At 45.9% G+C, this 111837-nt stretch overlaps 5 protein-coding genes, 2 long non-coding RNA genes and 3 pseudogenes across 8 annotated transcripts; 5 read left to right on the top strand and 5 right to left on the bottom strand.

The window, feature by feature from the left end:
* Positions 1-8821: 8821 nt before the first annotated feature.
* LOC117193859 (calcium release-activated calcium channel protein 1-like) lies at positions 8822-10186 on the top strand. Its single transcript, XM_033398555.1, has 2 exons — positions 8822-8844; positions 8943-10186. The coding sequence occupies exons 1-2, from the start codon at positions 8822-8824 to the stop codon at positions 9670-9672; spliced, it is 753 nt and encodes a 250-aa protein (XP_033254446.1). The 3' UTR covers positions 9673-10186.
* A 198-nt stretch (positions 10187-10384) lies between these two features.
* LOC117193858 (MORN repeat-containing protein 3-like) lies at positions 10385-11081 on the top strand. Its single transcript, XM_033398554.1, has 2 exons — positions 10385-10841; positions 10910-11081. The coding sequence occupies exons 1-2, from the start codon at positions 10385-10387 to the stop codon at positions 11053-11055; spliced, it is 603 nt and encodes a 200-aa protein (XP_033254445.1). The 3' UTR covers positions 11056-11081.
* A 111-nt stretch (positions 11082-11192) lies between these two features.
* LOC117193857 lies at positions 11193-15501 on the bottom strand (annotated as a pseudogene).
* Positions 15502-27728: 12227 nt separating this feature from the next.
* On the bottom strand, positions 27729-35012 carry LOC117193856 (annotated as a pseudogene).
* Positions 35013-38173: 3161 nt separating this feature from the next.
* On the bottom strand, positions 38174-50081 carry LOC117193595. 2 transcript variants are annotated; one of them, XR_004474636.1, is made up of 2 exons: positions 49879-50081; positions 38174-38247 (listed from the first exon to the last, which is right to left on the bottom strand). It is a non-coding gene; the product is annotated as an uncharacterized LOC117193595 (long non-coding RNA). The 2 variants fall into 2 exon arrangements; XR_004474637.1 differs by lacking the exon at positions 49879-50081 and adding an exon at positions 38339-38378.
* A 10789-nt stretch (positions 50082-60870) lies between these two features.
* Positions 60871-61324, bottom strand: LOC117193564. Its single transcript, XR_004474624.1, has 2 exons — positions 61286-61324; positions 60871-61224 (listed from the first exon to the last, which is right to left on the bottom strand). It is a non-coding gene; the product is annotated as an uncharacterized LOC117193564 (long non-coding RNA).
* Positions 61325-61358: 34 nt separating this feature from the next.
* LOC117193855 (calcium release-activated calcium channel protein 1-like) lies at positions 61359-67795 on the top strand. The gene is made up of 2 exons (XM_033398553.1): positions 61359-61563; positions 66548-67795. Exons 1-2 carry the CDS (start codon positions 61359-61361, stop codon positions 67141-67143), a joined length of 801 nt encoding a protein of 266 aa, XP_033254444.1. The 3' UTR covers positions 67144-67795.
* A 70-nt stretch (positions 67796-67865) lies between these two features.
* LOC117193854 (MORN repeat-containing protein 3-like) lies at positions 67866-68662 on the top strand. Its single transcript, XM_033398552.1, has 2 exons — positions 67866-68449; positions 68517-68662. Exons 1-2 carry the CDS (start codon positions 67993-67995, stop codon positions 68660-68662), a joined length of 603 nt encoding a protein of 200 aa, XP_033254443.1. The 5' UTR covers positions 67866-67992.
* A 14-nt stretch (positions 68663-68676) lies between these two features.
* On the bottom strand, positions 68677-74202 carry LOC117193162 (annotated as a pseudogene).
* Positions 74203-98687: 24485 nt separating this feature from the next.
* LOC117193678 lies at positions 98688-99300 on the top strand. The gene is made up of 2 exons (XM_033398413.1): positions 98688-98777; positions 98838-99300. The coding sequence occupies exon 2, from the start codon at positions 98855-98857 to the stop codon at positions 99221-99223; it is 369 nt and encodes a 122-aa protein (XP_033254304.1). The 5' UTR covers positions 98688-98777; positions 98838-98854; the 3' UTR covers positions 99224-99300.
* Positions 99301-111837: the final 12537 nt, after the last annotated feature.

Raw genomic sequence — 111837 nt, 5'->3', positions numbered from 1 at the left:
CTACGATTTGCAACAAACCGAGTCGTATTCGATTTCCCCCTACCAGATGTAGGACTCCATCCAGCATTACCAAGCATTACCGAGGCGTAGTCGAGACAGACCGAGTCCTATCCCAGCAGGACAGAAGCGCACCCCTTGCAAGATCCGAACCAAACAAGCCATCGTCATCCTTCGATCCTTCGAAACCACGGGAAAACAATCTAGATAGATATCGTTGTTAGGTTTAAGGATATACATACGCGTCTATTCATTTATTATACCCGATACTCAGATCTTTCGTATCTTTCGTAGTGATCAGACGTGTTTTTGTTTTGCGCTCCGCATTTTTTCCTTTTGTTTTGAATAAACAGCCGGTGTTTTCCTAACTAAATTCTAAATTTACTTCCTAACCAGACAACAATCTGGAAACCTATTCTATTACGCGAGTGCATGCCTTTTGATTTGTGTTAAAACATTATTTAACTTTTTATTTTTCGGCGTCGGCTTGTGCTTGTGCTTGTGTTTGTGTTGTTGCAGTGAGTGAGTACGCATTACATTGCATTGCAGTCCGCTCTCGTCTGGTAGCTTTTGTTGTTTTATCACTCTCTCGCTATCACCTCAACTTCAATAACTGTTCTTTCTCTCTCGCTCTTTAAACTTTCTGAGCAATAGCGCTCTCTGCTTAGTAGCTCTCGCTATAACCGCTCTCCACTCTGCTCTCTTTTTTTTACCAATTCCGCTTTGAGCGTTGTCTGGCACATTGGTCTGATACCAATTTGTTTTGCAAATAATAGTATATATATAAATAAATAATAAAATAAAATGGAATACGCTGTGGTCTGTGCCAAAAAAAGCTGTAAGAAGCAGATCACCCACGATCAGCCGAATGTCCCCTGCTGGCTCTGCGACAGCGTAGTGCACGCAAAATGCGCTGGATTTTCTGGCCTCGTGAGTGATGCTATAGCCAAACGTAATGGCTTGCATTACAGTTGCGAGGCATGCCGTGCGGTGGAGAAAGACATGGTGGCTTTCATGAGGCAGACGCGGAGTGGCTTTAAGGAGCTGACCGTTGGTTTTAAAAATCAATACGATCGGCTCCTAGCCATGGAGGCTCAGTTTAGCGGTTTAAAACTGCTGAATGAGTCTCCGAGGCGCAAAAAGGTCACTCCGCGGGATCTGCAATTGCCAGGGAGATAGCCTCGTTTAAGATAAGCATCTCCCCAACTCAATTTGACACCATTTGCTCCGCCAAATTTTGGCCGGAGCATTTGGTGGTGAAGGAGTTTAAGGCTAAGAAGAAGAATAGGCCCCCCATATCCCTTCCAAACCTTTCCAGTGTGCCACCCTCAACCTCAACCTCAACTTCCTCTTCCTCAACTTCCCGTCTTGCTTCCACCTTTCCAAAAAACTAACTTCTCTTTTAGTAACCTATCAGAATGTAAGAGGCTTGCGTAGTAAGCTCAGCATTCTTTTCCGGGATAGTGTTGCATTTGCTTCCCACGTTATTGTGTTTACTGAAACCTGGTTAAAGCCGGACATTCTTAGTTCCGAGGTTTTGGCAGGTCGGTACACAACTTTTAGAAAGGACCGTTCGTCTCGACGGGCAGGGGGGTTCTAATTGCAGTGGACTCTTACTTCACGTCGGAACACTTCACAGTCCAAGTTCAACAGGAACTGGAATTCCTGTGTGTAAAACTGATTCTTCCCGCTTTCGCTATATTCATTACTTGCTCGTATATCCCACCTTCTTCGGATATTTCAATTTATGAGCAGCACTTGTCCGCTTTAACCGCTGTTTCTTCCTCGCTATCTGATAAAGATCGTATGATAGTTCTTGGTGACTTCAACTTGCCAGGAACTGTTTGGTCTTCGGTAAACGAGTCTAGTATCCTAGTGCCCATGTCACGACATGACTTTGTTGACGGCTTGCTTGACCTATCCCTGTCTCAAGTCAACCATGTGAATAATTCCTTGGGTCGATTGCTTGATCTGTGCTTTGTATCGGATCCGACCATAGTGTTGTTAACCCGAGCCCTTCCGCTCACTATACCTGAAGACGCCTACCACCCTACTTTCGAGGTGTCGCTAGATATAGGACCAACTGTATTGAATCGGTCGAGTAGGCTGCCCGAACGTGTCCGCTGCTTTCGTAAAGCCGAGTTTGCGAAGCTTAATAACCTCATTAGGGATTTTGATTGGTCCGCTTTGTACTTGTGCACTGATATCATAAAAGGCACAAACATTTTTTACAATGCTCTTGGCACATTTTTCGATTCTTGTGTCCCGCTTTCTTGTCCGACTAGATCTGGAAAACCCCCTTGGTTTACCAAAGAGTTATCCAGTCTAAAAAACTTAAAATCAAGACTTTATAAAAAATTTCAAGAAGTGGGTTCTCCTACTTCTCACTCTCGCTATGTATTAGCTCGGTCAAACTTTTCAGTTCTTAATGCTCAATGCTATAAGAACTACCTATCTCGATGCAGGATACGTTTTTCTCAGGACCCTAAACAGTTTTACAGCTTCGTAAACAGTAAGCGTAGAACGTCCGCACACCCATCCTCGCTATCATTTTGTAATACGTCGGCAAATAATGATCAGGCAATTGCCGATCTTTTTGCCCAATTCTTCCAAACCACCTATTCTGAGGAAAGCTACTCTGGTCATCCGTACCCATACGGTTTACCGAGGTCGAACGGCATTTTCAGTCCCTTGTTAAATGAATGTTCCCTACTTCATGATCTTCGACTAGTTAAGCCGGTGTTTTCACCGGGTCCAGACGGGGTTCCAGGTTGTGTACTCAGGTACTGCGCCGAGGCTCTGTGTGGACCTTTGCTTAAACTATTCACCCTGTCCATTGATTCTTCTTGCTTCCCCCGATCTGGAAGGAATCGTTTATAATTCCTCTCCATAAAAAAGGTAGCAAGTCTGATGCAAAAAATTATAGAGGTATAGCAAAGTTATCCGCTATTCCTAAAATGTTTGAGAGGGTTTTAACTCCGCACTTGCAACATCTCTGCAAGTCACTTATATCTCCAACTCAGCATGGATTTATAAGGCGGCGATCAACCACCACGAACTTGTTAGAGTTTACCTCTTTCATTATTAAAGGCTTTCAAGGTAACTTACAGACGGATGTTATTTACACCGACTTTAGTAAAGCATTCGACTCTGTAAACCATTCCCTTTTAGCGCATAAACTTGACCTTTTAGGGTTTCCGCCCAACCTCCTGAGATGGATTTCTAGCTATCTTTGTTCTAGGTCTCAAAGAGTCCTCTTCAAAAACTTCCTCTCTTTCCCAGTAAAGGTTTCTTCGGGAGTACCACAAGGCAGCCATCTAGGCCCCTTACTCTTCACACTCTTTATTAAAGACTTACCTTCAGTATTAACATACTCTCGAGTACTTATGTATGCGGATGATGTTAAACTCTGTGTCCAGTACAAGGACATTTTATTTCATTCTCGCTTGCAATCCGATCTCAATAACTTTCAGTCATGGTGTTGTGCAAACTTGTTACACCTTAATGCCTCGAAATGCAAAGTTATGACATTTCATCGTTCTAGCCCTTTGTTGGCTCCTTACACCTATTTGGTGGTTCTCTTGAGAGAATTACCCTGGTGGATGATCTGGGTGTTATGTTAGACCCCAAGTTAAAGTTTTCCGAACACATTTCTACCATGGTAAATAAGGCCATGAGCGTGCTTGGGTTTATAAAGAGGTGGTCAAAGGAATTTGACGACCCCTATATAACAAAGACTCTCTATACCTCGCTTGTTCGTCCGATCTTAGAATACGGCTCCTGTGTATGGTGCCCTCAGTACAAAGTACACCAGGACCGTATAGAATCAGTACAGAAAAACTTTTTACTGCGGGGCCTTAACTGGGATGCGGGTGTTAGACTCCCATCTTACTCTAGTAGACTACTATTAGTAAACCTCCCATCCTTAGTTAACCGTAGAAAAATGCTTGGTGTGATATTTATGCACAACTTGATCAGGGGTGACATAGACAGCCCTGATCTGTTGAGCCGCATAAACTTCACGATTCCTATTAGACTGACTAGAAATTTTATACCGTTGTTCCTTCCACTTTGTAGATCGAATTATTCCTTGCATGAACCGTTTAGGGTCTTATGCTCGGATTATAATTCCCTCTACCATATTATATCCACCACTAATTCTCTTCCTCTTATTAAATTATTAAGCCTTACACACCTTTCTATTAATTAGTAACTGTAGTGGTATTTGTACTTTGATTGCATGCTTAGTTTCTTAGTAAGTTTAGTACTAATTTTCCTCGAATGTTAGTCTAATAGCTATCTTTCTTGCATGTTCGCGTTTGGTTCGGCTACGCACCGCGCGTCATGCGGCAGCGCCCCTCGGTCGGTTGGGCGGGAGGAGGGCTGCGTTTTGCCTGGGATCCGCGCGTAACAGCCTTCTGCTGGTGTCACACGGGCCACTTGACGGTGCTGTAACTGCATTGCCTCTTGAAAGATGCAGTCATTGCATGTCAACGTCCACACTACTCAAAATGAGTATTGGGGTATATTGAATTTGTGGTAAAAGTGGATGTGTGTAACGTCCAAAAGGAATCGTTTCCGACCCCATAAAGTATATATATTCTTGATCAGCATCAATAGCCGAGTCGATTGAGCCATGTCTGTCTGTCCGTCTGTCCGTCCGTCCGTCTGTCCGTCTGTCCGTCCCCTTCAGCGCCTAGTGCTCAAAGACTATAAGAGCGAGAGCAACGATGTTTTGGATCCAGACTTCTGTGATATGTCACTGCTACAAGAATATTTCAAAACTTTGCCCCGCCCACTTCCGCCCCCACAAAGGGCGAAAATCTGTGGCATCCACAATATTGAGGATACGAGAAAACTAAAAACGCAGAATCATAGATAATGATCATATATATCAGATTGCTGAATCTGGATCACATCAGATCATTTTTATAGCCAAAAGGAACAAATCAATTTGCAGTGGCTACGCAGCGCCCGACGTCACGCTCAGACTGATTTTCTGTCTCTCTCGCACGCACTCTTTGTCGTGTCGTTTAATATTAGCGGCGTCTGCCGGAGGAGAGCCATACTGACTAAGTATCGGGTATAACTGTAGAGTTGCGGTGTCCGCAGCAACTCACAACGTTCCCCCTCGTTTATATAATAGATAAGATATTTTCCACTTGTTTATTTATTTATGTTAAGCTAAGTTATGATAAATAAAATTATTGGAAAACCATCTGTTCGGAGCAGAACCCAGCCGATTAGCTGCTTGCCAAATTGCACCTAATTCTTGGCCCTCAGCCGCTTATTTTGTTTGTTACTTATGTCTATGTCACTCATTTGTTTGTTAAAGCTTTGCGCTTGCTTGCCCTGCTAAACGCTCTCTGCCAGCTCGCTCTTCGCTATCTCCGCTTTGCGTCTGCCTACCGACGTCGGCCGAGCGAAGCTGCGCTTAGCGATCGGAGCGGCAATGTAAAGGGCAGGCAAGCCACACTTGCAATTTGGATGTCACGCATTAAAGAACATATCGTAATTTTATTTCTGCGCCGAATTTTATTTAATTCGAAATAATTAGTCGGCCGATTGGGGATAAAAAACATTATCTCCACATAAAATTTGGTGACCCCGACGTGATCTTTGAGTTGCAGTGTAAATTAATAATCATTCGCGATCGACATTTGTTAGCCCTAGCAAATTTTCGGCGGTTAAGCACAATTCGGTGCTAAAACACACTTACATACACCTACATACACGCATTGCTGGCTATTAGTTTCTCTGTCGCGACAATTCGGTCAGTGCAGTGCGGTAGACAGTGCAGCGAACTCACTAATACACACAAGCGGAGTACAAAGCGGAATCGGACAGCTCGCACAGCCGCACAGCTAAAGGCATTAGCTGTAATCCCTTTGCTTTCGATTCTCACGTTTATACGTATACAGGGTGTCTTTTTCGGTCGTGCCGAGTGACTCTTTTAAAACCTCAACATGGCAGCACCTGAGCCTCCCAATGTCGCGAACGCAGCAATGCCGAGTGATGTAGATTTCTACAAGCACAAGGCCAAGTCCATCGCGCGCCAACTAAAGGCCATGGATCGCTTTCTCACCAAGGAAGAGCTTGCCGAGTTAGATGAGGCAGAACTTCAAGCTCGCTTAGAGCAAATCGAGCGAATGAATGCGGATTTCGATGCCGCTCAAACGAGCCTTGAAAGGCTGGATTTCCTGCAGTTATCCCATGATGCCCGGCTGGACTTTTCGAATGTTTATGTCAAGGTTAGGTCCAGGCTGTCGCGGGAGTTGATGGCTGCTCGCACGGTAAATGTTGCCAATTCAACGGTTCGGCATACTCTCGAGGGGAATTCGTCGTTGTTCGCCTATAATAGTATAGGCCGTTCTCGAATGCCCGAGTTGCAGCTTCCGCGATTCGGGGGGAACTACATGGATTGGCCAGAATTCCACTCGATGTTCTCGACAATGGTGCACAAAGACCATCGTATACCAATCATCGAAAAATTCCAATATCTTCGTGGATGTCTAGATGGTGCTGCGCTGGATACGATTCGTTCCTTGGAACTTTCTGAGGAGAATTACGACAAGGCGTTGAATTTGCTAATGTTGCGATTCGATAATAAACTGTTACATTTTCAGGCACACGTCAAGGCTATTTTCGGGCTGCAAGGGGTGGAGAAGAGCTCAGCTATCGGCTTGCGCGCGCTCAGCGACAAAATCAATTCGCACTTGCGTGCACTTCAGACCTTGGCGACCCGCAGGAGATTTCGGATGGGTTGCTGATCTTCACCATAGGCACGAAACTGGACCACAAAACAAAGGAGAAATGGCAAGAGAACTTGCCGACGTCAGGATTGCCTCGGTGGTCAAGCATGGCCTCATTTTTGGAAGCGAGATGTCGGATGCTGGAGAATTTGGGATCAGCCATGGCAACAAGTCCTAGTCAACAGGTGGGAGAAGACAATCCTGTCACCCTTATCACCTTCAGTAACGACCATCCTAACCCCATATGTAACCTTGTGTTTGAACTGCCTCAACAAAGGCCATGAATTGCAGAAGTGCAGGTCAGGACTTTGCAGGCATTGCCAGGCCAAACATCACACGCTACTCCACATTCCATCGGGAACTGGTGCTTCATTTTCCTCTTCACCGGCCGAGGAATCGATCCAGCAAGAGGCCGCGACTGTGCTTCTAGCAAGCGGGTGTTCTAGCCCTCCCCCCTCGATCCAGAAATCTCAGCCTAGCCAGAACGTGTTGCTACCTACTGCCCTCGTCCATGTAACAGATCGTTATGGAGCACTTATCCCATGTCGTGCCATTTTGGATTCTGCATCACAGGCAAACTTTGTAACATCTAGACTTGCTGATCAGTTGCAGTTGGATCATCGCTCGTCTTATGTTCACATCTCTGGAATCGGAGATTCCATTCTACCTTCGATCAAGTCTGTACATATAGTTGTACAATCCCAGGACGCAAGCTATCGAGCTTCCTTCGCTGCAATTGTCACCAAGTCAATTACGGAAATGCAGCCTAACTTCGGCGTAGACGCAAAGGATTGGCCAATGCCGAATAATCTAAAACTAGCTGATCCTAATTTCTCCAAGCCCCAACGTATCGATCTGTTGATAGGTTCTGGTTTGTTCTTCGATTTAATGTGCGTCGGACTGATTCGACTATCAGCCCAATTGCCAACATTGCAGGAGACAAAACTTGGTTGGATAGTATCAGGAAGCATTGATAGCTCGGAGAATAAGCGTGCAGCTTTAACCGCTTTTGAAAATTCCTCGTGCATCTCTATTGACGATTTTCGACCCACAACGCTGGAGTACCAAAACTTAGAGCAGCAATGCAGGAAGCAGCTGCTCGAGTGCCAGGTGCAAGTGGAAAAACTGCGATCGGAGAATCAGGAACTGCAGCGCGAACTTTTCCATATATTAAAAACCTACATATCCACGCTAAATGAAATTCAACTTTCAACAATTTCTACATTGCCAAATTTCCTGCCATTCTATGCAATTACAGAGGTTCCCGATGATCAAGACGTAATCACGACAAGCCGCCTTCGTAAAGAAGCGCCGATTGCTGCGTTCGACGATCATCCCAGCGTAGCCGCCAGCTGCGCCCAAGCAAGCATCTTCAAGAGGGCCGTTGGAAAAATAGCGGTTCTGCCCCTTCAGGATGGATCTGTTGAAAGCCTTTGCCTTCCAACGGGGGGTGAATGTTCGGAGCAGAACCCAGCCGATTAGCTGCTTGCCAAATAGCACCTAATTCTTGGCCCTCAGCCGCTTATTTTGTTTGTTACTTATGTCTATGTCACTCATTTGTTTGTTAAAGCTTTGCGCTTGCTTGCCCTGCTAAACGCTCTCTGCCAGCTCGCTCTTCGCTATCTCCGCTTTGCGTCTGCCTACCGACGTCGGCCGAGCGAAGCTGCGCTTAGCGATCGGAGCGGCAATGTAAAGGGCAGGCAAGCCACACTTGCAATTTGGATGTCATGCATTAAAGAACATATCGTAATTTTATTTCTGCGCCGAGTTTTATTTAATTCGAAATAATTAGTCGGCCGATTGGGGATAAAAAACATTATCTCCACACAGGCAATAGATCTCGCTGAGAGAAGGCGGATTCCCACCTTATTCATTGATAGCCAACGTCAAATTCTATTATAAAATCGAAAGATGAATATTATAGAATTAATCTACGTTAACAATCTCTTAATTTTTGGAATGTTGTTTTTGCAACAACATATTTTTTTACTGTTTTCTTTAAAACATTGGGTATCCTCTGTTCCTCCACTATTTTGACTAGTTTTATTTTGTATATTTTGAATATATTTCACATGTTTGTGCACCTAGGTAGCAGGTGAGAGAGGGGCAGATCAGATAAATTAACCCAATGAGATACTTATTATATAAACAAATCTGCTCGCGCCAGCAACACTTGCCAAAATGTTGAGAAAGATGGCTAATAATAATAATAGAAGGAGCATTGCCTCCTGAGAGCGGCGATCTTGGCAGAGTAACCCGTAGCCCATCCACGACTCTCACTAATCTCCCGACCTCTGCTCTTTTGCGTCCCCCACAGGTGGCGATGGTGGAGGTGCAGCTGGATCACGACACAAAGGTTCCGCCCGGAATGCTAGTGGCGTTTGCGATCTGCACCACTATGCTGGTGGCCGTGCATATGCTGGCTTTGATGATTAGCACCTGCATCCTGCCGAACATCGAGGTAGTGTGCAACCTGCACAGCATCTCCCTGGTGCACGAGTCGGCGCACGAGCGCCTGCACTGGTACATTGAGACGGCGTGGGCATTTTCGACGCTGCTGGGGTTGATCCTATTCCTGCTGGAGATAGCCATACTGTGCTGGGTAAAGTTCTATGATCTGAGCCCGCCGGCGGGCTGGTCGGCCTGCGTGGTGCTGATACCCGTGATGATTATCTTCCTGGCTTTCGCCATACACTTCTATCGGTCTCTGGTGACGCACAAGTACGAGGTGAGAGGTGAGAACCATCGCCGAGATGGTTTATTGCTTCGTGGGATCCTCGCGCGATTGATACTGCTAAACGATGTCGCCGGCGGCACCGTAGTGGATGCCGTTATTGCGATTATGGTTGTTATGGTGCTCGAGGTGATCCTGTTCCATCTGCTCCTTGAGGATCTCCAGCTCCCGTATGCTCAGACTAAATAAGTGAATATTTTGTAAATTTGTAGTTGATGCAAATTGTGATACGCAGAAGGCAGTAGATTTTTATTACACAAAAGCAGTATGAGTACGTATATTCTAAAGGATTGTGCCCCGAGCAATGTTTCTTTAAGCTCAAGACCTTTACACATCGTAACCTCTGTGTACTCATCGCATGCAATGATGAAAGACCCAAACTAAAGCAATACTACTTTCAAGTTTAAACCACTGTGTTGACTAAATATTCCTCAATATTAGCTTGTATATTTGTTGTAACTAGTTGGCGCGTCCGCTAATATCTGTATTGTATTTTAGTGGTATGCCATCGCTCGCGATGTCAGACCCAGACCTCATCCATAGCGCAGTCTTCCCTCGCCCACGTAGTGTGTAAGAACCCAATAATTCGAACCGAACCAGATCGTGTTAGCCCAAATTTTGATATTGATAGGCGAATATGTAAGCGAAATTGCGCTGTAATTTATACACGTACGATTAAACGATTTTTTCTACCTATATTTAACCGAAGCAAGCGATTTTCTATTGCCGTTCCCCCCGCCTGACCTCCATCAGGTCGTTAGGCTTGCGTGCCAGGAGCGACTGGAAGAGCGACTAGCTAACGAAAGTTTTTGGATGGGGGCAAACGGAGCCAGGACACATGGTTGGGGTTGATTAGAAAAGGGACACCGCACGCACCCCAGGACACGAAAGAAGAGCACAGATGACAAACCCAAAGCGGGGCTGGGGCTCAGTTGTCTGCAACACGTCGTGCCATGCTGGTGGCGGCAATGGTGTTCGAAGCCTGCGCTATCCTGCCGGAGGTCATGGCCGCTATCAGGGCAAGTGGCTGAGGAACCAACACCACGGCTATGGAGTGAAATCGAGCCGTCGTGGATTGGTGTACGAGGGCCAGTGGCAGCGGGGCCAACGTCATGGCTACGGATCCATGCGGCGGGAGTCCCCTGATGGCCAGGTGCATCGCCTCTATGTGGGTCATTGGCGCCATGACAAGCGCAGCGGGGAGGGAAAACAGTACTACGACGATGGATCCGTCTACTTTGGTCAATGGCAGATGAACAAGCGGCAAGGACGCGGCATACATTGGTATGCGGACAGACGCGTCTATGTGGGGGAATGGCTCCAGGATGCCATGCACGGACGGGGCGTCCTCTTCTCGGGTGAGTCCTCTAACAAAATGAAAGTTCAGTAGAATCCTCGTCGATCCATATGTTTCGTCTGTGTTCAGCAAACGGAAAGCGCTATGTGGGAGAGTTCCAGGAGGGCTGCAAGTCGGGCGCTGGCTTCTTCGACCACGGACAGAATCGGATTCAGTTTGGTCGGTGGGTCCAGGACATCTGCAAGAGTTCGCTGATACGCGTGCTCAAGCAATAAGAACATTTTAGACATTCTCTGGAAGGTCGATCTCCTTGCCATAACGTTTATAAATACACAATCAAATGGAATAAGGACAAGCTACAAAAAAATATTAACTATAAACTATTATAAGCCTATGCAAGTGTCAGTTCTGATCAGTTCCTTTGCCGCCGCCTAAGGCTGACTGTCTCCTGCTGGGGTGCAGGCTCCGGTACCTTCCGACGTGGTCGTCCCCGCGTGGTCGCTGGCGTTTCCTCGAGTTGCCTGTTGCGGGCACGAGTGCTCCTTGCATCACTAGTCGGATACCGCTTCACTGAGGCTGCCGATGAGGTGGAAGGCGTCTCTTCCATGGTATCGTCCAATTCGATGATCTCTGGTACTTTTAGTTGGCTACCAATTCTAGCGGAGCGTGTCTTTGTGGCCTTGGCTGGCACAGATTGGGATCGTTTCAGTTGAGAGGGAGCCGGAGTCGAAGCTGAAACCGAAGCAGCATCGTCATCGCTTATCTCGATCGTCTGGCAGGCATTCAGATCCACATGATATGATGGTGGCGTGTTCTCATTGCCGCTCTTGCTGCTACTGCTGCTGCTGTTGCTGCAGCCGATGGGTGGTCGCAATTCCAGCTCCGTGTATATCTTGAACCTGGGCGTCTTTCTGGCAGATGATTTTGCCTTGGTAGTCCCCTCAACAACACCTTTCCTGCGTTTATCCTCTGGCGAAGTGTTAAAAGCGAGGGCTCGCCTAATGGTCTTCGCCCTCGCTTTGCCACCGAGATGCAGCTCCAACCGGGCCGTCTTCATCTGGACCATGAGGTTGAAGCTATAGTTGATGTCCGCCGTTTGGGGCACTGATTTGAGAACTGCCTCCGCACAGCTGAGAGCCTCCTTGTGCTTCTTTCTGAAGCGAAGATAGTTGACGTGGTAGAGTTAGTGCACGATGAGCATGGAGCCCAGTGTGGCGGTGCGTACGGGATCCTCCTGCAGCCAATTGCCTGCCCCTACGTAGAAGTCGTCCAGCTGATCGGTCTCCCTTTTCAAGAAGCTGAAGCGGGCATGGAGACATCCCACGATAAAGTAGATACATTGCAGCTGCATGCTGTCCCGTAGATGGGGCGGCGTCCCTTGCTTGCTCACATAGCGCTGCAGCTGATGGCTGGTGGGAATTGGCTCGTGCATGGGCAGAGACTTGAGTGTGGCCACGTCCAGCTGGTTCTGCTTCTTTATCGGCTCCACGAGCTGCATGAGCAGCATGTTGCTGGTCAGCTCGCTCATGGCATTCGCCTTGAGATCTTCCTTGGCGGCTATTGCGGGGATGTATTTGGCCGATGTCTGCTCCACCAGCGTTCGACTAAGCGGCTTGATGGCGAGCAAATGGTCCAGGAGGCGCAGCTTGGACTGCGCCTGGTCCAGGTACTCATTCTGCAGGTTCATCCAGAGCCACGAGATGAGCACCTCAATGGTCCGCAGGGCCATACCCGACTGCAGCACCAGGTTAAGCGTGGTGCCGTAAAAGGCGAACCGCTCGGTCAGCCGATTGGCCGCACACTCGGTGCTCTCCCTCACGAGGTCAGCCAGCAGCAGCTGCAGGGCTCCCAGGTCCACGCTGGACACTGTGCAGTAGTTGCGCACGCTGTCGACCAGCGTGTCTAGCTGTCGCAGGGGCGACGGCCTCCTAGGCAGGCTGCTGCACCGCTTCTTCCGCATGTAGTCCAATCGAAAGCGAACTGTCTGGATTGTGATCTGCACAATGTCGCTCTTGCCAACTCGCTCATCGAACTGGGCGCGCAGCTCCTCGGCCTGCAGCAACAGCAGCTGGGCGTGGCACAGACAGTCCTGCCGCGCATAGTAGCTGGCCATGTGGCAGAGGCAGAGCATCACTAAAGTATGTTGGCGCTTAAAGAACCATCCGTTTTGGAGCTTAGGCCACAGATCGTCGAGCAGCTCCTGCGCTCGATCCACCTCCTCGGAGAGTTGGAGCTGCTGGTTAGAATTCAGGTGGTCTTGTCCCAGGAAGTGGGTCTGGGCTCGCAGGTAGGTGAATCTCTCGTCCAGCATTTGCCCAATCCTGAGTATCAGCAGCCAGGCTTCATCGGCCTGCGCCATGTAGCCCATGGTGGACAGAGCCATGGCTGCAGCAACTGCATCGTCGATCAGGGCTTCCCAGTCGATTGGTGTATCGTCGCAGCCGAGCGGCTCTTGGTCTGCACGTTCGAAGAAGGCCGCGAAGCCAGCGATAGCCGATGTAGCCAACTCCACCAGGCGATGCTCCCGCTTAATGTTGAGCTCCAGCAAGTTGTTCTTGACGATTAACTCCTCCAGGCTGTTCTCGGCCGTCTCCTTGATCGAGAACTTGGTCTTCTGTGCCTCCAAAGCCTCCAGCAGCACACTGATACTGGTATGGCCAATGGCCAGCTGTTGCATGCGGCTGAGCGGTTGCTTGAGGGCCGTGCTTTGCAGCTGGAAGCGCAGTTCCTCGCACTGACGCACCACCTCGCTGTCGGTGCGCATCTTGCGTGCCAGGAGAACCAGGTGGTAGTCATTGTGACGGCAGCGTAGTAGCGACTGCAGCAGGGGTACGGGCCGCGCACTCTGGAAGTGCAGCACGGCCAACAGATCCACATCGTATAGCTGTTTCTTTTGGGCGGGGGTTAAGGGGTTGGGCATAGGACTGGACTCGTGGTAGTGGACGAAGAGCTGTGAACGCAACCGCGAGGGATTCGTTTGGGCCGCAAGGTAGGTGGACTGCAGACGGTTGGCCATGTCGGAGCTCTTGCAGTGGACACTGGCTTTGTAGATTCGCAGGAGCACACTAAGCATTTTCTGGCTGGTGATGAGCGGTCGTAGATGTTGCAAGGGCTCCAAGAAGGCCAGCACAAGGGACATTTGTTCGGGACACGCTACCTTTTCGGCCACGAGTGCCAGTAGACGCACCAGCTTGTCTAGCTCCATGGCGGAGGGCCCCAGGCACTTCATGCTCTTGGCCACGTCCAAGGTGTAGCCAAGAATGCCCAAGAGCGGCTTATAGGGTGCCTGAAGAGAAAGCTCATTAGATAAAAGGTTTTCCAGCTGTGGCAGACGTACCTTGTCCGACTTCTGTTCGGTCGTCGGCTGCCAGTTAACGTAAGCTTCCAGGGCGCACATCCCGAAGGAGAGAAGGCAATGCCTGCGAATGCTTTTACAGGCCTCGTTGGAGCAGCTGGTCCCCAGCGGACTCCTCACTACGTTCGCCGTCAGCCCAAGGCAGCCATGCAGCAGTTGAAAGTGGGCGGTGTATACCTCGGGACTGTCGTCGCCCTCGAGCTGCTGCCATAGAATGTCTAAGGGAGGCTTGTTGCTGCTCTGATGAAGCAGCATCTGCAGGCGCTGGAAGAACACCAGCAGGTCCATGAACCACTGCTCTTTGGCGTGCGTCGCGCCCTTGTGCTCGAAGAAGTAGACGAACTTCTTGCACAGATCGATGTAAGTCCGCTTGAAGTCCGCCGTAGCCTCGCGCACGTACAACAGCTTGACATAGTAGTAGAGGAGCTGGATGGAGTAGTTCTGCGGAGAGACGTCCTTGTACAGGTCGCGACAAATGCGCAGCAACTTCAGTGCCAGTTGTTGTTCGAGCGGCGCTTCTATGGAAAACATGTCGATCTGCATCAGTGCCAGAACCAGGCCCTGATACTCCGTGAATTGAGTAGTCAGCTCAGAGCTGGGTGTGGCCCAGCTGCAGCTCAGGAGCTTGAGAAGCGGGTCGTACATTTTCGTCGTGCTCTCGGGCGGAAGGGCGCTCAGGTACATCAGAAAGGCTTTGCCTCGCTTGCTGAACAGGGCATCATTCAGCTGGACCAGGAGAGCCGCATTCTTTGCCACTTTACGCTGGCGCATGGTGTCAAAGAGGACACCCATTGCCTCCAAGGCGTAATATAGTTGATCTGTGGCGGCGATGGGCAACGTCTCCTTCTGCATTTGCAAGTGAATGCCATTGAAGTGCGTCAGATGGATGTCCAAATAAAACTTGTAGTCAGCCTCCCCTTGCAGGCGGCAGGGCTGCGATCGGACTAGGCCGTACATTTTCTGGCATTCCGTCAGGGATTTCTGCGAAGCACCCGTACAATTAGGATACCAGCTAGCAAGCATTTGGTTCTTCAACTTACCTCCTGACAAAGCTCACGATGTATGTACCGCAGGCTCGTTAGATGAGCTTCCCACAGGCTCGGCTTCTCCTCGTAGGGCTCCACGTGTGGTACCACGGTGGCCGCAATGTCGCAGTAGAGATCGTCATGCTGGTGCAGATTGTCCTTCAAGGCGCAACACGCTCAACTCATATCTTAGCGGAAAGGAGGCGTCGTTTATCCCGATGCCCTTGCTGAATTCCTTGAATTTCAGCTTAATTGTCGTGGCCGCAGCCTCAACATCGGATCGAGTGCCTTTCAACTGTTTCACTATATCGGCAGACATTATTATTATTATTATTTTTTTTTTTTTTAAATCATCTCAAGGATGATCGGAATTTTGATCGTAGCACTGTAGCCACATTGATCAGATACTGGTGATGTAGTTTGGCGAGTTTGACAGGTGGGTATATAAAAAAAAGAGGAAAATTACTTAACTGTTTTAGAAAATAAACTGAAATTACTTTATAACATGATGAAGAAAAAAGGGGTCAAAAGTTTAAGTCAGCAGTTCTGATGAAGATTGCCAGCTCTCTGAGATGTAGCGGCTCTTTTTTTATTAATATTCTGAGCCCGGCAAATCTTTGGCAATCGAAGATCAGGTGTTCGGCATATTCAGTTACATTGCACGTTTCGCAGATATTTGAATCAATTGCTTTGATTCTGTGTAGGAAGACTTTGTCGTATGTGTGTTCCGTCATAAGTCTGTTAATGGTCTTGATGCTTTTAGCATTCCAGTATCTTTCGTATCTTTCGTAGTGATCAGACGTGTTTTTGTTTTGCGCTCCGCATTTTTTCCTTTTGTTTTGAATAAACAGCCGGTGTTTTCCTAACTAAATTCTAAATTTACTTCCTAACCAGACAACAATCTGGAAACCTATTCTATTACGCGAGTGCATGCCTTTTGATTTGTGTTAAAACATTATTTAACTTTTTATTTTTCGGCGTCGGCTTGTGCTTGTGCTTGTGTTTGTGTTGTTGCAGTGAGTGAGTACGCATTACATTGCATTGCAGTCCGCTCTCGTCTGGTAGCTTTTGTTGTTTTATCACTCTCTCGATATCACCTCAACTTCAATAACTGTTCTTCTCTCTCGCTCTTTAAACTTTCTGAGCAATAGCGCTCTCTGCTTAGTAGCTCTCGCTATAACCGCTCTCCACTCTGCCCTCTTTTTTTTTTTTACCAATTCCGCTTTGAGCGTTGTCTGGCACACTGGTCTGATACCAATTTGTTTTGAAAATAATAGTATATATATAAATAAATAATAAAATAAAATGGAATACGCTGTGGTCTGTGCCAAAAAAAGCTGTAAGAAGCAGATCACCCACGATCAGCCGAATGTCCCCTGCTGGCTCTGCGACAGCGTAGTGCACGCAAAATGCGCTGGATTTTCTGGCCTCGTGAGTGATGCTATAGCCAAACGTAATGGCTTGCATTACAGTTGCGAGGCATGCCGTGCGGAGAGAAAGACATGGTGGCTTTCATGAGGCAGACGCGGAGTGGCTTTAAGGAGCTGACCGTTGGTTTTAAAAACCAATACGATCGGCTCCTAGCCATGGAGGCTCAGTTTAGCGGTTTAAAACTGCTGAATGAGTCTCCGAGGCGCAAAAAGGTCACTCCGCGGGATCTGCAATTGCCAACCGTCACTCAGCCGTGCGCCGCCGAAAAACTGACTCCGACCACTCCAAGTGTGCAGCAGTTGATCTCGTTTGCCACTCCAAGGGCAACGACAGCTGCTGGCGACGCAGATTCGGTAGCCGAATTCATCGCCTCGGAGAATGTGCAGCCAAGTACGTCTGCAGCGTCCGTGTCCGTGGTGTCCGCAAGTTCGCTAGTTGTCCCGTCTATACCGATCCCACCAGTAAATAGACGTTCCGGACCTCCGGATATTGCCAACACAGGTACTAGGCCTGTGGTGACTAAACCACTGGTGGGAGTCCCACCAAAACGACAAGTTTTTGTTTCACGGCTGGCCCCTGACCTCACATCTAATGATGTAATTGCTTTTATTCAAAGCAAAATAAAAGCCGTGGGCTTAAAGGTGGAGAAATTTAACTTCTCTTATGCCAGGGAGATAGCCTCGTTTAAGATAAGCATCTCCCCAACTCAATTTGACACCATTTGCTCCGCCAAATTTTGGCCGGAGCATTTGGTGGTGAAGGAGTTTAAGGCTAAGAAGAAGAATAGGCCCCCCATATCCCTTCCAAACCTTTCCAGTGTGCCACCCTCAACCTCAACCTCAACTTCCTCTTCCTCAACTTCCCGTCTTGCTTCCACCTTTCCAAAAAACTAACTTCTCTTTTAGTAACCTATCAGAATGTAAGAGGCTTGCGTAGTAAGCTCAGCATTCTTTTCCGGGATAGTGTTGCATTTGCTTCCCACGTTATTGTGTTTACTGAAACCTGGTTAAAGCCGGACATTCTTAGTTCCGAGGTTTTGGCAGGTCGGTACACAACTTTTAGAAAGGACCGTTCGTCTCGACGGGCAGGGGGGGTTCTAATTGCAGTGGACTCTTACTTCACGTCGGAACACTTCACAGTCCAAGTTCAACAGGAACTGGAATTCCTGTGTGTAAAACTGATTCTTCCCGCTTTCGCTATATTCATTACTTGCTCGTATATCCCACCTTCTTCGGATATTTCAATTTATGAGCAGCACTTGTCCGCTTTAACCGCTGTTTCTTCCTCGCTATCTGATAAAGATCGTATGATAGTTCTTGGTGACTTCAACTTGCCAGGAACTGTTTGGTCTTCGGTAAACGAGTCTAGTATTCTAGTGCCCATGTCACGACATGACTTTGTTGACGGCTTGCTTGACCTATCCCTGTCTCAAGTCAACCATGTGAATAATTCCTTGGGTCGATTGCTTGATCTGTGCTTTGTATCGGATCCGACCATAGTGTTGTTAACCCGAGCCCTTCCGCTCACTATACCTGAAGACGCCTACCACCCTACTTTCGAGGTGTCGCTAGATATAGGACCAACTGTATTGGATCGGTCGAGTAGGCTGCCCGAACGTGTCCGCTGCTTTCGTAAAGCCGAGTTTGCGAAGCTTAATAACCTCATTAGGGATTTCGATTGGTCCGCTTTGTACTTGTGCACTGATATCATAAAAGGCACAAACATTTTTTACAATGCTCTTGGCACATTTTTCGATTCTTGTGTCCCGCTTTCTTGTCCGACTAGATCCGGAAAACCCCCTTGGTTTACCAAAGAGTTATCCAGTCTAAAAAACTTAAAATCAAGACTTTATAAAAAATTTCAAGAAGTGGGTTCTCCTACTTCTCACTCTCGCTATGTATTAGCTCGGTCAAACTTTTCAGTTCTTAATGCTCAATGCTATAAGAACTACCTATCTCGATGCAGGATACGTTTTTCTCAGGACCCTAAACAGTTTTACAGCTTCGTAAACAGTAAGCGTAGAACGTCCGCACACCCATCCTCGCTATCATTTTGTAATACGTCGGCAAATAATGATCAGGCAATTGCCGATCTTTTTGCCCAATTCTTCCAAACCACCTATTCTGAGGAAAGCTACTCTGGTCATCCGTACCCATACGGTTTACCGAGGTCGAACGGCATTTTCAGTCCCTTGTTAAATGAATGTTCCCTACTTCATGATCTTCGACTAGTTAAGCCGGTGTTTTCACCGGGTCCAGACGGGGTTCCAGGTTGTGTACTCAGGTACTGCGCCGAGGCTCTGTGTGGACCTTTGCTTAAACTATTCACCCTATCCATTGATTCTTCTTGCTTCCCCCCGATCTGGAAGGAATCGTTTATAATTCCTCTCCATAAAAAAGGTAGCAAGTCTGATGCAAAAAATTATAGAGGTATAGCAAAGTTATCCGCTATTCCTAAAATGTTTGAGAGGGTTTTAACTCCGCACTTGCAACATCTCTGCAAGTCACTTATATCTCCAACTCAGCATGGATTTATAAGGCGGCGATCAACCACCACGAACTTGTTAGAGTTTACCTCTTTCATTATTAAAGGCTTTCAAGGTAACTTACAGACGGATGTTATTTACACCGACTTTAGTAAAGCATTCGACTCTGTAAACCATTCCCTTTTAGCGCATAAACTTGACCTTTTAGGGTTTCCGCCCAAACTCCTGAGATGGATTTCTAGCTATCTTTGTTCTAGGTCTCAAAGAGTCCTCTTCAAAAACTCCCTCTCTTTCCCAGTAAAGGTTTCTTCGGGAGTACCACAAGGCAGCCATCTAGGCCCCTTACTCTTCACACTCTTTATTAATGACTTACCTTCAGTATTAACATACTCTCGAGTACTTATGTATGCGGATGATGTTAAACTCTGTGTCCAGTACAAGGACATTTCATTTCATTCTCGCTTGCAATCCGATCTCAATAACTTTCAGTCATGGTGTTGTGCAAACTTGTTACACCTTAATGCCTCGAAATGCAAAGTTATGACATTTCATCGTTCTAGCCCTTTGTTGGCTCCCTACACCCTATTTGGTGGTTCTCTTGAGAGAATTACCCTGGTGGATGATCTGGGTGTTATGTTAGACCCCAAGTTAAAGTTTTCAGAACACATTTCTACCATGGTAAATAAGGCCATGGGCGTACTTGGGTTTATAAAGAGGTGGTCAAAGGAATTTGACGACCCCTATATAACAAAGACTCTCTATACCTCGCTTGTTCGTCCGATCTTAGAATACGGCTCCTGTGTATGGTGCCCTCAGTACAAAGTACACCAGGACCGTATAGAATCAGTACAGAAAAACTTTTTACTCTTTGCTCTGCGGGGCCTTAACTGGGATGCGGGTGTAAGACTCCCATCTTACTCTAGTAGACTACTATTAGTAAACCTCCCATCCTTAGTTAACCGTAGAAAAATGCTTGGTGTGATATTTATGCACAACTTGATCAGGGGTGACATAGACAGCCCTGATCTGTTGAGCCGCATAAACTTCACGATTCCTATTAGACTGACTAGAAATTTTATACCGTTGTTCCTTCCACTTTGTAGATCGAATTATTCCTTGCATGAACCGTTTAGGGTCTTATGCTCGGATTATAATTCCCTCTACCATATTATATCCACCACTAATTCTCTTCCTCTTATTAAATTATTAATCCTTACACACCTTTCTATTAATTAGTAACTGTAGTGGTATTTGTATTTTGATTTCATGCTTAGTTTCTTAGTAAGTTTAGTACTAATTTTCCTCGAATGTTAGTCTAATAGCTATCTTTCTTGCATGTTCGCGTTTGGTTCGGCTACGCACCGCGCGTCATGCGGCAGCGCCCCTCGGTCGGTTGGGCGGGAGGAGGGCTGCGTTTTGCCTGGGATCCGCGCGTAACAGCCTTCTGCTGGTGTCACACGGGCCACTTGACGGTGCAGTAACTGCATCGCCTCTTGAAAGATGCAGTCATTGCATGTCAACGTCCACAAATTCCATTTAAGAGAAAAATGCCAGGGTTTACTGGGTATGTCTGGAAATATGTCTATGAGGCTGGATCCCTTCGTCCTACACTTCGTCCTGTAGTCCTCATTCCATTTGTATACTAAAAAGTTCCTAATTTCTCTTTGAGCCTCCTTGTAGCTGTATTTTATATTTATTGTAAACCCCTCACTTGTAGCAGCTTTTGCTGCTATGTCAGTCTTTTCGTTGATGGCCACACCCTTGTGACCAGGGACCCATAGAATGTCAAGTTTCTGAATGTCTGATTGGTTAATTATGTTGTGAATATCATTCACTAGGTACGAGTCTGTATTCTTATTTTTAATTAAATTAATAGCTCCTAATCCATCACTTAAAATCAAAGCCTTTTTGTAATTATATTTAAGACATAGTTCGCAGGCCTTTTTAAGGCCTACGAGTTCGGCACCTACTGAGGATAATCTGTTTTCTATTTTGTACTTGTGGATATTTCCACTAGGCCATTCTACTACTCCTATGCCACATGTACTTTCTGTAACTGAGGCATCTGTTGATAGAATGTTCCAGTCGTCCTTTCTGTACTTGTTCAGAATCTCATAAAATATAGTGTTTGCTTGTGTCAGGTGGCACCCCAACACACCTTCTGAGTGATTTAGCTTGCGCTATTTCTATATCTTTACTTGCTCCAGATCCCATGTCTGAAAAACTTGTGATAGCATATTCTTGTTTTGTTCTAATAAAAGCTTTGAAGATGTTGGTACTTGTTTTAGGTTTTATACCTGATTTGATAGTAGTCGCAAGCTGGAGGAGTCTGTTGCATTTTTTTGTTTGTTCTTTAACCATTTTTACATGACTGACATTTGACATGTTTGCGCTAATCAGTCTGCCTAAGAAACGGATATCTTTTCGATTTGGTATAGGCACATTTCTAACAGAAATATTTACCGCTCTGACCTGCCTTTTTCCTACATTCATTGCTGCAGATTTGCTTGGATTGAAGCTAAAACCGAGATCACCACATAGAAGGTTAAAGTCATTTAGTTTTTTATTAAGGTTTTCAACCGCTACAGTAAACTCTCTGTTGTGAGAGATTATAACGAAGTCATCTGCAAATTGCATCATATGAGTATTTATATCACAGATCTGATGTAGTCTTTTTGTGTATACATTAAAAAGGAGGGGCGACAGACAAGAGCCCTGTGGGATTCCTCCCTGAACTACCTGAACAGCTTCCCCTATTTTCAGTAGGCTCATAGACATAAAACCATAGCTCGCAAATAACTGTTGAAACTTTCGGCGTGTCTGATAAAAACCTCTCATTGACGAACACATTGAGAAAAGGGACTGAAAAGACCCGATCAAATATGTTTTTGCTCAACTCGCTCTTCGCTCAAGCAAAGACCGATTTTTTCACTTCTCTTTTGTTCCTGTTTTTCACTGAGCATCTTGTCGCGAGCGAACGAAAAAAGTGTCTTTTGCGTATGTATGCGTGCTTGTACGTGTGGTGGCTGTGGCAACGATCACTTGCCTTCGTGAATTGTGTCAGACACTGTCCCAAACCCAAAATGAGCCTGTTCCTGAACAACTTTCAAAAATTTTTACTGATGTGGAGAACTTTGCTATGAACAATGGCCGTTTACCATTAAATGCCGATATATTGCAGCTTTTTAACGACATGAAGCTAAGATCACCACACTTGAATTCGCTCGCACAGGTGGTGCTGGCTACACCGGCCACTCAGGTATCGGTCGAAAGAGCCTTTTCAGCACTTCATTATATTTTGAATGAAAAACGTTGCTCTTTAAGTGCGGAAAATATTAACTCATTGTTAGTGGTTAAGCTAAATTCGTATTAATACAAAATATATACATACATATATACATACATCCATATCCATGTCTCTTCAGTTTGCAGAAAATTCGCAAATAAGTATAAATATTACAATAACATAACCAAAAAGATGCGAAAAACATGAATAAATAAACATAAACACGAAAAAAAAACTAAAAACACTTTACTCAGACACTTTTTGGGTTCTGCTCATCTAAAGACACTTTTGCTGCGAGCGCTTGACCAAAGTGTCTCTCTAAGCTGTTATTGTGAGACCCGATCGTGTGTCGGGCTCAACCGAAAACCCGAAACACATAACACAAGCGAAGAGACAAAAAGTGTTCTGCTCAGTGAGAGACCGCTTCTGCGTGGTCTTTTTCGGTTTTGTCAGTGACGAGACAGCAAAGGGATAAAGTGTTGACCGTCGTTTGCGAGCTATGCATAAAACTGATGATCCAGTCAATGTATGTTTTAGGAAAACACTCATTTTCCATTAGTCTTTTTAAGAATTTCAGGTTGACACAATTGTAGGCATTGTTGAGGTCAACAACCACAAGAGTAACGTGTTCCTTGTTCTTTTTCTTTGCCGCTACCACATTGATGACATCATTTATGCACATCGCTGCAGACTTGTTTTTTTTTTGGTATGCATAAGATTTGTAGGGTATAATCTTGTTTTCTTGTATATGCTTTTCCAGCCTGGCTTTCACCATGTCATTTACTGTCTTGGCTAGAACCGAAATGAGGGATATGGGTCGAAAATGTTTTAAGTCAGTCAGATCCATGTTTTTTTCGGTATTGGTACAATTCTGATAGATCTCCATTCGACTGGGAAATCGCACATAGCCACTCGACGGTTGTAAAAATGTACAAGTTCTGTCTTTATACTAGTGTTGAGAGCACTCAGCATCTCGTATGTGATGTGATCTATTCCTCCTGCCGTTTTTCTGTTTCTGACTAACACAGCCTCTAACTCTTCCAAGGAAAAGAAAGGATTTTCATTGTTCTTGGTTGAGTACATTTCTTCGTCTACATCCTTTGCTTCTGAGGTTATTTGTTCGTTAAGGAATTCCAGGTATGGCCCAGCTTTGTCAGGGTCGAAAATTTCTGGGGTGTCCTCTTGACAGTTTTTTAGATTTCTGAAGAATCTCCAGGCTTCTCTTGAGTTCGATTTTACATTTAACTCTGTTAACTTCCTGGCATAGCTAGTTCTTTTGGCAATTTTAACAGATTTTTTCCATTTAACCTTGAGGTTAACAGCAGAACAATAATTTTGAAAGAAGGGTTCTGAAGCTGCCTTCTTCTGCGACTCTGCAAACTCCCTGAAAAGTTTGGCTAAATTCTCGTCCCACCATAATTTTGGACATTTGTTTGTGATTTCATAAGTAGCTGCTTTTATTTCCTGTTGGATGTTCTTCGCTAAATTATCCATATCTTTGTCGGCCTCAAACTGGCTTAGCTTTTTCAGTAGCCTGTTTTTGGCAAGGAAAGTTTTGAGTTTGTGTTGATATCCTGCTGTTTCAAAGGTTATTGGGTGATGGTGGCTGCCTCCTAGGTAAAACTTTTCGTATTTCCAATTCTCTATATGAATACCCTTTGTGAAAGTTAAATCGAGTACAGCCCCTGATGTTGAGTCGATGTGTCTTCTGAATGTGAGACTGTGGTCATTTGCTAGACTGTAGCCAGCATTTGACATAGCTTGCATGAGAAAAGTTCCCTTTCCACTGTTGGTTCTGTCTCCAGAAAAGGTATGTCTTGCGTTAAAATCTCCTGCAATTATGACTTTTCCGAATGCATCTAAATATTCAAGGAAATTGTTAATCGCTTGCTTGAAGGATGCAAGAGACAACAAAGGTTCAAAATATACTGAGGTGATAAAAAATTTATCTTTGTTGTTGATGGTTCTTGCTATAATTATATCTTGCTCTGTCTCATATATCAGTCTTTTAACTCTTAATTCTTTTTTGTAGGCAATCGCCACTCCTCCATAACCGTCCTCTCTATGTTTTTCTAACATATTGAAGTTGGCTAGTTTCCTAAAACGGAGATCGTGAGAGAAAACTTCAGCCAGAATGGCAAAGTCGAAGTTTTCATTGTTTAAGTAGAATACTAGGTCGTTTTTATTGGCTTTAATAGATTGAATGTTATGTTGTAAAAATTTCATATTTATTTAGATGTTTTAAAATGGTTCGTTTCTCTCTGTTTGTTCATTTTTCTGTCTGCATTATGTTCCATATTGTAATCATTTGTACTGGTCACTTTTTTTGATGGATGTGACACATCATTTGAGTCGACTAAACGAGACAACATGTCAACCATCTGTTGAATGGTAAATTTGTTTTCTTTTAGTTCTTTGTTTTCAAAAAATGGTACGTGATTACTAGAATCGCTGGTATATGATTCTAAGTGATAGTGGGGTTTTTGTGCAGGAACCAAAGGTCTCTGCACTAACCTGCTCGCATAACTGTGTTTTTTTAAAACTTCATTTGCTTTAACGTTTTTGTTTTGAACATTTTCCTCATTTATGTCTAGTTTCGGATAGTTTTTTTCATAATTATCTAACAGCGAAAAATTTTGATGGATTGAGTAAGTGCTAAGCACTTCCTTACGCGCGATTTTTTTGATTGTCATTATTTTTTTAATGTCCATCTCCTTTTCCCATACTGGGCACATCAGTCTGTCCCTAGCTGAGTGATTTTTCCCATTGCAAAGGATACACTTGAGACCACTGCACTCCTCGACTCCGCATTTATAGCACCTCCTAGCTGATTTGCATCTGGTCGAAGTGTGACCAAGTCTGCCACAATTATAACATTGCCTTACTCTGGGAACATATATGCTTACTTTCATCCCACATATCCCAAAAAGAGATACCTTTTCTGGGATGTCTGAACCCTCAAAACCAATTTTGACTGTTTCTAATGGTATGAGCTTGAATGTTTCGTTGTTGTCATCGGTTGTAATTTTCTGCCTTCTTGCTAATCTTTCAATTGACTTAATTTTTATGTTAGAAGTAATATTATCCATAATTTCATTCTCAGAAAAACCGAGGGGCACCCCTTTAATTACTCCATAGGATTCCACATAGTCTTTTGGTATAAATACCACTAAATTCATTTTTTTTAACCCCTCATTTAAAACTAAATCATTTGCTTCGCTGAAAACCTTAAAATAAATCTTGTATAGTGTAGGCGCAAGAGCTACGATTTCTTTAATTCCTTTGATTTTAAGGGGTCTTATTTTTTCAAAAAAGAATAAGCCATTTTTGGTGTTTTTGTTTTCGAAGATGGTACTGTTCTTAGTCGATACTAGTACAGCCGCATCACCGATGTGGCACTCACTATACAAACCTGTTTCTCTTTCGATACCTACATTTGATGGGTTTATAATCGGATTAGTATTTTTATTCAGTGTTTTAGTCATTTCAGTATTTCCAGTAAAACCATTTATGGCATTTGTGTGAGAATTGTGAACGGTCACACCGTCAGAAGCCTCCACCATTTTGTTACTGTCATCGTCTATCAGCATTTTGTTATTTATGTCTGTATTGGTGTTGTCGCTTTTTTGTTCCTTGCGCATCTTTTTTGCTGGGTACTTTTCGTTAGTCAAGCTGTCGAATATGTCCTCTTTCACACCTGAACACAAAGCAGTGAAGTTTTTTGCTATTGTTTTTTTGGTTTGAATTTTGCCGCTTTTTGCCACCTGATCAGGGGGTTTCAATTTGGCAGACACCGAGTGACCGGCGTCCGCCATACTTGCTGGTTTAACCAGATTGCCAAAGACTTACCTCTCCTTTGGGAAATGAAAAGAGGAATAATTTATATATTGATGAAGATTTGTATGAAATAAACAATGATCCAATTTTTACAATCACTTTTAATTAAGCCTTTGTTGCTTACGTAAAGTCTCCCGAGCGCCCCTCCGAGCGCGCGAGAGCGAGTTGAGACCGGAGCGCACGAAGTTGGCACAGTGCGCGGCAATCGTCTGCTGCTGGCCTGAACATCCTCCCCCCCCCCTGCAGGATGCAAAGCCCAATCGGTGTCTATGGCTGTGTGCATGCACCGGATACGATCCATTCGAACACCGTGCTCTGGGCCACAGGAAGGCCGTCCTCGCGTGCCAGGAACCCGGGTTGGATCACTTTCGGGTAGACGTCGGCGCCTAAGACCAGAGAGATGGTGGCTGGTCGATGGAATTGCGCATCTGCGAGCTTCAGGTCGTCAAATCGAGCCCGGATCGTATCGCTCAAAGGTCGGATCGGCGTGCGGATGCGCAAACGGGGCTCGACCTTCAGGATGGCTTCCAGTCGGAAGTCGCCCGTCTTGGTACGAATGACCGCGGTGCACACCTTCTCGTTGCCGACGCGCGTAGTGGGTATCGTGAAGGCGGAGGCCAATGAGTCGTCAATGCAGCTCACCGGCGTGCATGGGTCGATGAGCGCGCCGGTTTCGAAATCCTTCGAGCCCGTATCCAGGACCACCAGCGCCGTCGGGAGGATATTGAGGCTCCTATGTTGTAGAAGGGAGCTTACGGAGGGCGCCGGGGTTCCTACGACGGGGCGGTTCACGGGGTGACGGGGACGGCACTCAGCTTGAGCCGCTGGACTCGCAAACGATGAGGTCGCGGTTCCTACGACCGGTCGGCTGACGGGCCGACGAGGACGGCGTTCGGCGTGAGCCGGCGTAGATGGCGGCGGTGCAGCCAGGTCTGGACGGGCTGGGCGACGAGGGCGGCGTCCGGCGTGGGCCGATGTAGCTGTCGACTGTATTCGCGAGGCTGAGCGGGCTGGACAGCGAGGCGCGGAGATGTGGAGTAGCGTGTGGTGGTTCTTGCCACACACCCCGCACAGCCCGCCTCTGAGGCAGTCCTTCCCGGAGTGCTGGTGCGCCAGGCAGTTGGCGCAGTATTTGTTTCTCAGGACGGCTCGGAGCCTCTTCTCAGGGCTCAGGCGCAGAAACACATGGCAGGTCCGTAGCGGGTGTATTCCTGAGCAGACTCGGCAACGGTAGGTGCCTCTACCCCGTGGATGCCGGCTCTCCCCGGTGCGGTTGGCGCGTGAGCGCGGGGCCATGTCTGGATACGATGAACTAGGAGGAAGGAAAGTGGTCGAAGAAGTATTAGTAATGAAACTTGGAGCTTTGGAAGGTACATTCGCGTTATTCTTGGACGGAACTAGGGCGTTCTACTGGGAGGAGAACGACCTTTACAACAGGCCTTTTAAGGACCCCGCGGGCAGTAAGGATATCTACCACACGGACTCTGTCGGACTCTGGACTCTCCCGAGCCGCCTTTCGTTGGAGGGCAGGTTGTCTTCTTTGACGACAACCATATCCCCAACCTGGAGGTTTGGCGTCGGCGTCTGCCACTTAGTGCGCTTGTGGAGCTCTTTGAGGTATTCCTCTTTCCACCGCTGGCAAAACTGTTGGGTGAGCGCCTTTAAATGCTGCCATCGATTGATTATTGATTTAAGGTCACCCTTTATTTCGGGTTCGGCCGTGGACATCAAGGGTCCCCCGGTAAGGAAGTGCCCGGGAGTAAGGGCCAGCAACTCAGTTGGATCTTCGGACATCGGCGAGAGCGGCCTGGAATTAAGGCATGCTTCGATCTTTGCGAGAAGCGTGGAAAGCTCTTCGAAAGTGTACTTCCGAGTGGACGTGGCTTTGTAAAAGAGAGTTTTGAAACTCTTCACCCCGGCTTCCCACAGACCTCCCATGTGTGGAGCTCCTGGTGGGATAAAACGCCACGAAACCCGGTGATGGCTGTACGCATCAGTTATCGAGCCCTTGAATGCTTCTAGGAAGTCACGGGAAAGCACCTTGGCGGCACCAACGAAAGTTTTGCCATTGTCGGAGTGAATGCGCTGCGGATACCCTCGTCGTGCGACGAAACGAGCGAAGGCTGCAAGAAATTTCTCGGTCGTGAGATCCGACGTGGGCTCCAAATGGATCGCCTTCGTGGAAAAACACACGAACACACACACATACCCCTTGGTTATCAGGCACGCTCTGCCTGTGTAGTTCCGTATTTCGAAGGGACCCGCGTAGTCAATTCCGGTGTGCGTGAACGGTCTGGAAAAGGACGTTCGTTCTGTAGGAAGATCACCCATCATTTGGGCTTGCAACTTCTGTCTGTGGATGACGCATACCTTGCAGGAGTTTACCACCCCCTTCATGAGTTTCTGAACCTTGGGAATCCAGAACTTGGATCGGATAAGTCGCACCATTAGTTGGTTCCCGCCATGAAGAGTTATCCGGTGGGTGAATTGCGCGAGAAGGCGGGATAGCCGGCAGCGGTACGGCAGAATAATGGGATGCCGTTCGTCGTACTTCAGAAAGGTAGAAGTTGCGATACGGCCACATGCTCTTATGAGCCCATGTTGGTCTAGGAACGGGTTCAAATTCAGGATAGAACTTGACCTTGGCACTGGCCGCTTCTCGCTTAGGCAGTGATGCTCTTGGGAGTATTCCCTGCGCTGAGTCTCTAGGATAAGAGTGCGCTCAGCTTCGGTAATGTCTTCGCTTGCAAGGTGGTCCTCTTGTCCGGTGACCAGCTTCCGGCAGCGTTTTGTGAAGCGAAGGACATAAGCACGGACTCGCAGGGCTCTCTCCAGATTGGAGAACCGATCGAGGAAGTCTTCGGATGGGCTCGGTGCAAAATGAACCTTCAGAGCACGTTGCTCGAGGGTTATCACGGGATCGACCCCGCCTTGGGCTGGCCATTGATGCCGGGGCCCTTGCAACCACTCTGGTCCGTGCCACCAGAGTTGGTTCTCGACGAGCTCCTGTAAGGATACGCCCCTGCTGGCGAGGTCGGCGGGATTTTGTGCGGACGGAACGTGCCCCCAATTCTCGACCCCGGTGGCTTGCGAAATTCTGGTCACTCGGTTGGCCACGAAGGTAGTCCAGTGGCAAGCAGGCTTTTTCAGCCAGAACAGGACTATAGCGGAATCTGTCCAGAAGTAACAGGTTGTAGGTGCGCTTGGCATATTTGGCAGGATAGCCGTCACCATTTCGGACAGCAGCACGGCGCCGCACAGCTCTAACCGGGGGAGCGATACAGTCTTAACGGGTGCGACTCGTGTTTTCGCGGTAAGCAACTGCACCTTGACCAGGTGGTCAGTCTCGATGCGTACGTAGATCGCCGCACCGTACGCCTTTTCGGACGCATCGCAAAATCCGTGATGCTCGACCCTTACAGCTGGTTCGGAGCCAATCCACCTTGGAATGCGGATCTGGTCGAGAGCGGAGTAGCTCCGCAGAAAACTCTGCCAGCGCTGACGCATCTCGGTCGGAAGATCTTCGTCCCATCCCACTTCTTGCAACCAGATCTCCTGCATGAAGATCTTTGACCGGACAATGAAAGGCGCCAACCAGCCCGCAGGGTCGAACAACCTTGCTATCTGGGAAAGCACCGCTCGCTTGGTATTGGATGCCGTAGATGCCAGCTCTGGCGGAACGAAGAAGAAATCGTCTGTTGTCGCCTTCCAGCGAATTCCGAGAGTCTTGGCTGTGCGTTCTGCCTCGAGTTCAAGGAAGTCGGTGTGAAGGAGATGGTCATTCGGAATGGTATACAGGATATCCTTGTGGTTGGACGTCCATTTTCTCAGTGGAAACCCGGCAGAACTCAGGGCGGCCTGTAACTCGCGGATAGCTAGTTGAGCCTCAGTGGGAGAGTCTGCTCCCGCTAGGACATCGTCGTCATACAAACAGGACCGAATGATGTGACTGGCTCTTGGGAATCGGGACTGGACATCGTCTGCAAGCTGTTGCAACACCCGGATGGTGAGAAAGGGAGCACAATTGACTCCAAAGGTGACAGTTTGCAACTCATAGTCGCGTATCTCGCCCTCCTTGTTGCGAAACAAAATTCGCTGGAAGGGGGTGTGCTTCAGCATTGAAGACGTACCGGTAGTAGCGCCACTTCAGGATCTGAAGGGTTAAGTCGGACTGGAGAACAGGGCCGGGGTGCAGAAGGTCATTCAAGCTGATACCGTTAGTCGACGGGCTGGATGCGTTAAATACAACGCGGACTTTCGTGGTGGTGCTATCAGGCTTGAAGACAGCGTGGTGCGGCAGGTAATAGGTTGAGGACCCATGAGTCGGAAGAACTTCTGTCATGTGTCCAAGCTCTAGGTGTTCTTGGATCACGGTGTCGTACTGCTCTTGTAGGGGACTGTTTCTTTTCAAGCGATTTTCGTTTCTTAGGAACTGGGCCAGCGCGGTTGCCCTTGAATACCCCAGATCTGATCCGAGATGATCTGGGTCGCGAAACGGTAACGTGACGACGTATTTCCCGCTTGGCGTTCTTGACGTAGTTCGGAGGAAATTTCTTTCGCAGTACGAATCCGACTCGCTTTCTATTTTAGTAGGAATGTCCTCCACCTCCCAAAACTTTGTGAGGAGTTTGTCTAACGGAGTCTCTAGCTCGGTGGAAATTTGCGTGGATAAGGATGCGACCCTGCCTTGTACCGTGTTTGGCACTGGGCCTGTAAGAACCCATCCGAAAATGGTCTCCTGTCCGAGGAGAGATCCACAGATGTTCGTCTGTGAGCCGCTCAAGAGGATGGATGGAAGGATGTCGGCACCAATCAGGACATCTATTTGTGAGCTTGCGTAAAATGTCGGGTCTGCCCATGGCAGGTTCGGCAAGTCTCGCAACGAGTGTTCCGGGATCGGATGGGAGGGAAGGCTGCCTGATAGTTCCGGCAGGACATAGGCTGTGGCGTCCAAGTGTAAGCCCGGCTTAGTCGGGGAGCGGATGGAAAAATGGCAGAGCTTCTTGGACTGAGCGGATATGGTCTGATTGAGGCCCGAGACCTGTGCCTGGGCGAGTCGGAATGGCAACTTAATGATCTGGAAGAGACGTTCCGTAATGAACGTCGCCTCGGAGCCCGGGTCGATTAGAGCGCGGGCGCGAAAGTTTGTCCCCAAGTGGCAAATATTAATAATAGCCGTGCCCAGGAGTACCGCCCTCTTGCCGGAGGCGAAATAGCTCAGAACGCTAGTCTGAGCTTCGGCAGGAGTCGGAAGTGGTACGGAGTTGGGCACGGATTGGCTGGAAACTGGAGTGCCACGGTGCAGCAGCGTATGATGCCGGTATCCACACGTGTTGCAGTTGTGGGCGCTTTGGCATTCACGAATCTGGTGACCTCTTGCGAAACAGTTTAAGCAAAGCATTTTTTGCTTAATATAGCTGGAGCGAGCATCAGGTCTCATCTGAAGGAATTGAGGGCATACCCGGATCGGATGGTTCTCTTTGGAGCAAAGTCACACGTTCTCCGCTTCGGATCCACAGTTGTTCCGAACGAGTGAACCCGCCTTGCAACAGGGCTCCCTTGGGAACGGAATGTGTTGGGATTGCCCTTTGAACTCTCTGGCATGGGTAGACTCGCCCTGGAGTGGGCCTGAGTCTCCATGCCTGGATGGCCATCCTCAGTCACCTCGAGGGACAGGTACCGCTCCGCCAGGAACTTGTCCATAGCGTGCCAGGTGGGAATTTCGGACTTGTGTGTCACGGACTGCTCCCAAAGCTCCAAAGTCGCTTTCGGCAACTTCGCGGATTTGAGGTACACTAACACTCCGTCAGCGAAACTGCTGTCTGTGGAGACCTCGGAGTGGTTGAGTGTCGTAAGGCACTTGTGGACGGCCCTCTGAAGCTCTTTTAGCGCTGCAGCTGACTCGGTGCGGATTTGGGGCAGACTGAAAAGGATCTTCAGCTGGGCTTTGAGTATCAGCCTCTTGTTTTGGAAACGCTCACTTAGGGCGCTCCATGCGGACGCGAACCCTTCGTTCGTGAGTGGAGCCTGTGCCACTATGTCGTGGGCCTCACCGCTTGTTTTTTTTGTTGAGGTGGAACAGTTTTTCTACTGGAGCCAACCTCGGGTTCTCTATATAGATGGCGGTGAACAGGTCTCGGAACGTGGGCCACTGCTGGTAGTCCCCACTGAAAACATCAGTGTCACATGGAGGAAGACGGCAACCGCCGGAAGTCGGCACTTGAATGGCCAGTTGAGGCGTGTGAGGGACAGTCGGGGGTTCGAGCTGATCGTCAGTTCGGCAAGGCATTGCGCTTAGACCGCGTAGCAGTCATCGTACATCCCCTGGACGTCAGCTGCCCCCTCTGGATCTACTTCCGTTATCGCCTCCACACAGGCCTCGAACTCCGCGTCCACCTTCGCCCACAGGCTTCGGAGTTGATCTCGATGGACTTGGGAGACCGAGCGGGTTGGTGTGCTTGCATCTGGAGCGCTGAGCTTCTGGTCGAAGCGTGTCAGTCTGCTTGCAGCCAAGGCAAACTTAGACCGTGCGGAACTGGCGACCGATTGGGCCATAGTGCTCGGAACAGTGCGAGGGACGACCGAGGGGAGCAACAAGGCCTCAAAGGCATGTGGTGTGTGAGCCCTGGACGTGGTCGGACCTCGCTCAGCTGGGGCCGGACGGGAAGCTGTGGGCGCAGTGATTGAGCCGTTGGAGCTGGGTGGATGGGTCAAACTCAGCGAACTCCCCCGCCTAAACTTCTTGCGAGATTTCTTCTCACCAGTGGGCATGGTTAGCTGATGGATTTGCGATAGCGCGTATCAGAGTCGCAAAGCAGGTGAGCGGAAATGGAGAAGATGAGGTTGTGAACGACGAACCGTGGTTATGTGGCCTTGGCGGGATTTATCGCGAGTATTTATATAGTAGAAGTCGGGCACCGTGGCCGGAATATATAAATATAAAATACTACGATCAAATAAAAAACAAAGGGCCAACCAAGAGCGACTAATAAGGATGAGCAATGATATGGATGCACAAGGTACCCCTATATAGAGTCGGTTGCAAACGAATGTTGAAAGCAATATACCCTCGAAGTGCTGGGTAGCGCTACACTTGGCGTTCCGTTACGGTCAAGCGCGGCACCGAAAAATATTCTCCCACCAACAACAGCGCAAGCAAACGGTGGAGAAGCGAAAGCGAAAGGAAAAACGAAACGAATGCACCGCTGCTGCTGCTTGTATGTGTGTGCGTATGGATGTAAGTGCTATGTACCGTGGCTTGGGTTGGCGACCAAACTTTTTGGCGAGATGTAAAACAACGGTTAAAACGGTGGATGACCGTTTTATATGCAATATGTATAACTTTAGAATGCGTACGTATGTATGTATATGTAAGATAAATATATATGTGGTGCCGTATGTATGGATCGTGTCTTATTTTTGTTGGCAATATAATTAGTTAAATACGGAGACGCAGTGATTTATTTTCTCTATTTATAAAACCGAAAACCGATGGAGCGTTGAGCATGGAAAAAAAAACAACAAACCAATTGCAAGCATATGAATTTATGATTGTTGTCAGCCGCTTGGATTGCGTTGCGATGTGTACATGTGCTTGTATGCATGTGCATATGTCAGCAACCAAAGCTCAGCTGGTAGCTGGGAGAGGTAGGAATATATACACTGGATCGGAGGTTGACCGCAGGAGCTTGCTCGGATCAAATTAAACCTTTGGAGAAGTAGGTGGCCACAACCGGTGGGAAACGTAACTGAAACTAGGCCTTACGATCTATGCTCCATGATGGCTTGAGCGCCGGGTGGATCGTGGGTCGTAAAGTCTCCCGAGCGCCCCTCCGACCGCGCGAGAGCGAGTTGAGACCGGAGCGTACGAAGTTGGCACAGTGCGCGGCAATCGTCTGCTGCTGGCCTGAACAATATTTATTATTGACATATGAAAATGGTAAATAATAAAACTTTTTTGCTTAATTTATCGCCTTCCAGAAATTATAGAAATAAAACTATTATTCAAATATCTTTAATAATTCCGCTTATTCCCCAGCGCTGGATTAACCGTAATTTCGCTTAACAATGTTTTGCAGCCCATTTTCGATCACTTATGAACCAATACACTTGACCAAAATCAGCAATCAGCTTGTAGAAAAAACAAACATGCTTGATCGATCAAACTAAGCTGAGCTGATTTCAGCGAGCTTTTTCAGCCCTCAGCTCAGCTCAGTCTGCAATGTGCGCACTTGCACCGGTGCAGTGTGTTTGTTTTTTCAGAGCTTATAAATCAGCTATCAGCTCCGATTTCTGCTCCGCTTTCAGCTATAGTGTGCGCGAGCCCTTAGTATTCGATGTGTCCTGCGACATGGCTGTAAATGGCATTTCTACACGATTTCTACATTGGTGCATTGGAGAAGAGGGTGAGTCCATAAAGCGTCTTCAAACTACTGGAAAATACTAAAAATACCAATCAGTGTGACCGCGGACGCGGAATGCACCAATTGCAACGCGATGTATTCCCGCGCAACAATCGATCTCATCTCAATTAAACCAGTAACCCCATACAGTATATATTCGTAGATGTGCCAGTTCATACACCGAACATGTTGCAAACGAACTGTCTAGATTAGATCACAGGGTCTTCGGCTACCAGCGCCGCAGCCGAATTTTTTGTTCACGGGAATAACCCCCCCAATTCATAAGCCGCCGAATCATAATGATTATTTTAAATGATCTCTTCCTTCACAGAGAACTTACGAGTATGTACCCTACGCTTTGCCACAAACCGAGTCGTATTCGATTTCCCCCTACCAGATGTAGGACTCCATCCAGCATTACCAAGCATTACCGAGGCGTAGTCGAGACAGACCGAGTCCTATCCCAGCAGGACAGAAGCGCACCCCTTGCAAGATCCGAACCAAACAAGCCATCGTCATCCTTCGATCCTTCGAAACCACGGGAAACCAATCTAGATAGATATCGTTGTTAGGTTTAAGGATATACATACGCGTCTATTCATTTATATAATAGATAAGATATTTTCCACTTGTTTATTTATTTATGTTAAGCTAAGTTATGATAAATAAAATTATTGGAAAACCATCCTTGCTGTATCCTCTACTGGGGAAACTATCCAGATTACAAAACAACGTGGCACGCCACATTGGTTCACAAATAGCGGAGAAAAATAAATATTTTTTATTGGGCAAAATGTTCTTGATCCTTGATAAGGACTCCATTGAATCAGGGACTTTTTTCCGATCAAAGGAAGCCGTCGCACGCCTATATCGGCCCACAAATAGCCTAGAAAATGTGTAATGTTGGGGTTGCTGGAGTCCTTACCGAAGGATCAAGAAGATTTATCTGATCCCGGAGGTCCGTGGCACGCCTAGATCGGCTCACAAATAAGCGAGAAAACAAGATATATATGTATGGAGCAAATATCCTTGACCCTTGGTCCTTGATACGGAATGCATTAGATTAAGGAAGCAATTCCGGCTACGGGAAGCCGTCGCACGTTTAGATCGGGCCACAAATAACGGCGAAAACAAGATATATATGTCTGTAGCAAATATCCTTGATCCTTGGTCCTTGATAAGGAATGAATTAGTTCAAGGAAGCTATTCCGAGTACGCACGCCTAGATCGGGCCACAAATAACAAAAAAAACAACAAAAGTTACTGTAAAAAAATTTTTTTGTTGTACAACTTTCAACTTGTGACCGCTCAAATAGCCAAAAACGGGAATCTCAAACCTGGGATACCAGGCAAACAGAAATCAGCAGAAAGGCGCTATAAAAAATACCCGATACTCAAAATGAGTATTGGGGTATATTAGATTTGTGGTAAAAGAATCGTTTCCGACTCCATAAAGTATATATATTCTTGATCAGCATCAATAGCCGAGTCGATTGAGCCATGTCTGTCTGTCCGTCTGTCCGTCCGTCCGTCTGTCCGTCTGTCCGTCCCCTTCAGCGCCTAGTGCTCAAAGACTATAAGAGCTAGAGCAACGATGTTTTGGATCCAGACTTCTGTGATATGTCACTGCTACAAAAATATTTCAAAACTTCGCCCCGCCCACTTCCGCCCCCACAAAGGACGAAAATCTGTGGCATCCACATTTTTAAAGATACGATAAAACCAAAAACGCAGAATCGGTGAGGATGACCATATCTTTTACAGTGCAAAATCTGAACCAGATCGTATAATGATTATAGCCAGAATCAAGAAAACAATTTCATTCTTTCTCGCTCTGTCTCTCTCTAACACACAGGTTTCATGGTCGGTTTTGTCAATTGCAAAATATGAGTTCAAGGATCTCAGAACCTATAAGAGCCAGAGCAACCAAATTTGGTATCCACACTCCTGTGATATCGGACCTTGACCGTTTCGTGTCCAAATTTCGCCACACCCCCTTCCGCACCGCAAAGGACGAAAATCTGGGGCATCCACAAATCTCAGAGACTATTAAGGCTAGAGTAACCAAATTTGGTATCCGCACTTCTGTTAGATCTCACTATAAAACGTATGTCTCAGAATTTCGCCTAACCTTCTTCCGCCCCCACAAAGGACGAAAATCTGTTGCATCCACAATATTGCAGAATCGAGAAAACTAAAAATGCAGAATCATAGATAATGACCATATCTATCAGATTGCTAAATCTGGATCAGATCGGATCATTTTGGTAGCAAAAAGCAAGAAATCAATTTTCAGTGGCTACGCAGCGCCCGACGTCACGCTCAGACTGATTTTCTGTCTCTCTCGCACGCACTCTTTGTCGTGTGGTTCAATATTAGCGGCGTCTGCCGCAGGAGAGCCATACTGACTTAGTATCGGGTATAACTGTAGAGTTGCGGTGTCCGTAGAAACTCACAACGTTCCACCTCGTTCTTTTTTATACCCGATACTCAAAATGAGTATTGGGGTATATTAGATTTGTGGTAAAAGTGGATGTGTGTAACGTCCAGAAGGAATCGTTTCCGACCCCATAAAGTATATATATTCTTGATCAGCATCAATAGCCGAGTCGATTGAGCCATGTCTGTCTGTCCGTCTGTCCGTCCGTCCGTCTGTCCGTCTGTCCGTCCCCTTCAGCGCCTAGTGCTCAAAGACTATAAGAGCTAGAGCAACGATGTTTTGTATCCAGACTTCTGTGATATGTCAAAACTTCGCCCCGCCCACTTCCGCCCCCACAAAGGATGAAAATCTGTGGCATCCACAATTTTAAAGATATGAGAAAACCAAAAACGTAGAATTGTAGAGAATGACCATATCTTTAAGACTGCGGAATCTGAATTGTATCGTATTATTATTATAGCCAGCATCAAGAAAACAATTTCATTTTTTCTCGCCCTGTCTCTCTCTAATACACACGTAGCATAGGCGGCTTTGCTTAGAGTAAAACATTAGCGCCTAGATCTCAGAGACTACAAAAGCTAGAGCAACCAAATTTGGTATCCACACTCCTAATATATCGGACCGAGACGAGTTTGTTTAAAAACTTCGCCACACCCCCTTCCGCCCCGCAAAGGACGAAAATCTGGGGATATTCAAAAATCTCAGAGACTATTAAGGCTAGAGTAACCAAATTTGGTATTCGCACTCCAGTTAGATCTTACTATAAAACGTGTATCTCAAAATTTCGCCCCACCCCCTTCCGCCCATACAAAGGACGAAAATCTGTTGCATCCACAATATTGCACACTCGAGAAAACTAAAAACGCAGAAGTATAGATAATGACCATATCTATCAGATTGCTGAATCTGGATCAGATCAGATCATTTTTATAGCCAATAGGAACAAATCAATTTGCAGTGGCTACGCAGCGCCCGACGTGACGCTCAGACTGATTTTCTGTCTCTCTCGCACGCACTCTTTGTCGTGTCGTTTAATATTAGCGGCGTCTGCCGGAGGAGAGTTATACTGACTTAGTATCGGGTATAACCGTAGAGTTGCGGTGTCCGCAGCAACTCACAACGTTCCCCCTCGTTTTTTTTGGTTTTAAATCATCTCAAGGATGATCGGAATTTTGATCGTAGCACTGTAGCCACATTGATCAGATACTGGTGATGTAGTTTGGCGAGTTTGTCAGGTCGGTATATTAAAAAAAAGAGGAAAATTACTTAACTGTTTTAGAAAATAAACTGAAATTACTTTATAACATGATGAAGAAAAAAGGGGTCAAAAGTTTAAGTCAGCAGTTTTGATGAAGATTGCCAGCTCTCTGAGATGTAGCGGCTCTTTTTTTATTAATAATTGATGTAAATTGTTATAATATTTAAAGATTTTGAATTTCCTTCTGAGCCCGGCAAATCTTTGGCAATCGAAGATCAGGTGTTCGGCATATTCAGTTACATTGCACGTTTCGCAGATATTTGAGTCAATTGCTTTGATTCTGTGTAGGCAGACTTTGTCGTATGTGTGTCCCGTCATAAGTCTGTTAATGGTCTTGATGCTTTTAGCATTCCATTTAAGAGAAAAATGCCAGGGTTTACTGGGTATGTCTGGAAATATGTCCCTTCGTCCTACACTTCGTCTTGTAGTCCTCATTCCATTTGTATACTAAAAAGTTCCTAATTTCTCTTTGAGCCTCCTTGTAGCTGTATTTTATATTTATTGTAAACCCCTCACTTGTAGCAGCCTTTGCTGCTATGTCAGTCTTTTCGTTGATGCCCACACCCTTGTGACCAGGGACCCATAGAATGTCAAGTTTCTGAATGTCTGATTGGTTAATTATGTTGTGAATATCATTCACTAGGTACGAGTCTGTATTCTTATTTTTAATTAAATGAATAGCTCCTAATCCATCACTTAAAATCAAAGCCTTTTTGTAATTATATTTAAGACATAGTTCGCAGGCCTTTTTAAGGCCTACGGGTTCGCCACCTACTGAGGATAATCTGTTTTCTATTTTGTACTTGTGGATATTTCCACTAGGCCATTCTACTATTCCTATGCCACTTGTACTTTCTGTAACTGAGGCATCTGTTGATAGAATGTTCCAGTCGTCCTTTCTGTACTTGTTCAGAATCTTATAAAATATAGTTTTTATTTCTTCATTCGAGTATTCTTCTTAACCCTTAGGTAAAAATTTATCTAATACATGGATTTTGTTACATGTGTTAACACTATCACATTCTTGAGTGTTTACAAAGATGGAATTAAATTCTCTTAAAGTACGTGTGTAACTCGTATCCGCTTTTGAGCGTATTAGCTCGTCAAACATTGTTGGATTGAACCTTTTAATTTTAAGCAGTTCTTTGGCTGTAAGCCATTTCGCCCTGAAAACAGGTGGCATTACACCAGCGAGGACAAAAATTTCGTGTTTGCTTGTGTCAGGTGGCACCCCAACACACCTTCTGAGTGATTTAGCTTGCGCTATTTCTATATCTTTACTTGCTCCAGATCCCATGTCTGAAAAACTTGTGATAGCATATTCTTGTTTTGTTCTAATAAAAGCTTTGAAGATGTTGGTACTTGTTTTAGGTTTTATACCTGATTTGATAGTAGTCGCAAGCTGGAGGAGTCTGTTGCATTTTTTAGTTTGTTCTTTAACCATTTTTACATGACTGACATTTGACATGTTTGCGCTAATCAGTCTGCCTAAGAAACGGATATCTTTTCGATTTGGTATAGGCACATTTCTAACAGAAATATTTACCGCTCTGACCTGTCTTTTTCCTACATTCATTGCTGCAGATTTGCTTGAATTGAAGCTAAACCCGAGATCACCACATAGAAGGTTAAAGTCATTTAGTTTTTTATTAAGGTTTTCAACCGCTACAGTAACCTCTCTGTTGTGAGAGATTATAACGAAGTCATCTGCAAATTGCATCATATGAGTATTTCTATCACAGATCTGATGTAGTCTTTTTGTGTATACATTAAAAAGGAGGGGCGACAGACAAGAGCCCTGTGGGATTCCTCCCTGAACTACCTGAACAGCTTCCCCTATTTTCAGTAGGCTCATAGACATAAAACCATAGCTCGCAAATAACTGTTGACACTTTCGGCGTGTCTGATAAAAACCTCTCATTGACGAACACATTGAGAAAAGGGACTGAAAAAAACCGATCAAATCTGTTTTTGCTCAACTCGCTCTTCGCTCAAGCAAAGACCGATTTTTTCACTTCTCTTTTGTTCCTGTTTGGCTGGCGAAAATCCTCTAGCTGAACCCTCCACGAGGGTGCCGGCTGGGCAATGGACACTGCATTACCCGGGACAAGGGAAATGCACTGTCGCTTGCTCTGTCCGGGGTAATGCAGTGTCTAGCTAAGGCTATGGTCCGGCGTCTTCCCGATTCAAAGTCGGGGGAACCGAACCAGGGCCATGGCTAGAGGTGCCTGGCGGTCAGGCCTAAAACGCTAGGGGGTGGTCCCCCCGAAAAATATTAACCAGTATGGACCCTCGGGCCAAATATGGAGGCGAAGAAGGAGAAAGCACGGGTTGGGATGTCAACCCAAACGTCGGTGGGAAGCGTGACTGCTACCACCGGCGGGCACGGGGAGGAGCAATCCTCTCTGCGTGTCGCCAGCGGTCACACCTCAGACTTGGCGGGAGCAGGCCAAGTCAGTTGTAAAGCTACTGCCACAACAACAACAACAAAAACAACTCACTCCGCAGCCTGCAAGTTGAGCCGCACAGATGCCGTAGTCGACACAGACACGGATCTGGAGAGCGTGCTCTCTATGAGCAGGACGGAGGAAGAGAGCCTTCTCCGCTCCCCGGAACCAGGCACCAGCTCCCTGCGTAGGGAAGGGCCGAAGCGTTCCAAGGAGGGGATTAAAGCCAAAGCACAATACAAAGCGGCCCTCAATATCAAAAGCCGGCTGCAAGGTAAAGTAGACATCTCCCAGGAGGAGAAGGTCAAGCTAGCCTGGGCCGAGCAGCGAGTAGAGGAGGGCCGACTACATTCCGCCCAGATGCCACAGATGAGGGCGTCGAATGGCGAATATGCCAATAAGGTGGAGGAGATGATGGACACCAAGAGGCAACGCTCGACTGAGAGTGCCATTAAAGACACTCCGGCGAGCAAGCGGCAACGCGGGCCCAAGAGTGCAGCCCCTCCACCGAAAGTGGCCAAGAAGCCATCGAAATCGAACGCGAAGGTCAGCGATGTGACCAAACGACATTTGATCGTGGCACTCATCGACCGGAGCGAGGAAAACGGCAAGATGTCAGCGGCACAGTGGAAGCTTGTGCACGCGCGTCTCGTCGACGCACTGTTTGCACACATGGAAGAAGACCCCGCGGCCCCTATGCCCACGTTCGATGGTGCTGGGTGGCTAAATGGGGTTAAGATCCTAAAGTGCAACGACGATCCAACCCTAAGGTGGCTGACGCGTACGGTCTGCCAACTGGAGGCGATGTGGGAGGGGGCCAAGCTGGAGGTTGTGGACCGGGAGCTTATCCCGTCCAAGCCTAAGGCGAAGGAACTCTTCCCCATCACAATCCAGGGAGACCGAGCGCTGAAGCTCCTTCAGCGGCAAAACGCGGACGTGCCAACGACCGATTGGAGGATCCTACACATTGGTAGCCCACTACCCAACGAGGGGGGGCCAATGTGTGATCCTCCAAATAAACAAGGAGGCAGAGGATCTGCTGTATCCCAAGTTCGGGAAGATGGCGTGGGGCATGGGTAGCGTCTACCTGCGCCTCAAAAAGCGCCACCCTGAGGACAAGGACGCGCATACCCTGCAGGTAGGCGAGGTGGAAAAGGACTTAGGTCTCGAGTCCATCGTGGAGGCCGCCCAGGGTCTTGCGCTTGAGGACGAAGACGAGGAAGACGGTGACCTGACGTTAGTAGTCAACCCGTCGGATGCAAGTGAGCCAGCCACCCATGCTGAGTGTGCTGCAGCTAAACTTGCATAAAAGCAAGGTAGCGTCGGCGGAGCTCCTTATCGCCATGGAGCAAGGGCTCGCCGACATAGCTCTAGTCCAGGAGCCCTGGATTGCGACAGGCAATTCAGTGGCCGGACTAAAGTCCTCAAATCGCAAACTGTTCTACGCAACATCGGTAAGCAGGAACAGAACCGTCGTACTCGTACGAAAGGGAATCCATGCTTACCTTATGTCTCATTACAGCACGGATGACCTGACGGTTGTGATGCTGGAAAGCGAGAAAAAGCGCCTTCTGGTGGCTTCCTGCTACATGGCTCACGACAGACCCGCACCACCCGACGAACTCAGGAGCCTGGTGACAGAAGCCGGCACCAAAAACTATCAACTCGTCATCGGGACGGATGCCAATGCCCACCACAATGTGTGGGGAAGCACCGACATCAATGATAGAGGTGAGTTACTCTTAGACTTTATATTTATACTACTCTATATATAGCAAACGTCGGGGAGGAGCACACCTTCGTGGGTCCGACTTCATCCAACGTGCTAGACCTAACACTAGCAACGGGAAACAGTACTACGGTATCTAGCTGGAGGGTCCTTGAAAGACCCTCCTTCTCAAAACACAAGTACATTCAGTTTAAGTGCGACTTCAAACATTCTTCGAAGGTAATAGTCTATAGAAACCCCCGGAATACAAACTGGGAAAAGTTTAAAAAGACAGTTACTTCGAAGCTCGCGAGTCTGGGCACAGTGAAATCCGCGGAGGACATAGAGAAGTCTCTAGAGACCCTATCCAACGCGTTGCTGGACGCCTACCACACATCGTGCAAACCCTCGAGGACGAAGAAGAGGTCCAAGCCACTCTGGTGGAGCCGGGATCTCTCTCTTCAAAGGGACAACCTCAAGGAATTCTTTAAGATCGCCAAACAAGCGAACGAAGGGATCGTCTATGAGGAATACAGACTCCTACTCAGGAGCTACAAGAAGGAAATACGTAAAGCACAACGGAACTCGTGGAGGACCTTCTGCTCCAACATCGAGAAAGTACCAGAAACCGCACGGCTACGGAAGCTGCTCTCTAAGCAGCCTACCATACAAAGCCAATTAAAGCTAGATGACGGACAGTGGACAGAGGGCAGTGACGAAGCCCTAACAGCACTAATGGAGGAACATTTCCCTGGTTGCACCGAGGTCGCTGATGCCAAAGAGCACCAGGACCTAGCAACCGAGGAACAACACCCCCCAACAGATTTGTTAACCACCAAGCGAATCCACTGGGCAATAGACTCCTTTGCGGGCACAAAAGCACCAGGACTTGACGGGATATTCCCAGCCATGATGCAGGTGACCAAAGAGGCGATTACCCCATGGCTCTCCGCAATATTCACAGCTTGTATAAGTACTGGCTATATCCCTATCCAATGGAGAACCTCGAGAGTTGTCTTCCTCCCAAAGGCAGGAAAGTGCAGCCATGCGAGTCCCAAGGACTATAGACCGATAAGCCTTACCTCCTTTATATTAAAAACGCTAGAAAAGCTGCTGGACTTACACATCAGAAATGAGGTAGGGGGACTGATGTCAACCAACCAGCATGCCTATACTAAAGGGAAATCGGTGGAGACCGCACTACATTCGGTAGTAGCTACCATTGAGAAAGCCCTTCACAATAAAGAGTATGCACTGGGAGTATTCGTGGACATCTCCGGAGCATTCAACAACGTGGCTACGGAAGCAATAACAAATTGCCTGGTAGCAACTAATACACACCCAGCAATCAACCTGTGGATAAGGAACCTCCTAGGTTGCAGACGGGTGCAATCAGAGTGGGGCACCGCTTCCATGGTGAAAGAGGCACACAGAGGCACACCCCAGGGTGGAGTCCTGTCGCCCCTCCTGTGGAATCTGGTGGTCGACGACCTCATCAAGAGATACGAAAGGAAGGCCCCAATAATAACAGCTTATGCGGACGACATAAGCATACTTATTACGGGTGTTTGCCCATCGACCCTCAGCTCACTAATGCAACGAACACTCAGGGAGATACGCGAGTGGGCGGAAGAAGTAGGACTCAGTATCAACGCGGACAAGACGGACCTCATCCTCTTTACCAAGAGGTACAAGGTACCAATATGGACCCCCCCGAAGATCAATCAAACTAGGCTAACCCCAAAAACACAAGTCAAATACCTGGGCACAGTACTGGATAGTAAACTGGCATGGAAACCCAATGTATTGGAAAGGGTGAAGAAGGCCACCATTGCGCTTTATGCATCCAAGAAGATGCTCAGCAGCACATGGGGCCTATCTCCGGCTCTGATGCATTGGATTTACATCTCGGTGGTGCGACCAACTCTGCTGTATGGAGTCTTAGTGTGGTGGCAAGCTACTGGAAAGAAAACGTATCATAAGCTTATGGAAAGGACTCAGCGACAGGCTTTGCTCTGTATTACAGGGGCGCTGAGGTCAACCCCAACAAAAGCACTCGAAACCCTACTTGGAATCGAACCCCTAGACATCCACTCCCGTCTGACTGCAGGAAAGGCACCACAACGCCTCATCGCTTCAGGAAATATGTCGCCACAAGAATACGGGCATAGTTCAATTGGAAGGGAAATGAACAGATCAACTGATTACATGACCCCCCAAACATGCCTTGACGTAAAAACAACTGCATCCTTGGGACCTGAAGACTGGAAAATCGGAAGAGACCAAACGGAGCACCTCAATATATATACGGACGGCTCCAAGATGGACGGAGGAGTAGGAGCGGGCCTATACTGTACAGACCCTGAGATAAGGCTGTCATATAAGCTACCGGACCATTGTAGCATATTCCAGGCAGAGGTTTTTGCCATCAGGAAAGCAGCGGAAGTCGCTCTTCTCACTGAAAGAGCACACGATGCGGTCAACCTATTCGTCGACAGCCAAGCGGCGATAAGATCCATGCAGTCGTCCGCAGTCAGTTCCAGAAATGTCTTGGCGAGCAGGGAGGCACTAGATACCCTAAGCACGACAAAGTCAGTGCGGATCTACTGGATTCCCAGCCACCAGGGCATCGAAGGGAACGAGACGGCGGAAGTACTAGCTAAGGAAGGCGTCGGGCTGGCGAATACGAGAACCGAGAACGTGCCTGTCTCCCTCAGAACGCTGCAAAGCGATCTAGAAAAGCAGGCCGGATCACAAACCGAATGTAGGTGGAGGAGTACCACCGCCTGCAGAACCTCGAAAATCATGTGCAAGGAACGCAATGACAAACTCAGCCACTACCTGCTGCACCTACCACGGAAGGACTGCAGATTATTAGTGGGAATATTAACGGGCCATTGCCTGGCTGCGGCGCATGCAACAAAGCTAGGCATCACAAACAGAGACAGTTGTAGGAAATGTGACGAACCTGGGGCAACCGAAACCCTTGAACATCTCATCTGCAACTGTTCTGCTCTCTTAAGGGCAAGGAGGAAGTACCTGGGCGCCCCAGTGCTGGCATCACTGGAAGATGCCTCCATGAGGACGCCACAGCAACTACTGGCCTATGCGAAAAATACCTCGATCCTCGAGGCCTTCAAAACCCACTAAACACTGCCGCGACGGTTCATACCCCCCCTCCCTATCCGGACAACTAAGGGCCATACTGGCCTATGTGGGGCCCCCTCTGAGGGCCGTCCGGGTCAACCTAACCTAACCTTTGTTCCTGTTTTTCACTGAGCATCTTGTCGAGCGAACGAAAAAAGTGTCTTTTGCGTATTTATGCGTGCTTGTACGTGTGGTGGCTGTGGCAACGATCACTTGCCTTCGTGAATTGTGTCAGACACTGTCCCAAACCCAAAATGAGCCTGTTCCTGAACAACTTTCCAAAATTTTTACTGTTGTGGAGAACTTTGCTATGAACAATGGCCGTTTACCATTAAATGCCGATATATTGCAGCTTTTTAACGACATGAAGCTAAGATCACCACACTTGAATTCGCTCGCACAGGTGGTGCTGGATACACCAGCCACTCAGGTATCGGTCGAAAGAGCCTTTTCAGCACTTCATTATATTTTGAATGAAAAACGTTGCTCTTTAAGTGCGGAAAATATTAACTCATTGTTAGTGGTTAAGCTAAATTCGTATTAATACAAAATATATACATACATATATACATACATCCATATCCATGTCTCTTCAGTTTGCAGAAAATTCGCAAATAAGTATAAATATTACAATAACATAACCAAAAAGATGCGAAAAACATGAATAAATAAACATAAACACTCAGACACTTTTTGGGTTCTGTTCATCTAAAGACACTTTTGCTGCGAGCGCTTGACCAAAGTGTCTCTCTAAGCTGTTATTGTGAGACCCGATCGTGTGTCGGGCTCAACCGAAAACCCGAAACACATAACACAAGCGAAGAGACAAAAAGTGTTCTGCTCAGTGAGAGACCGCTTCTGCGTGGTCTTTTTCGGTTTTGTCAGTGACGAGACAGCAAAGGGAAAAAGTGTTGACCGTCGTTTGCGAGCTATGCATAAAACTGATGATCCAGTCAATGTATGTTTTAGGAAAACACTCATTTTCCATTAGTCTTTTTAAGAATTTCAGGTTGACACAATTGTAGGCATTGTTGAGGTCAACAACCACAAGAGTAACGTGTTCCTTGTTCTTTTTCTTTGCCGCTACCACATTGATGACATCATTTATGCACATCGCTGCAGACTTGTTTTTTTTGGTATGCATAAGATCTGTAGGGTATAATCTTGTTTTCTTGTATATGCTTTTCCAGCCTGGCTTTCACCATGCCATTTACTGTCTTGGCTAGAACCGAAATGAGAGATATGGGTCGAAAATGTTTTAAGTCAGTCAGATCCATGTTTTTTTCGGTATTGGTACAATTCTGATAGATCTCCATTCGACTGGGAAATCGCACATAGCCACTCGACGGTTGTAAAAATGTACAAGTTCTGTCTTTATACTAGTGTTAAGAGCACTCAGCATCTCGTATGTGATGTGATCTATTCCTCCTGCCGTTTTTCTGTTTCTGACTAACACAGCCTCTAACTCTTCCAAGGAAAAGAAAGGATTTTCATTGTTCTTGGTTGAGTACATTTCTTCGTCTACATCCTTTGCTTCTGAGGTTATTTGTTCGTTAAGGAATTCCAGGTATGGCCCAGCTTTGTCAGGGTCGAAAATTTCTGGGGTGTCCTCTTGACAGTTTTTTAGATTTCTGAGGAATCTCCCGGCTTCTCTTGAGTTCGATTTTACATTTAACTCTGTTAACTTCCTGGCATAGATAGTTCTTTTGGCAATTTTAACAGATTTTTTCCATTTAACCTTGAGGTTAACAGCAGAACAATAATTTTGAAAGGAGGGTTCTGAAGCTGCCTTCTTCTGCGACTCTTCAAACTCTCTGAATAGTTTGGCTAAATTCTCGTCCCACCATAATTTTGGACATTTGTTTTTGATTTCATAAGTAGCTGCTTTTATTTCCTGTTGGATGTTCTTCGCTTAATTATCCATATCTTTGTCGGCCTCAAACTCGCTTAGCTTTTTCAGTAGCCTGTTTTTGGCAAGGAAGTTTGTGAGTTTGTGTTGATATCCTGCTGTTTCAAAGGTTATTGGGTGATGGTGGTTGCGTCCTAGGTAAAACTTTTCGCATTTCCAATTCTCTATTTGAATACTTTGTGAAAGTTAAATCGAGTACAGACCCTGATGTTGAGTCGATGTGTCTTCTGAATGTGACACTGTGGTCATTTGCTAGACTGTAGCCAGCAGTTGACATAGCTTGCATGAGAAAAGTTCCCTTTCCACTGTTGGTTCTGTCTCCAGAAAAGGTATGTCTTGCGTTAAAATCTCCTGCAATTATGACTTTTCCGAATGCACCTAAATATTCAAGGAGATTGTTAATCGCTTGCTTGAAGGATGCAAGAGACAACAAAGGTTCAAAATATACTGATGTGATAAGAAATTTATCTTTGTTGTTGATGGTTCTTGCTATAATTATATCTTGCTCTGTCTTATATATCAGTCTCTTAACTCTTAATTCTTTTTTGTAGGCAATCGCCACTCCTCCATAACCGTCCCCTCTATGTTTTTCTAACATATTGAAGTTGGCTAGTTTCCTTAAACGGAGATCGTGAGAGAAAACTTCAGCCAGAATGGCAAAGTCGAAGTTTTCATTGTTTAAGTAGAATACTAGGTCGTTTTTATTGGCTTTAATAGATTGAATGTTATGTTGTAAAAATTTCATATTTATTTAGATGTTTTAACAAGGTTCGTTTCTCTCTGTTTGTTCATTTTTCTGTCTGCATTATGTTCCATATTGTAATCAATTGTACTGGTCACTTTTTTTGATGGATGTGACACATCATTTGAGTCGACTAAACGAGACAACATGTCAACCATCTGTTGAATGGTAAATTTGTTTTCTTTTAGTTCTTTGTTTTCAAAAAATGGTACGTGATTACTAGAATTGCTGGTATATGATTCTAAGTGATAGTGGGGTTTTTGTGCAGGAACCAAAGGTCTCTGCACTAACCTGCTCGCATAACTGTGTTTTTTTAAAACTTCATTTGCTTTAACGTTTTTGTTTTGAACATTTTCCTCATTTATATCGAGTTTTGGATAGTTTTTTTCATAATGATCTAACAGCGAAAAATTTTGATGGATTGAGTAAGTGCTAAGCACTTCCTTACGCGCGATTTTTTTGATTGTCATTATTTTGTTAATGTCCATCTCCTTTTTCCATACTGGGCACATCAGTATGTCCCTAGCTGAGTGATTTTTCCCATTGCAAAGGATACACTTGAGACCATTGCACTCCTCGACTCCGCATTTATAGCACCTCCTAGCTGATTTGCATCTGGTCGAAGTGTGACCAAGTCTGCCACAATTATAACATTGCCTTACTCTGGGAACATATATGCTTACTTTCATCCCACATATCCCAAAAAGAGATACCTTTTCTAAGATGTCTGAACCCTCAAAACCAATTTTGACTGTTTCTAATGGTATGAGCTTGAATGTTTCGTTGTTGTCATCGGTTGTAATTTTCTGCCTTCTTGCTAATCTTTCAATTGACTTAATTTTTATGTTAGAAGTAATATTATCCATAATTTCATGCTCAGAAAAACCGAGGGGCACCCCTTTAATTACTCCATAGGATTCCACATAGTCTTTTGGTATAAATACCACTAAATTCATTTATTGTAACTCCTCATTTAAAACTAAATCTTTTGCTTCGCTGAAAACCTTAAAATAAATCTTGTATAGTGTAGGCGCAAGAGCTACGATTTCTTTAATTCCTTTGATTTTAAGGTGTCTTATTTTTTCAAAAAAGAATAAGCCATTTTTGGTGTTTTTGTTTTCGAAGATGGTACTGTTCTTAGTCGATACTAGTACAGCCGCATCACCGATGTGGCACTCACTATACAACACTGTTTCTCTTTCGATACCTACATTTGATGGGTTTATAATCGGATTAGTATTTTTATTCAGTGTTTTAGTCATTTCAGTATTTCCAGTAAAAGCATTTATGGCATTTGTGTGAGAATTGTAAACGGTCACACCGTCAGAAGCCTCCACCATTTTGTTACTGTCATCGTCTATCAGCATTTTGTTATTTATGTCTGTATTGGTGTTGTCGCTTTTTTGTTCCTTGCGCATCTTTTTTGCTGGGTACTTTTCGTTAGTCAAGCTGTCGAATATGTCCTCTTTCACACCTGAACACAAAGCACTGAAGTTTTTTGCTATTGTTTTTTGGGTTTGAATTTTGCCGCTTTTTTCCACCTGATCAGGGGGTTTCAATTTGGCAGACACCGAGTGACCGGCGTCCGCCATACTTGCTGGTTTAACCAGATTGCCAAAGACTAACCTCTCCTTTGGGAAATGAAAAGAGGAATAATTTATATATTGATGAAGATTTGTATGAAATAAACAATGATCCAATTTTTACAATCACTTTTAATTAAGCCTTTGTTGCTTGGAAAAAGTCACCTTTCAGACTGTTAAGAAAAAACACGACCGGTCTCGCTCGCTGATGAAAAGGAAGTGTTATCGGCAGACATTATTGTCACTTTTTTACCAACGCTTCGCTTCGTTTGAGTGTGTTTTAGTGTGACCTGATCTATCGCGGTCTTATGGATAAAATCTATGGCAGCCCTCAGAAATATACCAAAAAATACCGTAAGTCTACTGACGATTCCATTGTACATTTCCTCGTATTTTAATATTTGGTTTAATATTACTAGCTACGACCCTCAGCTCTGAAAACGTAATTTTATCCGATTGATAAATCAATTTTCTACAACACCACACAATTTTAAATATTCCTTCTATTGGAATTGATTGTAAAATAAGATTAAACAATTTCCACTAACTTCTCTACCAAATGTTCGCCCTGTTTTCATATAAGCCCCATAGAAGCACCAGTTTAAAAAAACCTCCGTTATTCTTTTTTTACATGCCTTTTTCCGACGTTTAGATTTTGAAGTCAACCGAGCAGGAATTCGATACTGATCATGAATTAGGGCTCGCGCACACTATAGCTGAAAGCGGAGCTGAAATCAGCGCTGAAATCGGAGTGAAAGCTCAGCTGATCTGAGAGCTTTTTTCAGGCAGAATCAGCTTGCAGGTGCGTACATTGTCGGCTGATCTGACTGCTGAAAGCCACTGCCTCCCCTTGTCCATCTCCTTAAGTGGCATCAATAACTATCATTATAATTATTATTATTATATTTTTAATTAATTATTACTTCACAGCACGTACAGTAGCCAGACGGAAGTATTCTTCGTTTTTTTTTTTAAATTCCGTGTATTTTAACCACATTTCCGTTGAGTTTGTATTCGTATTACTTTTATTTTACGAATTATTATTACATTTTTCAATTAAAATTTATTTTGTATAATAATAAACATTGTGATGTCTTTCGAGCGTTTACTGTACTTGAGGACATAGTATATTATATTTATTATTGACATATGAAAATGGTAAATAATAAAACTTTTTTGCTTAATTTATCGCCTTCCAGAAATTATAGAAATAAAACTATTATTCAAATATTTTTAATAATTCCGCTTATTCCCCAGCGCTGGGTTAACCGTAATTTCGCTTAACAATGTTTTGCAGCCCATTTTCGATCACTTATGAACCAATACACTTGAACAAAATCAGCAATCAGCTTGTTGAAAAAACAAACATGCTTGATCGATCAAACTAAGCTGAGCTGATTTCAGCGAGCTTTTTCAGCCTTCAGCTCAGCTCAGTCTGCAATGTGCGCACTTGCACCGGTGCAGTGTGTTTGTTTTTTCAGAGCTTATAAATCAGCTATCAGCTCCGATTTCAGCTCCGCTTTCAGCTATAGTGTGCGCGAGCCCTTAGTATTCGATGTGTCCTGCGACATGGCTGTAAATGGCATTTCTACACGATTTCTACATTGGTGCATTGGAGAAGAGGGTGAGTCCATAAAGCGTCTTCAAACTACTGGAAAATACTAAAAATACCAATCAGTGTGAACGCGGACGCGGAATGCACCAATTGCAACGCGATGTATTCCCGCGCAACAATCGATCTCATCTCAATTAAACCAGTAACCCCATACAGTATATGTTCGTAGATGTGCCAGTTCATACACCGAACATGTTGCAAACGAACTGTCTAGATTAGATCACAGGTTCTTCGGCTACCAGCGCCGCAGCCGAATTTTTTGTTCACGGAAATAACCCCCCCAGTTCATAAGCCGCCGAATCATAATGATTATTTTAAATGATCTCTTCCTTCACAGAGAACTTACGAGTATGTACCCTACGCTTTGCCACAAACCGAGTCGTATTCGATTTCCCCCTACCAGATGTAGGACTCCATCCAGCATTACCAAGCATTACCGAGGCGTAGTCGAGACAGACCGAGCCCTATCCCAGCAGGACAGAAGCGCACCCCTTGCAAGATCCGAACCAAACAAGCCATCGTCATCCTTCGATCCTTCGAAACCACGGGAAACCAATCTAGATAGATATCGTTGTTAGGTTTAAGGATATACATACGCGTCTATTCATTTATATAATAGATAAGATATTTTCCACTTGTTTATTTATTTATGTTAAGCTAAGTTATGATAAATAAAATTATTGGAAAACCATCCTTGCTGTATCCTCTACCGGGGAAACTATCCAGATTACAAAACAATGTGGCACGCCCACATTGGTTCACAAATAGCGGAGAAAAATAAATATTTTTTATTGGGCAAAATGTCCTTGATCCTTGATAAGGACTCCATTGAATCAGGGACTTTTTTCCGATCAAAGGAAGCCGTCGCACGCCTATATCGTCCCACAAATAGCCTAGAAAATGTGTAATGTTGGGGTTGCAGGAGTCCTTACCGAAGGATCAAGAAGATTTTTCTGATCCCGGAGGGCCGTGGCACGCCTAGATCGGCTCACAAATAAGCGAGAAAACAAGATATATATGTCTGTAGCAAATATCCTTGATCCTTGGTCCTTGATAAGGAATGAATTAGTTCAAGGAAGCTATTCCGAGTACGCACGCCTAGATCGGGCCACAAATAACAAAAAAAACAACAAAAGTTGCTGTAAAAAAATGTTTGTTGTTGTACAACTTTCAACTTGTGACCGCTCAAATAGCCAAAAACGGGAATCTCAAACCTGGGATACCAGGCAAACAGAAATCAGCAGAAAGTCGCTAGTTTTTTTTAAATTTCTTTTTCAGTTTTTTCATATTTTCTTTGGCTGCTCAAAATGGTGGAAAACGAGAATTTCAAATCTGGGATACCAGGCGAACAGAAATCAGCAGAAAGTCGCTAGTTTTTTTTTAAATTTCTTTTAGTTTTATTTTTCAGTTTTTTCATATTTTCTTTGGCTGCTCAAAATGGTGGAAAACGAGAATTTCAAATCAGGGATACCAGGCGAACAGAAATCAGCAGAAGGTCGTTGGGTTTTTAAAAATTTCTTTTCTTTGAAATTCTCTCTCCACAATTTCTAGTCCGATCGGGATGTGCGACGGCTTCCTGTGATCGAAATTGCTTTCTTGATCTAATGCATTCCGTATCAAGGACCAAGGGTCAAGGATATTTTCTATAGATATTTGCGTGCCATTGCCCGCCGGGATTAAACAAATCTCCTTGATCCTTCGGTAAGGACTCCAGCAACCCCAACATTACACATTTAGTTTTCTAGGCTATTTGTGGGCCGATATAGGCGTGCGACTGCTTCCTGTGATCGGAAAAATGTCCCTGATTTAATGGAGTCCTTATCAAGGATCAAGGACACTTTCCCCCATCAAAAATATTTAGTTTTATCCCCCATACAAGGATGATTTTTCAATAGTTTTATTCATCGAAACTTAGCTTAGTATAAAGAAATAAATAAGTGGAAAAAATTTGCATATACTATCTAAATATATATATACATATATCCTTAAACCTAACAACAACTATATCTATCTACCTCCTCCCTTGGTTTCCATAGTCAAAGTCCTTGTTATCGATGGCCAGATCGAAGGATGACGATGGCTTGTTGGGTTCGGATCTTGCAAGGGGTGCGCTTGTGTCCTGCTGGGATGGGCCTCGGTCTGTCTCTAATAATGCTTGGATAGGACTCCATCTGGTAGGGGGAAATCGAGTACGGCTCGATTTGGCAAAGCGTAGGGTATATACTCGTAAGTTCTCTGTGAAGGAAGATATATTTTAAAATTATCGACAATTACATATGTATACTGATTAACTTACGCGGCTCGAAGCTGAATCCCAGCGTTTGATTCGGCGGCGTATGAATGGGAGGGTTGCTGACATTATTTCTCCTTTGGGCGTGAATCGAAAATGGCTATGACCCGCAGCAGGACAACCCGTGGCTGCCACAGTCCAACCAAGAGCACATCCCTTGGACCTCCCGAGAGCGCGAGGAGCTACGGCGGAATCACCGGCGGAGGAGGTACCGACGGCAAGCGGACGGGAAAGGCGGAGAAAACAGCGTGGGCTCACGTCCTGTGTATGAACTGGCACACCTACGAGTATATTCTGTATGGTTAGTAATTAAACCACTAATAATCGAAATAACAAAAATGCAGATTAAAATTCTTTAGTTTATGTGTTTCAATTTCAATGGGGGCGGGGGATTGTACAAAACACATCTGGAAATGTATGTACATTTCGAATGGATTATGGCTAAATAAATGGCTAAACATTGTGATGTCTTTCGAGCGTTTACTGTACTTGAGGACATAGTATATTATATTTATTATTGACATATGAAAATGGTAAATAATAAAACTTTTTTGCTTAATTTATCGCCTTCCAGAAATTATAGAAATAAAACTATTATTCAAATATTTTTAATAATTCCGCTTATTCCCCAGCGCTGGGTTAACCGTAATTTCGCTTAACAATGTTTTGCAGCCCATTTTCGATCACTTATGAACCAATACACTTGAACAAAATCAGCAATCAGCTTGTTAAAAAAACAAACATGCTTGATCGATCAAACTAAGCTGAGCTGATTTCAGCGAGCTTTTTCAGCCTTCAGCTCAGCTCAGTCTGCAATGTGCGCACTTGCACCGGTGCAGTGTGTTTGTTTTTTCAGAGCTTATAAATCAGCTATCAGCTCCGATTTCAGCTCCGCTTTCAGCTATAGTGTGCGCGAGACCTTAGTATTCGATGTGTCCTGCGACATGGCTGTAAATGGCATTTCTACACGATTTCTACATTGGTGCATTGGAGAAGAGGGTGAGTCCATAAAGCGTCTTCAAACTACTGGAAAATACTAAAAATACCAATCAGTGTGACCGCGGACGCGGAATGCACCAATTGCAACGCAATGTATTCCCGCGCAACAATCGATCTCATCTCAATTAAACCAGTAACCCCATACAGTATATATTCGTAGATGTGCCAGTTCATACACCGAACATGTTGCAAACGAACTGTCTAGATTAGATCACAGGTTCTTCGGCTACCAGCGCCGCAGCCGAATTTTTTGTTCACGGAAATAACCCAGCAGGACAGAAGCGCACCCCTTGCAAGATCCGAACCAAACAAGCCATCGTCATCCTTCGATCCTTCGAAACCACGGAAACCAATCTAGATAGATATCGTTGTTAGGTTTAAGGATATACATACGCGTCTATTCATTTATATAATAGATAAGATATTTTCCACTTGTTTATTTATTTATGTCAAGCTAAGTTATGATAAATAAAATTATTGGAAAACCATCCTTGCTGTATCCTCTACCGGGGAAACTATCCAGATTACAAAACAACGTGGCACGCCCACATTGGTTCACAAATAGCGGAGAAAAATAAATATTTTTTATTGGGCAAAATGTCCTTGATCCTTGATAAGGACTCCATTGAATCAGGGACTTTTTTCCGATCAAAGGAAGCCGTCGCACGCCTATATCGTCCCACAAATAGCCTAGAAAATGTGTAATGTTGGGGTTGCTGGAGTCCTTACCGAAGGATCAAGAAGATTTTTCTGATCCCGGAGGGCCGTGGCACGCCTAGATCGGCTCACAAATAAGCGAGAAAACAAGATATATATGTCTGTAGCAAATATCCTTGATCCTTGGTCCTTGATAAGGAATGAATTAGTTCAAGGAAGCTATTCCGAGTACGCACGCCTAGATCGGGCCACAAATAACAAAAAAAAACAACAAAAGTTGCTGTAAAAAAATTTTTTTTGTTGTACAACTTTCAACTTGTGACCGCTCAAATAGCCAAAAACGGGAATCTCAAACCTGGGATACCAGTCAAACAGAAATCAGCAGAAAGTCGCTAGTTTTTTTTAAATTTCTTTATCAGTTTTTTCATATTTTCTTTGGCTGCTCAAAATGGTGGAAAACGAGAATTTCAAATCTGGGATACCAGGCGAACAGAAATCAGCAGAAAGTCGCTAGTTTTTTTTTTAAATTTCTTTTAGTTTTATTTTTCAGTTTTTTCATATTTTCTTTGGCTGCTCAAAATGGTGGAAAACGAGAATTTCAAATCTGGGATACCAGGCGAACAGAAATCAGCAGAAAGTCGCTAGTTATACCCGATACTCAAAATGAGTATTGGGGTATATTAGATTTGTGGTAAAAGTGGATGTGTGTAACGTCCAGAAGGAATCGTTTCCGACCCCATAAAGTATATATATTCTTGATCAGCATCAATAGCCGAGTCGATTGAGCCCTGTCTGTCTGTCCGTCTGTCCGTCCGTCCGTCCGTCCGTCCGTCTGTCCGTCCGTCCGTCCGTCCGTCCCCTTCAGCGCCTAGTGCTCAAAGACTATAAGATCTAGAGCAACGATGTTTTGGATCCAGACTTCTGTGATATGTCACTGCTACAAAAATATTTCAAAACTTCGCCCCGCCCACTTCCGCCTCCACAAAGAACGAAAATCTGTGGCATCCACATTTTTAAAGATACGATAAAACCAAAAACGCAGAATCGTAGGGGATGACTATATGTTCTAGAGTGTAAAATCTCAACCAGATCGTATAATTATTATAGCCAGAATCAAGAAAACAATTTCATTCTTTCTCGCTCTGTCTCTCTCTAACACACAGGTTTCATGGTCGGCTTTGCCAATTGCAAAATATGAGTTCAAGGATCTCAGAACCTATAAGAGCCAGAGCAACCAAATTTGGTATCCACACTCCTGTGATATCGGACCTTGACCGTTTCGTGTCCAAATTTCGCCACACCCCCTTCCGCCCCGCAAAGGACGAAAATCTGGGGCATCCACAAATCTCAGAGACTATTAAGGCTAGAGTAACCAAATTTGGTATCCGCACTTCTGTTAGATCTCACTATAAAACGTATATCTCAGAATTTCGCCCGACCCTTTTCCGCCCCCACAAAGGACGAAAATCTGTTGCATCCACAATATTGCACATTCGAGAAAACTAAAAACGCAGAATCATAGATAATGACCATGTCTATCAGATTGCTGAATCTGGATCAGATCAGATAATTTTTATAGCCAAAAGGAACAAATCAATTTGCACTGGCTACGCAGCCCCCGACGTCACGCTCAGACTGATTTTCTGTCTCTCTCCTTGTCGTGACGTTTAATATTAGCGGCGTCTGCCGGAGGAGAGCCATACTGACTTAGTATCGGGTATAACTGTAGAGTTGCGGTCTCCGCAGCAACTCACAACGTTCCCCCTCGTTTATTTTTTAATTTCTTTTAGTTTTATTTTCCAGTTTTTTCATATTTTCTTTGGCTGCTCAAAATGGTGGAAAACGAGAATTTCAAATCTGGGATACCAGGCGATCAGAAATCAGCAGAAGGTCGTTGGGTTTTTAAAATTTTCTTTTCTTTGAAATTCTCTCTCCACAATTTCTAGTCCGATCGGGATGTGCGACGGCTTCCTGTGATCGAAATTGCTTTCTTGATCTAATGCATTCCGTATCAAGGACCAAGGGTCAAGGATATTTGCTAAAGATATTTGCGTGCCATTGCCCGCCGGGATTAAACAAATCTCCTTGATCCTTAGGTAAGGACTCCAGCAACCCCAACATTACACATTTAGTTTTCTAGGCTATTTGTGGGCCGATATAGGCGTGCGACTGCTTCCTGTGAACGGAAAAATGTCCCTGATTTAATGGAGTCCTTATCAAGGATCAAGGACACTTTCCCCATCAAAAATATTTAGTTTTATCCCCCATACAAGGATGATTTTTCAATAGTTTTATTCATCGAAACTTAGCTTAGTATAAAGAAATAAATAAGTGGAAAAAATTTGCATATACTATCTAAATATATATATACATATATCCTTAAACCTAACAACAACTATATCTATCTACCTCCTCCCTTGGTTTCCATAGTCAAAGTCCTTGTTATCGATGGCCAGATCGAAGGATGACGATGGCTTGTTGGGTTCGGATCTTGCAAGGGGTGCGCCAGTGTCCTGCTGGGATGGGCCTCGGTCTGTCTCGAATAATGCTTGGATAGGACTCCATCTGGTAGGGGGAAATCGAGTACGGCTCGATTTGGCAAAGCGTAGGGTATATACTCGTAAGTTCTCTGTGAAGGAAGATATATTTTAAAATTATCGACAATTACATATGTATACTGATTAACTGACGCATCCAAAAGCTGAATCCCAGCGTTTGATTCGGCGGCGTATGAATGGGAGGGTTGCTGACATTATTTCCCGTGGGCGTGAATCGAAAATGGCTATGACCCGCAGCAGGACAACCAGTGGCTGCCACAGTCCAACCAAGAGCACATCCCTTGGACCTCCCGAGAGCGCGAGGAGCTACGGCGGAATCACCGGCGGAGGAGGTACCGACGGCAAGCGGACGGGAAAGGCGGAGAAAACAGCGTGGGCTCACGTCCTGTGTATGAACTGGCACACCTACGAGTATATTCTGTATGGTTAGTAATTAAACCACTAACAATCGATATAACAAAAATGCAGATTAAAATTCTTTAGTTTATGTATTTCAATTTCAATGGGGGCGGGGGATTGTACAAAACACATCTGGAAAAGTATGTACATTTCGAATGGATTATGGCTAAATAAATGGCTAAACATTGTGATGTCTTTCGAGCGTTTTCTGTACTTGAGGACATAGTATATTATATTAATTATTGACATATGAAAATGGTAAATAATAAAACTTTTTTGCTTAATTTATCGCCTTCCAGAAATTATAGAAATAAAACTATTATTCAAATATTTTTAATAATTCCGCTTATTCCCCAGCGCTGGGTTAACCGTAATTTCGCTTAACAATGTTTTGCAGCCCATTTTCGATCACTTATGAACCAATACACTTGAACAAAATCAGCAATCAGCTTGTTAAAAAAACAAACATGCTTGATCGATCAAACTAAGCTGAGCTGATTTCAGCGAGCTTTTTCAGCCTTCAGCTCAGCTCAGTCTGCAATGTGCGCACTTGCACCGGTGCAGTGTGTTTGTTTTTTCAGAGCTTATAAATCAGCTATCAGCTCCGATTTCAGCTCCGCTTTCAGCTATAGTGTGCGCGAGACCTTAGTATTCGATGTGTCCTGCGACATGGCTGTAAATGGCATTTCTACACGATTTCTACATTGGTGCATTGGAGAAGAGGGTGAGTCCATAAAGCGTCTTCAAACTACTGGAAAATACTAAAAATACCAATCAGTGTGACCGCGGACGCGGAATGCACCAATTGCAACGCAATGTATTCCCGCGCAACAATCGATCTCATCTCAATTAAACCAGTAACCCCATACAGTATATATTCGTAGATGTGCCAGTTCATACACCGAACATGTTGCAAACGAACTGTCTAGATTAGATCACAGGTTCTTCGGCTACCAGCGCCGCAGCCGAATTTTTTGTTCACGGAAATAACCCAGCAGGACAGAAGCGCACCCCTTGCAAGATCCGAACCAAACAAGCCATCGTCATCCTTCGATCCTTCGAAACCACGGGAAACCAATCTAGATAGATATCGTTGTTAGGTTTAAGGATATACATACGCGTCTATTCATTTATATAATAGATAAGATATTTTCCACTTGTTTATTTATTTATGTTAAGCTAAGTTATGATAAATAAAATTATTGGAAAACCATCCTTGCTGTATCCTCTACCGGGGAAACTATCCAGATTACAAAACAACGTGGCACGCCCACATTGGTTCACAAATAGCGGAGAAAAATAAATATTTTTTATTGGGCAAAATGTCCTTGATCCTTGATAAGGACTCCATTGAATCAGGGACTTTTTTCCGATCAAAGGAAGCCGTCGCACGCCTATATCGTCCCACAAATAGCCTAGAAAATGTGTAATGTTGGGGTTGCTGGAGTCCTTACCGAAGGATCAAGAAGATTTTTCTGATCCCGGAGGGCCGTGGCACGCCTAGATCGGCTCACAAATAAGCGAGAAAACAAGATATATATGTCTGTAGCAAATATCCTTGATCCTTGGTCCTTGATAAGGAATGAATTAGTTCAAGGAAGCTATTCCGAGTACGCACGCCTAGATCGGGCCACAAATAACAAAAAAAACAACAAAAGTTGCTGTAAAAAAATTTTTTTTTTTGTACAACTTTCAACTTGTGACCGCTCAAATAGCCAAAAACGGGAATCTCAAACCTGGGATACCAGGCAAACAGAAATCAGCAGAAAGTCGCTAGTTTTTTTTAAATTTCTTTTTCAGTTTTTTCTTATTTTCTTTGGCTGCTCAAAATGGTGGAAAACGAGAATTTCAAATCTGGGATACCAGGCGAACAGAAATCAGCAGAAAGTCGCTAGTTTTTTTTAAATTTCTTTATCAGTTTTTTCATATTTTCTTTGGCTGCTCAAAATGGTGGAAAACGAGAATTTCAAATCTGGGATACCAGGCGAACAGAAATCAGCAGAAAGTCGCTAGTTTTTTTTTAAATTTCTTTTAGTTTTATTTTTCAGTTTTTTCATATTTTCTTTGGCTGCTCAAAATGGTGGAAAACGAGAATTTCAAATCTGGGATCCCAGGCGAACAGAAATCAGCAGAAGGTCGTTGGGTTTTTAAAAATTTCTTTTCTTTGAAATTCTCTCTCCACAATTTCTAGTCCGATCGGGATGTGCGACGGCTTCCTGTGATCGAAATTGCTTTCTTGATCTAATGCATTCCGTATCAAGCACCAAGGGTCAAGGATATTTGCTATAGATATTTGCGTGCCATTGCCCGCCGGGATTAAACAAATCTCTTTGATCCTTCGGTACTCCAGCAACCCCAACATTACACATTTAGTTTTCTAGGCTATTTGTGGGCCGATATAGGCGTGCGACTGCTTCCTGTGATCGGAAAAATGTCCCTGATTTAATGGAGTCCTTATCAAGGATCAAGCACACTTTCCCCCATCAAAAATATTTAGTTTTATCCCCCATACAAGGATGATTTTTCAATAGTTTTATTCATCGAAACTTAGCTTAGTATAAAGAAATAAATAAGTGGAAAACATTTGCATATACTATCTAAATATATATATACATATATCCTTAAACCTAACAACAACTATATCTATCTACCTCCTCCCTTGGTTTCCATAGTCAAAGTCCTTGTTATCGATGGCCAGATCGAAGGATGACGATGGCTTGTTGGGTTCGGATCTTGCAAGGGGTGCGCTTGTGTCCTGCTGGGATGGGCCTCGGTCTGTCTCGAATAATGCTTGGATAGGACTCCATCTGGTAGGGGGAAATCGAGTACGGCTCGATTTGGCAAAGCGTAGGGTATATACTCGTAAGTTCTCTGTGAAGGAAGATATATTTTAAAATTATCGACAATTACATATGTATACTGATTAACTTACGCGGCTCGAAGCTGAATCCCAGCGTTTGATTCGCGGGGTTGCTGACATTATTTCCCGTGGGCGTGAATCGAAAATGGCTATGACCCGCAGCAGGACAACCAGTGGCTGCCACAGTCCAACCAAGAGCACATCCCTTGGACCTCCCGAGAGCGCGAGGAGCTACGGCGGAATCACCGGCGGAGGAGGTACCGACGGCAAGCGGACGGCAAAGGCGGAGAAAACAGCGTGGGCTCACGTCCTGTGTATGAACTGGCACACCTACGAGTATATTCTGTATGGTTAGTAATTAAACCACTAACAATCGAAATAACAAAAATGCAGATTAAAATTCTTTAGTTTATGTATTTCAATTTCAATGGGGGCGGGGGATTGTACAAAACACATCTGAGAAATGTATGTACATTTCGAATGGATTATGGCTAAATAAATGTGGGCCCTTCGTTAATTGTAATTGTTGCATACTCGTATTTGTTTATTAAAAGAAAATTCCGTTATAAAACACATGCGTTTATGTAGTGTGATGTGCCTCAATCAATGAAAAACATTTCGTTTTACTTAACAGTATGTGTGGCGGGGGTGAAGTGAATAGAGAGATATATAATAATGGATACATATAGAGGGTAAGGTAAGGCTAGAGAGATGGATAACAATGAAAATGCTGTAAACTGTGGGCCGGACTTGCGTTCGTTTACCCGCGAATCGGGAGGGGAAAGTAGATTTCGCTTAACTTATCTACATTCAAAGAAGGAATGACTTAAGAGTTAGTTAAAAGTTCTTAGCAGTAATTGTGTAGACCGCAAAACATTGAAAAAGCTGAAAGTTTAAAAATATAACGTAATTATACCCGATACTCAAAATGAGTATTGGGGTATATTAGATTTGTGGTGAAAATGGATGTGTGTAACGTCCAGAAGGAATCGTTTCCGACCCCATAAAGTATATATATTCTTGATCAGCATCAAAAGCCGAGTCGATTGAGCCATGTCTGTCTGTCCGTCTGTCCGTCTGTCCGTCCGTCCGTCTGTCCGTCTGTCCGTCCGTCCGTCTGTCCGTCTGTCCGTCCCCTTCAGCGCCTAGTGCTCAAAGACTATAAGAGCTAGAGCAACGATGTTTTGTATCCAGACTTCTGTGATATGTCACTGCTACAAAAATATTTCAAAACTTCGCCCCGCCCACTTCCGCCCCCACAAAGGACGAAAATCTGTAGAGAATCGTAGAGAACGACCATATCTTTTAGACTGCAGAATTTGAATAAGATCGTATTATTATTATAGCCAGCATCAAGAAAACAATTTTATTTTTTCTCGCCCTGTCTCTCTCTAACACACACGTAGCATAGGCGGCTTTGCTTAGAGTAAAACATTAGCGCCTAGATCTCAGAGACTATAAAAGCTAGAGCAACAAAATTTGGTATCCAGACTTCTAATATATCGTACCGAGACGAGTTTGTTTCCAAATTTCGCCACACCCCCTTCCGCCCCCGCAAAGGACGAAAATCTGGGGATATTAAAAAATCTCAGAGACTATTAGCGCTAGAGTAACCAAATTTGGTATCCGCACTCCTGTTAGATCTCACTATAAAACGTATTTCTCAAAATTTCGCCCCACCCCCTTCCGCCTACACAAAGAACGAAAATCTGTTGCATGCACAATATTGCAGATTCGAGAAAACTAAAAACGCAGAATCATAGATAACGACCATATCTATCTGATTGCTGAATCTGGATCAGATCAGATAATTTTTATAGCCAAAGGAAACAAATCAATTTTCAGTGGCTACGCAGCGCGTGACGTCACGCTCAGACTGATTTTCTGTCTCTCTCGCACGCACTCTTTGTCGTGTCGTTTAATATTAGCGGCATCTGCCGGAGGAGAGCCATACTGACTTAGTATCGGGTATAACTGTAGAGTTGCGGTGTCCGTAGAAACTCACAACGTTCCCCCTCGTTTCTTTTGCTCTGCTGCTCTGAGTTGCAGTGTCAATTAATAATCATTCGCGATCGACATTCGTTAGCCCTAGAAAATTTTCGGCGGTTAAGCACAATTCGGTGCTAAAACACACTTACATACACCTACATACACGCATTGCTGGCTATTAATTTCTCTGTCATGACAATTCGGTCAGTGCAGTGCGGTAGGCAGTGCAGCGAACTCACTAATACACACAAGCGGAGTACAAAGCGGAATCGGACAGCTCGCACAGCTAAAGGCATTAGCTGTAATCCCTTTGCTTTCGGTTCACACGTTTATACGTATACAGGGTGTCTTTTTCGGTCGTGCTGAGTGACTCTTTTAAAACCTCAACAACACAGCACCTGAGCCTACCAATGTCGCGAACGCAGCAATGCCGAGTGATGTAGATTTCTACAAGCACAAGGCCGAGTCCATCGCGCGCCAACTAAAGGCCATGGATCGGTTTCTTACCAAGGAAGAGCTTGCCGAGTTAGATGAGGCAGAACTTCAAGCTCGCTTAGAGCAAATCGAGCGAATGAATGCGGATTTCGATGCCGCTCAAACGAGCCTTGAAAGGCTGGATTTCCTGCAGTTAGCCCATGATGCCCGGCTGGACTTTTCGAATGTTTATGTCAAGGTTAGGTCCAGGCTGTCGCGGGAGTTGATGGCTGCTCGCACGGTAAATGTTGCCAATTCAACGGCTCGGCATACTCTCGAGGGGAATTCGTCGTTGTTCGCCTATAATAGTATAGGCCGTTCTCGAATGCCCGAGTTGCAGCTTCCGCGATTCGGGGGGAACTACATGGATTGGCCAGAATTCCACTCGATGTTCTCGACAATGGTGCACAAAGACCATAGTATACCAATCATCGAAAAATTCCAATATCTTCGTGGATGTCTAGATGGTGCTGCGCTGGATACGATTCGTTCCTTGGAACTTTCTGAGGAGAATTACGACAAGGCGTTGAATTTGCTAATGTTGCGATTCGATAATAAACTGTTACATTTTCAGGCACACGTCAAGGCTATTTTCGGGCTGCAAGGGGTGGAGAAGGGCTCAGCTATCGGCTTGCGCGCGCTCAGCGACAAAATCAATTCGCACTTGCGTGAACTTCAGACCTTGGCGACCCCGCAGGAGATTTCGGATGGGTTGCTGATCTTCATCATAGGCACGAAACTGGACCACAAAACAAAGGAGAAATGGGAAGAGAACTTGCCGACGTCAGGATTGCCGCGGTGGTCAAGCATGGCCTCATTTTTGGAAGCGAGATGTCGGATGCTGGAGAATTCGGGATCAGCCATGGCAACAAGTCCTAGTCAACAGGTGGGAGAAGACAAACCTGTCACCCTTATTACCTCCAGTAACGACCATCCTAACCCCATATGTAACCATTGCAATTCCTCCGAGCATTACATATCTAGATGTCAGGCATTCCTGAATCTCTCTGCGTTTGAACGATACAAAGAAGCAAAGAAGAGCCGCTTGTGTTTGAACTGCCTCAACAAAGGCCATGAATTGCAGAGGTGCAGGTCAGGACTTTGCAGGCATTGCCAGGCCAAACATCACACGCTACTCCACATTCCATCGGGAACTGGTGCTTCATCTTCCTCTTCACCGGCCGAGGAATCGATCCAGCAAGAGGCCGCGACTGTGCTTCTAGCAAGCGGGTGTTCTAGCCCTCCCCCTCGATCCAGAAATCTCAGCCTAGCCAGAACGTGTTGCTACCTACTGCCCTCGTCCATGTAACAGATCGTTATGGAGCACTTATCCCATGTCGTGCCATTTTGGATTCTGCATCACAGGCAAACTTTGTAACATCTAGACTTGCTGATCAGTTGCAGTTGGATCATCGCTCGTCTTATGTTCACATCTCTGGAATCGGAGATTCCATTCTACCTTCGAGCAAGTCTGTACATATAGTTGTACAATCCCAGGACGCAAGCTATCGAGCTTCCTTCGCTGCAATTGTCACCAACTTTGTAACTTCGGCGTAGACGCAAAGGATTGGCCAATGCCGAATAATCTAAAACTAGCTGATCCTAATTTCTCCAAGCCCCAACGTATCAATCTGTTGATAGGTTCTGGTTTGTTCTTCGATTTGCTGGAGTACCAAAACTTAGAGCAGCAAGGCAGGAAGCAGCTGCTCGAGTGCCAGGTGCAAGTGGAAAAACTGCGATCGGAGAATCAGGAACTGCACCGCGAACTTTTCCATATATTAAAAACCTACATATCCACGCTAAATGAAATTCAACTTTCAACAATTTCTACATTGCCAAATTTCCTGCCATTCTATGCAATTACAGAGGTTCCCGATGATCAAGACGTAATCACGACAAGCCGCCTTCGTAAAGAAGCGCCGATTGCTGCGTTCGACGATCATCCCAGCGTAGCCGCCAGCTGCGCCCAAGCAAGCATCTTCAAGAGGGCCGTTGGAAAAATAGCGGTTCTGCCGCTTCAGGATGGATCTGTTGAAAGCCTTTGCCTTCCAACGGGGGGTGAATGTTCGGAGCAGAACCCAGCCGATTAGCTGCTTGCCAAATAGCACCTAATTCTTGGCCCTCAGCCGCTTATTTTGTTTGTTACTTATGTCTATGTCACTCATTTGTTTGTTAAAGCTTTGCGCTTGCTTGCCCTGCTAAACGCTCTCTGCCAGCTCGCTCTTCGCTATCTCCGCTTTGCGTCTGCCTACCGACGTCGGCCGAGCGAAGCTGCGCTTAGCGATCGGAGCGGCAATGTAAAGGGCAGGCAAGCCACACTTGCAATTTGGATGTCACGCATTAAAGAACATATCGTAATTGTATTTCTGCGCCGAGTTTTATTTAATTCGAAATAATTAGTCGGCCGATTGGGGATAAAAAACATTATCTCCACACAGGCAATAGATCTCGCTGACAGAAGGCGGATTCCCACCATATTCATTGATAGCCAACGTCAAATTCTATTATAAAATCGAAAGATGAATATTATAGAATTAATCTACGTTAACAATCTCTTAATTTTTGGAATGTTGTTTTTGCTACAACATATTTTTTTACTGTTTTTTTTTTAAACATTGGGTATCCTCTGTTCCTCCACTATTTTGACTAGTTTTATTTTGTATATTTTGAATATATTTCACATGTTTGTGCACCTAGGTAGCAGGTGAGAGAGGGGCAGATCAGATAAATTAACCCAATGAGATACTTATTATATAAACAAATCTGCTCGCGCCAGCAACACTTGCCAAAATGTTGAGAAAGATGGCTAATAATAATAATAGGAGGAGCATTGCCTCCTGAGAGCGGCGATCTTGGCAGAGTAACCCGTAGCCCATCCACGACTCTCACTAATCTCCCGACCTCTGCTCTTTTGCGTCCCCCCACAGGTGGCGATGGTGGAGGTGCAGCTGGACCACGACACAAAGGTTCCGCCCGGAATGCTAGTGGCGTTTGCGATCTGCACCACTATGCTGGTGGCCGTGCATATGCTGGCTTTGATGATTAGCACCTGCATCCTGCCGAACATCGAGGTAGTGTGCAACCTGCACAGCATCTCCCTGGTGCACGAGTCGCCGCACGAGTGCCTGCACTGGTACATTGAGACGGCGTGGGCATTTTCGACGCTGCTGGGGTTGATCCTATTCCTGCTGGAGATAGCCATACTGTGCTGGGTAAAGTTCTATGATCTGAGCCCACCGGCGGCCTGGTCGGCCTGCGTGGTGCTGATACCCGTGATGATTATCTTCCTGGCTTTCGCCATACACTTCTATCGGTCTCTGGTGACGCACAAGTACGAGGTGACGGTCTCCGGCATACGGGAGCTGGAGATCCTCAAGGAGCAGATGGAACAGGATCACCTCGAGCACCATAACAACCATAATCGCAATAACGGCATCCACTACGGTGCCGCCGGCGACATCGTTTAGCAGTATCAATCGCGCGAGGATCCCACGAAGCAATAAACCATCTCGGCGATCCTTCTCTGAAAACTTAACGAAAACGAAAAGAAAAGACACTTACGGCAGTGGGCCAGAGGCCTCGCCGTCAATCCTCAGACTAAATAAGTGAATATTTTGTAAATTTGTAGTTGATGCAAATTGTGATACGCAGAAGGCAGTAGATTTTTATTATACAAAAACAGTATGAGTACGTATATTCTAAAGGATTGTGCCCCGAGCAATGTTTCTTTAAGCTCAAGACCTTTACACATCGTAACCCCTGTGTACTCATCGCATGCAATGATGAAAGACCCAAACTAAAGCAATACTACTTTCAGGTTTAAACCACTGTGTTGACTAAATATTCCTCAATATTAGCTTGTATATTTGTTGTAACTAGTTGGCGCGTCCGCTAATATCTGTATTGTATTTTAGTGGTATGCCATCGCTCGCGATGTCAGACCCAGACCTCATCCATAGCGCAGTCTTCCCTCGCCCACGTAGTGTGTAAGAACCCAATAATTCGAACCGAACCAGATCGTGTTAGCCCAAATTTTGATATTGATAGGCGAATATGTAAGCGAAATTGCGCTGTAATTTATACACGTACGATTAAACGATTTTTTCTACCTATATTTAACCGAAGCAAGCGATTTTCTATTGCCGTTCCCCCGCCTGACCTCCATCAGGTCGTTAGGCTTGCCTGCCAGGAGCGACTGGAAGAGCGACTAGCTAACGAAAGTTTTTGGATGGGGGCAAACGGAGCCAGGACACATGGTTGGGGTTGATTAGAAAAGGGACACCGCACGCACCCCAGGACACGAAAGAAGAGCACAGATGACAAACCCAAAGCGGGGCTGGGGCTCAGTTGTCTGCAACATTTCGTGCCATGCTGGTGGCGGCAATGGTGTTCGAAGCCTGCGCTATCCTGCCGGAGGACATGGCCGCTATCAGGGCAAGTGGCTGAGGAACCAACACCACGGCTATGGAGTGAAATCGAGCCGTCGTGGATTGGGGTACGAGGGCCAGTGGCAGCGGGGCCAACGTCATGGCTACGGATCCATGCGGCGGGAGTCCCCTGATGGCCAGGTGCATCGCCTCTATGTGGGTCATTGGCGCCATGACAAGCGCAGCGGGGAGGGAAAACAGTACTACGACGATGGATCCGTCTACTTTGGTCAGTGGCAGATGAACAAGCGGCAAGGACGCGGCATACATTGGTATGCGGACAGACACGTCTATGTGGGGGAATGGCTCCAGGATGCCATGCACGGACGGGGCGTCCTTTTCTCGGGTGAGTCTTCTAAAAAATGAAAGTTCAGTAGAATCCTCGTCGATCCATATGTTTCGTCTGTGTTCAGCAAACGGAAAGCGCTATGTGGGAGAGTTCCAGGAGGGCTGCAAGTCGGGCGCTGGCTTCTTCGACCACGGACAGAATCGGATTCAGTTTGGTCGGTGGGTCCAGGACATCTGCAAGAGTTCGCTGATACCCGTGCTCAAGCAATAAGAACATATTAGACATTCTCTGGAAGGTCGATCTCCTTGCCATAACGTTTATAAATAAACAATCAAGTGGAATAAGGACAAGCTACAAAAAAATATTAACTATAAACTATTATAAGCCTATGCACGTGTCAGTTCTGATCAGTTCCTTTGCCGCCGCCTAAGGCTGACTGTCTCCTGCTGGGGTGCAGGCTCCGGTACCTTCCGACGTGGTCGCCCCCGCGTGGTCGCTGGCGTTTCCTCGAGTTGCCTGTTGCGGGCACGAGTGCTCCTTGCATCACTGGTCGGATACCGCTTCACTGAGGCTGCCGATGAGGTGGAAGGCGTCTCTTCCATGGTATCGTCCAATTCGATGATCTCTGGTACTTTTAGTTGGCTACCAATTCTAGCGGAGCGTGTCTTTGTGGCCTTGGCTGGCACAGATTGGGATCGTTTCAGTTGAGAGGGAGCCGGAGTCGAAGCTGAAACCGAAGCAGCATCGTCATCGCTTATCTCGATCGTCTGGCAGGCATTCAGATCCACATGATCCGATGGTGGCGTGTTCTCATTGCCGCTCTTGCTGCTACTGGCAGATGATTTTGCCTTGGTAGTCCCCTCAACAACACCTTTCCTGCGTTTATCCTCTGGCGAAGTGTTGAAAGCGAGGGCTCGCCTAATGGTCTTCGCCCTCGCTTTGCCAACGGGATGCAGCTCCAACCGGGCCGTCTTCAGCTGGACCATGAGGTTGAAGCTATAGTTGATGTCCACCGTTTGGTACACTGATTTGAGACCTGCCTCCGCATAGCTGAGAGCCTCCTTGTGCTTCTTTCTGAAGCGAAGATAGTTGACGTGGTAGAGTTCGTGCACGATGAGCATGGAGCCCAGAGTGGCGGTGCGTACGGGATCCTCCTGCAGCCAATTGCCTGCCCCTACATAGAAGTCGTCCAGCTGATCGGTCTCCCTTTTCAAGAAGCTGAAGCGGGCATGGAGACATCCCACGATAAAGTAGATACATTGCAGCTGCATGCTGTCCCGTAGATGGGGCGGCGTCCCTTGCTTGCTCACATAGCGCTGCAGCTGATGGCTGGTGGGAATTGGCTCGTGCATGGGCAGAGACTTGAGTGTGGCCACGTCCAGCTGGTTCTGCTTCTTTATCGGCTCCACGAGCTGCATGAGCAGCATGTTGCTGGTCAGCTCGCTCATGGCATTCGCCTTGAGATCTTCCTTGGCGGCTATTGCGGGGATTTATTTGGCCGATGTCTGCTCCACCAGCGTTCGACTAAGCGGCTTAATGGCGAGCAAATGGTCCAGGAAGCGCAGCTTGGACTGCGCCTGGTCCAGGTACTCCATCTGCAGGTTCATCCAGAGCCACGAGATGAGCACCTCAATGGTCCGCAGGGCCATACCCGACTGCAGCACCAGGTTAAGCGTGGTGCCGTAAAAGGCGAACCGCTCGGTCAGCCGATTGGCCGCACACTCGGTGCTCTCCCTCACGAGGTCAGCCAGCAGCAGCTGCAGGGCTCCCAGGTCCACGCTGGACACTGTGCAGTAGTTGCGCACGCTGTCGACCAGCGTGTCTAGCTGTCGCAGGGGCGTCGGCCTCCTAGGCAGGCTGCTGCACCGCTTCTTCCGCAGGTAGTCCAATCGAAAGCGAACTGTCTGGATTGTGATCTGCACAATGTCGCTCTTGCCAACTCGCTCATCGAACTGGGCGCGCAGCTCCTCGGCCTGCAGCAACAGCAGTTGGCCTGCCGCGCATAGTAGCTGGCCATGTGGCAGAAGCAGAGCATCACTATAGTATGCTGGCGCTTAAAGAACCATCCGTTTTGGAGCTGAGGCCACAGATCGTCGAGCAGCTCCTGCGCTCGATCCACCTCCTCGGAGAGTTGGAGCTGCTGGTTAGAATTCAGGTGGTCTTGTCCCAGGAAGTGGGTCAGGGCTCGCAGGTAGGTGAATCTCTCGTCCAGCATTTGCCCAATCCTGAGTATCAGCAGCCAGGCTTCATCGGCCTGCGCCATGTAGCCCATGGTGGACAGAGCCATGGCTGCAGCAACTGCATCGTCGATCAGGGCTTCCCAGTCGATTGGTGTATCGTCGCAGCCGAGGGGCTCTTGGTCTGCACGTTCGAAGAAGGCCGCGAAGCCAGCGATGGCCGATGTGGCCAACTCCACCAGGCGATGCTCCCGCTTAATATGGTAATTTCCTTATTTCATTTAATTTCTGTGTACAGTAACATATTTATCATTAAAATCAAAACATTTTAAAGCGGTACATTTCGAAAGTATAGGCTTAAAATCATATTACAGTAAATATACATACAATAATTATAGTTCTTTGTGTCAGGGTATTACGTGGAACTTGTGGAAAAACGTTTAGAAATATACTGAATTACAGGTATGCAACAGTAATACTTTAACACAAAATTATAATCATAACAGCAACAAAAATGTATTGATTATTGATTGACAAAAAGGTATGGTGTGGTATGGTATGTATGTAGTTATGATAACACTATATCGGCACAACATCAGAAATTTAAGTTTTTCTATTACCAGATAACGCATACCGCATGCAATATGCATTTTATATTATTATGTTTGTTATGTTTTCTATGTGCGTTTTACTTAGTTATCGCTTTTTAACTTCAAAAAAAATGAGTGGAAACCCGATTAAAGAATGTTTGTATTTTGTTATCTTTACAATTCAGTCTGAAAGGCATAGTTTGTTTACACATTTGATATCACCTATTTTGAAAAATCTATTTGTTTACTTATTTTATTATCTCTAAAATTGTGTATACATAGGTAATGATATATCATTGATCTTTAAGGCTTAATGGTAACCACTTATTGGATGGTATTAAATATAATTTAATTTAATACAAGTACGGAAAAGTTGCTGAAAATTTCGTTGCGTTAAGTGGAGAATAAATATTTTATATAAACCTAAATTTTGGTACCCAAATACATGTATGTGTGTTGTTTTAAATTTTGCCTTCGATATTTGGTTATGTATCATTTATATGTATATATCGCTAGAATATGGATTAGGTTATATCTGGGACTGTATATCGAACATTTTGTTTCGTTGCGGGTCTACAATTGCTGCATTTTTTGTTTTGTGTTTGTGTTTTTTCTTCTTCTTCTTCGTTCTTCTTACTCATCATCGGAGACATCTGAAGATTCACTTATATCACTTGAAAATATCTCCAGCCAATGATAATCACGTCTACCAACGTAGTCCCACAGATAAATATCGAGTAAATCGATTATTTCATGTTGGCCTTGTATCTTTCGAGTACGCTTTGGTAAGCCCACATCAACGATATCCCCATTGGGCAGGGCTCCAGCAAGTTGTTCTTGACGATTAACTCCTCCAGGCTGTTCTCGGCCGTCTCCTTGATCGAGAACTTGGTCTTCTGTGCCTCCAAAGCCTCCAGCAGCACACTGATACTGGTATGGCCAATGGCCAGCTGTTGCATGCGGCTGAGCGGTTGCTTGAGGGCCGTGCTTTGCAGCTGGGAGCGCAGTTCCTCGCACTGACGCACCACCTCGCTGTCGGTGCGCATCTTGCGTGCCAGGAGAACCAGGTGGTAGTCATTGTGACGGCAGCGTAGTAGCGACTGCAGCAGGGGTACGGGCCGCGCACTCTGGAAGTGCAGCACGGCCAACAGATCCACATCGTATAGCTGTTTCTTTTGGGCGGGGGTTAGGGGGTTGGGCATAGGACTGGACTCGTGCCACTCGTAGACGCACTTCTCCGTATTATTGGCATTGTGGTAGTGGACGAAGAGCTGTGAACGCAACCGCGAGGGATTCGTTTGGGCCGCAAGGTAGGTGGACTGCAGACGGTTGGCCATGTCGGAGCTCTTGCAGTGGACACTGGCTTTGTAGATTCGCCGGAGCACACTAAGCATATTCTGGCTGGTGATGAGCGGTCGTAGATGTTGCAAGGGCTCCAAGAAGGCCAGCACAAGGGACATTTGTTCGGGACACGCTACCTTTTCGGCCACGAGTGCCAGTAGACGCACCAGCTTGACTAGCTCCATGGCGGAGGGCCCCAGGCACTTCATGCTCTTGGCCACGTCCAAGGTGTAGCCAAGAATGCCCAAGAGCGGCTTATAGGGTGCCTGAAGAGAAAGCTCATTAGGTAAAAGGTTTTCCAGCTGTGGCAGACGTACCTTGTCCGACTTCTGTTCGGTCGTCGGCTGCCAGTTAACGTAAGCTTCCAGGGCGCACATCCCGAAGGAGAGAAGGCAATGCCTGCGAATGCTTTTACAGGCCTCGTTGGAGCAGCTGGTCCCCAGCGGACTCCTCACTACGTTCACCGTCAGCCCAAGGCAGCCATGCAGCAGTTGAAAGTGGGCGATGTATACCTCGGGACTGTGGTCGCCCTCGAGCTGCTGCCAAAAAATGTCTAAGGGAGGCTTGTTGCTGCTCTGATGAAGCAGCGTCTGCAGGCGCTGGAAGAACACCAGCAGGTCCATGAACCACTGCTCTTTGGCGTGCGTCGCGCCCTTGTGCTCGAAGAAGTAGACGAACTTCTAGCACAGATCGATGTAAGTCCGCTTGAAGTCCGCCGTAGCCTCGCGCACGTACAACAGCTTGACATAGTAGTAGAGGAGCTGGATGGAGTAGTTCTGCGGAGAGACGTCCTTGTACAGGTCGCGACAAATGCGCAGCAACTTCAGTGCCAGTTGTTGTTCGAGCGGCGCTTCTATGGAAAACATGTCGATCTGCATCAGTGCCAGAACCAGGCCCTGATACTCCGTGAATTGAGTAGTCAGCTCAGAGCTGGGTGTGGCCCAGCTGCAGCTCAGGAGCTTGAGAAGCGGGTCGTACATTTTCGTCGTGCTCTCGGGCGGAAGGGCGCTCAGGTACATCAGAAAGGCTTTGCCTCGCTTGCTGAACAGGGCATCATTCAGCTGGACCAGGAGAGCCGCATTCTTTGCCACTTTACGCTGGCGCATGGTGTCAAAGAGGACACCCATTGCCTCCAAGGCGTAATATAGTTGATCTGTGGCGGCGATGGGCAACGTCTCCTTCTGCATTTGCAAGTGAATGCCATTGAAGTGCGTCAGATGGATGTCCAAATAAAACTTGTAGTCAGCCTCCCCTTGCAGGCGGCAGGGCTGCGATCGGACTAGGCCGTACATTTTCTGGCATTCCGTCAGGGATTTCTGCGAAGCACCCGTACAATTAGGATACCAGCTAGCAAGCATTTGGTTCTTCAACTTACCTCCTGACAAAGCTCACGATGTATGTACCGCAGGCTCGTTAGATGAGCTTCCCACAGGCTCGGCTTCTCCTCGTAGGGCTCCACGTGTGGTACCACGGTGGCCGCAATGTCGCAGTAGAGATCGTCATGCTGGTGCAGATTGTCCTTCAAGGCGCAACACGCTCAACTCATATCTTAGCGGAAAGGAGGCGTCGTTTATCCCGATGCCCTTGCTGAATTCCTTGAATTTCAGCTTAATTGTCGTGGCCGCAGCCTCAACATCGGATCGAGTGCCTTTCAACTGTTTCACTATATCGGCAGACATTATTATTATTATTTTTTTTTTTTTTTTTTAAATCATCTCAAGGATGATCGGAATTTTGATCGTAGCACTGTAGCCACATTGATCAGATACTGGTGATGTAGTTTGGCGAGTTTGACAGGTGGGTATATAAAAAAAAGAGGAAAATTACTTAACTGTTTTAGAAAATAAACTGAAATTACTTTATAACATGATGAAGAAAAAAGGGGTCAAAAGTTTAAGTCAGCAGTTCTGATGAAGATTGCCAGCTCTCTGAGATGTAGCGGCTCTTTTTTTATTAATATTCTGTGCCCGGCAAATCTTTGGCAATCGAAGATCAGGTGTTCGGCATATTCAGTTACATTGCACGTTTCGCAGATATTTGAGTCAATTGCTTTGATTCTGTGTAGGAAGACTTTGTCGTATGTGTGTTCCGTCATAAGTCTGTTAATGGTCTTGATGCTTTTAGCATTCCATTTAAGAGAAAAATGCCAGGGTTTACTGGGTATGTCTGGAAATATGTCTATGAGGCTGGATCCCTTCGTCCTACACTTCGTCCTGTAGTCCTCATTCCATTTGTATACTAAAAAGTTCCTAATTTCTCTTTGAGCCTCCTTGTAGCTGTATTTTATATTTATTGTAAACCCCTCACTTGTAGCAGCCTTTGCTGCTATGTCAGTCTTTTCGTTGATGGCCACACCCTTGTGACCAGGGACCCATAGAATGTCAAGTTTCTGAATGTCTGATTGGTTAATTATGTTGTGAATATCATTCACTAGGTACGAGTCTTTATGCTTATTTTTAATTAAATTAATAGCTCCTAATCCATCACTTAAAATCAAAGCCTTTTTGTAATTATATTTAAGACATAGTTCGCAGGCCTTTTTAAGGCCTACGAGTTCGGCACCTACTGAAGATAATCTGTTTTCTATTTTGTACTTGTGGATATTTCCACTAGGCCATTCTACTATTCCTATGCCACATGTACTTTCTGTAACTGAGGCATCTGTTGATAGAATGTTCCAGTCGTCCTTTCTGTACTTGTTCAGAATCTTATAAAATATAGTTTTTATTTCTTCATTCGAGTATTCTTCTTTACCCTTAGTTAAAAATTTATCTAATACATGGATTTTGTTACATGTGTTAACACTATCACATTCTTGAGTGTTTACAAAGATGGAATTAAATTCTCATAAAGTACGTGTGTAACTCGTATCCGCTTTTGAGCGTATTAGCTCGTCAAACATTGTTAGATTGAACCTTTTAATTTTAAGCAGTTCTTTGGCTGTAAGCCATTTCGCCCTGAAAACAGGTGGCATTACACCAGCGAGGACAAAAATTTCGTGTTTGCTTGTGTCAGGTGGCACCCCAACACACCTTCTGAGTGATTTAGCTTGCGCTATTTCTATATCTTTACTTGCTCCAGATCCCATGTCTGAAAAACTTGTGATAGCATATTCTTGTTTTGTTCTAATAAAAGCTTTGAAGATGTTGGTACTTGTTTTAGGTTTTAGACCTGATTTGATAGTAGTCGCAAGCTGGAGGAGTCTGTTGCATTTTTTTGTTTGTTCTTTAACCATTTTTACATGACTGACATTTGACATGTTTGCGCTAATAAGTCTGCCTAAGAAACGGATATCTTTTCGATTTGGTATAGGCACATTTCTAACAGAAATATTTACCGCTCTGACCTGCCTTTTTCCTACATTCATTGCTGCAGATTTGCTTGGATTGAAGCTAAAACCGAGATCACCACATAGAAGGTTAAAGTCATTTAGTTTTTTATTAAGGTTTTCAACCGCTACAGTAAACTCTCTGTTGTGAGAGATTATAACGAAGTCATCTGCAAATTGCATCATACGAGTATTTCTATCACAGATCTGATGTAGTCTTTTTGTGTATACATTAAAAAGGAGGGGCGACAGACAAGAGCCCTGTGGGATTCTATTCCTATTCTTCCCCTATTTTCAGTAGGCTCATAGACATAAAACCATAGCTCGCAAATAACTGTTGACACTTTCGGCGTGTCTGATAAAAACCTCTCATTGACGAACACATTGAGAAAAGGGACTGAAAAGACCCGTGTGGAGATAATGTTTTTTATCCCCAATCGGCCGACTAATTATTTCGAATTAAACAAAACTCGGCGCAGAAATAAAATTACGATATGTTCTTTAATGCGTGACATCCAAATTGCAAGTGTGGCTTGCCTGCCCTTTACATTGCCGCTCCGATCGCTAAGCGCAGCTTCGCTCGGCCGACGTCGGTAGGCAGACGCAAAGCGGAGATAGCGAAGAGCGAGCTGGCAGAGAGCGTTTAGCAGAGCAAGCAAGCGCAAAGCTTTAACAAACAAATGAGTGACATAGACATAAGTAACAAACAAAAAAAGCGGCTGAGGGCCAAGAATTAGGTGCTATTTGGCAAGCAGCTAATCGGCTGGGTTCTGCTCCGAACATTCACCCCCCGTTGGAAGGCAAAGGCTTTCAACAGATCCATCCTAAAGGGGCAGAACCGCTATTTTTCCAACGGCCCTCTTGAAGATGCTTGCTTGGGCGCAGCTGGCGGCTACGCTGGGATGATCGTCGAACGCAGCAATCGGCGCTTCTTTACGAAGGCGGCTTGTCGTGATTACGTCTTGATCATCGGGAACCTCTGTAATTGTATAGAATGGCAGGAAATTTGGCAATGTAGAAATTGTTGAAAGTTGAATTTCATTTAGCGTGGATATGTAGGTTTTTAATATATGGAAAAGTTCGCGCTGCAGTTCCTGATTCTCCGATCGCAGTTTTTCCACTTGCACCTGGCACTCGAGCAGCTGCTTCCTGCATTGCTGCTCTAAGTTTTGGTACTCCAGCGTTGTGGGTCGAAAATCGTCAATAGAGATGCACGAGGAATTTTCAAAAGCGGCTAAAGCAGCACGCTTATTCTCCGAGCTATCAATGCTTCCTTATACTAACCAACAAAGTTTTGTCTCCTGCAATGTTGGCAATTGGGCTGATAGTCGAATCTGTCCGACGCACATTAAATCGAAGAACAAACCAGAACCTATCAACAGATCGATACGTTGGGGCTTGGAGAAATTAGGATCAGCTAGTTTTAGATTATTCGGCATTGGCCAATCCTTTGCGTCTACGCCGAAGTTAGGCTGCATTTCCGTAATTGAGTTGGTGACAATTGCAGCGAAGGAAGCTCGATAGCTTGCGTCCTGGGATTGTACAACTATATGTACAGACTTGCTCGAAGGTAGAATGGAATCCCCGATTCCAGAGATGTGAACATAAGACGAGCGATGATCCAACTGCAACTGATCAGCAAGTCTAGATGTTACAAAGTTTGCCTGTGATGCAGAATCCAAAATGGCACGACATGGGATAAGTGCTCCATAACGATCTGTTACATGGACGAGGGCAGTAGGTAGCAACACGTTCTGGCTAGGCTGAGATTTCTGGATCGAGGGGGGAGGGCTAGAACACCCGCTTGCTAGAAGCACAGTCGCGGCCTCTTGCTGGATCGATTCCTCGGCAGGTGAAGAGGAAGATGAAGCACCAGTTCCCGATGGAATGTGGAGTAGCGTGTGATGTTTGGCCTGGCAATGCCTGCAAAGTCCTGACCTGCACCTCTGCAATTCATGGCCTTTGTTGAGGCAGTTCAAACACAAGCGGCTCCTCTTTGCTTCTTTGTATCGTTCAAGCGCAGAGAGATTCAGGAATGCCTGACATCTAGATATGTAATGCTCTGAGGAATTGCAATGGTTACATATGGGGTTAGGATGGTCGTTACTGGAGGTGATAAGGGTGACAGGTTTGTCTTCTTTCACCTGTTGACTAGAACTTGTTGCCATGGCTGATCCCAAATTCTCCAGCATCCGACATCTCGCTTCCAGAAATGAGGCCATGCTTGACCACCGAGGCAATCCTGACGTCGGCAAGTTCTCTTCCCATTTCTCCTTTGTTTTGTGGTCCAGTTTCGTACCTATGATGAAGATCAGCAACCCATCGGATATCTCCTGCGGGGTCGCCAAGGTCTGAAGTGCACGCAAGTGCGAATTGATTTTGTTGCTGAGCGCGCGCAAGCCGATAGCCAAGCCCTTCTCCACCCCTTGCAGCCCGAAAATAGCCTTGACGTGTGCCTGAAAATGTAACAGTTTATTATCGAATCGCAACATTAGTAAATTCAACGCCTTGTCGTAATTCTCCTCAGAAAGTTCCAAGGAACGAATCGTATCCAGCGCAGCACCATCTAGACATCCACGAAGATATTGGAATTTTTCGATGATTGGTATACTATGGTCTTTGTGCACCATTGTCGAGAACATCGAGTGGAATTCTGGCCAATCCATGTAGTTCCCACCGAATCGCGGAAGCTGCAACTCGGGCATTCGAGAACGGCCTATACTATTATAGGCGAACAACGACGAATTCCCCTCGAGAGTATGCCGAGCCGTTGAATTGGCAACATTTACCGTGCGAGCAGCCATCAACTCCCGCGACAGCCTGGACCTAACCTTGACATAAACATTCGAAAAGTCCAGCCGGGCATCATGGGCTAACTGCAGGAAATCCAGCCTTTCAAGGCTCGTTTGAGCGGCATCGAAATCCGCATTCATTCGCTCGATTTGCTCTAAGCGAGCTTGAAGTTCTGCCTCATCTAACTCGGCAAGCTCTTCCTTGGTAAGAAACCGATCCATGGCCTTTAGTTGGCGCGCGATGGACTCGGCCTTGTGCTTGTAGAAATCTACATCACTCGGCATTGCTGCGTTCGCGACATTGGTAGGCTCAGGTGCTGTGTTGTTGAGGTTTTAAAAGAGTCACTCAGCACGACCGAAAAAGACACCCTGTATACGTATAAACGGGGGAACCGAAAGCAAAGGGATTACAGCTAATGCCTTTAGCTGTGCGGCTGTGCGAGCTGTCCGATTCCGCTTTGTACTCCGCTTGTGTGTATTAGTGAGTTCGCTGCACTGCCTACCGCACTGCACTGACCGAATTGTCGCGACAGAGAAATTAATAGCCAGCAATGCGTGTATGTAGGTGTATGTAAGTGTGTTTTAGCACCGAATTGTGCTTAACCGCCGAAAATTTGCTAGGGCTAACGAATGTCGATCGCGAATGATTATTAATTGACACTGCAACTCAGAGATCACGTCGGGGTCACCAAATTTTATGTGCAGATAATGTTTTTTATCCCCAATCGGCCGACTAATTATTTCGAATTAAACAAAACTCGGCGCAGAAATAAAATTACGATATGTTCTTTAATGCATGACATCCAAATTGCAAGTGTGGCTTGCCTGCCCTTTACATTGCCGCTCCGATCGCTAAGCGCAGCTTCGCTCGGCCGACGTCGGTAGGCAGACGCAAAGCGGAGATAGCGAAGAGCGAGCTGGCAGAGAGCGTTTAGCAGGGCAAGCAAGCGGAAAGCTTTAACAAACAAATGAGTGACATAGACATAAGTAACAAACAAAATAAGCGGCTGAGGGCCAAGAATTAGGTGCTATTTGGCAAGCAGCTAATCGGCTGGGTTCTGCTCCGAACAACCCGATCAAATCTGTTTTTGCTCAACTCGCTCTTCGCTCAAGCAAAGACCGTTTTTTTCACTTCTCTTTTGTTCCTGTTTTTCACTGAGCATCTTGTCGCGAGCGAACGAAAAAAGTGTCTTTTGCGTATGTATGCGTGCTTGTACGTGTGGTGGCTGTGGCAACGATCACTTGCCTTTGTGAATTGTGTCAGACACTGTCCCAAACCCAAAATGAGCCTGTTCCTGAACAACTTTCCAAAATTTTTACTGATGTGGAGAACTTTGCTATGAACAATGGCCGTTTACCATTAAATGCCGATATATTGCAGCTTTTTAACGACATGAAGCTAAGATCACCACACTTGAATTCGCTCGCACAGGTGGTGCTGGCTACACCGGCCACTCAGGTATCGGTCGAAAGAGCCTTTTCAGCACTTCATTATATTTTGAATGAAAAACGTTGCTCTTTAAGTGCGGAAAATATTAACTCATTGTTAGTGGTTAAGCTAAATTCGTATTAATACAAAATATATACATACATATATACATACATCCATATCAATGTCTCTTCAGTTTGCAGAAAATTCGCAAATAAGTATAAATATTACAATAACAAAACCAAAAAGATGCGAAAAACATGAATAAATAAACATAAGCACGAAAAAAAAACTAAAAACACTTTACTCAGACACTTTTTGGGTTCTGCTCATCTAAAGACAATTTTGCTGCGAGCGCTTGACCAAAGTGTCTCTCTAAGCTGTTATTGTGAGACCCGATAGTGTGTCGGTCTCAACCGAAAACCCGAAACACATAACACAAGCGAAGAGACAAAAAGTGTTCTGCTCAGTGAGAGACCGCTTCTGCGTGGTCTTTTTCGGTGTTGTCAGTGACGAGACAGCAAAGGGAAAAAGTGTTGACCGTCGTTTGCGAGCTATGCATAAAACTGATGATCCAGTCAATGTATGTTTTAGGAAAACACTCATTTTCCATTAGTCTTTTTAAGAATTTCAGGTTGACACAATTGTAGGCATTGTTGAGGTCAACAACCACAAGAGTAACGTGTTCCTTGTTCTTTTTCTTTGCCGCTACCACATTGATGACATCATTTATGCACATCGCTGCAGACTTGTTTTTTTGGTATGCATAAGATCTGTAGGGTATAATCTTGTTTTCTTGTATATGCTTTTCCAGCCTGGCTTTCACCATGCCATTTACTGTCTTGGCTAGAACCGAAATGAGGGATATGGGTCGAAAATGTTTTAAGTCAGTCAGATCCATGTTTTTTTCGGTATTGGTACAATTCTGATAGATCTCCATTCGACTGGGAAATCGCACATAGCCACTCGACGGTTGTAAAAATGTACAAGTTCTGTCTTTATACTAGTGTTAAGAGCACTCAGCATCTCGTATGTGATGTGATCTATTCCTCCTATTCTAGCCTAAAAGTAATCGCAGAAATTCTAAATTCTAAATTTACTTCCTAACCAGACGACAATCTGGAAATCTATTCTGTTACGCGAGTGCATGCCTTTTGATTTGTGTTAAAACATTATTTAACTTTTTATTTTTCGGCGTCGGCTTGTGCGTGTGCTTGTGTTTGTGTTGTTGCAGTGAGTGAGTACGCATTACATTGCATTGCAGTCCGCTCTCGTCTGGTAGCTTTTGTTGTTTTATCACTCTCTCGCTATCACCTCAACTTCAATAACTGTTCTTTCTCTCTCGCTCTTTAAACTTTCTGAGCAATAGCGCTCTCTGCTTAGTAGCTCTCGCTATACCCGCTCTCCACTCTGCTCTCTTTTTTTTACCAATTCCGCTTTGAGCGTTGTCTGGCACATTGGTCTGATACCAATTTGTTTTGCAAACAATAGTATATATATAAATAAATAATAAAATAAAATGGAATACGCTGTGGTCTGTGCCAAAAAAAGCTGTAAGAAGCAGATCACCCACGATCAGCCGAATGTCCCCTGCTGGCTCGGCGACAGCGTAGTGCACGCAAAATGCGCTGGATTTTCTGGCCTCGTGAGTGATGCTATAGCCAAACGTAATGGCTTGCATTACAGTTGCGAGGCATGCCGTGCGGTGGAGAAGGACATGGTGGCTTTCATGAGGCAGACGCGGAGTGGCTTTAAGGAGCTGACCGTTGGTTTTAAAAACCAATACGATCGGCTCCTAGCCATGGAGGCTCAGTTTAGCGGTTTAAAACTGCTGAATGAGTCTCCGAGGCGCAAAAAGGTCACTCCGCGGGATCTGCAATTGCCAACCGTCACTCAGCCGTGCGCCGCCGAAAAACTGACTCCGACCACTCCAAGTGTGCAGCAGTTGATCTCGTTTGCCACTCCAAGGGCAACGACAGCTGCTGGCGACGCAGATTCGGTAGCCGAATTCATCGCCTCGGAGAATGTGCAGCCAAGTACGTCTGCAGCGTCCGTGTCCGTGGTGTCCGCAAGTTCGCTAGTTGTCCCGTCTATACCGATCCCACCAGTAAATAGACGTTCCGGACCTCCGGATATTGCCACCACAGGTACTAGGCCTGTGGTGACTAAACCACTGGTGGGAGTCCCACCAAAACGACAAGTTTTTGTTTTACGGCTGGCCCCTGACCTCACATCTAATGATGTAATTGCTTTTATTCAAAGCAAAATAAAAGCCGTGGGTTTAAAGGTGGAGAAATTTAACTTCTCTTATGCCAGGGAGATAGCCTCGTTTAAGATAAGCATCTCCCCAACTCAATTTGACACCATTTGCTCCGCCAAATTTTGGCCGGAGCATTTGGTGGTGAAGGAGTTTAAGGCTAAGAAGAAGAATAGGCCCCCCATATCCCTTCCAAACCTTTCCAGTGTGCCACCCTCAACCTCAACCTCAACTTCCTCTTCCTCAACTTCCCGTCTTGCTTCCACCTTTCCAAAAAACTAACTTCTCTTTTAGTAACCTATCAGAATGTAAGAGGCTTGCGTAGTAAGCTCAGCATTCTTTTCCGGGATAGTGTTGCATTTGCTTCCCACGTTATTGTGTTTACTGAAACCTGGTTAAAGCCGGACATTCTTAGTTCCGAGGTTTTGGCAGGTCGGTACACAACTTTTAGAAAGGACCGTTCGTCTCGACGGGCAGGGGGGGTTCTAATTGCAGTGGACTCTTACTTCACGTCGGAACACTTCACAGTCCAAGTTCAACAGGAACTGGAATTCCTGTGTGTAAGACTGATTCTTCCCGCTTTCGCTATATTCATTACTTGCTCGTATATCCCACCTTCTTCGGATATTTCAATTTATGAGCAGCACTTGTCCGCTTTAACCGCTGTTTCTTCCTCGCTATCTGATAAAGATCGTATGATAGTTCTTGGTGACTTCAACTTGGCAGGAACTGTTTGGTCTTCGGTAAACGAGTCTAGTATCCTAGTGCCCATGTCACGACATGACTTTGTTGACGGCTTGCTTGACCTATCCCTGTCTCAAGTCAACCATGTGAATAATTCCTTGGGTCGATTGCTTGATCTGTGCTTTGTATCGGATCCGACCATAGTGTTGTTAACCCGAGCCCTTCCGCTCACTATACCTGAAGACGCCTACCACCCTACTTTCGAGGTGTCGCTAGATATAGGACCAACTGTATTGGATCGGTCGAGTAGGCTGCCCGAACGTGTCCGCTGCTTTCGTAAAGCCGAGTTTGCGAAGCTTAATAACCTCATTAGGGATTTTGATTGGTCCGCTTTGTACTTGTGCACTGATATCATAAAAGGCACAAACATTTTTTACAATGCTCTTGGCACATTTTTCGATTCTTGTGTCCCGCTTTCTTGTCCGACTAGATCTGGAAAACCCCCTTGGTTTACCAAAGAGTTATCCAGTCTAAAAAACTTAAAATCAAGACTTTATAAAAAATTTCAAGAAGTGGGTTCTCCTACTTCTCACTCTCGCTATGTATTAGCTCGGTCAAACTTTTCAGTTCTTAATGCTCAATGCTATAAGAACTACCTATCTCGATGCAGGATACGTTTTTCTCAGGACCCTAAACAGTTTTACAGCTTCGTAAACAGTAAGCGTAGAACGTCCGCACACCCATCCTCGCTATCATTTTGTAATACGTCGGCAAATAATGATCAGGCAATTGCCGATCTTTTTGCCCAATTCTTCCAAACCACCTATTCTGAGGAAAGCTACTCTGGTCATCCGTACCCATACGGTTTACCGAGGTCGAACGGCATTTTCAGTCCCTTGTTAAATGAATGTTCCCTACTTCATGATCTTCGACTAGTTAAGCCGGTGTTTTCACCGGGTCCAGACGGGGTTCCAGGTTGTGTACTCAGGTACTGCGCCGAGGCTCTGTGTGGACCTTTGCTTAAACTATTCACCCTATCCATTGATTCTTCTTGCTTCCCCCGATCTGGAAGGAATCGTTTATAATTCCTCTCCATAAAAAAGGTAGCAAGTCTGATGCAAAAAATTATAGAGGTATAGCAAAGTTATCCGCTATTCCTAAAATGTTTGAGAGGGTTTTAACTCCGCACTTGCAACATCTCTGCAAGTCACTTATATCTCCAACTCAGCATGGATTTATAAGGCGGCGATCAACCACCACGAACTTGTTAGAGTTTACCTCTTTCATTATTAAAGGCTTTCAAGGTAACTTACAGACGGATGTTATTTACACCGACTTTAGTAAAGCATTCGACTCTGTAAACCATTCCCTTTTAGCGCATAAACTTGACCTTTTAGGGTTTCCGCCCAACCTCCTGAGATGGATTTCTAGCTATCTTTGTTCTAGGTCTCAAAGAGTCCTCTTCAAAAACTCCTCTCTTTCCCAGTAAAGGTTTCTTCGGGAGTACCACAAGGCAGCCATCTAGGCCCCTTACTCTTCACACTCTTTATTAATGACTTACCTTCAGTATTAACATACTCTCGAGTACTTATGTATGCGGATGATGTTAAACTCTGTGTCCAGTGCAAGGACATTTCATTTCATTCTCGCTTGCAATCCGATCTCAATAACTTTCAGTCATGGTGTTGTGCAAACTTGTTACACCTTAATGCCTCGAAATGCAAAGTTATGACATTTCATCGTTCTAGCCCTTTGTTGGCTCCTTACACCCTATTTGGTGGTTCTCTTGAGAGAATTACCCTGGTGGATGATCTGGGTGTTATGTTAGACCCCAAGTTAAAGTTTTCCGAACACATTTCTACCATGGTAAATAAGGCCATGAGCGTGCTTGGGTTTATAAAGAGGTGGTCAAAGGAATTTGACGACCCCTATATAACAAAGACTCTCTATACCTCGCTTGTTCGTCCGATCTTAGAATACGGCTCCTGTGTATGGTGCCCTCAGTACAAAGTACACCAGGACCGTATAGAATCAGTACAGAAAAACTTTTTACTCTTTGCTCTGCGGGGCCTTAACTGGGATGCGGGTGTAAGACTCCCATCTTACTCTAGTAGACTACTATTAGTAAACCTCCCATCCTTAGTTAACCGTAGAAAAATGCTTGGTGTGATATTTATGCACAACTTGATCAGGGGTGACATAGACAGCCCTGATCTGTTGAGCCGCATAAACTTCACGATTCCTATTAGACTGACTAGAAATTTTATACCGTTGTTCCTTCCACTTTGTAGACTGGATTATTTGTTGCATGAAGCGTTTAGTGACTTATGCTCGGGTTATAATTCCCTCTACCATATTATATCCACCACTAATTCTCTTCCTCTTATTAAATTATTAATCCTTACACACCTGTATATTAATTAGTAACTGTAGTGGTATTTGTACTTTGATTGCATGCTTAGTTTCTTAGTAAGTTTAGTACTAATTTTCCTCGAATGTTAGTCTAATAGCTATCTTTCTTGCATGTTCGCGTTTGGTTCGGCTACGCACCGCGCGTCATGCGGCAGCGCCCCTCGGTCGGTTGGGCGGGAGGAGGGCTGCGTTTTGCCTGGGATCCGCGCGTAACAGCCTTCTGCTGGTGTCACACGGGCCACTTGACGGTGCAGTAACTGCATCGCCTCTTGAAAGATGCAGTCATTGCATGTCAACGTCCACACATTAAAATGTGGGCAAACTTAAAGAAATATTTTGGAAAACTGCACACGTGTTCCGCCATGTGGGAGCCCCTCCACCTCCCCCCACGCTTGGGACGCCATTTTGCACGCGAACTTTGGCCACAGTTTGACATTTTGCCGCAAGGAAGAAAAGCGCCACAAAAGGAAAAACTTGAAAATAAAAAGAACGAACGAGGCGAACATTTAAAACTTTCGCAGTGTTAAATTGTCGCCGCAAAAGAACGAAACGAAACGAAAGGAAAGGAAAGGCTGCAGTTGACTTACACAATCCACATCCCCCACCCAGTCCCCCTCCCACTCCCCCACTACCCACTCGACCTCAGCAGTCGCCTCGATGCGACTGTCAATTGCAAGTGTCACACGGGGGAAGGCTCCAAAGGAAAAACTGCAACTAAATGGGGAGTTGTTCTTTCCGCTCGGCTGTCACTAATTCCCGGAGCTCGATTTGCATTTTTATACCCGATACTCAAAATGAGTATTGGGGTATGTTAGATTTGTTCGGTTTAGGTTTTTGCACATGTACCCCCGTCACCACCCCAAAATTTTACATGCGAAAGCAAACTAATAAGAAAGTACGTCCGAATAATTTTACAAATTAGATGTAGACGAGGACGAGGACGACAGGGACATGAGTAAGATACGGCCATGGGAAAAAGTTTGAGCCGAGGCGACACCTGCATGTTGAGGCATGTAACTAAATATGCTTGCCACACTCGCTGTTGCCTAGTTGGAAGCCCCAGCAAACACGATAGCAGCCAGACACTCATGTGGCAACCAGACACGGCTCAAACTGTTAAACGCAAACCGGTAACCGGCAACAGGAGAGCACTCCCGCTGGCTGGAAGCTGGATTTGGATGGGAAAACTTCTCGAACTGGCTGATTGTTGGGGTCTCGTAAGAAAAACAAAATCGAACCGAAGTGGCTGCGCAAACATAAAGCAATTAGCCTGCACAAATCCAGGGGAAAAACCAACACGGAATCAAGACGGAAAGAGGAATGGTCCAATAATAAATAAATAAAACTTAGAGCAACTCACATTAATGAGTACAGCCGCCGTGGCGCCACTTGGCATGACAAACATGTGGCGCACGTGGTCGGACTTCGGTCGGACTTTCCTGGGTGGGGGGCGGGTGGTTGTGTGAAGAACGACTCCTTTACTAATTCACTAACATGTCACGAATCATATTGAACATGCGGCCGGCCGTGCCAAATGATGATGAGCGCAGGAGGCAGGCCAAAGACGAGAGCAAGCCACAAGAGCAGACAGACAGACAGACGGCATAGAAATTAAGCCGGGTGCTGCTAGGGCAGAGGGGCAACACTTGAGTCATTTTCTACATGTGCCGCATATTAAGAGTGCCCCTCGTGCCACCTCCTTTCGAGCTTAAACAATCAACAGCTCAAACAGAAGTAACGCACCATACCCTGGAATATATGACCTCCTCCTGCCCCTGCCCCTGCCACTGCCTGCCACATTAAAAGCCTGCCAAATTCCGACCGCCATTAAGTCAAATGGATCTGGTCTGATGATCGGACATCCCTAGGGAGAGTAACGAAAATAAGCAGCCCCGGACAGCCAGCGGATGTTCGCGAAGTAGCAACACTGACGATGCGCTTGTGGTGCCGCCTCGTATAAGTAGCTCACACACTCCCCTATCCCTACACACTACCTACCCACATCCCAACCCCCACATTCAGCTCACACCGGGCCGGACTAAGAGTGTTATTCGACCCGTGCCGAGAGTCAGCCTGGCTGGGGGCCCGGTATATAAAACTAGCCCAGTCGTTAACGGAGAGCTCAGGGACTTGGCAACCCCCTGTTCTAAGTATGCCTTATCCGGGCAACGTGGATCTCTGCCCGGACGGACCGTACCCCTTCTCTGCAGCTCGTGGGAAAAGAATGGAAGAATTTAAAAACAAACAAAATGAGTCTGGCACTCCCCAAATGCCAACAGGGAGCAATCTCAAACAGGCAGCGGCCCAAAGGCCTGGACCGACCCGCAAATCAGCAGGGAAAACCTGCGCGGCGGAAGATGCTAGGGAGAGCCCCAAGGGGTCCCATCCCGGTGTCGGGGTGGATGGTGAATTGGCTCCCAAAACCGATACCTTGGCAGAGTGACGATGCAATCCTGCGGCTGCTCTGCCTGCTGGTAAAGTGTCAGGTGATGAGTCACCATCTACTAGTGTCCAAGCCAAATCTTTTACATATGCCGATAGAAGGAGTGCTGGCAATATACTCCGTCGGCAGAACGCAAGCCAGATGTCCAGCACGACGGACAAATGAATAAAGAAGGTTGAGTGGGCCTCGAAGGTGCTGCCGAACTTTGGCAAGGAAGCACCGAAGAAGGAAGCCCCTCAGCCAAAAAGGCAGCGCTCGCAAGAGACTCCGGGGCCGACACCGAAGCGCTCCAGAGTGCTGCCCAACACATCATTCGCGCAGATTTCCAGAGAAAGGACGTTGATTGGCGTCCTGGACAAAGGCAGCGCGGACTCCCGGATACCTAGAAACCAGTGGAAGTGGGTGGAAGCGGCACTGGCCGACCGCTGCTTCGAGCTGCTTAAAAAGCAGCCTGGACCCCCCCCCCCACAGGTCTGTAAAGACATGGGCTGGTACCAGGGCTGCATAAAAATCGTAGCCTGCGAAGACGAGCGCTCCGTACAGCTGTACAAAGCAGCGGTATCGCAAGTCGGGGAAGTCTACCCAGGGGCGAAGCTCGTCGCTGTAGACTGGAGCGAAGTGTCCAGTAGACCAAGGGCGAGAGTCTGGGTGCCCGCCTCCATGAAGGAGCCGGAGCGCATCCTAAAAATGTTGCAAAGATGCAACCCCCACCTCCCAACAGCGGATTGGAAGGTGGTCAGAGTTGAGACGACACAGGCCCCCACAAACCAGGCGGTGGTCGTCCTCAACAAAGAGTCGCTGGCCCCGATTGATGCTGCCAAAAGCGAGCTCAATTTTGGGTTCAGCTCTGTGACCGTAAAGTTCTACAAGTTGGATGCGGCGGCCGGGGCACGTCCTGTCGACAAGCCAGTCGAGCAGGACGCTGCCTCGGAGATCGAAGCACCCGACGATCACACAGAGATAGACCCAGAGTGCTACTTCACCGATGGCACGCTGAGATGCGACTTCGAGGCGATGTGTTGCCACGAGGAAGTCGAGGACGATCCGGATGCCGACATTACAATGGTGGAGAACACTAAGGATGTCCTTGAGGCTCCTTCAGATCAATCTCCACCACTGTAAAGCAGCATCAGCTGCTCTTATACTCCGCCTCGAAGAGAGCGGAGCAGACGTAGCCCTGATCCAGGAACCTTGGATAGTGGGAGACAAGGTTTGTGGATGTCAGGCGCACAGCATGCCTACCGGAAAGAAAAATCCACGGAACGGCTCTTCATGAAGTGATCTCAGCGGTAGAGAAATCTCTGCATCACAAAGAGTACTCACTCATAGCCTTTCTCGATATTGAGGGAGCTTTCAACAACGTTGTACCGGGCGCCATTACAGAAGCCCTGACTGACCTGGGGGTGGACCGTCACTTGGTGATGCTCATTGATCAATTGCTCACATGCAGGACGGTGACATCATCGATGGGATCGTCCGCCCAGTCAAGGTATGTCAACAGAGGCACCCCGCAAGGTGGTGTCCTGTCTCCTCTTCTGTGGAACATAGCAGTCAACAAGATTCTATGTGACCTAGAAGGGGGGGCTGCAAAGTCGTGGCCTATGCGGACGACGTTGCGATTATCTTCTCGGGGAAATACCCCCAAACACTGTGCGACTGTCGGATTGGACAGAATCGCGCGGTCTGGGAGTAAATCGCTCAAAAACGGAACTCGTACAATTCACAAATAAATACAAGGTCCCGCCCCTCAACCCCCCAATACTACAAGGATGCAGGCTCTCCTTCAGCGACAGTGCCAGTTACTTAGGGTTGGTAATTGACAAGAAGCTTAGCTGGAACCTGAATGTCAAAGACAGAGTGAAGAAGGCAATGACTGCACTCTACACATGCAAAAAAGCTATTGGGCTAAGATGGGGTTTGATCCCAAGCATAGTCCAATGGATATATCAAGCTATAGTTAGACCAATACTACTCTACGGAGTTACGGTGTGGAGGACGGCCCTATCAAAAAGGGCGATCACCAAGCAACTGGGCAAAGTCCAGCGGAATGCCGCCCTATGCATCAGCGGAGCTCTTCGCACCACCCCAAATGATGCGCTAAATGCCATCCTATGCCTACAGAGCCTTGACCTCGCAGGAAAGGAACGGGCAGAAGCAGCAGCAATACGTCTAAGAGACTCAGATCAATGGGTGACACAGTGCATAGGTCACTCAGCCATATTAAATAATAGCAGTACCGTCCGCTCAAAAACAGACTACCAAGTTCCAAGAGAGTACACAGACACTCCCTTCGACACAATCATCCCTCAAAGAGACGAATGGCTCGAGGGACTCCCAGGCCCAGATGGGGCCATAAACATCTTCACAGATGGATCAAAGCTGTACGACAGAGTCGGAGGGGGAATCTACTCGGAACAGCTAAACATAAGGCATTCCTTCAGACTCCCAGATCATTGCAGTGTCTTTCAAGCGGAAGTCATAGCAATCAGGGAGGCTCTAGACTGCCTACAAGCGGCTGCCGTCACGGCAACCAAGCTAAACATTTATAGCGACAGCCAGGCTGCGATCAAATCGCTAAGCGCGATTTCCTCGAACTCGGCCACCGTGGCAGACTGCCGCAAATCTCTGCACGAGATGGCTCAGCAATTTGCTATTAGCCTGATTTGGGTCCCGGGCCACCGGGACATCGAGGGCAACTGTATAGCGGACGAGCTGGCCAGATCTGGCACTACAATCCCCCTTCTCCAAGACAAGGAGGATATCTGTATGCCAATGGCCACCTGTAAGATCATTATAAGGGAGCAATACAAGCGACTAAAAAACGATATGTGGCAAACAGTGCCACGATGTCGCACAACTCGGCAAACATGGCCGACCATGGACATGAAGCGCACCGCCGAGCTCCTCAAGTTAAGCAGGAAAAGGTGCAGCGTAGTCACACGTTCCCTCACGGGACACTGGCTAATAGGCACCCACGCTAACAGGCTGGGGGCCCCACATAACGATTTTTGTCGCAGCTATAGAGACGAGGAAGAGGAGGAGACAGTGGAACATCTGTTCTGCTCCTGCCCAGCTCTCAGCAGAAGAAGGCTACAGCACCTGGGCTCAGCCTTTCTACACGACATCTCAGAGATGTCCAAACTATGTCCCAGGAGGATAGCGAACTTTGTGAGAGCATCTGGATGGGATAATTGCTGACAGGAAGTCTCACAACGCAGGAAGGAAATGATCCTATGCGGTATCACAACGGGCCGAAACCGGCCTAAGTGTGTGGGGTTCCGAGCGAGCCCGGCAGCGGCCTCAACCTAACCTAACCTAACCTAAGTCAAATGGATGAGCTTCTGTGTAATAAAATTTTTTATTATCATCTGTCGCTTGCGCTTGAAGCATCCGAATGAAAACCAAAACGAGGGGGAACGTTGTGAGTTGCAGCGGACACCGCAACTCCACAGTTATACCCGATACTAAGTCAGTAGGAGAGAGAGCCACTCCGGCAGACGCCGCTAATTTGAACGACACGACAAAGAGTCCGTGCGAGAGAGACAGAAAATCAGTCTGAGCGTGACGTCGGGGCTGTGTAGCCAGTGCAAATTGATTTGTTCCTTTTGGCTATAAAAAGAATCTGATCTGATCCAGATTCAGCAATCTGATATATATGATCATTATCTATGATTCTGCGTTTTTAGTTTTCTCGAATGTGCAATATTGTGGATGCAACAGATTTTCGTCCTTTGTGTGGGCGGAAGGGGGTGGGGCGAAATTTTGAGAAACACGTTTTATAGTTAGATCTAACAGGAGTGCGGATACCAAATTTGGTTACTCTAGCCTTAATAGTCTCTGAGATTTGTGAATATCCCCAGATTTTCATCCTTTGCGGGGGCGGAAGGGGGTGTGGCGAAATTTTGAAACAAACTCGTCTCGGTTCGATATATTAGGAGTGTGGAACCAAATTTGGTTGCTCTAGCTTTTATAGTCTCTGAGATCTAGGCGCTAATGTTTTACTCTAAGCAAAGCCGGCTATGCTACGTGTGTGTTAGAGAGAGACAGGGCGAGAAAAATAATAATAATACGATCTTATTCAAATTCTGCAGTCTAAAAGATATGGTCATTCTCTACGATTCTGCGTTTTTGGTTTTCTCGTATCTGTAAAATTGTGGATGCCACAGATTTCCGTCCTTTGTGGGGGCGGAAGTGGGCGGGGCGAAGTTTTGAAATATTCTTGTAGCAGTGACATATCACAGAAGTCTGGATCCAAAACATCGTTGCTCTAGCTCTTATAGTCTTTGAGCACTAGGCGCTAATAGGGACGGACAGACGGACAGACGGACGGACGGACAGACGGATTGTTATCTGATTATCTTTCGTAGTGATCAGACGTGTTTTTGTTTTGCGCACCGCATTTTTATACCCGATACTCAAAATGAGTATTGGGGTATATTAGATTTGTGGTAAAAGTGGATGTGTGTAACGTCCAGAAGGAATCGTTTCCGACCCCATAAAGTATATATATTCTTGATCAGCATCAATAGCCGAGTCGATTGAGCCCTGTCTGTCTGTCCGTCTGCCCGTCCGTCCGTCTGTCCGTCTGTCCATCCCCTTCAGCGCCTAGTGCTCAAAGACTATAAGAGCTAGAGCAACGATGTTTTGTATCCAGACTTCTGTGATATGTCACTGCTACAAAAATATTTCAAAACTTCGCCCCGCCCACTTCCGTGGGCTGTCCCTCTCGCACGCACTCCTTGTCGTGTCGTTTAATATTAGCGGCGTCTGCCGGAGGAGAGCCATACTGACTTAGTATCGGGTATAACCGTAGAGTTGCGGTGTCCGCAGCAACTCACAACGTTCCCCCTCGTTTCCTTTTGTTTTGAATAAACAGCCGGTGTTTTCCTAACTAAATTCTAATTATACTTTCTAACCAGACAACAATCTGGAAACCTATTCATTTACGCGAGTGCATGCCTTTTGATTTGTGTTAAAACATTATTTAACTTTTTATTTTTCGGCGTCGGCTTGTGTTTGTGTTGTTGCAGTGAGTGAGTATTGCATTGCAGTCCGCTCTCGTCTGGTAGCTTTTGTTGTTTTATCACTCTCTCGCTATCTCCTCAACTTCAATAACTGTTCTTTCTCTCTCGCTCTTTAAACTTTCTGAGCAATAGCGCTCTCTGTTTAGTAGCTCTCGCTATAACCGCTCTCCACTCTGCTCTCTTTTTTCTTACCAATTCCGCTTTGAGCGTTGTCTGGCACATTGGACTGATACCAATTTGTTTTGCAGATAATTGTAAATTGTAATTGTGTCATTGGACTGATACCAGTTTGTTTTGCAAGTAATTGTAAATAAATAATAATAAAATGGAATACGCTGTGGTCTGTGCCAAAAAAACCTGCAAGAAGCAGATCACCCACAATCAGCCGAATGTCCCCTGCTGGCTCTGCGACAGCGTAGTGCACGCAAAATGCGCTGGATTTTCTGGCCTCGTGAGTGATGCTATAGCCAAACGTAAAGGCTTGCATTACAGTTGCGAGGCATGCCGTGCGGTGGAGAAGGACATGGTATCTTTCATGAGGCAGACGCGGAGTGGCTTTAAGGAGCTGACCGTTGGTTTTAAAAACCAATACGATCGGCTCCTAGCCATGGAGGCTCTGTTTAGCGGTTTAAAACTGCTGAATGAGTCTCCGAGGCGCAAAAAGGTCACTCCGCGGGATCTGCAATTGCCAACCGTCACTCAGCCGTGCGCCGCCGAAAAACTGACTCCGACCACTCCAAGTGTGCAGCAGTTGATCTCGTTTGCCACTCCAAGGGCAACGACAGCTGCTGGCGATGCAGATTCGGTAGCCGAATTCATCGCCTCGGAGAATGTGCAGCCAAGTACGTCTGCAGCGTCCGTGTCCGTGGTGTCCGCAAGTTCGCTAGTTGTCCCGTCTATCCCGATCCCACCAGTAAATAGACGTTCCGGACCACTGGTGGGAGTCCCACCAAAACGACAAGTTTTTGTTTCACGGCTGGCCCCTGACCTCACATCTAATGATGTAATTGCTTTTATTCAAAGCAAAATAAAAGCCGTGGGTTTAAAGGTGGAGAAATTTAACTTCTCTTATGCCAGGGAGATGCCTCGTTTAAGATAAGCATCTCCCCAACTCAATTTGACACCATTTGCTCCGCCAAATTTTGGCCGGAGCATTTGGTGGTGAAGGAGTTTAAGGCTAAGAAGAAGAATAGGCCCCCCATATCCCTTCCAAATCTTTCCAGTGTGCCACCCTCAACCTCAACTTCCTCTTCCTCAACTTCCCGTCTTGCTTCCACCTTTCCAAAAAACTAACTTCTCTTTTAGTAACCTATCAGAATGTAAGAGGCTTGCGTAGTAAGCTCAGCATTCTTTTCCGGGATAGTGTTGCATTTGCTTCCCACGTTATTGTGTTTACTGAAACCTGGTTAAAGCCGGACATTCTTAGTTCCGAGGTTTTGGCAGGTCGGTACACAACTTTTAGAAAGGACCGTTCGTCTCGACGTGCAGGGGGGGTTCTAATTGCAGTGGACTCTTACTTCACGTCGGAACACTTCACAGTCCAAGTTCAACAGGAACTGGAATTCCTGTGTGTAAAACTGATTCTTCCCGCTTTCGCTATATTCATTACTTGCTCGTATATCCCACCTTCTTCGGATATTTCAATTTATGAGCAGCACTTGTCCGCTTTAACCGCTGTTTCTTCCTCGCTATCTGATAAAGATCGTATGATAGTTCTTGGCGACTTCAACTTGCCAGGAACTGTTTGGTCTTCGGTAAACGAGTCTAGTATCCTAGTGCCCATGTCACGACATGACTTTGTTGACGGCTTGCTTGACCTATCCCTGTCTCAAGTCAACCATGTGAAAAATTCCTTGGGTCGATTGCTCGATCTGTGCTTTGTATCGGATCCGACCATAGTGTTGTTAACCCGAGCCCTTCCGCTCACGATACCTGAAGACGCCTACCAACCTACTTTCGAGGTGTCGCTAGATATAGGACCAACTGTATTGGATCGGTCGAGTAGGCTGCCCGAACGTGTCCGCTGCTTTCGTAAAGCCGAGTTTGCGAAGCTTAATAACCTCATTAGGGATTTTGATTGGTCCGCTTTGTTCTTGTGCACTGATATCATAAAAGGCACAAACATTTTTTACAATGCTCTTGGCACATTTTTCGATTCTTGTGTCCCGCTTTCTTGTCCGACTAGATCTGGAAAACCCCCTTGGTTTACCAAAGAGTTATCCAGTCTAAAAAACTTAAAATCAAGACTTTATAAAAAATTTCAAGAAGTGGGTTCTCCTACTTCTCACTCTCGCTATGTATTAGCTCGGTCAAACTTTTCAGTTCTTAATGCTCAATGCTATAAGAACTACCTATCTCGATGCAGGATACGTTTTTCTCAGGACCCTAAACAGTTTTACAGCTTCGTAAACAGTAAGCGTAGAACGTCCGCACACCCATCCTCGCTATCATTTTGTAATACGTCGGCAAATAATGATCAGGCGATTGCCGATCTTTTTGCCCAATTCTTCCAAACCACCTATTCTGAGGAAAGCTACTCTGGTCATCCGTACCCATACGGTTTACCGAGGTCGAACGGCATTTTCAGTCCCTTGTTAAATGAATGTTCCCTACTTCATGATCTTCGACTAGTTAAGCCGGTGTTTTCACCGGGTCCAGACGGGGTTCCAGGTTGTGTACTCAGGTACTGCGCCGAGGCTCTGTGTGGACCTTTGCCTAAACTATTCACCCTGTCCATTGATTCTTCTTGCTTCCCCCCGATCTGGAAGGAATCGTTTATAATTCCTCTCCATAAAAAAGGTAGCAAGTCTGATGCAAAAAATTATAGAGGTATAGCAAAGTTATCCGCTATTCCTAAAATGTTTGAGAAGGTTTTAACTCCGCACTTGCAACATCTCTGCAAGTCACTTATATCTCCAACTCAGCATGGATTTATAAGGCGGCGATCAACCACCACGAACTTGTTAGAGCTTACCTCTTTCATTATTAAAGGCTTTCAAGGTAACTTACAGACGGATGTTATTTACACCGACTTTAGTAAAGCATTCGACTCTGTAAACCATACCCTTTTAGCGCATTAACTTGACCTTTTAGGGTTTCCGCCCAACCTCCTGAGATGGATTTCTAGCTATCTTTGTTCTAGGTCTCAAAGAGTCCTCTTCAAAAACTCCCTCTCTTTACCAGTAAATGTTTCTTCGGGAGTACCACAGGGCAGCCATCTAGGCCCCTTACTCTTCACACTCTTTATTAATGACTTACCTTCAGTATTAACATACTCTCGAGTACTTATGTATGCGGATGATGTGTCCACTGTGTCCAGTACAAGGACATTTCATTTCATTCTCGCTTGCAATCCGATCTCAATAACTTTCAGTCATGGTGTTGTGCAAACTTGTTACACCTTAATGCCTCGAAATGCAAAGTTATGACATTTCATCGTTCTAGCCCTTTGTTGGCTCCTTACACCCTATTTGGTGGTTCTCTTGAGAGAATTACCCTGGTGGATGATCTGGGTGTTATGTTAGACCCCAAGTTAAAGTTTTCCGAACACATTTCTACCATGGTAAATAAGGCCATGAGCGTGCTTGGGTTTATAAAGAGGTGGTCAAAGGAATTTGACGACCCCTATATAACAAAGACTCTCTATACCTCGCTTGTTCGTCCGATCTTAGAATACGGCTCCTGTGTATGGTGCCCTCAGTACAAAGTACACCAGGACCGTATAGAATCAGTACAGAAAAACTTTTTACTCTTTGCTCTGCGGGGCCTTAACTGGGATGCGGGTGTAAGACTCCCATCTTACTCTAGTAGACTACTATTAGTAAACCTCCCATCCTTAGTTAACCGTAGAAAAATGCTTGGTGTGATATTTATGCACAACTTGATCAGGGGTGACATAGACAGCCCTGATCTGTTGAGCCGCATAAACTTCACGATTCCTATTAGACTGACTAGAAATTTTATACCGTTGTTCCTTCCACTTTGTAGATCGAATTATTCCTTGCATGAACCGTTTAGGGTCTTATGCTCGGATTATAATTCCCTCTACCATATTATATCCACCACTAATTCTCTTCCTCTTATTAAATTATTAATCCTTACACACCTTTCTATTAATTAGTAACTGTAGTGGTATTTGTACTTTGATTGCATGCTTAGTTTCTTAGAAAGTTTAGTACTAATTTTCCTCGAAAGATAGTCTAATAGCTATCTTTCTTGCATGTTCGCGTTTGGTTCGGCTACGCACCGCGCGTCATGCGGCAGCGCCCCTCGGTCGGTTGGGCGGGAGGAGGGCTGCGTTTTGCCTGGGATCCGCGCGTAACAGCCTTCTGCTGGTGTCACACGGGCCACTTGACGGTGCAGTAACTGCATCGCCTCTTGAAAGATGCAGTCATTGCATGTCAACGTCCAAAGAAATTCTTTCTCGCTCTGTCTCTCTCTAACACACAGGTTTCATGGTCGGTTTTGCCAATTGCAAAATATGAGTTCAAGGATCTCAGAACCTATAAGATCCAGAGCAACCAAATTTTGGTATCCACACTCCTGGGATATCGGACCTTGACCTTTTCGTGTCCAAATTTCGCCACACCCCCTTCCGCCCCCGCAAAGGACGAAAATCTGGGGCATCCACAAATCTCAGAGACTATTAAGGCTAGAGTAACCAAATTTGGTATCCGCACTTCTGTTAGATCTCACTATAAAACGTATATCTCAGAATTTCGCCCGACCCTTTTCCGCCCCCACAAAGGACGAAAATCTGTTGCATCCACAATATTGCACATTCGAGAAAACTAAAAACGCAGAATCATAGATAATGACCATATCTATCAGATTCTTGAGTCTAAATCAGATCGGATCATCGGTCAAAAGCAAGAAATCAATTTGCAGTGGCCACGCAGCGCCCGACGTCACGCTCAGACTGATTTTCTGTCTCTCTCGCACGCACTCTTTGTCGTGTCGTTTAATATTAGCGGCGTCTGCCGGAGGAGAGCCATACTGACTAAGTATCGGGTATAAATGTAGATTTGCGGTCTCCGCAGCAACTCACAACGTTCCCCCTCGTTTTTTTTAGTTTTATGGCATTTTAAAAGTAGTCAAAGGCATCCAGCGTGCACCATCCCCCATCCCCTACCGTTCGTCAGTCCCTGCTGCAGCGATTCCGGCCTTTCACACTCCAGTGGCGTGTGATTCATTAAAAAATTGTGTTTAACACGGGAAAAGAAAAACAAAAACAGCGGAAATTTTTGTTCATTGCTGGATGGTGCTCGCGGATCTTTTGCGTAATGGCAGCACTTTTGGGGCATACTTTTTGACATTTATTTGACGCATGGCAATGGATGTTTATAAATTTTAACAGACGAAATGCAATTTTCAAGCCACCCCACTTGGAGCCCGAGCTCTGGCTGTGTCTTGAGTAGGCATCACTCGGAGGGACTGGGAGGCGGCCTGTCATCGCCAGTCGTGATGCCAATCAGCATACAATGGGGGCCCCCAGCTCTGGGCCCCTCTGCTATATGTGGAAAAACAATTTAGACCGAAGACCAAAGACCGTAAGGGGGGTGAAGGAACAAAAGGCCTTGGTGACTTGTCAGAAAGCAGCAGTCTCATTTGTTATGCAAGCTACATTTCCGTTTCCGGTTAACACAGCTAACAGCACGACATATGTACATACAGTCGAGGCTACAAACGATGGAACGTCAAGTCGAGGGAAGCGATTTGCATTTGTCGACTGATTAATTACAGGAGCGCCCGAGGAACTACAAGGAAAAAACAAGATGTACGAGGCCAACAGCACGACACAGCACTTCACTTTAGGAAGTGTAAGTGCCTTGACTACTCTCCGACATCCAGGACTCCACGAGCTTCCCGTCAAACACACAACCTGATTCGAAGATTTTTCGAGCGATACGTAAGTAAAACTCTAGGAAGTCCACATCCAATATCGCATTGAATTCTGGTCGTCTTACAGGCCAAGAGTAAACGACAATGGCCGATGGCTCGCAATTTACGATACCGCCGTTCCCCTCGAACGAGACGATAAATCCCCATGCCTACCATTCGAGGAATGTTAGCAAATCTTCGTGCCCGGGCCTGAGTTCGAGCATCTGGATGGTCCTCGGTGGCATGTTTCTGGCGGCTCGTATGTTGTGGTTGACTCTGCCGTCCACAAAACCCAAACAGATCGACCAGCTGGGGCTGCGGACAGGCGTTGGGGAGCGGGCAGAGGTGGATCGCCGGATACACAACTTGAGGTCGAAGCGGTGGCACCGGAACCGGCACTTTCTGAGGTTCAAGCAGCCCAACAATCGACGTATCCATATGGATTATAGCCAGCCGCGATATCTGCCCAGATAACTGGCACATAAAATGGGGAAATTACTTGTTCTTCAGAGTTTTTGGTCTTCAAATAAAATAAATTCTCCTTGGAAATAGCTTGTGCAATAGGTTTTCCCCCTTTTTGTGGAATTCTGGGCTAACCGCTGCGTATACGTAATGGCGGAAAAATATGCAAATGTTTCGATGGCGAAAAATACTTGTATTTGCGGCTTATTTGCATTTTTGCAACGAGCGTCGCATTGCGGTCGGAAGAGTCGCTTAAAATGCATTTAGGCCCCAAACCCTTCCATAGGCATAGCAGGGGGGCGGGCGTGGTGGGTGTCCAACACGTACCACCAATAAATCGTCCCTGCACAAATACGTTGAGTATCTGTTTGGCAGTTTATCATTATTTTCCAGCTTGAGGCACACATTAATAATTATCGCCGGTGCTGGGAGAATGACAATGGCCGAAAGGGGTGGTGCTGAATGGGTGGTCAGAATGGGTTTGGGGGGGGTGTGATGGCTTCTGTTGACTGCCTCAATGTTGCATAATTGCGATAGGGGAGCCTGTTGTAAAGAAGACAAGTGCTGCAGGGCCACATCACGGACTCTCCATCATCACAAGTATCACGGCCACCCTCAGTCGGCTTCCAGCCCTCACCAGAGTCGTGGTAGACAAAACGGTATACTGCAGTGACTGTCAAGTCAAGTTGGCCGCAACACGTTGCCCCTAATGATTTATCATCGTTCATGCTTGTGCTTATGAGTGCTGCAAGAAGATGATGATGATGATGAGTGCGAGAGTCTGCCTGATGCTCCTCAAGTGGTGCATCCTCTGGCAGAGCGTTAATGCACTACGCCCGTGCTTCAGGCATCCTCTAGCTGCATTTAAGCCAACACCAATTTGGGCCGAGTGTTTGTCTAGCTTTTGGCTCTTGTGTGTGTCAATTTGGTTTCATCTTCCAATTGAATTTGGATTTGGATTAGCATTGCTTGGCCTTCAGTTGTGGAGCAGCAAACGAAACGATTTGCTTTTGCTGGGAATGACTAATCAATTGATTAATTGGCCCATTGTTTACATCTATGCAGGTGCTTGTGGCACTCAAAGCTCTGAAGCACAGAAGATAGTAACCTATTTCCGATAGGATACCAACAGAGTGTATCGATACCTTCCACTTAAATGGCTCCTAGAATTAAAAGTCCAAGGCGAGGCCCAAAGTAGTTCCATCTTCAAATTAAAGGCAATCAAGCAGAGTCCTGTTCCCCCTTTCCCGAGTCCGCTGTATCAGCATAAAGGTCCGGTGGCATCTTCTGTCCGGCAATGAAGACATTTTGAATAGCACAAAAACAAACAAGCGGCAAGGCAACTAAATGCCATAGCACTTGCCACTGCCACAGGCACTGGAACTTGCCACTGCCACCGCCTTTGGTCTTGCCTTCGGTCTGTACTTGTTTGGGTCTTAGCTCAGGTAAAAATAAATTGTAAATAATTCCGTTTATGCGGCATGCGAAGACAAAACACATAAAACTGCCAACCAACCAGCCAGCCATTCTAGCCAGGCCAAGACAAGGCGAGGGCCCCAACCGGAGAAGCCAGGGCGGGTGGAAGGTAAGGCGAACGACAAGTGCTGTTAGAATTTACTACTGCTGTGTTGGAAGGGGTATGGGGAGTGTGGCTGGGGCACGACGGTCGTTTTCATGGCTGCCGTGGCATAGGTAATTGAATAGCAGACAGCAGGAATAAGGAACAGGAACAGGAACCAGGTCTGGAACTGGGATCGAATGGGGATGACGATGCGGGGATGGGGATGGGAATGGAAATGGGAATGGGACGGACCAAATATACCTCGCACTCGTTGGATTAATTTTTAATGAATTCTCTCTCTCCTTTTGACCCTGTCTGCTCTACGTACAACTGTTTGCCTCTTCTCTGACTGGCTTCTTCTTCGAGTTCTTGTCCCAATCCCACTGCTGCGACGTCTTGCATTTAGACCGTCTTTATTTGCAGCAGCCAAGACAAATACACAATAAAGAGACGTCAGAGACATGTGTGTTTTTTGTGTGTGTGTTTGTGTGTGAGTGTGTGTGTGTGGGGGGGGGGGGGGGGATATAAAAACTTAAGTGAGCTTGAGCACTGCCAGGAGGCAGAATAGCATGGCGCACTTTAACAACTTCCGTCATTTAAGCTCTCGGATCAGTCTCTCTCACTCCACGCGCTGGACTCTCAGTTGCGAAACAGCTGCTCGGCCCGCGGCATATTTTCGATTTTGTTGTGTCGCCTCACAATATTATTGTTGTGGCCGCTGCCACGTTTCGGTTTATTCCAAGATTTCTGTTGCCAATTTCCCTGTTTTGATTCCCTCTAAATTCATGGGCGCGTGCCAGGTGAAGTGAACAACAATCAATATTTTCTATTCAATTTACCATTTCATAATTATCTTTTTTTCATTCATTTTTTCTTCCAATTGAAACCCGAAAAAAAAGCAGCAAAGCTTTCGCTTGCCATGCATTCGGCCGTAAGCTCTGTAGGGCCGTGCAGTTATGCGCGCAAATGTTACGAAAATTGAAAGTCAGGCTCGTGTAAATGAGAACATCGACAATAATGTGAACGAAATGTATGTGATAGAAACTCGACAAGTCGACCAGGACATTCCGAGGGGGTGAGGTGAGTGCAAGCAAATAAATAGAGTTCCGCCGGGGCAATCAGAAAACACTAACCGGAAGCGTGCTCTAGTCCTGTTACCGAGGGATTAAAGACGCCAAAGAAAGCTGCCAAGTCCGAGAAATGTTTGCTAATGATTGGGTAAACAACTTTAATGAAGTTTCAGCCAGTCTGAGATTATTGAAAGCCAAAAGTCTCCATTAAACCGTTTTTTTTTGCTCTCCGAATCGATCATATATACCTTAGACCTTTCTGAAGGCCAGGGGAGCTGGAAGCAATCAAAATGTTGCAGCATTTACAGTTTCAGCTGAAACTCCAATAAGGAGGAAAATACCGCTTTCCCGGCTACCTCCCTCCTTCCCTCCCACTCTGCTTCTCGGCGAACACATTCTCAGATATTGCATAAATTATTTATGTAGTTATTTTTGTCTTTTGCCCTTGCCCCCTGCCGCAACCCTTCAGCCGCAAATAGTTTCTCGAGTGCGGATTCAATTTTCCGGGAGGGCAGGACCCGTCTTGCATATTCAAATCAAATAAAATTCTTTGCTCAAAATTAAATGTTTAAAAATTTAAAAACTTGCTTTCACCGATGCTCTCCGCTCTCCCGTGGGAGTCGTTAATTTTTATCACTTCTCTTCTCTCTTCTTTCCTGTCACTGTCTCTGTCTCTGTTTTTGGCTGCATTCTGATGCTGAGAACTGCATTGGGGCCAGCCACGGGGCAGGTGTTTGGCCATTTCCTTGAGACGGCATTTCTTATTAAAGCCCAGCAGGGGCCAGGACCGGACAGGCAGAAAGGAAGCCCCTGCGACCGCAAATGGGTGAGAAATGCAGTGGAAACTGGGCGAAGAGAACTATCCTACACTCTGTTTGCGGTGCAGGGGATGCCTTTCGTGAAGACTCTGCATTGGGACGCGACATGCATACCTAATGACCGAAACTCTCTGCCAGAAAAGTAATAAAGCGTAACCAGCCGGGCAGAGGGTCAGGTCAAGGCGGAATTCGTCAGCAAAAGTAATGGGAATTGAAGGGAAGGCAGACGGACAGACCCCCAAACGAGAGAGAAACGGAATCCAATGAAAGAATGACACAAACCGCTGCCTACTTTTAGGCGGTCGCCTCTCGCTGCATCTCCTTCTCCATCTTCATCTCGAGCTTCGTCTCCGGCTGATTATGAATACGGAATGGTGACCGCAGGCTGCAATCGGAGTCGCATAAGTAAACAGCGTGCCACACGTTGCACTTCTTTCTTGTAAATTGGGAAATATGCAAATCAGCCTCAGACGATCAACAGGGTAGAGCGGAGACAGCGGAGTCATCCCCAGTCCTCATCAGCATCATCATCAGCTTGCATTCATTCCGGGGTCTGGTCTGCTCCAAGGACTCCTGTCTCTCTCTCCCACACTCTCTCTCTTCCTCCCATTTTCGGGTTAGATTTGTGACCAATTCTGGCGGCGCGCGTGACCCGGACCCCGAGGCGCTACCAAACGACCTCCTTGGCAAGTGGCAAAAGTCTCTGTCATAATACTAATTGGACAAGACCGAAAAAGTTTCTAGTTGGCATATTTTTAATGATTGCAAATCTGCTTCAAGAGTGCAATAAATATGGCCCTGAGTCCTTGATTGCCTTCTACTACAAGGTTCTAGTTTATGGAGTATCAATAAAATTAGAGCTAGCCCAATCCCTGCTGTTCAGTGTAATCTTAAAAGGATAAATTATGTCCAAATACAGGCCGCTGAAAAGTTGTAAAAAAAAATATATAACGAGGGGGAACGTTGTGAGTTGCTGCGGACACCGCAACTCTACAGTTATACCCGATACTAAGTCAGTATGGCTCTCCTCCGGCAGACGCTGCTAATATTAAACGACACGACAAAGAGTGCGTGCGAGAGAGACAGAAAATCAGTCTGAGCGTGACGTCGGGCGCTGCGTAGCCAGTGCAATTGATTTGTTCCTTTTGGCTATAAAAATTATCTGATCTGGTCCAGATTCAGCAATATGATAGATATTGTCGTTATCTATGATTCTGCGTTTTTAGTTTTCTCGAATCTGCAATATTGTGGATGCAACAGATTTTCGTCCTTTGTGGGGGCGGAAGGGGGTGGGGCGAAATTCTGAGATATACGTTTTATAGTGAAATCTAACAGAAGTGCGAATACCAAATTTGGTTACTCTAGCCTTAATAGTCTCTGAGATTTGTGGATGCCCCAGATTTTCGTCCTTTGCGGGGGCGGAAGGGGGTGTGTCGAAATTTGGACACGAAACGGTCAAGGTCCGATATCACAGGAGTGTGGATACCAAATTTGGTTGCCCTGGCTCTTATAGGTTCTGAGATCCTTGAACTCATATTTTGCAATTGGCAAAACCGACCATGAAACCTGTGTGTTAGAGAGAGACAGAGCGAAAAAGAATGAAATTGTTTTCTTGATTCTGGCTATACTAATTATACGATCTGGTTGAGATCTTACATTCTAAAACATATAGTCATCCTCCACGATTCTGCGTTTTTGGTTTTATCGTATCTTTAAAAATCTGGATGCCACAGATTTTCGTCCTTTGTGGGGGCGGAAGTGGGCGGGGCGAAGTTTTGAAATATTTTTGTAGCAGTGACATATCACAGAAATCTGGATCTAAAACATCGTTGCTCTAGCTCTTATAGTCTTTGAGCACTAGGCGCTGAAGGGGACGGACAGACGGACAGACGGTCGGACGGACAGATGGACAGACGGACAGACGGACGGACGGACGGACGGACAGACGGACAGACAGACATGGCTCAATCGACTCGGGGTTGGAAACGATTCCTTCTGGACGTTACACACATCCACTTTTACCACAAATCTAATATACCCCAATACTCATTTTGAGTATCGGGTATAAAAACTTTTAGCCTACAGGAAATAGCGACGTCAGTGGTGGAAAAACTGACAAAGTTAAATTCGAAACTCATAACTTGGCTTATCCACTTAACTGTTGACGGGTTCTCTCCGGCCAGGACCAAGTTTCGTTGCCAAAAAAAAAGACATGAGAAAAAACAGCACTCTCTCTCGCATAAAATGGGTAAAACCCGTTGGCTAATAATGGCGACGGGCCCAAAAACTGGCGCCTGCATCGATCAGGATATAGGCAGGACAGTCTCTGGCTCTCCGACTCGTCTCCTGCCCTTTCATTTGGCAGAAAAACTTTGCTCGTGCCTCCGCCTCCGGCCAGGGGCTATCTGTACTTTTCGCATCATACTTCAATTAGCGTCAGTCAGTGCCGCCGCATGTCCTTCAACTCTGCTGCACCCGACCACGAGTCTCTGCAGGAGCCGCAAGTCTGATGGCTTTCTTACGCCCCGTGAGTCATGTTGTCCTAAATTTTTTGTGTGTCTTTTGGCCAGGAGTTTTCAACACAAGGCAGTGAAGGCTCCATTTCAAAGTATTTCCAGCTTGAATCACAGATGGATGGCTTCCAGAACTGCAGGATTTATGAATGGTTAAGGGTGGAGTCCACCTTTTGGGTTCGCTGCGACACATGCCACACTCTTCGTGCCCGGCTGCCATTTGCAACAAATTGCAGCTCCTTAGTTCGAAATATGGCAGGGCAAAATGTAGAATAAATGCCGAGACAAAAGCATAAAACAGAAATTCAAGGCGGACTTGGGAAATTGCAGGGAAATTTCCAGTTTTACATTGCAAATGTCTTGCAGCGGCACTGTGGGCCGGCTAGAACAAAGCCCGGGCATAATCCAGCCCCAAAGCCAAAGCCATTTTTGGCCACCTGCCGGCCTCAGCCAAACGGAAAAGAGTTGAGCCAAAAGTTGCCATAAAAATAAAATACACCTGACGCCTTTCCCAAGACATGGCTTTAATGTGGCTTCAAGGGTGGGGCGTGCAGTGTGGGGTATACTGGCCACACAAATATTTAGATGCGAATGCGAGTGAAATGTGTGCCGCATACAGAGAGAGAGAGAGAGAGACTCATTTATGGCATAATTAATTCGAAATTATACGCGTTCTGCTTATGTAATTTGCATATTAGTCGGCCAGCAGGCGGCTATAGAGGGGGGGAGGGCAAGCCACAAGCTGACGCTTCATTGCTGCCACACAGAACACTCCACATCCGGTCTCCAGGGCTTCCGCCGCCCTCCTGTCGGACATTTTTTTAGACAATGGCCATCATCGGGTGTGGGCTATATTTGGCTGGACTCCACTTCTTGGAACTCCGCAGATGATCCAAGTAATTGCAGGAGCATCAATACATCGGCGACAAGCATCTGCGATTGGGTTTGGGTTTGGGGTTTGTGGTTGGGCCTGTCCTTGGGGGCCTGTCCCGTGCAGCAGCCAACGGGAGGAAAATCCGAAATGCAATTTTCCACTTGTTTCTCGCTCGACTTTAATGCCATTAAATGTTTTCGCTGATTTTACAGAAACGCTTTCTATTATTCATAGATTACCTCCGCTCATCACTTATTTAAACGAAATTCCCAGAAATAACATTTGTGACTGGCATAACCAATGGCCTTAAGCGACCCCGATAGGGGTCCAAGACAGATCCAAGTGGACCCGCTCTGCCAGGGCCTGGATACCAAAAAAAAAAACTTGTTAATGGCCTGTGGTTACAGCTGTCACGTCACGTAGTTGAGAGCTGAAAAAGTTTGCTCTTTGAACAGCTAATAAATAGCTCTCACCTATAAATAATTAACAAACAAATTATCATAAATTAACCCGAAAGGCGGGGGGCAAACAAATATTTGTGACAAATTTCGTAATTAAATGAAATGGAAAAAAGAAACCCGGGGAAATATTATTTATTCCCCCCCGAAAACTGAATAACTTCGAGCTGTGCTAGTGATGATAAAGTGTGCCACATCCGGCTGCCAGACAAAGTTTCGAGTTATCAAAACGCGAAAACCCGCTAAAATGTATTAACTTTGTGGGGCGACGGAGCGGTGTGTCTAGACTGCTTACTTAATAATAATTTTCCAAAGAACAAGCAAACAAACGGGAGCAAATGCCGACAGGCATCTCATTTGAAGAGTCTAATCCCGGTGTCTGCGGGAATACTCGTACGTAATATTTGCTGAAATTTACACCAGCCAAAGGAGAGCAAAATAAACCAACAAACATTGTCTGCCACTGAGTGTGTGTGTTTGTGTGTGCGATCAAATGGACACCGGATGTACAAGAGGCGACGAGACAACCGGAAGGAAGCCACCGATACTTGGCCAGCTTTTGTCACATTTTCAGCAGATTCTCAGCACAAGCCAGATTACCACCCGGCCTTCCTTCGCCTCGGCTGACAGCCGAAACTTTAAAAGACGGATACCCCACCCCCCGGACCGGTGTGTGCGTGTGTCGGCGGGACACGCTCCGGGCTAAAGCCAAGACCGGAACAGATGATTAATTCAAAGTTATTAGAAACCTGACTGAAATTTATAATGCCCCCAGCATTGAGGGCGCGCAGGGTGTGCCACAGGGAAAGAAGTGGAAATGACACTCCGTCAAGGCTGTGGCACTGCCTTTGCAGCCACCTCTGTCATCTGTGCGAGTGCATCTATTTCTATTACCTGTGCTGCTGCCCCACTGCCTCCCCCAGAGGTATGCAACACTTTCCGACCGGCTTAAGGCACCTGCAGGTGTAGTGGGTTTTTGGTCCTAAAATGCCAGCCCCCCCCTCAGCCTTTGGCAAGCAAGGGGTTAATCAACACGACGCTTAAATATCTTTTCCGTTCTTTTGTGAGCCACGTGGCCGCTCTTCATTATGAATATTTGTTGGGGGCTAAGAGCATTGCATTTTTCAGCTCTACACAGAAACAAATTGCTTATCAACACAAGAAGAACAAGAAGCAGCAGCCACAGCAGTGGAGAGAAGGAGAGACAGAGAGAGAGGTGGAGAAGAGACCGCAAAATGCGGTTGAGCTGCAGGACCATTAATTTGTTTGTTGCCCCATCCACACACCGGACCTATTCGGTGGTTCAGGGGGAGTGGAAATCCTTAGATAATTTGAAATTAATATTTAAATGGCTATGCAAATTCAGTGGCAGCTGAAAATGAGAATGAAAACGAGGGGGAACGTTGTGAGTTGCTGCGGATACCGCAACTCTACAGTTATACCCGATACTTAGTCAGCATGGCTCTCCTCCGGCAGACGCCGCTAATATTAAACGACACGACAAAGAGTGCGTGCGAGAGAGACAGAAAATCAGTCTGAGCGTGACGTCGGGCGCTGCGTAGCCAGTGCAAATTGATTTGTTCCTTGTGGGTATAAAAATGATCCGATCTGATCCAGATTCAGCAGTCTGATAGATATGGTCATTATCTATGATTCTGCGTTTTTAGTTTTCTCGAATCTGCAATATTGTGGATGCAACAGATTTTCGTTCTTTGTGGGGGCGGAAGGGGGTGGGGCGAAATTCTGAGATATACGTTTTATAGTGAGATCTAAATTTGGTTACTCTAGCCTTAATAGTCTCTGAGATTTGTGGATGCCCCAGATTTTCGTCCTTTGCGGGGGCGGAAGGGGGTGTGGCGAAATTTGGACACAAAACGGTCAAAGTCCGATATCACAGGAGTGTGGATACCAAATTTGGTTGCTCTGGCTCTTATAGGTTCTGAGATCCTTGAACTCATATTTTGCAATTGGCAAAACCGACCATGAAACCTGTGTGTTAGAGAGAGACAGAGCGAAAAAGAATGAAATTGTTTTCTTGATTCTGGCTATAATAATTATACGATCTGGTTCAGATTTTACACTCTAGAACATATAGTCATCCTCTACAATTCTGCGTTTTTGGTTTTATCGTATCTTTAAAAATCTGGATGCCACAGATTTTCGTCCTTTGTGGGGGCGGAAGTGGGCGGGGCGAAGTTTTGAAATATTTTTGTAGCAGTGACATATCACAGAAGTCTGGATCCAAAACAACGTTGCTCTAGCTCTTATAGTCTTTGAGCACTAGGCGCTGAAGGGGACGGACAGACGGACAGACGGACGGACGGACAGACAGACAGGGCTCAATCGACTCGGCTATTGATGCTGATCAAGAATATTTATACTTTATGGGGTCGGAAACGATTCCTTCTGGACGTTACACACATCCACTATTACCACAAATCTAATATACCCCAATACTCATTTTGAGTATCGGGTATAAAAAATTAACAAGTGCCTGTGGAAAATGCTACGGTCGCAGCGGAAGGAAACTATTTTCAACTTCACTGAACAGCAGATTCTTTCCACCTCCCCCTCTCACCATATCTGGTTTTTTCTATGAGAAGCCAAAGAAAAGAAGCCTAAAAAGCCAAAAAAGTGCAAAGGATATAAAATTAAGAAGAAAATCCTTAAAAGTTTAACTTAAAGGCAAGCTTTTCTCTGGGAAAATTCCCTTAATTAGACGATGTCTAGTTAAACATCCAATGTTTATAATAAATGTTTATACTTAGAGAATTTCCACTCGCGTAAAAAGGCAAATGGCAGAAATACTCAAAATGGCATTGTATTTCCCCAGGCAAAAAACATGAGACAAATACTGGGAACACTGGCAGCTATTCACGACTCAAACGACTTTCACTCAGCTCTTAACAGAGAGAAGCTTTTAATCGGTCAATATTGGATACATGCAAACAATGGAAACTATTAAAACCGTGTTAAATGTGTTGACTCTTGCAATGACACCAAAATATTGCATAAAATGTAAACGAAAGAAAGACAAAGGGAAATTAAGAGTTGGGGTCTCCCAACTCGATCTCCTGCATTCAAGAGAGCACCTTACCCCATATGAATACAACTTTAAATTGGCAGCTGAACGGCTCTAAATTCTCACTCACTACAGCATAGCATGCGGCTACCGCAAGAGAGCTATGTGGCATTGCCTCTCACCTTAGCATTTCACTTTCAATTGCCTTTCTCATGCACCGTTTTTATCGCACTTTGAGCGCTTCTCTTTGGCTCTGGCGCTGTGCACTTCCTGCCTTCTCCACTCACTGTTAACACTGTCGTTCTCTTTTTACTCTGGCTGCTTTCGGGCTTTGTCTGTTCCTTTTCGCCTCATTAACTGCAGGCGAGGCCGAAGTCGATTCGGCTGCTGCAGCTTCGTGCGGTGGTGGCCGATGCAGCTTCGGCTTCTTGAGCCAGAACCAAGCGGCACATTCGGCTCCAGCCGCCTTTGAGTGCAGCTGCAGTGGCAGCGGCGGCAGCAGCGCTGCCAGCGTCGAGTGCAACTATTGCTGGCGCTGGCGCTGCCGCTTCCGTTCTAGGCCGTTGCAGCCTTATGCCACAATCCGCATTCGCCTTCCGCCCAAGAAGCGCACCTACTGCAACCGACTGTAAGTGCCGCAAGTGCCTCACGCCTGCCAGCGCTGCTTCTGCCGCCTGCTCCTTCAGTCTCCAGCCGACTGCGTCTCCGTGCGGTCCAGCCACAACACGGGTCTGCCCCTAGTTTGCCGTTAGTTCTCGCCTCTGCTCGGCTTCCTGCTGCCGCCGTTATCCCTGCTCGCATTTCAGTTGTGCGCGTGTGCCTCTCCAGCCAGTGCGATCAGTGGAAGCAAACCGAAATCGATCCCAAAACAGTGGGTGAAAAATCCGACAATCCAAAAGCGGAAAAACTGACCTTTCCCCGTGGTGGACTTTGCAGTGCGTGAGCAGCTTCGCTTTTTGTGTGCAGCGCGGGTCTTGGGCCCACAGGACGAACTCTGTGACGCCAAAGAAAAAGCCAGAAGTGCAGGACAGAAAATAAAAAACTTAGCTCAAACACAAGCCAACAGAAAAAGGTATTGCCAATCATCTGGAATCGGAATTTGAGTTTAATTTTTGTTCATTTTATTAATTAATTAATTTTATTTGCTATAAATATTTGTATCCAAAAGTCCAAACGAAATAAAGATTTTTGCGTTTTTATTTGTAGATTTATTCAAGAGTTTTTTGCATTAAAAATATTTATCAAAGTGATTGATTTGAAATGTCTTTGCCTCGCAACCCTGTCACAGGCAGAATCCCAGAGAACTCATTAGTTCCGAGAATAAATTTGCATTGTGCCCCATCTTTTAATCCATTGGAAGGCCGACAGGAAAGTTCCCCTTGCGAAACAAACTCAAAACTAAGATGCAGGACACCCAGAAACCTCTGCCACCTCATCTCATCGAGGGCATCCCCAGCATCATCTTCATTGTGAGGGATTGCTGGTGGTATTTTGGTACCAAATATCCTAACCGAAACCACAACATTCCACGTCAATCAGCAAAGCAGATTGTTGCAGCTTGTTGCAGCTTGTTGCTACTGTTGCTGCTGTTGCAGGTTGTTGTTGAACAACATTTGCAGTGCCTCGCAGAGCCGAGAGCAGAGCCGCCCGCATAGATCCCCAACGAAGCTGCTGCCACTTGAGGCAGCCAACAGAGTTTTCCCTGCCAGATGTTCGCCCGGCAATGTTTTTTGTGGAACTCATTGCCTGGGAAATGGCTCTGTGCCCCGCTATTTGCATTTATACTCGCACTCAAATTGCCAGTTACTTTATCTTATATAAATCTAGCCTCTTTACCGATTTGTTTTTTACGGCATTAACTCGTAAATTAAGTCAACTGACACTCGGGCAGTCGATTGGGAGACCAACCCATTCATTAATTGCCGCCTCTCGACAGCCTGCTCTGGGGGCCCTCTGCTCGAAGAAGGAAGTGCAATGCGATCCCCACTGTTTGTTTGAAGGAAGTGAAATGTGAAGAGCGAAATATGATCGGGCCCACGCCTGATCTTTTCCCTTGACTTGCCTATCATCTGCATAGCAGCTTTGCAGGTTATTGCCATTAATAGGAAAACAGTTGGGAGACTGGGGGACTGGGGGGACTGGGGCCATTGAGTGCTGTTCATAACCGACAAGGTTCTCAACGGGCGTTAGCCAATACAGCATTTGGGCTGAATGTATAGTGAGCATTGCCCTTTCCGGCTCCCACGAAGAGTGAGGATCAAAATGGAGCAAATGGCAACGATGATGCGCTTTTATGATAAATGATTTGCG

The sequence above is a fragment of the Drosophila miranda genome, assembly GCF_003369915.1.
Source record: "Drosophila miranda strain MSH22 chromosome Y unlocalized genomic scaffold, D.miranda_PacBio2.1 Contig_Y2_pilon, whole genome shotgun sequence".
Taxonomy (NCBI): domain Eukaryota; kingdom Metazoa; phylum Arthropoda; class Insecta; order Diptera; family Drosophilidae; genus Drosophila; species Drosophila miranda.
Note: the sequence above shows the minus strand (reverse complement) of the source record. Positions and strands in the feature narration are given on the sequence as shown.

Coding starts and splice junctions, on each gene's coding strand:
- LOC117193859 (XM_033398555.1), top strand. CDS start 8,822: ATGTTTGTGCACCTAGGTAGCAG. Junction 8,845..8,942: donor TTTGTGCACCTAGGTAGCAG/GTGAGAGAGGGG, acceptor ATGTTGAGAAAG/ATGGCTAATAATAATAATAG.
- LOC117193858 (XM_033398554.1), top strand. CDS start 10,385: ATGACAAACCCAAAGCGGGGCTGGGGCTCAGTTGTCTGCAACACGTCG. Junction 10,842..10,909: donor ACGGGGCGTCCTCTTCTCGG/GTGAGTCCTCTA, acceptor GTCTGTGTTCAG/CAAACGGAAAGCGCTATGTG.
- LOC117193855 (XM_033398553.1), top strand. CDS start 61,359: ATGGCTATGACCCGCAGCAGGACAACCAGTGGCTGCCACAGTCCAACC. Junction 61,564..66,547: donor CTACGAGTATATTCTGTATG/GTTAGTAATTAA, acceptor AGTAACCCGTAG/CCCATCCACGACTCTCACTA.
- LOC117193854 (XM_033398552.1), top strand. CDS start 67,993: ATGACAAACCCAAAGCGGGGCTGGGGCTCAGTTGTCTGCAACATTTCG. Junction 68,450..68,516: donor ACGGGGCGTCCTTTTCTCGG/GTGAGTCTTCTA, acceptor GTCTGTGTTCAG/CAAACGGAAAGCGCTATGTG.
- LOC117193678 (XM_033398413.1), top strand. CDS start 98,855: ATGGCCGATGGCTCGCAATTTACGATACCGCCGTTCCCCTCGAACGAG.